The sequence below is a fragment of the Palaemon carinicauda genome, chromosome 2 (assembly GCF_036898095.1).
Source record: "Palaemon carinicauda isolate YSFRI2023 chromosome 2, ASM3689809v2, whole genome shotgun sequence".
Lineage (NCBI taxonomy): Eukaryota > Metazoa > Arthropoda > Malacostraca > Decapoda > Palaemonidae > Palaemon > Palaemon carinicauda.
This window is the reverse complement of record NC_090726.1, coordinates 201,394,846-201,539,024: the sequence shown is the minus strand read 5'-3', so window position 1 is coordinate 201,539,024 and position 144,179 is coordinate 201,394,846. Positions and strand designations below refer to the sequence as shown.

The 144,179-nt window shown below is 42.4% G+C and overlaps 3 protein-coding genes across 6 annotated transcripts in view; 1 reads left to right on the top strand and 2 right to left on the bottom strand.

The window, feature by feature from the left end:
* Asap (ArfGAP domain of ASAP) overlaps positions 1-16,658 on the bottom strand; it is a 320,942-nt gene extending 304,284 nt beyond the window's left edge. For all 4 annotated transcript variants that reach the window (XM_068361129.1, XM_068361152.1, XM_068361139.1 and 1 more), the window contains exon 1: positions 16,446-16,658. In XM_068361129.1, the coding sequence (XP_068217230.1) occupies positions 16,446-16,571 (126 nt within the window). In that variant the 5' untranslated portion in view covers positions 16,572-16,658. The remainder of the gene's footprint in view (positions 1-16,445) is intronic.
* A 21,679-nt stretch (positions 16,659-38,337) lies between these two features.
* Positions 38,338-85,155, bottom strand: MED10 (mediator complex subunit 10). Its single transcript, XM_068353562.1, has 4 exons — positions 84,943-85,155; positions 73,993-74,076; positions 67,582-67,657; positions 38,338-38,638 (listed from the first exon to the last, which is right to left on the bottom strand). The coding sequence occupies exons 1-4, from the start codon at positions 85,062-85,064 to the stop codon at positions 38,525-38,527; spliced, it is 396 nt and encodes a 131-aa protein (XP_068209663.1). The 5' UTR covers positions 85,065-85,155; the 3' UTR covers positions 38,338-38,524.
* A 1,748-nt stretch (positions 85,156-86,903) lies between these two features.
* On the top strand, positions 86,904-137,618 carry LOC137629618 (mitochondrial tRNA-specific 2-thiouridylase 1). Its single transcript, XM_068361116.1, has 8 exons — positions 86,904-87,371; positions 101,051-101,216; positions 107,876-108,060; positions 110,406-110,504; positions 131,277-131,404; positions 132,228-132,395; positions 134,687-134,938; positions 137,084-137,618. Exons 1-8 carry the CDS (start codon positions 87,281-87,283, stop codon positions 137,273-137,275), a joined length of 1,281 nt encoding a protein of 426 aa, XP_068217217.1. The 5' UTR covers positions 86,904-87,280; the 3' UTR covers positions 137,276-137,618.
* The last annotated feature ends 6,561 nt before the right edge of the window (positions 137,619-144,179 follow it).

Sequence of the window (144,179 nt, the reverse complement as noted above, 5' to 3'; positions counted from 1 at the left end):
AATCTACCAAGGTTCTCATAAACTGTTCACCATCTTTAAGTTAAATCACTATCTCTATTCCATGTTGAAAGCATTAATACAGGAGTGGATTCCAGCCTGTAACCTGTATGTATTGTACTTCCGTACTATATTAGGAGCCTACTTCCGCCGTGTGCAGCCTGTACGCCTAAAAGATTCTCCCCCCTTTACCGTTTCGCGTACTTGAGTTCCCTGGAGACACTGAAACGATGTGGTCATGGGACCAGCTTCATATATCAACGTCCCACGGTAAATAATCTCTCTCTCTCTCTCTCTCTCTCTCTCTCTCTCTCTCTCTCTCTCTCTCTCTCTCTCTCTCTCTCTCTCTCTCTCATTACTAATATACGGAAATAATTACGGTTATCGAATCACATGGATTTTTTTTTTTTTGAGGGGGGGGGTCCAGAAGCAATAACTGAACTAAAATATGAAAACAATAGGAAAAAAACGGACCCAATAAATTATAAAAAGAAAAATAAAAAACACAATTTAAAAAAATAAATACACCAATCTTTTTAAAGATTATAAAAAAAAAGAACAATTTTAAGATTATATAAAAGAGAAAAATTTCAAAAGATTATAAAAAAAAAGAACAATTTTAAAAGAAAAATTTTAAGATAATAAAAAAGAAAAAAATAACAATTTTAAAAGAAAAATTTTAAGATAATAAAAATGAAAAAAAGAACATTTTTAAAAGAAAAATTTTCAGATGATAAAAAAGAAAAAATTTTTTTTAAAGAAATATTTTAAGATAAAAAGAAAAAAAAGAACAATTTTAAAGGATAAAAAATAAAATCTTTGAAAATTATAAAAACAACAAAAATTAACAATATCTGTAAAATGAGTTTCCTTTATCTCAAATTCTCCTACCAAGGGGACGTGGTCGAAACCGGCCCCCTATAAAACCCGTCTCTTTAAAAATAAGGGGCTTCCATCCCCCCATCCTAAGACTCATCCCTCTAAGATCAATATTTGATTTGTTCTAGGAAATGAAACAGGAGACGAAGGAGGGGTGGCAGAAGGAGCCGAAGGGCTTATCAAATAACGCGTGTTTATAAGATAAAAAAAAAGGAAACTCAACAAAAGATTCCTGTAGGATACGTAGAACAATCCTCGAAGGAATTCAATGTAACAATCATAAAAGTATTATTATTGTTATTAGAATTATCATTATTATAAAAATTATCATTATCAAAATTATAATTATTATTATTATTATCATCATCATAAACATCATCATCGTCAACATTATTATTAATAACATTATTATCATTATTATTATTATTATTAATAACATTACTATTATCATTATTATTATTATTATCATCATTATTAAAAATTTTATTTTCAATACTATTATTAAAACTATTATTATTATTATTATTATCAAAATTATTATTATTAATATCAAAATTAAAACACCTGACGATAAAAAATCTATATTTATAAAAGAATAAAAAGTTGATTTATACTCGTGGCTTAAAAATGCCATGTTGCATCGCGCTAACAATTTTTAAAGTGGATGTTGTTGACGCAAAACACAGATTAAACACACACACACACGCAAGGGCACTGCACTCATGAAGGGGAGGAGAGATAAAATGATATTGCATGGTTTGGAACTAATAGAAAACCTGCAATTTTCCCTATATATTAATAAGAGAGTGCCTGGCTATATACATACATATATATATATATATATATATATATATATATATATATATATATATATATATATATATATATACACATATAATATATAAATATATATATATATATATACACATATATAAATATATATATATACATACATACATACATATATATATATATCTATATATATATATATATATATATATACATACACACATAAGAAGGTAGGGGAAGGAAGAGAAGACGATGGATTGGTGAACTAAGAAAGTTAGCGGGTGTGAACTCCCATAGAAAAACTATAAACAGACCCAAGTGGAAGGACATGTCTGAGGCCTTTGCTCTGCAGTGGACTAATAATGGGTAATATATATATATATATATATATATATATATATATATATATATATATATATATGAACACACTCTATAAACGATCAATATATATCAATATAATGAAAAATTTGACAATCACTGTGAAAAAAGACAAAATATATAGTTCTAATTTGCCAAGACACCCGTTTTAAAGCCAGAAATTTCGGACCACAACCCTTAAGAAAAATTAATATGTATGACACAAGGAACTCGACACGATAATGAAGCTCTTAAGAAACTGGAAAAAAAAATAGTCTGGAATTTAATTCAGTGAGTCAAAGGACAATGAAGCAAAAAATACTGTGGTAAGAAATATTATAAAAACTGGATTTGCAAAATGACTATAATAATCACAAAGGGACATTTACTTCCTCTATTATTATTATTACTTGTTAAGCTACAACCCTAGTTGGAAAAGAAGGATGCTATAAGCCCAGGGCCCCAACAGGAAAATAGCCCAGTGAGGAAAGGAAAAAGTAAATATAAAATATTTTAAGAACAGTAACATTATAATAAATATTTCTTACATAAATTATAAAAATTCTAACAAAACAATAGGAAGAGAAATTAGATAGAATAGTGTGCCGGAGTGTACCCTCAAGTAATAGAAATCTAAACCAAGAGACAGTGGAAGACCATGGTACAGAGGCTATGGCACTACCAAAGATTAGAGAACAACGGTTTGATTTTGGAGTGTCCTTCTCCTAAAAGAGCTACTTACGATAGCTAAAGAGTCTCTTCTACCCTTACCAAGAGGAAAGTAGCCACTGAACAATTACATTACAGTAGTTAACCCCTTGGGTGAAGAAGAATTCTTTGGTAATCTGAGTATTGTCAGGTGTATGAAGACAGAGGAGAATCTGTAAAGAACAGGCCGCACTATTCGGTGTACGTGTAGGCAAAGGGAAAGTGATCCGTAACCAGAAAGAAGGATCCAATGTAGTACTGTCTGTCCAGTCAAAGGACCCCATAACTCTCTAGTGGTAGTATCTCAACAAAGGCTCTCTTAAATCGAGTGACAAACTGCATTTGACCTCATCAAGAAACAAAGTTATTCATAAAATCTTTTCTTAAAAAAATTGCACAAAGTCTCATTGCATTTATGACTAAATTAAAATTAAATTCTTGCATAATCACCTTCAAGGTAAGCCAGTTATCACAACCAACCTCTCTGCACAGTGACGGAATCCCAGTTTCTCTTGGTTACCAATCTCCCTCGAGTTGAAATTATAACTAGAAAAGCACTTCGAATGGAGACCTCCGCCACGGCAGTTTATTTCTCGAAACTAACTTGCCTTCCCCAGTCAATGTAGATTGTACCCGTATTTGAAGCCTGTGCGACAACCATGTGCGAACTTGGGGCAAGGTTAGGGTTAATTCAGTCGACCTTGACCTTTGACCTAGGACTTTTAAAATTGAATCACTTTCACATCTCTACATAGCAATTAATCCCAGAAAGTTCCACTGGTCTATGAGTAAAATTGTGGCCATTAAGCTGTTCACAAACAAACAAACACACAAGGGCGAAAACATAACCTTCTAATTTCGTTGGCGGAGGTAAATATCAGCTACATAGCAGGGAGTTGGGACTTGAGGTCATTCACTGCCCTAAGTAGGAACTTGGGAAGAGCGAACACCATTTAAGCTACGAAGCTAAAATTAGGACGCCACAAAAAGTTGCCGAAGATGGACGAAAAAAAACATGGTCATGGGGAGAGAACTGGGGATGATAAGCATGTGAAAAGTGTATAATTTGAGGTGTCATAAGGCAGGATGAGAGAGAGAGGCATAAAAACTGCAGGATAACACAACGATACTATACTAAAAGCGAAGGGTTTGAGGACGCATAGCCCATTTGAATGGTAGTGTTAGCCTTATTTGAAATTACACGGCCCATATTATTATTAATACTTGCTAAGCTAGAGCCCTAGTTGGAAAAGCAGGATACTATAAGCCCGGGGGTTCCAATAAGGAAAATAGCCCAGTGAGGAAAGGAAACAAAAAAAATATATTTAAAGAACAACATTAGAATAAATATTTCCTATATAAATTAATAAAAATTTTAACAAAACAATAGGAAGAGAAATAAGATAGAATAGTGTGCCCGAGTGTACCCTCAAGCAAGAGAACTCTAGCCCAAGGTAGTGGAAGACCATGGTACAGAGGCTATGCCACTACCCGACACTAGAGAACAATGGTTTAATTTTGGAGTGTCCTTCTCCTATAAGAGCTGCTCGTCATAGCTAAAGAGTCTCCCTGTAAAGAAAGTTCGTAGACTATTAAGTAGCCATAAGTATGTTTGATACAGTAACTTTCGTCCTGGTTGTTTTTTTGTATCTAAAGCTACCTTCTGTTGGAGAATGGATTCAAAGGGTGTATATATATATATATATATATATATATATATATATATATATATATATATATATATATATATATCAAACCCTACAGATTTGGAAACTATGTTACAGATGGTCAAAATTGTGACGTGTTAGAGTCACTATCACCGCATCTAAGGTTGTCCCACAGAAAATAATTTTCCTAACAATATTCTTTACAAATCTGATTTTTTATATTTTTGAAATTGAAGAGCAAAGGGATATAATCTATCAAGTTGAAGGACTTGAAAACAAATGAATAAATAGTTCAGTTTCATTTAAATTATGATTTATTGTAGGTTAGACCAGAGTACCACTTACACCAGTCCAGAAACTGGCAGTATACGTTAGCCTATGAAAACCACTCATGAATGGCAGAAGCAAGGGACAGTGTCATTGCCCTAGCAAGCAGGACAATGCCCTAAAGACTAACCATAAATACATATGATCAGCGACCAAACCCCATCTCCATCCAAGCTAGGACCAGGAAGGGCCAGGCAATGGCTTAGGTGACTCAGCAGGCAGACCTCTCCTTAGCTCACAGGGATGGTGAGGTTGCAGCCATTAAAATAACTAACGAGTTTGAGCGGGACTTGAACCCCAGTCAGGAACAACCCCATAGTTGATGTGATAGCAAATCTAACTTAAAACTGTCTTCCTTGACTTTACAAATAAAAGAGATCTTGAAACTCCAACTCTACGATTGGTATTACAATTGGACACACGTATCCTGGCACACCTCGCTCCGAGGAAGTGCATCCCGTTACAGCCTTGCTGTTCATAGTAACAAAACAAATATACAAATGTAGGGAAAGATAGCATCAGTGGTCGGGATAGCTACACAAAGAAACTCTCCTCTCAGTAAGGGCGTAACAGGGTGCACTATCTCAGAGCGAGGTGTACCAGAACTCCTGTGTCCAACTGTACATAATCTCACTGCTTCAAGATTAGAAAGATAGAGGTGTACAGTCTTGTTTTTAGTGTAGAATTACCTAACAATGTTTTATCAGTAGTTTATAGGATAAAAAGACAGCAATTATAAACAACAAAAATAAAAACTTAATTTACCAAAATTAATCAAAATATTCTCACAGTTCTTCATAAGTTCCAAGCATCCATGACGACTGACTGACAACAAGAGTTCGCCTGATACTGTGCATAACAGTTCACAATATGAAGATGTTAAATACGAGAACTTCCGTGTCTTTAACGAGGGCGTTTTCGTGGTATCATTTCCACTAAGTCAACACAGTATTATAAGGAAAAAATGACACACATTATATATATATATATATATATATATAATATATATATATATATATATATATATATAAGTATATAGATATATAATTTTATGTTTATATATATATATAACATATCAAATTATATATCTATATACTTATATATTCATTCATATATATATATATATATATATATATATAGAGAGAGAGAGAGAGAGAGAGAGAGAGAGAGAGAGAGAGAGAGAGAGAGCTAGCTTACTCCTCAAGAGAATCCTGGTGATGTGCAACCAAGTAAACTACTACTACTACGCAGCGTTCACCACCATCGTCATCATCATCACCAAAAGAAACCCGCACCAAGTAGAATAGTCGACCAAATCCAACAACCAAGTTCTATACAGCGTCTGTCACATGCTAGGAAACGTATCTACCTTTCCCACGCAGTGTTGTATACAGCATTACTGAGACGCAAGGGCCGGAACACGGCAAAGATGACAGCAGGGAGGGAAGAAGAAGAAGAAGAAAAGAAGAAGGAGGAGGAGGAGGGCGTCGGTTATATGTTGCTCCTTTACCTCATTACCTCAACCCTTAGACCATGACAACCTCCGTGGAGGATAATTCGCTCCCATTTCTATTGACGGTGGCTCTATTGCTAGCGAACAACTTCTTTCGTCATCCGAATAGCTTTTTGGATCATCACACGACCGCACTGACAAACTATAACTACTTTACCCCTTTCTATAGGGGGGGGGGGGGGGCGCGTTGTCTCCTTACAGCTTTCAACACACACGGTCTCTAACTAAAACCATATCTTGGAGATAAAGGGTTGGGTTGAACTGAAACCTTCTATGAAGAATTTAGGAGTTAAAAACTTCCCTCAAACAAGGGGTCAGGTAGAAAACACACACACACACACATAGGCTATATATATATATACATATATATATATATATATATATATATATATATATATATATATATATATATATATAAAATACAGTATATGTATACACATAGCCTATACACAACTACTAACTACTACTACAATAAATGCATCCAATGCTATTCGTAGTCCACTGCAGGTCAAAAGCCTCAGACAACATGTCCTTAGTCATGTCTGGGGTTTGGTTTTTTCATCACCGATCTGACCACTGCGGATTGGTGATGGTTACTATTCGGTTAAAGCAAACCAACCTAGTATGGATGGACCGGAGTAGTACAGCTTTCATGATTAGAGCGATACTAAAACCCTTTCACCACGTTAAGGTATCTCCACTCAGAAAGGGATGTATATAGGCTATATATATATATATATATAAATATATATATATATATATATATATATATATATATATATATATATATATATAAATATGAAATATATATATATATATATATATATATATAAATATGAAATATATATATATATATATATATATATATATATATATATATATATGAAATATATATATATATATATATATATATATATATATGAAATATATATATATATATATATATATATATATATATATATGAAATATATATATATATATATATATATATATATATATATATATATAAATATATATATATATATATATATATATATTAATTTTCCCTAACAAATTAACAACATATTCCCAACGTTAATAAGACAAACCCATTTTAGCTAACATAAAACTGGTAACAATCCAAATGGCAACTAGAGGGGCACTCAGTAAAGCGCAGACCTCTACCTCGGCAGCTTATTTCTCGACCTTCACCTTAATATGTATTAATTGGCCTGGATTTTCATACACTCAAATAAGAACCAAGTTTGAAGTCTCTATGACAACGATCTCAAAACTTATAGCTGATTACAAGAATTGGACATTTTGCTTGACCGTGACCTTGACCTTCCAAAATTTAATCATTTCCAGCTTTTTACATAACAGTTAATCCCTGCAAGTTTCATTATTATTATCATTACTAGCCAAGCTACAACCCTAGTTGGAAAAGCAAGATGCTATAAGCCCAAGGGCTCCAACAGGGAAAAATAGCCCAGTGAGGAAAGGAAATAAGGAAATAAATAAATGATGAGAATAAATTAACAATATATCATTCTAAAAAAACAGTAACAGCGTCAAAACAGGTATGTCCTATAGAAACTATTAACAACGTCAAAAATAGATATGTCATATAAACTATAAAAGACTCATGTCAGCCTGGTCAACATGAAAACATTTGCTCCAACTTTGAACTTTTGAAGTTCTACTGATTCAACTACCCGATTAGGAAGATCATTCCACAACTTGGCAACAGCTGGAATAAAACTTCTAGAATACTGTGTATTGTCTAATATTAAAATTTTGGACACAAGGCTATTCACAAACAAACACACAAACAGGGGGTAAAACATAACCACCTTTAACTTCGTTGGCGGAGGTAATAATCAAGCATTAAATATCTCTTGAGACCTGTGGATATGTAGATCATACCTACTATAAATTGCAGTAGACAGAATTAAAGAATTTCTATTCGAATATAATTTGTAACCATTTAGAGTTGAGTCATAAGACGGGCTTCAGAATTCTAACAATTTGCACACCTCTTAATTTCCCTAGTTCTATTTCCAATGACAGAACAGTTGCCATTGAAAAAGTAATAATTTATTATTATGAATATGATTATTATTATAATTACTATCATTATTATTATTACCTGCTAAGTTACAACCCTAGTTGGAAAAGCAGAATGCTATGAGCCCGAGGGCTCCAACAGGGAAAATATCCCACTGAGGAAAGGAAATAAAGAAACTAAAAGAAAAATAATTAACAATATAAAATATTTTAAGAACAATAACATTAAAATAAATATTTACTTTATAAACTATAAAAACTTTAACAAAACAAGATGAAGAAAAATAAGATAGTGAGCCTGAATGCTCAAGCAAGAGAACTTTAACCCAATACAGATGCCAACTTCAGTTTACGAAACTGTTGACAATGACAGAATAATCTATCTGTTATTCAAGTGGTTACCGATGACTCAATATCCGGATGCTCAAGTAATGACGATATTATGTATTTTTACACTTTAGTCATTGAATCTAGAATGAGATGATAAGTCATAGAAGTTCTATTCCAGCTGTGAACAAGTTGTGGAATGATCTTCCTGATCGGGTAGTTGAATAGGTAGAACTTTCAAAAGTTCAAACTTGCAGCGAATGTGTTTTATGGTAAATAGGCTTACATAAGTCTTTTTTATAGTTCATATATGTAATATCCGTTTTAATGTTGTTATTGTTTTTAAAATATTTTATTCTAATGGTTCATTACTTCTTATATCATTTATTTACTTATTTCCTTTCCTCACTGGGCTATTTTTTCATTGTTGGAGCCCTTAGGCTTTTAGCATCTTGCTTTTCCAACTAGGATTGTAGCTTAGCAAGTAATAATAATAATAATAGAATCTATACAAACTGTGCTGTGACTAGATTACTGATCTACGCATTACTTTCCAAGGTCATTCAATATATTAAATTTAACTACAAAATACCGTGATCGTGCATTTAAAGGTTTAAAGGCGGCTCATGAATGACAGAGGCAAGTGACAGTGACATTGCCCTATCGAGCTGGACAATGCCATAGAGACTGACCATATATGAATATGATCAGCGCCCAAGCCCCCTCTCCACCCAAGCTAGGACCAAGGATGGCCAGGTAATGGCTGCTGATGACTCAGCAGATAGACCTATCGGCTCCCCCAAACCCCCCATCCTTAGCTCACAAGGCTGGTGAGGTTGCAGCGACCAAAGAAATAACGAGTTTGAGTGGGACATTATCACATAGGCCACATTAAGTTTCACTTAAGGTAAATATATTTTCTACAACACATTTTTTACCAATTGCTAAAGACGTTTAACTAATCGGTAAAACCACGATCCTTTCAAAGAACACTCGCATTGTACAGAGGATGCTTTTATGTTGAACCGGTTGACATAAGTTTCCTTTCTTAGTTTAAATATGACAGGTCTATTTTAACGTTGTTACTGATACTAAGATATTGCACATTTCTAATTCATAACTTCTCATATAGTTTATTCATTTACTTATTTCCCTTCCTGACTGGGCTATTTTGCCTGTTGGAGCCCTTGAGCTTGTAGCACCCTATTTTTCCAACTATTATCGTTACTACTTGCTAAGTTACAACCCTAGTTGGAAAAGCAGGATGCTATATAAGCCTAGGGGCTCCCACAGGGAAAATAGCCCAGTAAGGAAGGGAAATAAGGGAAAATAAAATATTTTAAGAACAGTAACAACATTAAAACAAATATTTCCAATATAAACTATAAAAACTTTAACAAAACAAGAGGAAGAGAAACAAGATAGAATAGTGTACCCGAGTGTACCCTCAAGCAAGAGAACTCTAACCCAACTATGTCTGTAACTTAGCTATTAGTAGTAGTAATACAATATAGTGAAAATTCTGAGCTTACGATTGGAGTAAAAAGGTTAAAAAGAACTGTCATACTAATATTAAGAAACGAAATTGCACGACATGACTAAAGCTCTTCTTACAACTCTAGACCAAATTGCCATATATTAAGATTCTCTTCAGACATTCAATTCAAGTTTGAATGGATAGCCTCAATTCGTCAACTAGCCATATTGGTTTGATGTAATGTGTATCTAACGACCCTTTTCGAAATACAGTAAATCTATCGTGTGGAATTTCAATCGATTACGTAAGTTTGGCTCACGATGTCAGCTTCGTGCAGATTGAAGAGCGCAAGCGAAAAGATAAAAGGTTGGGATATATATATGTATGTATATATATATATATATATATATATATATATATATATATATATATATATATATTCAAATAAGCCATAAATTTTGATACATTAATGTCTGGATTATCTTACCAACCTTGGGATCAGAGCCCCAGGCGAAACCACTCGGAGATAATAGCTTCTGACTGGTCGGGAATCGAACCCTGGTCCATGAAACTTGTAACAACAAGGGCTAAGTGGCACGTCACTGTTGTTAGTAGCTGATAACTACTTAAAGCATCAGAGAAAAGATCACAATGGACATTGTTACCCTACATGAAGAGATAGGACCAAGGAGGGCCAGGCAATGGCTGTTGATGACTCAGCAATTAGAGTTCTCTTGTTTGAGGGTACACTCGGGCACACTATTCTATCTTTATTTATCTTCCTCTTATTTTTTTGAAGTTTTCATAGCTTAGGCCTATATGTTGATAATTTTTTGGACGATGTTGCTGTTCTTAAAATATTTCATTTTAGCTGTTAATTACTTGTAATTTCCTTTCATCACTGGGCTATTTTCCCCGTTGGAGCCCTCCGGCTTATAGCATTCTGCTTTTCCAACTAGGGATGTAGCTTAACAAGTAATAATAATAATAATAATAATAATAAAGTAATAGTTTGTATTGTCTTTATAGTGGAATAACATATTCTGGAATTATAGTTTTCCATACATCCTTTAACAGTATCTTATAACTAAACTAGGCCGCAAAAAGAAAAAAAAAATTCAAATGGTGAATAAAGGGGTATAGTTAAAAACTACCAAGTAATGGAAAATAATAAAATTAAGTCCATTTTTAAAAGTAAAGTCACTTGGATAATTTCAGTTTCCCCGTAGAGCACAGGTTCCCCCAATCTTTTAAGATTAGTATAAAGCAATATTTAAGTATAATTAAGTTATTTTTTGAAGACTGACGAGAGTATATGTGTGTGGCAAATAAATTAATCTAATCACATTAATAATAATAATAACAATAATATTAATAATAATAATAACATAATTACTGTATGAGTAGACTGTATTTAAAACTTTTAAAAACAACTGTATATTTACAAACTAGTTGCTTCAAGTGATAATAAACTACGATAAAGCCCCAGACAGACCTAGGCTACATGTTTTTTTCAATGGTAAGGATAACTAACGTAATCTACGAGATTACATTAAGAAATAGTATATAAATTTACACTAAAAATTTCCAATTAAATTTGATCAAACCTTTTAAAAAATTCAAGATGAATAACAGCTACTATCAAAAGAAATTGATAATTTTAGGTAACTTCTTTTGTTTCCAGGTCACCTAAAACACATAACAGTAACACATGTTAGGCTCTTCAACTGCGTAGGCCCAGTTGATAAATGTGTTAGCTAGATCAACTTTAACCAATCCGATACTAAGCAAATAAACGTAATAAACGACTTCTGTAACAGATAGGCCTAAGACTTAACCCACCCTATAAAGACGATAGATTAACGAGCTAAGAAAATTTGTGAGTATAGACTGGCATAGAAAGACGATAAACAGACGAGGGTAGAAGGACATGTTTGAGGCCTTTTTCCTAAAGTGAACTAGTCAATATATATATATATATATATATATATATATATATATATATATATATATATATATATATAGAGAGAGAGAGAGAGAGAGAGAGAGAGAGAGAGAGAGAGATATTCTAATCAACTTTGTCAAAGTCACCTTAATACCCCTAAACACGGTCTAGCTAAGCTATATACGTACAGTAGACCGTGACCCTAACTAGACCTAGCCTTACAAAAAGAAAATATGTCATAATATCCATAAAACATTGGTAAAAAATATGAATAAAAGCAAATTTCAACTGTAGTTCCAAAAGATAGAAAATATGTTTTTAGGCATTAGCCTATTCCAGTTCTCAGGGAAAAAAACCATAAACATTTAAAAACAAAAACTAATCATACGGTTACAGTAAGCATTGCTTTCGGAGATAGGCTATATTAATTTGAGATTAAGAACTCCATTCATAGAATAAAACTAAGACCATTCCATGGTTAAAAACAGCAATAGGCCTAAAAAAAATCCATATTTTCTAAACATTTAGAAAACAAGTCTTCGATTTATTCTTAATAGATTTAATATATTGTCTTTCGGATGTCTAGTGGGAGCTTTATTAGTCTTGGGGCCATATATTTGAAAGCTCTAGAACCCACAGTGGACAATTGCAAGAGCCTGTGCTTAGCCCGAAAAGCCAGGCAGCCTACAACAACTACTACTACAATATACATATCTCGGCTCTGAGATAATATTTAATACAAGACGCCATGGAATTCTGCGCAGTGTTCGACTAGACTCTTTTTAACACTAAAAACATTATATTGCTAAACATAATTAACATGTAAAATGTTATGTTTCTTTACCAAGTCCCGTCTTCGACAAAAGCATCCTGTAGAACCACTTCTTAATCTCACACCCATTTCCTGTCTCGCTCTACATGTATTAAAAATGTCGAGAATCTACGATATCACCATATTTAACATCAAACCATTGTTCTCTATTCTTGGGTAGTGCCATAGTCTTACACTGCCTTGTGGGTACACTCGGGCACACTTTTCTATCTAGTTTCTCTTCCTCTTGTTTAGTTACTATGAGATTCAGGGCCTCTGTAACACGGTTTTTTCGCAATAACTTTTTTTCTATGAATTTCATAAATATAACGCTTATTCAGAATGCACATTATATCTACACATAAATTTTGACTATATTCTGCATTACGTAGGTTGAATAAATTTGGTACTTTATTAAGTAAAAGTGACGATTTTTGAAGACGGGCCAACTTACTCAGAGAAAAGGTTTCGAACGCACTCGTTACGTAACTTATGACGGCATTTCTTCTCTCTCTCTCTCGATCGATGATTGGTTATACGTAACGAAGGCTATACCTCTGCCAACAATAACACAAAAGTGTAAATAAAAGCAAAGCAGTACACCTTTATGAACTCTGAAACCTCTCCACTGAGAATTGTCCTAATGAACAAACGAATAAAATATGTTAATAAATACAAAAACACTTCGATTATTTGTCTAACTCCCAAAATAAGTTTCCTAAGAAATTAAAGTCTACTTTATAGCTCACAATCAGACTGACAAGGTGTAGGGAATAGTTGGTAATTTTCAAAAACGTAGTAGACAAACTTGATTTGATAACTGCTATATCCAATGTCAAGCAATTTTTATTTAGTCTATCTACCGATCTATTTACTGTAAAAAAAAAAAAATAGCCGGTACTGTATTTTACTTTAAACTTTCACCAATAATTATCGTCAGAATGATGACTTCATGAGGCTCCACCCACTTTAGCCTCGTTATAATTCTGGATAACACTGAAGGCTATCATGGGCATTGTTGGATCAGAAAATTAAAATTCTGGCTATAAAAACTTATTTCTCGAGTAGTTGTAAGAAGTGCTAAATGATCCCCAAGGATCCCAGCAGTTGGCCTAAACGTTTAATTCATGTATAGTACTGTTGCGGCACTGCTGCTACAGTAGTATTACTACGCTAGCACAGATACCCCACCCACATTTATGTATCGTTCCGCCATTCATAAAGTCTGTGTCATTTTTTTTTCACTGTGCAATAAGCCATGGCCTCCTCAGAATTTAAGTTTTATTTTAGATGATAGGTTATTTCATTAAGCTGACAAATTTATGGCAACTGGGTATGTTATTGCCGATGTTGAAGCTAAAGATAAAGTTTGGTATCATTCCTTCATTGCATTATCATCTTTACTACTATTTGTTTTGCTACATGTAGTAATTATTTTAAAGGATAAATGAATTATGTTCACTTTACTCCTTAAATTCCCATAAGATGTACAAATAAAACTCCTAAAACTATTCATGATTTATTTACAAAATGCAGTCATGCCCAAAACATAGCCAACACGGTAGTACGGCCTAAGATGAAGAAAAAAAAAATTATATCGGATGATCCGTTGGTCTGATGGAGAGTTTAGCACAAAATTCTCATTTTAACAAAAATAGTTATATCAAGACTGTTTACATACAATCTCTCTCTCTCTCTCTCTCTCTCTCTCTCTCTCTCTCTCTCTCTCTCTCTCTCTCTCTCTCTCTTGGTGGCATAGTGAATAGTTAATGGAAATGTTCAAAAGCCTGAGTGACATTACAAGTATTATAATCATATTACGCTAAATACAAATCAGACCATAAACATTGGATTTAAACTAGAAACTGAATAATTACCTATTCAGGCTATAGTAAATATGGCCATGGGATTTCTCTTGACTGTATAAAGTTGCAAGTCGTAAGACAAATGCAGTTTTGCAACCACAGGGGCAATTCCAAATCCTGCTAGCCATTCTTGACTGTTATGGGTTCCAGAGCCGATGGAAGAAGGTGAATGGGTGTCCGGTGGATGGGCGGGGCAAAATTTTGTCAAAAGGTGTTTACATTGCTTACGTAATGAATGTTTTCGACTCTTGGCTCGTTATCACTGGCTATGGCGTCGGCTAAATCAATTTTACTCTATAAAAATTAAAACTATCGGGTTTAGGTTATTGAAAATGCTGACAAAATTTGTGTGTGGTTGTAAAATATACATATGTCAACTTTCAGCTACATCCGATGCCTTGATAAGGAGCAAAGTCCAAAAAACCGTGTTACAGAGGCCCTGAATCTCATAGTAGTTTTTATAGTTTATAAAGGAAATGTTAATTTCAATATTGTCACTATTCTTGAAATATTTTAGTCTTCCTTATTTCCTTTCCTCACTGGGCTATTTTCCCTGTTGGGGCCCCTGGGCTTATAGCCTCCTGCTTTCCAACTATGGTTGTAGCTTAGCATTTAATAATAATAATAATATCACATCATACAAAATGCATTCTTAGGAACAATTCAAAATTTGAACAAATACCCCTAACGTGTGATGATTAACTTCCAAACATCTTCAGACATGCTAGTCTTGATTTAATTTTCGAATTACCAACGAATACTAATAGTACTCTCTCTCTCTCTCTCTCTCTCTCTCTCTCTCTCTCTCTCTCTCACACACACAATCTACGTAGGTCTATAATTACAAACCACTATTTGAACTTACACATCAATGACAGCCTCTGCATGTCGTTTCTTGAGAGAGAGAGAGAGAGAGAGAGAGAGAGAGAGAGAGAGAGAGAGGCGTTTAACGTTTTAACAACTGCAAAGTAAAATAAAAACGTTGCAATTCCCGGCCTCGAACTAGCTGTTGGGAGTGGTGTAATAAGAGCCAATATGGAACTAATAAAATGTGCGAATCATTCTCCATATACATGAAATTTTAATGCCCAGTGACTCTTTACAATTAGAGAAGTAAATATATTTAAATCATGAACTAAGTGACTATCATGAACTATATGACTGAGAAAATATACTGTTATACATTTAAAACACGGGTAGAACTCTTTGTCATGGTAAATTTGCTGATGTCGACGTTCTATAAACCTTACACGAGTATGAACTTCTTATCGAATACAGCTGTATTTAATTTTGTAAGTGTCAAAGGTGTGTTCAAAGTAAAAATATAAAACTAGAACGCGTACTTGCATCCTGGAAGTGATGACTTGATTATTCAGCTTTAATACCTGGGGCTTTGGAGAGGGGTCTTACCCCCATGTTGCATATATTAAAAGCAATTAATAAAGGATTAGGATATAGTCTTCTCACTCAAGGAAAAACATTAAATACAGTAGGATATCTACAGCTCTATACCACCTGAAGATCAGATCAACCTCGGGGGAGGGATATTTTGTCTATACGGCATCGAAACAGTGGGGGGAAATAAAGCATATTGAAGTAACAGCTTACAATACTAATAAACAATAATATAGACCAAATCTCCCACTTCAACATGGAGATGTGACCTATTAAAATCGTAGCAAATTACGATAACCATAAGCCAAACAACGTTTTTATCTTCTTAGTATCAATACGAACCTCTTCCAAATCGTTGACAGTCTGCCTACAAAGAGGCATTTTGGCGACGAAATTACTCGTCGGCGGCGATGAAATGTCATCTTTCACCTCGTTGATGTAGTCGTTCACACTTATATATTCCGGCATGGTGTCTGCCACTGGCAAACAGCCGCTTTTCACAAGATAGGAATCAATTTCCACTGAATGCACTGCCACACTTGTACCTTGAATCACGTCCGCACGAATACTGGTGTTGTGACGCAGATGGCAGCACGTGCAAGTCCGGGGCTCCCACTACCGGGGAATTTGTCCCTAGATCTGGGAATTTTTACCTTGTTTCGGGACATGTATGAAGTGTTGGTTACACCATTTTCTGATGATTTTACTATAGAATCATCAACAAACCAAGGTTTCCACTATCATCTCTTTTCTAATTTCATAAATGCTTCAAACTAAGATTTGTGTACAGCAATCTAGGGATATTTCCACTTTGGTGCTAAATTTGGGGATTATGACCTTAGGGACTACAAAGGAGAATTGTCATATAATCTCCTGATAATTATGTAATAAAATCACTATAAAAAACAATGTTTCTATCATACTCTCTTCTCTGTTTTCATAAATGCTTCAAAATAGCGTTTTTTAATGCCAATCTAGGGATATTTCCACCTTAGTCTAGGGATTTTCTGGTCTTGACATACGGGAGCCCTGGCGTGCAACCTACCAGCCTCCCCGCACAACTACCCGGGTGGTGGCAACACCCATCTGCGCATGCGCAGAGGTTTTGCGCTCTCAAACAAAATATCATTAAACATTCTTTGGCTCACCCAAAACCGATACGCAATGCATTAATTAAGGATTTTTTTTAGCGAAACATACGAAATGCAACTAACTGCCTTTGAGGACGAGAAGAGCATCTTTTATCAGTAAATGATGCTACTGGATCTGCCTCTCCTATAGACCGTCTTTGCTTGCCAGAGGCAGATATCGTGTAATACAATTCAATTGTGTGCGTATACCTAATTGACATTAATATAGTCAATCCTAATAAATATTTCAATCGTAAAAAACGTAAGACAAGAAAGCCAAATTAAATTATACAGTGATGGAAGTGAGGTGAAGTGAAGTGATGGGGGTAATGTGCACATTAATCTCGAATTTTTCATTCAAAAACAAATTTAAACATTGTTTTTATTAATGTTAGAGGTGTTTTTATACATAGCCAGTTATCAAGCCAATTGTTAAAGTTTTCCTAATGTCATATTATACGTACATCACCCAAAAGCATATATTCATTTATCACTGTACCATGGTCTTCCACTGTCTTGAACTAGGGTTCTCCTGCTTTGAGGGTACACTTAGACAAACTATTCGCTATTGTCTAATTTCCTTTCCTCACTGGGCTATTTTCCCTGTTGAAGACAGGCGTAGGAGGAGATTATATATATATATATATATATATATATATATATATATATATATATATATATATATATATATATATGTGTGTGTGTGTGTGTGTGTGTGTGTGTGTGTGTGTATTGCTACCGACTGTTACAGTTAGAACAATGTTCATCCCGCGACCAGTATACGTCTTGCAATGAATGAATGACCCATTTATAATAAAACTAAATTAGTGACAGATTGAATGACCTAAGTCATCTGATTTCAACCAATTGGATATATATATGAGAGAGAGAGAGAGAGAGAGAGAGAGAGAGAGAGAGAGAGAGAGAGAGAGAGAGAGAGAGAGAGAGAGAGAAAATTTATCTGATGATGGAATAGTTTCAGTAATAGGAAACCTTAGTGCTCTATATTTTCAAGAGATGTAAAAATAACAAATATGTTTGTTAAATGAAGTGTGTAATTGCAATGTGAATGAAACATACTAATAGTCTAGTAATTTCTTACCAACGATATAACTTATCATCGTTCTGGCTAATAACAACAGGCAAAAATGAATTTTATGATACCTAAATGGATCCAAAAATATCAGCCTATGTTGCTAAAGGAGTCTAGCATAAGAAGGGAAAAAATTGCTGCGTGTATGATAGCTAAATGGCATATTCTAATAGCCTTCAATAAAAACCTTCAGAGTTCATAATTATAAAGAGAGCACTATATAAAAAGGTTATGTACAAATATGATAGATTATCATTTGACACACACACACACACACACACATATATATATATATATATATATATATATATATATATATATATATATATATATATATATAATCAACTGAAATCATTATCCAACTAATCTACACTACCATGTACAGTACCGTAGACTATGTGCAGCAAAAGTTATGCGACCTGTTCTCTTTTGTTTTCGTTCAAGATACGAAAACAATCAAATGTGACATTACATGGTAGTTAGATTTCCATTTTATCATTCGTTCCATGTTTAAAAAACTACACTGTAATTGCTCAGTGGCCACTTTCCTCTTGGTAGGGGTAGAAGAGACTCTTCTAGGAGAAAGACACTAAAAAATAAAACCATTGTTCGCTTGTCTTGGGTAGTGTTATAGCCTCTGTACCATGGTCTTCCACTGTCTTGGATTAGAGTTCCCTTGCATGAAGGTACACTCGGGCACACTAGCTTATCCTATTTCTCTTCCTTCGTTAAATTCTTACATAGTTTATATATAAACTATTTATTTTAATGTTACTGTTCTTAATATATTCTATTTTTCCTTTCCTCACCGAGTTTTTTTCCCTGTTGGAGCCCCTTGGGAGTATTGCATAGCAAGTGCTAACAACAACAACAATAATAATAATAATAATAATAATAATAATAATAATAATAAGTTCCTCTAATCAGGTGGAATACTGGAGTAGATGGAAACGCAGCTGTACCTGTACAGCATAAGAAAACGTTATGAATGATTGAATCTCACATATAGGTAACGGTAATCTTTGCAAGTAATAGAAAATGATTTCATTTAATTGTTTATTAGTCCACTGAAATTCTTACCCCACAATCTCTGGAAGTCACATTTCCCCCAATAAATCAGGGAAATATCCCATGTACTGGCAATGCCAAGTAAATCAAAAGAGTATTGGATGCTCTAGCTTTTTGTACCTCATACGTTGCGGTTTTAAAAATAAACTTAAAGATTTTGCAGTGGATCTTAACCACTCACATTGGATTGGATTGGATAAGGGATAGGGAAGTGGGGAATATGGGGAAAGAAAGAGTACCCCTGGATACAATCCAGTTTATAGCCTGAGGGCAGGTACTCGGGGTGGGAAAGAATAAGGGAAAAAGAGAAGTACAGGAGAAGAATAAAAGAGAGGGGCAGACCCTCATGCGATGTTAGATTAAGCCCTGTCCACACTATCGTGCATGCTCGACGGGCAAGCAGTGACACCAGACCACAGTAGGTATTGAGAATGATGGTTGATGACGTCAGAAGCGGGAAAATCACAGGCAGGGGGATCTGGCAACAAACAGTGTTGCCGGATCCCTGCCTGTGGTTGTCCCGCTTCTGACATCATCAACACTCCTTCTCAATACCTATTGTGGTCTGGTATCACTGTTTGCCCGTCGAGCATGCACGATAGTGTGGACAGGGCTTTAGAAGCAGTTTGAGAAAAGAAAAGACAGGCAGGGAGAGGAAATGATTTTTGGTTCTATGTCTAGCCCTTGCTGCAGGAGTCTGCTCTTCTGACACCTATCTTGATGGTTAAAAAAGGGATGATTGTTGAAAAATTATGATGTTTTAATGAAATATCAACTTAACTGTTGAAATGATATTTAATATTTTTTTTTTAATCAGATGCTATATTATTTTTTCTTAAATAATCAATCATTAAAATATATAAAATTTTCAAAATATCAAAAAGGGCAAAACTTTAAAATTACACAATTCTTGTGATAAATATATACTTCTATTTACTGTCTTTAACCTTGTAACTCTTGAGGAAATTGCGTGATATTAAGTGCTCAGAGAAATTGCAAGTCTTTACTACTACATTACTAAACAACGAATGATATTGAATATAACATTACTAGCTAAGCTACAACTCTAATTGGAAATACACGATGCTACAAGTTATATAGGGATCCAAAAGGGAAAATAACCCAGTGAGGAAATTAAATAAACTATATATAAGAAGTAATGAATAAAAAGCTAAAATATTTTAAGATATGTAACAACATTAATTAACTTTGTCAACCTGATTAACACAAAATGATTGCAACTATTGCCCTATAACTTTTCTAAAAGCTTTCATCATTTATAAAATCACACTTCCTTGTCATACTTTACTATATTTTCACATACTGTATTTCAATGTTATACTGTTCTTTCTCCCCACATACTGATTTAACCTACTTCCCAATAGGCCTATTTCCACTCAACTTTACTCTTCCATTTTATCTACTTGTCTTGGGAATTCTTATTCTTTACCTACGTGTATTTTATACTGTAGATGCTTACTCACGAATACCATGACATCTAAGCTTCATAGTAATGTGCAGCAATAATAATGTTTACAATGTGGTTGGCAAAACGTCCCTACCTCGGAAACCTGCTGAAGCTTAATAGTTAATAGTAGTGTCTGCCACACCAACATCTTTACAAGCTAAGGTTTATGGGAGCCTACAGATCTGCTTCTTTGCCATCAGCAGCTATTGCCTGGCCTTCCCTAGTCCTAGCTTAATGGAGAGAAGGCTTGGGCACTTACCTTGTGTGCATATAGTCAGTCTCTAGGAAATTGTCCTGTCCTTTGTCTCTGCCATTCATTAAAAAAAAAATAATAATAATAACACTGATATCATCATCATCTAAGACAAACTTAAATTAGCTGTATTCAATTTAGCATAAAATAAATCATTATTTCAATCTCATATTTTCTCTCTCAGTGACACGAGTAAATAAAAATGTCGAATCTACATACATCGCAAGAGGGTCGTCTGCCCCTCTCTTATATTCATCTCCTGTACTTATCTTTCTCCCTCTTTCCTTATCCTTCCCCATCCCGAGTACCTGCCTGCAGCCTTCGGGCTATAAACTAGATTGTATCCAGGGGTATTCTTCCTTTCCCCATATTCTCCATTTCCCTATCCTTATCCATAGATGAATCTACTAAAGAAGAAATATCTAATATGCTCTAAGCATTCCACTCCATGATTACTCTGTTGGTTTTACCACAAATAGAAATTTGAAATCAAGATGCAAATACAAAAATATAAAACCTGACATCTAGCGACTGCCAAATCAAAGCTGATATACCTATGAAAAACTCAGTCGAAAATATGCCTAGGCTTGAATAAAGCGGAGCTCGAAAATATGCCTCTGCTTAAATAAATCAAGGGGTAAAAAATAGGCCTCCACTCAAATAACCCAGAAGTTGGAAATATGCCATCACTCAAATAAATCAGAGGTTGGAAAAAGTTTAAGGAAGAGGCAACTTTTCTAGGGCCATGACCCAACATTGTAGTATACTATCAAGGTCAGCCCTTCTGATGTAATAGCTGAGTTTGGACCTTAGCTGTTTCAGAGAAAGATTAGATCCTATCGTCTCCCCTTTAAAATGTTTACCGCCTTTAAAGGCCCGGGTCTTTAGCAGGTAGGCCTTAAGGCACATCACGGGGCACAGAGAAGGGTCCTCCTGGAGTGGAATAATCTTCCAGGGCTACGGGGTTTCATTGGAAGACAGTTTTTGCCAAGAATGCAGGATCTAGGTAAAGATTCCCTTCCCCGAGAATTCAATGTGGCCATCATCCCTTGAAAGGGCCACAATCTCGTTGACTCTAGCTAGCACCAGAAGCCATAGCAAGCAATAAGATAGAGTTTTGAGTAAGATCCCTCTGAGAGGTAGAGACATTATCTATTGAAGAGGCAAAGTGAAGGACTTTATCCAACAACCATGAAATAGCCTTGGGAGGAGCACTAGTTTTCAGTTTAGCACAAGCCTCCGGGATCTTATCGAACAGCTCGCTATTAAGTTCAAAGTCAAAAGCATAAGCAATTGATCTAGTTAGTGCCGACTTACGAGGCAATAGTTGTAGAGGCCAGACCTTGATCATGCAGAGATAAAGAAAGAAATACTGTACAGAAGTCCATAGAAATGGAAGAGGGCTGATGACTTTTCATGAATGCAACCCGTTTTTTCCAAGAAGAAAAATATCATTTCAGGGTGTTGGACTTCTATTAAGTCATTCTCTCCTTTGCAACTACGAACATTCTTTGAGCCCCAAGGGCGAGAAAATCATGAGCTGAAGGGTTTTTGTTATCCAAGAGGAAGCGAAGACAGTCTTCTATTGAACATCCTAGGACAGCACTGGAGATGGTAGAGGGGTCTGAAGAGGTTTGAGTTCCAGAACAAGAGGACACCAATTGCTCTTGGGCCACTTGGGAGCCACTAGAGCTGGTGTTCCCTTGAAAGTCTGCAGTTTGTTCAAGACTTTCATTAGGAGGTTGAATTGGGGGAAATAGGTAAATGTGAGAGTGCTGGTTCCAATCCAGAGATATTGAATCAGTTCCTGTCACCTCTGGATCTAAGTTTGGTGCTACATACCGGGGATGCTTCTTGTTGAAGCTCGTCGCAAAGAGATCGATTTGCAGTTCTGGGACTTACTCCAGGATGGAATAGAATGATTTTGCGTCCAGAGACTATTCTGTTTCCAGAGGCTGTGATCTTTACAGGGCGACCGTTGTCACATTACGAACCCCTTCGAGGTGAACTGCTGAGAGGTGCCAATTCCTCTGCTTTGCTAAAGTGAGGATGGCTAGAATCACATGGTTGATCTGAGGAGACCTTGAGCCCTGTGTGTTGACACAGTGGACTATCGTCTAGTTATTGATGACTAATTTGATGAGTGATTTCGTCTTTAGGTTCAGTCTCTTCAAAGTCAGAAACACTGCCATAGCTTTCAGAATATTGATGTGAAATTTCCGAAATGTGATTAATCACCGACCCTGCACTTTCTTGGAAGGGGAGTGTCCCCCCCCCCCACAAACCTTTCTCCGAGGTGTCTGTGTGAATAGTCATGGAAGGAGGAGGATACTACAAAGGGACGTGTGTCGATAAACTCTTGGCAATGGACCACGGCTTTCTCGTTACTTTCGCAGTAAGACTGGGGTTTTGTGGCAAAGATCTATCCGAGCATTTGAAGCCTTTCTTCTCCAGACTCTGATGGCATCTTTGAGTCTTGCTTTTAAGATTGGGTTCATCACGGCAGCGAACTGCAGTGAACCCAAGACTTTCCTGTTGCCGCCTGGTGAGTTCTCTCGAACAAAGTAAGCACCTGACAAAGTTTGCTATTTTATGTCTCTTGCCTCACGGTAGAGAGAGGGAGTGTGACTTTAGATTCCAGTGAAGTTCTAGCAACTGGAATTCTTGAGCCGGAGACCATCTGGATTTCCCGAGGTTGATTTGAAAGCCCATAGACTGTAGGAATTTCATAACTTCCCATGTTGTTAGAAGACATTACGACTTCGTTGCAGCCAAGGCTACCCAATCGTCCAGGTACACCATGACCTGGAGGCCTCTGTTCCATAATTGTTGGATGATAGCCTCAACTAGCTTTGTAAAAAGCCTTGGAACTAAACTGAGCCCAAAGGACATATCTATGGATACGTAAGCCTTTCTTGCCAGTCTGAAACCAAGGTAGAGGGAGAAGTGCCAACCTATCGGACGATGCCAATAGGCGTCTGTAAGATCTATGGAGATGGTGTAGGGCCCATGGAGTAGTAGGGTCCGTATTTGCAAGTTAGTCAGTATCTGGAACTTGTTGTTCACAAGGAATTTGTTTAGTGGGGACAAATCCAGAATAGTTTGAATCTTTCTTGGGCAAGAAGTACAGCCGCCCTTGAAAGTTCATGGATTTTGTGCAACGAATGACTCTCTTCCAGAGAATGGGGTTGTGGATTGGAAGAACCTCCTGAAATGGGGTGGTTTCTGTCTCCATTTCCAGCCAAGTTCTTTTAATTCTACAATCCTTGAACAAGTGAAGTCGTCCCCCTACCGAGAGCTCCTGATTATTGTTGTGAAAAACCTGTGTCTTTAACCGCCTTGCCTCTACTTCCTCAGCCTCTAGACCTACTGCCCTTTCCCTGCCACTGGTGTTCTTCTCTTGAGCTCTGACAAGGTGAAATGTAGCAGTGGCTCTCTCCTACACCGGGTTGAAGGCTGGAGACTGTAATACAAATTGCTGGGAAACTGTGTACACAGTCTGAGGGATGGTGGCAACTGAGGCCGTGGTGACAGGAAAGGATTTTCTTCCCTTAAAGTGTTCTCTGGGCCTCTTGCTCTTGGGTCGAGGTCCTAGACGTGGGGTAAATTTCCTTTTAGAGGACATGCCCCCCCTTCTCTATAAGGCTCTTATTTTCCTGAGCCACTTTGTTCATGACTTCCTTAACCAATTTCTTGGGGAAGAGGTCATTCCCCCAGATACTAGAGTACAGTAGATCAGCTTTCTAGGTTCATGCCCGATCTTATCAGCGACTAGAACGTGCTCTCTATATGCTCTTCCGGATAGGAAGAAAGCATGGAAATCTCTATGAATCGTGGCTAGGCGAGTCTTTGCCAGGACTGGGAAGAGATCAGATTTGGTTGGTTTTCAATGAGCATCTCTAGATGAGATTGGAAGGACAAAAAGGCAGATAGTCACTCTTTAGCTTTATGTTCTTCCCTTAAAAGGGATTTGGGAATTCTAGGCAGTTTCTCATTAAACTGTTTACCTCTGGTCTTTATCTAGTTTTCCGACAGTAAAAGTATGTTGGACATCTTCCCAACAGTCCGAATCATAGGGAAGGGATAGGGAGACAGGTTTGTACTCGTCTAGCACTGGCAATGGTCTCTCCACTACTGCTTTTTCTACAGCCTTTAAGCTTTTAGTGGGAAAAGGAAAGACAGTATCCTTGGGGCTATAAAGGTGGCCTACTTCCCGCCAAAAATCAGAAATTTTAAGTAATTTCTATTTTTCCTAACGATACTTACCTCAAACTACTTACATAGGAGGATTGGTATAAACCACTTCGCTCCGACCAAATTGATTTGCCTCCCACCCCCAAAATGCCTGGCTGGGACCCGGCTGCCATCTTGACCTCGCGTCCTCAGTTCTCGCTCCAACTTTCGCCCACTCTCTGAGTACCAGTTCACCAGGGGACGGATGGGAGGGCCATAACCCGGAAGTAGTTCGAGGTAAGTATCGTTAGGAAAAATAGAAATTACTTAAAATTTCTGATTTGTTCCGACAAAAGATACTTAGCTCAAACTACTTTCATAGGAGACTCAGACTTAGGAGGAGGGGGTGAACTGGGACCAGGGCCACCCTGACCTCAGGGGCAAGAAGCCCCATGGTAGATGGATGGGCATACCCAGGGGGGGTGGGAATGAGAATCATATACCACACATTAAGAGTACACCTAGCAATCAGTTGATAACTCACCAATACAAACTCACATTTGTTCCTTCCGCTCTAAGGGCACAGGGCACGCAGGGGGGGGGGGGGAATAGGTAGGTTCAGGAAGGATAGGGGGGATAGGTAGGTTCAGGAAGGATAGGGGGGATAGGGGGTACGTGCGTGCATCACTAACCCTATTGCGACGGAACCTCGTAAGACCTTCACACCTGCTGAAGGCCTGCCACCACCAGACCTAACAAGGAGGTAACTACTGTAATGTCCTCCTTGTAACGTCCTTTAGGTAATGGGCTGTGAAAGTAGACTGCCTCTTCCAGACTTCAGCCTTTAAGATCTGAGAAACTGCCATGTTCCTGGAGAAGGCCAAGGAGGTACCCAAGCCCCTGATGTTGTGAGGCTTAGCGTGCTTGGGGGGAGGCACTCCGGAAGTCTCATAAGCCCTCCTAATGATGACCTCTCTCAACCAAAATTTGACCGTATTCCTCGACACTGCCTTCTTGACCAGGCCCGTGGAGATGAAGAGGGAGGAGAGACCCGGGCGGTACCTGACTGTCCTACTCAAGTACTTACCGACTGCTCTTACCGGGCATAGGAGTACTGTAAGTCTTCTGGGTCCCCCGAGGAAGCTATCGCTGGAACAGAGAACTCCTCGAACCTTGAATCCACCAACGAGGGGTTTTGCGTCTTCGCCACGAAGAACGGAGAGAGTCTAAACGAGAGGTCTTTCCACCCTTTGGAGTGGGAGACCTCGCTGGAGAGTCCTTGTAGTTCGCTCACCCTCTTGGAGGATGCCAAGGCCAACAGGAAGACTGTCTTCAATGTGAGCTCCCTGTCCAAGATATCCTTCAGGGGCTCAAATGGGGGTCTTTTCAGGGAGTCCAGGACCCTGGCGACATGCCTAGCGGGGACTCTGGAGGCTTGCGGGGACATGACTGCTCGAAGTTGCGGATCAGCATGGATAACTGATCCGAGGCACCTAAGTCCAGGTCTTTTAGCTTGAAGACCTGCCCCAGGGCAGTCCCAACTCCTTTTGACTGCTGGTACAAAGACTTTCTTCTTCATCCTCAGGAAGATTAGGTAGTCTGTTATCAGGGAGATGGAAGCTTCCAGTGGCTTCACTTCCTTATTCCTTCACCATTTGCAAAAGGTAGCCCACTTGGCCTGATACATAGTGGCAGAGGATTTCCGTAAATAGCCTGCAATGTAGGAGGCTGCTGAACCCGAGAAACCATCTCTCTTCAGCAGGCACTAGATAGTCACCATGTGTGAAGGGAGAGAAGCTGTGGATTTTTGTGGAACCTTAGGAAGTGCGACTGACACAGGAGGTCTTCTCTTAGAGGAAGAGGCCACGGGGGTTATGACACTAGAGCCTGAAGGTCTGCGAACCACTCCCTCTCGGGCCACAACGGAGCCACGAGGGTCATCCCCACGCCCCTGGACCAGAGGAGCCTGTTCAACACCCTCCTGAGGACCCCGAAGGGTGGGAAGGTGTAGATGTCCATATTGTCCCAGGAGTGCAAAAAACTCGTCTTCTATCTCAGCCCCTGGGTCTGGTACCGGGGAGCAGTAGACCAGAAGTTTCGCGTTCATTTTCGTCGCGAACAGGTCTATCACAAGGGAACCTCACCTCTCCAGGACTTCCCTGGCCACCTGAGGGTTCAGGGACCATTCGGCGCTTAGGACCTGGCCCTTCCTGCTGAGACCGTCCGCTATGACGTTTCGTTTTCCCGGAATGAACCGAGCCGTGAGGTCTATGTGTCTCCTCTCGGCCCATTCCAGGATATTTTCTGTTATGCGGCAGAGCTCCCTGGAGCGAAGGCCTCCCTGTTTCTTGACATACACCACCACTGTTGCGTTGTCACACATCAGGGCTACCGTCCTGCCCTCTAGCTCCCCTTCGAAGATTGACAGGGCCCTCCGGATGGCCAGGATCTCCAGGATGTTGATGTGGAGAGCCCTCTCTGCCTGCGACCACTGTCCTTGTGCTGTGTGAGAGGCCCAGGGGAGCCCCAACCCTCCTTGGAGGCATCCGTGAAGAGCAACGTCTCCGGGGGGAATCAGTCAGTGGGGTGCCCCGCCTGGAGTTCTCCGGCGGGGACCACCACTGTAGGAGCACCCTCCCACCGGGGGACAGTGGGACCACCTGAGTGGGGGGACCGGTCTGGCACCAGTGATCTGTTAGGTTCCACTGAAGGGGCCTCAGTTTGATCCTGCCTTGAGGGACCAGTTTCTCTAGGGAGGCCAGGTGACTCAGTAGCCTCTGCCAGTGCTTGGCCCTCATAGGGAGACCCTGGAGGAATGGCCTGGAAATTTCCCCGAGGTTCCTGATGCACTCCTCGGAGGGAAAGGCCCTCGCCAAGGTCGTGTCCAGCTCCATCCCCAAGTATACCGTCCTTCTTACTGGTGTTAGCTGGGATTTCTCCATATTTACCACGATACCCAGCTCCCCGCAGAAGGCTAACAGAACGTCCCGTTGCTGCTCCCAGAGTCCCTCTGACACTGAAAGCAGCAACCAAACGTCTAGGTAACTCAGGAGTCGGAAGTTGCGTTTCTGTGCCCACTCCGACACCAGGGAGAACACTCTTGTGAAAACCAGAGGGGCCGTGGATAGGCCGAAGCATAGGGTGGTGAATTGGTAAGTTACCTGACCCCACTTCAGCCTTGATAGACATGTTCAGGGCCGAGAGGTTTATCACGGCCCTCCAACCCCCCCCGAGGACTTCTGGACTAGGAAGAGTCTGCCGTAGAGGCCTGGGGAGTTGTCCGACACCTATTGGAGGGAACCCTTGAGCAACATGGCGGAGATCTCCGCCTGGAGGACTTCCTTGTGGGAGTAGTCCCGGGATGCAAGGTGTCCGCTCCAGGGTCCCTTACTAGGGGAGGAGCCTCGTCCAAGAAGGGGACCCGGTAGTCTTCCTTCGGAACACGCCCTGTCCATGGGTCGGTTCCGGAATTCTCCCAACTTTGCCAATGTTTTGGAGGCATCCCTCCACCAGTGGAGGGTAGTAGAAGGGGGGCCTCTCACCCTACTTCTGCATCCCTCCACCAGTGGAGGGTAGAAGGGGGGCCTCTCACCCTACTTCCTCCCAGGGACCTGGGCTCCTCTGGCTCTCCTGGAGGAAGAGGACCTGGGCTTGAAGGGACCCGAGAATCCTTGAGGGCCCTTGAAGGAGGACTAATGAGAGGAGTCCCAAGACCTGCCTTCCTCTACGAGTCTCTCCATCTTCTGCTCCACCAGATTCTCTGGAAACAGACCTTCCCCTTCCACTGGGGAGTTCTTAAGCAAACTGGGGGACCCCTACCCATTCTTGGCAGCATGGGGCCTTGCCGCGCGGGGCCTGCCGCTGGGCGGGCGGCCGATGGACAGGCCGGAGAGCCCCAGGAGTAGACCACGGGCCCCGCTCTCCTCTCGGGGACCCCCGTTTCATGGGCAGCCCCTGCTGCAGTGGGAATGGGGGGACACATACCGGCCTCCTGTTCCTCCTGTGGCACCTTTGCCATATCGAGGAGCGAGAGCCGTCATGGGTCTGCCCGCCTCACTCGAACGGGGCTTCCCCTAGCCTAGGGAGCTCACACCTCTAGGGTCCTTCTGGTGGATCCCTGTGGGATCCCTACCCAATCATGGCTGGACAGGGCCTGCCGCTGGGTGGGCAGCCGATGGACCGGCCGGAGAGACCCGGGAGCAGAACACGGGCCCCGCTCTCCTCACGGGGACCCCCGTCTTATGGGCAGCCCCTGCTGCAGTGGGAACGGGGGAACCCCTACCGGCCTTCCTTGGTGAATGGGAACTGCCATGTCTGCGATGCCACCTGTTCCTCCTGCTGCTGCTACTGCGGCGCCTGTGCCGCCTCCAGGACGTCCTAGAATATTTTCTAGAAAACCTTGAGGAAGACCGCAAATGGCTCCTCTTGCACCCCCTGTGCCTTCTCCTCTCACGGGAGGAGGAACTCTCCGAGGATGTCCCGTCCGAAGATCGGTCTCCGTCGGAGGAAGAAGGAGACGGCTTGGCTCTCTTCTTTTCGTGAGGTTTGTTGTTCCGCAGGGTCACTGACCTTATCTTCCCCACCACGGGGGTTGCCGACCCAACCGAGGGAGATGGTTCGGGGTGGGTGCATCGCACTCCGAGGTCTCCTTTGTCCCAAGGCTGCTCGACGTCTCTTGGCGAACTACCCGGGGTCCTTGGCACGGTAGACCAGGGCGGCGGAACAGCATCGGAAGAGACCGTCACACAACGCTCACGATATGGATCGCGCATTCCCGATGACGGACCTGGAACAGTAAACAGAGAAGGCAGATCGGTTACCGGGGTTATGGTCGGAACCGCTACCAAGGGGGGTACCTCCCCACCACGAGCTTGGGCTACAAACTCTTCCATGGAGGGGTAACCACAAGGCGCAAGCGCCCGCACAAAGACAATAACAAGGGATCCGCCGCAGGGGCCTCACCCGACGAAACAACGGGCTCTACAATCAGTTGAGGCCCGGCAACAGACTCACCTACGTCCCCGCCATGGACGGGGACTGGGGATGACCTTTGGGACTTCACCTGTACCGGAGTCGTCCTGGCAGAGGAAGACTCTACCGAGGTTTCCCTCGACATAGTAAGTTTCTCCTTCTTGGCCTTCTTCTTCTTCATCCCGACTAACTTCCATTGCCAGATGGGCCAAACGACGCATTCAAGGCAAGTAGCATCCTTCACGCACCTTTGTCCCCGACACGTGGAACAAAGAGAATGCAGGTCAACCTCTTCCTTGGACAAGAAAGCGCCACACGCTTTCTCTGCAGAAGACCCAGGGCAACGATGATGAGCCTCCATCACAGGGCAATGAAACACACACAGGGAAAAGAAAGGACATGGGAAAACACAAGGAACACGATGAGGCCACGTGGGAACCACGAGGTCAGGGTCACAGCGGGAGCGAGGTTGGGACGTTGTTCACGGACCGACGACCAACGAGAACTTAGGACCTGAGGTCAAGATGGCGGCCGGGTCCCGGCCGGGCATTTTGGGGGTGGGAAGCGAATCAATTTGGTCGGAGCGGAGTGGTTTATACCAATCCTCCTATGAAAGTAGTTCGAGCTAAGTATCTCTTGTCAGAACAAACAGATAATTATTATTATTATTATTATTAATTGCTAAGCTACAGCCCAAGCTGGAAAAGCAGGATGCTATAAGCCCAGGGGCCCCAACAGGGAAAATATCCCAGTGAGGAAAGGAACAAAGGAAAAATAAAATATTTTAAGAACAGTAACAAAATTAAAATAAACATTTCCTAAATAAACTATAGATACTTCAACAAAACAAGAGGAAGAGATATTAGATAGTTGGGTGTTAGTGAATTTGGCAGTCTTTAGCTACTTAACCAAAAGGGACTGAGCCTTACTGTGGTCCAGGATGATCGTTTCTTTAGGGATCATATCATCCCTAATGGACGCTTCAGAGTTAAGCCTTACATAGCAGTAAGGATAACTATCAATTGATGGGAAGAATTCCAAGTCCGAAACTGGCTTGGAACCCAAACCCTCTTCAATGTGGCGGTACCCTTCAGTTAAGACCATATGCTCAGCATAACGCCAAGGCTTCTTAACTGTGCATTCAGGTAGGTTCGAAGCTGGGGGAGCCTTAGAAGAAGGTGCCCTCTGTGGAGATTCTATTCGCGCTATTAGCTCCGCTTGAAAACGTTCACGTTTGGTGTTTAGGTTTTCTAAGAAGGCTTTCATGGACGCCATAAATTTCATTTGCCCTGGAAACAAAGGTTTATCCAGAAAAGGAACAGGTGTAGAGGTAGAAGCTGGGGCCAGAGCAGTAGGGATGGGGGAACAAGCTAAAGAGGTATTGGAAACTGTACTCACTCGAAGTACATCCAATGACTCCTCAGAGGCTTTCGTGGTCAGCAGGGTCCTTTTCCTCTCTGATGACACAGAAGCTGTCGACATGTCAGGGTCTAGGCTCATGACTTGCAGAGCGTCCCGAACTTCATCATCCGCATGATCTGGTACCGGAGGGAGTTGAACTGTCTGTAATTCGTGAGTAAAAACAGCGGTCACCTCGGGCTTGGGAAAGAGGAGGTCCTTCAATTCCATAGAAGGAAGATAAGGGGCACCTTGTTAAGAGCTCTTCTGTAAGCCTCTAACCTAGGGACGGATCGTCTTTCGACTCCATTCCTGCATGTCCATGGAGACGTTGGAGGCGTGGAAGCCGGTGTGAAGGAGGTCCCCGCAAATCTGACACTTAGTAGGTTCCCAGACTGCGAGAGTCCCCTTGGAAACAAGACAGTCCGCATGTTTCTGGTAAGTCTTGTGGCCACAGAGCAACTTGACTCGCCTGGTACAGATGACCATTGAACATTCCATTTCATTGGCAACCTGTAAAGAAGAAAAAATTTCAATGAGTAGAAATCATTGAAAAATATTTCTTCTTGAAATTAAACATGTAAAAATTTTATACATAAAAAATAATGCTTAAGAATAATACTAGCAGAAATAATTCTACCACCTAAAAATTGCTTTAAGACAACAGGATATTGTAGACTCATGCCAAACAGCTCAGAAATCATTAGAGGTTTTTGAAAAACTAGCTATGATAATGTGGTAGGAAAATGGAGGAAAGATTCACATCAAAGGAACACCAGTACCTCCAAAGTCAGTCTGTTAGACAGCCTAAGGCGGCAAATTCACCAATCAAACTGCCTAAGCCAGCAACAACTGCCCCTGAAGTGACAGTAGCCGGGTTAAGGTGGCAACTATTACTAGCAGCCAGGATAAAACCGACCTTTCAACACAACCCTAGGCCCGTTGACACAACGTGGCAGAGACATTATCAAGTCGTCAGGAAGAGAGTGGACAATCCCATAGGGAAGGGTCCACAACTGGGGGGGAGAGATATCAGAATGAAAGGCAGTGAATAAGGGAATCTGTCAAAACCTAGTCATTATCATTAGCTTAGGAAAAGGGGATTTAGCCCATAAGATAATGAGAGCCGTACAAGACGGCCAGGACACTAAGAATTGGAAATTCAAAGGATGTCCTGACAACCATGGCAGGATCCAATCGACCAACTTCAGAGGACAGTGTTCCATAGATATGGAAGAGGATAGGAATGAGCAGATGACCAGTCTAAGGCGGCAGAGGGAATGTCCTGTAGCCAACACACACCCAGTGCTAGAAGAACTCAAGCTCACAAGACCAGAAGCAGAGACAAAGGCGACACTTCTGCCAAGATAGGCTAACCAGACAAAGGAGTCAAGACTCCACAGCAAGAGGTACATAGCACAGGATGGGAAACTGCAGTCACAGAACAGGCAACTGCCAAGGTGGCAAAGAAGAACCCCAAGGAGTACCTAGAAAGGGTTAGGCCATAGGGAGAACTGAGCAGGCAAGCCTAGCCCACCTAGAGGGTGAGGGAGAAACGCAATTGCTAGGGTAAGATGACTAGACAAGAGGAACTGTAGTTCCCAGTACAGTCAGATTATGGTATAACCAGGAAGGGGAAGGGGCAGAGAAATCCCCCAAGGGTGGTCTTTAAGGAGGCAGAGAGACTTAGTCCAGGGAAGGAAATAATCTTGACCACCTACAGCCAGGAAAGATAGCCTACAAGCTATCCTGTTCAAAGGAGGTGACGAAGAGTACTTCAGTCGATATGGGACTAGATAAGGATGGGAACAAAGTTCCACAGCAGGTAGACACACTAGCAGGCACAAGGGGAAGGGAAAAAAGAGTGGTGATGGGAGACTTAGAAATTGGTAAAGCGGCATGTTAGGAAGGCCTAACGACCACATAGAACAGGAATAGTGTTCTAAGGGGACTGTAGTGATAAGGCGCACAGGACAAGTCCTCACAACCAACCATAACCTACCAAAAACTAAAAGGGAAGCCTAGGAATGGGTAAGGTGGCATAAGTGGGTCTTCCTGTCAGCATCAGAACAGGGGGTAATGCGTTCCAATGGGTAAACAAAAAGTAGACACAGGGAACAAGTTCCAAAGACATGTGCCACCTCCCCAAACATGTGGGCTGAGTGGGAAGTGAAAACAGTCACCCTAGGACAACTGTAAAACACTATCAAACTCCCAGAGAATGGGAGGATGGGCAACCTCACAAAACCAGTAAGGTTAGGTGAAAGAAGGGGAAGGTGCATAAGTGTAAAATCACTAGGCATGGCCGACGGCCAGGTGGAGCTAGCCTAAGTCAACTCTGATAAAAATCACATAAGTAACACCATAAAAAGGGTTGGGATACCCATAATCATACCACACTGTAAAATAATAACGTAAAACATACTCCTACATTAAAATGGCTAAATAACTAAGCATTTCTGAGTGATTTGGAAACATGATGCAATGGCGCTGATTGCATGCCGGCCACAGATAATAAAAGGCTGGCAAATCGAATGAAAAATGGAGTGGAGACGTGAAATTCTCCAACACATAAGAAAAGGGTGCTCAACTTAGTCGATGAGGAAGAAGCTGAAACATCCATGATTGCAAAATCACTCAAAAAGCTAAGAAAATAGGCAGAAAAACTCCAAGCAACTGTCAAAGATGGCATCTGCAGAAAGGAATGGTTCAATAGGAAACGTATTAGCTGTAACACATTGAGAACCAGGAGTTGTAATGGCTCTCTCCGATGTATCCTATCATATCCCTTATTCTTCGAGACAAGGTAAACTCTATTCAGGGAAGGATAACCATGGCATGTTATTAACATGTCCCTGATTTATACGCGATATCTCTCGAGATATTTGCTCTGGAGGTTAGAACTTCGTGATCCCTCTAGGGTAAAATTCACTGATATATCACTCGCAGAAATATTCCAAGTAGAAATCTTCCAACGAGGAACTTCCATCAGGACTACATGGCTCAAGCCCAAAAGAGTTTTCCTGAATATTTACCCCAAAATGCACAGCAAGAGTGGGATTTTGTGTTATGAAATAGCCGCACGACATAAATCCAAGTTATTTGCAGTGTCTACAGTGAAGGTAAAACAGGGTGGCCTTCCCTGTGATTAATGTTCAGTTGTTTCATAATTAGGTCTTCTATTAGCACAAAGCTACCTGCAGGATCATCCCTTTAATTTTCATATGCTTGTAAATGACGTTCACCGAGTCACCCAACATATTCCATCAAAGAAGTCAAATCCTTATTATTTTCCTATTCAACAACAAGAACACTACTTTTTAACTTATTAAAGACAATCAACATCATTAACAAATTCTAACTTACCATAACTGCTAAAACCAATGTTACAACCTTTAATTTTCAAAATCTAATTGTTTTATCTTTAATTTACAATCTAAATCATTAAAATTTGCATCATGATCAGTACAAGGCATGTTAAATTCACCTTATGTTCAATATTCTTTCTTTTTAAAAAATTATACAATTGGTTAAATTCTAAATACATTCCCAGTAAAATTTCTACACTTTCATCCATTCTTATTATGACCTTGCCTCTAGACAGTACAAGCAAGCTAATTCAAGATATATACAGTGTATATGTGACCAATTGTAACAACCTTATCAAAATTGTTAGGAATGGTTCTTTTTAATTTAAAGATCCCAGTTTAGAATATGGGGAGTCCTACCCATGGCAGGCTTCTGAAAAACATACTTATCTTCTCTACATTATGTACTAACTGTATATAACAATCTGTAAACTAATGTATTGACCCCTTCATCCTCCTTCCATTTTAAAAACATTACGAATCATAATTTTGATGTTTACAGTTAAGGTACAACACCCGAATCTGTATTGTGAACATGGTCACTGCCCTACAACTGAGTTATGTAGAACATCACACACTAAAACGGCAGGGATGACACACTAGAAAGGTCAATATAGCTCCTCTGGGCCCTCATTTGACATGTCAGACACGTGGCAAGATATCAATATCCAATATTAGCCAGGCGAGTTGTATTAATGCACACAGACGATGGAGCTTGTCGACGTTCCATTCAAGAACCATTGCCACTAAAATCAACATCTACAGAGGAACTTCAAATTTCAAAGTCTGTAATGATGGAATGCTACTAATTTCACACCATAGCTACAAGAGCTTTTGCATTTATACCACCAAATCAGATGAATGACTGCTTCTGGTGACATCAACATTTAGAAATATAATGTATAAAGAAATTACTCGTTATTAACATATGAATGGGTGAAAGTAACTTCCAAAATCTTTTCTAATGAAACTTCTACATTAGTTAACCTTCTTTGGGTATACAGCAGTGTAGTTATGGCACCTCTGCCATCAGAGATGACAAATGTGTAAAGAACAAACAGCTGGTTGTAGGCTCCTTTCTTTAGTTAATTTTGTATAACACTCTGCTTGTGTATTGAAAGCTTTGATAATTATTTTATTATCCTTACAAATTTTTTAGCACAATGGATTAAACTACCTACACTGCTAACTAGGATTAAAAACCTTTGAGGTACTACCGTCAGAGAGTTATTGGGTCCTTTGACTGGCCAGACAGTACAGTACTACACTGGATTCTTCTCTTTGGTTACAACTCATTTTCTGTTTGCGTACACATACGCCGAATAGTCTGGCCTATTCTTCACATAATCTCCTCTGCCTTCATACACCTGACATCACTGAGATTACCAAGCAATTCTTCCTTGCTCAAAGGGTTAACTAATGCAATGTAATTGTTCAGTGGCTACTTTCCTCTTGGTAAGGGTAGAAGAGACTCTTTAGCTATGATAAGCAGCTCTTCTAGGAGGAAACTCCAAAATCAATCCATTGGTCTCTGGTGTTGGATAGTGCCATAGCCTCTGTACCATGGTCTTTCACTGTCTTGGGTAAAGTTCTCTTGCTTGAGGGTACATTCGGGCAAATTATTCTATCTTATTTCTCTTCCTCTTGTTTTTCTTTAAGTTTATATAGTTTATATATGAAATGTTTATTTTAATGTTGTTACTGTTCTTAAAATATTTTAATTAATAATCACTTTCCTTGTAGTTTCCTTTCCTCACTGGGCTATTTTCTCTGTTGGAGCCCTCAGGCTTATAACATTCTGTGTTTCCAATTAGGGTTGTAGCTTAGCAAGTACTGTAATAACAATAAAAAAAATAATATTGGTTTGTACCAAAACATGTACTATTAAGACTTCAGACCTCAATGTAAACTATTGAATGAAAATATGGTGTCTATGAATAGATCCTTAAATAAATTCAATCATGGCATGGCCTTGTATGTCACAAAGGTTTTAGAAGACTCTTGTGGGCAGAAATGTTCAGAAGTCATTTGCATCGTCAATATAAAACAAGTTTAGCGCCAGTCTGTGATAGAAAACCTTCGTCTTGCTGCCTGTTGCTCAGATCAGAACCTCCTTTTCATTTACAGCCTGTGTCTAAGTTTATTCATCCTCTGACTTAGGTTAAAAATTTCCTATTTCCTTTAACTCTTATTTAAATCATCTCTTTTCCTTTAAGCGTTTTCTATTCAGTTCCTCAAATCTCAATGTCTCGCATTGTTTCTCGAAAAGCATAGATTACATATTTAAAGATTTAAAGGTTACTCATGAATGGCAGAGGCTAGGGATAGTGATATTGCCCTATCAAGCAGGACAATGCCCTAGAGACTGACCATATATGCATATGATTATCATCCAAGCCCCCTCTCCACTCAAGGTAGGACCAAAGAGGGCCAGGTAATGACTGCTGATGACTCAGTAGATACACCTATAAGCTCCACCAAAGTCCTTATCCTTACCTCACAAGGATGGTGAGGTTGCAGCGACCAAAGGAAATAAAGTCTGAGCAGGACTTGAACCCCAGTCTGGTGTTCTCCAGTCGGGGACGTTACCACATCGGCCACCACAACCCTAAAATGATAAATTCTCATTCGTCTTGTCTGGAAAACAAAATCCTGGTGATCGTTGCAACAACACAAGAAAGTGACATATATATACTGTCCATGATTAATGGATGATTAATGGACTTGTCTGAAGAAAAAAAAAAGAAAAAAAAAACTTGTGTACTAAACACAGTTTCTAATCTGAGAATAGTGCGAGTTTTGTATAAGAGTTTAAAGGTTTAAAGGCCTCTCATAAATGGCAGGGGCAAGGGACAGTGACATTGCCATATCAAGCAGGACAAAGTCCTAGAGACTGACAATATATATACATATGATCAGCACCCACGGCCCTCTCCACCCAAGCTAGGACCAATGAAGGCCAGACTATGGCTGCTGATGACTCAGCAGATAGACCTATAGGCTCCCCCAAACTCCCCATTCTTAGCTCACAAGGATGGTGAGGTTGCAGTGACCAAAGAAACTAACGAGTTTGATCGGGACTTGAACCCTAGTCTGGCGTTGCAATTGTTACAATAAGGAAAATGAATATAGTTACTTGCTAGGTAACAATCATTCATATCTGGCCAGTCTTATGTCTCCCTGATATTATGATCAAGAAACAAACGAACATCTCCATCTGGGGATGTTTCATTATCTGTTTCCATTACTGTAGTTACATGTATTGCACATACTGGACTGGCATCAATAATCAAAGGAGGAAAAAGTACTGTATACAAAAGATTTATATTTTTCATTCTTGCTAATAATACAGAAAAATTAAATGTAAATATGCCAGAAATGAATTAAATGTCAGAGAAAAGTCCTGTAAAAAGCACTGCATACGCATACGGCATGATACAATTCTGAAATGCCTTGAGCTCTCCTTACGTATTCAACAATTTTCTATTACAAAAATCCCTCAACTTTCTTCTCTCACAGCACGATAGCGCGTCATCTCATTTGGGAAGACATGTGATAGTTCAACTAACAACATAGCTTTGAATCTCTTGTACGAATCAATACGACCATTGACCTGAAATGAAAAAAAGTGTATTAGCAGGGCCACTTAACACAAGAAAATTAATTTAAAATTGGATAGATACAGTATCTTCATAATATAATTTCTTCCAACCTCTTCATGACATCCCTCAAAAAGTAAACTATCATGAGATTTTCATCCGCACATGTTGAGAAGAACTTTCTGTTACACTTTTTCTTTGAGTATAAATACAGGGCTTATTCCTTTATATACTGTATATACATACATACATATAATATATATATATATATATACTGTATATATATATATATATATATATATATATATATATATATATATATATATATATATATACAGTATATATATATATATATATATATATATATGGAGTTTTTATGATAAAAATGATATTTTAATTATAAAATAAATTTTTGAATATACTTACCCGGTGAATATATAAAGCTGCAACTCTGTTGCTCGACAGACAAAAAACAGTAAAAACTCGCCAGCGATCGCTATACAGGTTGCGGGTGTGCCCACCAGTGCCAACTGTCGGCCAGATACCATACTCGATGTAAACAAAGACTCAATTTCTTCTCATCCCACTGCGTCTCTATTGGGGAGGAAGGGAGGGTCATTTAATTTATATATTCACCGGGTAAGTATATTCAAAAATTTATTTTATAATTAAAATATCATTTTTAAATATTTAACTTAGCCGGTGAATATATATAGCTGATTCACACCCAGGGTGGTGGGTAGAGACCAGTTAAATATGTTTACATCGTATAAGCTAAGAGTTTTTATTTCATTTTGGAAGTTATCAATATAACAAAAACAAAATAAATAGGTACCTGGTAAGGAAGTCGACTTAGACGATTACTCTGCCTTGTAAGTACGTCTTCCTTACGGAGCCTCGCGATCCTCTTAGGATGCTGACAGACCCCTAGGAGCTGAAGTATCAAGGGCTGCAACCCATACAACAGGACCTCATCAAACCCCTAATCTGGGCGCTCTCAAGAAATGACTTTGACCACCCGCCAAATCAACCAGGATGCGAAAGGCTTCTTAGCCTTCCGGACAACCCATAAAAAACAACATTAAAAACATTTCAAGAGACAGATTAAAAGGATATGGAATTAGGGAATTGTAGTGGTTGAGCCCTCACCCACTACTGCACTCGCTGCTACGAATGGTCCCAGTGTGTAGCAGTTCTCGTAAAGAGACTGGACATCTTTCAAGTAAAATGACGCGAACACTGACTTGCTTCTCCAATAGGTTGCGTCCATTATACTTTGCAGAGATCTATTTTGCTTAAAGGCCACGGAAGTTGCTACAGCTCTAACTTCGTGCGTCTTAACCTTAAGCAAAGATCGGTCTTCCTCACTCAGATGTGAATGAGCTTCTCGTATTAACAATCTGATAAAGTATGACAAAGCATTCTTTGACATAGGCAAGGATGGTTTCTTAACTGAACACCATAAAGCTTCAGATTGGCCTCGTAAAGGTTTAGTACGATCTAAATAGAACTTAAGAGCTCTAACAGGGCATAAGACTCTTTCTAGTTCATTGCCTACGATCTCCGATAAGCTGGGAATATCGAAAGATTTAGGCCAAGGCCGAGAAGGTAGCTCATTTTTGGCTAGAAAACCAAGTTGCAGCGAACAAGTAGCTTTTTCCGACGAAAATCCGATGTTCTTGCTGAAGGCATGAATCTCACTGACTCTTTTAGCTGAGGCTAAGCATACCAGGAAAAGAGTCTTAAGAGTGAGATCTTTCAGGGAGGCTGACTGTAAAGGCTCAAACCTGTCTGACATGAGGAATCTTAGTACAGTACCACGTCTAAATTCCATCCAGGAGTAGCCAAACGACGCTCCTTAGTGGTCTCAAAAGACTTAAGGAGGTCTTGCAGATCTTTATTGTTGGAAAGATCTAAGCCTCTATGCCGGAAGACCGATGCCAACATGCTTCTGTAGCCCTTGATAGTGGGAGCTGAAAGGGATCGTCCTTTTCTCAGGTATAAGAGAAAATCAGCTATTTGGGCTACAGAGGTACTGGTCGAGGATACAGAAACTGACTTGCACCAGTCTCGGAAGACTTCCCACTTCGATTGGTAGACTCTAATGGTAGACGCTCTCCTTGCTCTAGCAATCGCACTGGCTGCCTCCTTCGAAAAGCCTCTAGCTCTCGAGAGTCTTTCGATAGTCTGAAGGCAGTCAGACGAAGAGCGTGGAGGCTTTGGTGTACCTTCTTTACGTGTGGCTGACGTAGAAGGTCTACTCTTAGAGGCAGACTTCTGGGAACGTCTACTAACCATCGAAGTACCTCGGTGAACCATTCTCTCGCGGGCCAGAGGGGAGCAACTAACGTCAACCTTGTCCCTTCGTGAGAGGCGAACTTCTGCAGTACCTTGTTGACAATCTTGAATGGTGGGAATGCGTAGAGATCCAGATGTGACCAATCTAGGAGGAAGGCATCTATATGTATTGCTGCTGGGTCCGGGACTGGAGAGCAATAGATTGGAAGCCTCTTGGTCAGCGAGGTTGCAAAGAGATCTATGGTTGGTTGACCCCAAGTGGCCCAAAGTCTCTTGCACACATCCTTGTGGAGGGTCCATTCGGTTGGAATTACTTGCCCTTTCCGACTGAGACAATCTGCTATGACGTTCAAGTCGCCCTGGATGAACCTCGTTACTAGGGAGATGTCTCGACCTTTTGACCAGATGAGCAGGTCCCTTGTGATCTCGTACAACGTCAGTGAGTGGGTACCTCCTTGTTTGGAGATGTACGCCAAGGCCGTGGTGTTGTCCGAGTTTACTTCCACCACTCTGCCTCGAAGGAGATACTCGAAGCTTTTCAAGGCCAGATGAACTGCCAACAGCTCCTTGCAGTTGATATGCATGCTCCTCTGACTCGAGTTCCACAGACCTGAGCATTCCCGACCGTCCAGCGTCGCGCCCCAGCCCAAGTCCGATGCGTCCGAGAAGAGAACGTGGTTGGGTATCTGAACAGCCAGGGGAAGACCCTCTCTTAGGTTGATATTGTCCTTCCACCAAGTCAGACAAGACTTTATCTTTCCGGAAATCGGGATCGAGACCGCCTCTAGCGTCTTGTCCTTCTTCCAGTGGAAAGCCAGATGGAATTGAAGAGGACGGAGGTGTAGTCTTCCTAGTGATACAAATTGCTCCAGGGATGACAGCGTCCCTACCAGACTCATCCACAGCCTGACTGAGCAGCGTTCTTTCTTCAGCATCTTCTGGATGGATAGCAGGGCTTGATCTATTCTGGGGGCCGACGGAAAAGCCTGAAAAGCTTGACTGTGAATCTCCATCCCTAAATACAGAATAGTTTGGGATGGGACCAGCTGCGACTTTTCCAAATTGAGTAGGAGTCCCAATTCCTTGGTCAGATCTAGAGTCCACTTGAGATCCTTCAGACAGCGACGACTGGAAGAGGCTCTGAGAAGCCAGTCGTCCAAATAAAGGGAGGCTCGGATGTCCGATAAGTGGAGGAATTTGGCCACATTCCTCATCAGCCTCGTAAATACGAGAGGAGCTGTGCTTAGGCCAAAGCACAGGGCCCGAAACTGGTAAACCACATCTTCGAAGACGAATCTCAGAAAAGGTTGGGAGTCTGAGTGAATGGGGATGTGGAAGTAGGCGTCCCTTAGGTCTAGCGAGACCATCCAGTCTTCCTTTCTGACCGCTGCTAAGACTGACTTTGTGGTCTCCATGGAAAACTTCGTCTTTGTGACAAAGACATTCAGAGCACTGACGTCTAGCACCGGTCTCCACCCTCCTGTCTTCTTTGATACTAGGAAGAGACGGTTGTAAAACCCCGGTGATTGAAGGTCCGAGACTTTGACCACCGCTCCCTTCTCTAGCAAAAGAGACACTTCCAGTTTCAGGGCTTGTCTCTTTTCTTCCTCTCTGTACCTGGGAGAGAGATCGATGGGGGACGTCGCTAGAGGGGGTTTGCGTACAAAAGGGATCTTGTACCCCTCTCTGAGTAACTTCACAGATTGTTGATCTGCGCCTCTCTTCTCCCAGGCTTGCCAGAAGTTCTTGAGTCTGGCTCCTACTGCTGTCTGAAGTTGCGGGCAGTCAGACTCTGCCCTTAGAGGACTTGGATCCTTTCCTCTTCCCTCGCTTCCCTTCGGCACGAGCACCTCCTCTGCTGGAGGCTCTGCCACGAAAGGGCGGAATAAAGCGAGACGCTGGAGTGTCTAACCTCGGTCTAGCAGACAATGTAGGCAAAGGGGGAGCTTTGCGAGCCGAGGACGCAACTAGATCGTGGGTGTCCTTCTGAACTAAAGATAAGGCAATTTCCTTTACCAAGACTTCAGGAAACAGGCACTTGGAAAGGGGAGCAAAGAGTAGCTCAGATCTTTGGCATGGCGTCACTCCAGCAGACAGGAAAGAACATAGAGACTCTCGCTTCTTCAGGACTCCGGACGTGAATGAGGCGGCTAGCTCGTTGGACCCATCACGGACGGCCTTGTCCATGCAGGACATAATAAGCAAGGAAACATCCTTATCTGCAGAAGAGATTTTCCTGCTCAGGGCTCCTAGGCACCAGTCTAGGAAGTTAAAGACTTCGAAAGCCCTAAAAATACCTTTAAGAAGGTGGTCCAGGTCCGATGGTGACCAACAAACCTTCGAGCGTCTCATGGCAAGGCGGCGGGGAGAGTCTACAAGACTTGAGAAGTCGCCCTGGGCAGAGGCAGGAACTCCCAAGCCGAGAACTTCTCCCGTGGCATACCAGACGCTCGATCTAGACGAGAGTTTAGATGGGGGAAAGGCAAATGCTGTCTTTCCTAAACTCTTCTTAGTCTCTAACCAATCTCCCAACAGCCGCAAAGCTCTCTTGGATGAGCGAGAGAGAACGAGTTTAGTAAAGGCAGGTGCGGTAGCAGGCACGCCTAATACAAACTCTGACGGCGGCGAACGAGGAGCCACGGAAACAAAGTGGTCAGGGAACAACTCCTTAAAAACAGCCATGACTTTTCTAAAGTCCAATGATGGTTGAGTTGTCTTAGGTTCGTCAAGTTCTGAAGGTTGATCCTCTTGTGGTTCAGCAACGTCCTCATCTGATAGTTCCTCATCTGAAAACTGATGAGGAAACGGCAAAGGAGTGGGCAACGTTTGGCTCGCTGAGTCCGGTCGCACTGGTGCATGCGTGACGGAGCCGGACGCAACGTCATGGAACTGCTGCACAGTCTGTGAACTGTCAACAACCATGGGTGCGCGAGGACGCACAGCGTCCACCCGAGACTGTTTAGACCGTCTGGGTTGTGCAGTCAACACCATACCGGGTTGCGGAGGTTGACGCACCGCGTCAAAACAAGTCACCTCTGATGGTTGTTGAACGTCCTGAACATCAACAACCACCTCAGTCGCCTAACGTCAACGTGCGGCTGGAAACCCACACTGGGTCGCATCGGTGGGGGTACAACCTCAACTGGTAGACGCGAGAAAGTTACCTCAGCGTCAACAGGACGCACAACAGACCGCTTGGATGATTGTTGGCCAGAAGGTTCCGCAGCAACCTTCTCCGCATTGAAGTCCTCCATCAAGGACGCAAGCTTGGACTGCATGTCCTGCAGCAATATCCATTTACGGTCTACGGCAGCAGGTGCGGCAACAGACGGGGTGAGCGACTGAGGCGGTACCGCTTTGCCTCTCTTAGGCGGCGAGCAGTCATCAGATGACGGCAACGAGTCCGAACTGACCCAGTGGCTACAACCGGGACGTTGGACTTGTCCTGAAGGGACCGACTTACGCTTCAAAGGTCGTGAGACCTTGGTCCAAAGTTTCTTACGAGAAACACCTTCGGACGACGAGGTAAAAACGGGCTCTCTCGTCTTACGTTGGTAGGGGCGATCTTGGGGAGATACGCCTGATACCATAGAGGGAACGTCTGTTCGCTAATCAAGGCCTCTCGAACCCATGAGTCGTACGACATTGCTTCTCCCCTGGGCTTGGGAGCTTGCAAGAGGTCCCGGACTAGGAGGACGACAGGCACGAACAGACGAACCCTCAAGCGCAACACTGTTCACAACACTTTGAGAAACACTAGGCACTTTAACACTTCCCGTGGCACTTTGGCACTTTAGTTCCTTTACGTCCGCCATGAGTTGATTGCGGTCACTTGCAAGGGACTCAACTCTCTCCCCCAAGGCATGGATAGCACGCATCATGTCTGCCATCGATGGTTCCTGAGTGCTAGGAGGGGGGTTAGGAACAACCACTACAGGGGAAGGATTAGGTTGAGGGGCATGAGGAGAGGAAAAATCTACCGACCTAGAAGAACTTCTCCTTACCCTATCTCTCTTTAGTCTGCGTGTATACTCAAATTCGATAAAATCGAATTCCGAAAGGCCCACGCATTCCTCACACCGATCTTCCAATTGACAGGTTTTACCCCGACAACTGGAACAAACAGTGTGAGGGTCGAGAGAAGCCTTTGGAAGACGCCTATGACAGTCCCTAGCATTGCATTTTCTGAACTTGGGAACTTGTGAAAGGTCAGCCATATTGAATTGGTCAAGGGAAAATTCCAAAAAACGATCTAAGTCATCAACAATGAATCCGATACAAAAAAGAGTTCAAGGATTTATTTGAAGAAAAACACCTGTACAGTACTGCGAAAGCTCAAAACCAAATTAAAGTACTTCACCAAATATGATGGGAAAAACTCCAGGTTTCAACAGCGAGTAAAGTACGTCTTGTCGACACGTCGACAGAGAAGAAATTGAGATTGAGTCTTTGTTTACATCGAGTATGGTATCTGGCCGACAGTTGGCGCTGGTGGGCACACCCGCAACCTGTATAGCGATCGCTGGCGAGTTTTTACTGTTTTTTGTCTGTCGAGCAACAGAGTTGCAGCTATATATATTCACCGGCTAAGTTAAATATTTAAAACAAAGTTTTATGAATACTTACCTGGCAGTTATATATATATAGCTGAGTCTCTGACTGCGGCAGAATTTAATCGAAAATCGCGGCAACCGCCTTGTGGTGGTTGTGTGGTTAGATGGTTAACAACCCTTACAGGGTGGTACTTGGAATCATTCCCATTTTCTGTTCCTCAGATTATCTTTGCCCGACCTGTCTCCTGAGGGGAGGTGGGTGGGCTTTAAAATATATATATAACTGCCAGGTAAGTATTCATAAAACTTGGTTTTATCATAAAAACTCCATTTTTATGAATAGAACTTACCTGGCAGTTATATATATATATAGCTGATTCACACATTTGGAGGAGGGAAACAGACAGAAAAAACATAGTTGGGGAAACAACAAAAGAGTTGTAGGAGAACAAACACCTTGATTCCTTACCTGCTAAGGTAGCTGACTTCAAAGGTAACTGCCTCTAGAGTCGCTTTCCCTTAGGAGTGTTCAGCCAGGAATAGACCTGCTACGCTGCAAACAACTCAATCGAGTCTGTCAAAGGGGTAGGACCAACAACTTGACTAAACTTCAGAAAACTACCTTCCCATATAAAAAAAACCTGCAACCTTACTAAAGCTAACCATCTAACCTTGCAGAAATAGATATAAACTATCTATCTGGACTGAGGGAACCGTACCACAGGACGAGGACCTCAGACAACCATAAAAAAACACAAACCCATATACAAGTACATAAACTAAGGTTGAGTGGGGGTAGTAACTCCTTTGCCTAATACAGAAGCCGCAGCTACGTATGGGCCCAAGGTATAACACTTGTCATAGTCCACTCTTACCTCTCTGAGGTAATGAGAAGCGAAGACAGAATTGCTCCTCCAGAACGTTGCGTCCATGATCTGCTTAACTGACATATTTTTCCGGTATGCCAGAGAAGCAGCAATGGCCCTTACTTCGTGAGCCCGTACTTTTAACAGGGCGAAGTTTTCTTCCTCACAAAAGAGGTGGGCTTCCCTAATAGTTTCCCTCAGGAAAAAGGACAAAGCATTCTTTGACAGGGGTTTTTGAGGATCCTTCACTGAACACCATAAGGAGTTGGAAGCACCCCTCACGCTCTTAGTGTGGGCCAAATAAGCCTTGAGAGCCCTAACTGGGCAGAGGAGGCTTTCCTGTTCCTGACCTACTAGATTCGTGAGGTTAGGGACTTCAAAAGTCCTAGGCCAGGGTTTCGAAGGGTTCTCATTCTTGGCGAGAAAGTCGAACCTCAAGGAACAAACCGCTCCATTTAGGGTGAAGCCTACACGCTTCTCGATTGCCTGGACCTCGCTGATCCTCCTGGCAGTCGCTAGAGACAAAAGGAAGAGGGTTTTCTTAGTCACATCTCGCAGAGAAGCTTGCGAGATAGGCTCAAACTTCCTGGAGCACAAAAACTTAAGCACCACATCCAGGTTCCAAGAAGGGGGCCTTAAGTGCACCTGCTTCGTTGTCTCAAAAGACCTAATGAGGTCCTGCAAGTCCTTATTCTGAGATAACTCTAAGCCTCTATGCCTAAAGACGGTTGAGAGCATGCTCCTGTATCCTTTAATGGTAGATACAGCCAGCTTAGCATCCTGCCTGAGGTACAAAAGAAAGTCTGCAATCTGGCTCAGAGAGGTAGAGGACGAGGAAACCTTGCGCCTCCTGCACCAAGCTCTAAAGGTTTCCCACTTTGACTGGTAGACTCTTTGTGAAGAGATCCTCCTTGCCCTGGCAATAGCTTTCGCCGCTTGTGCCGAAAAGCCTCGAGATCTAACGAGCTTCTCGACAGTCTGAAGGCAGTCAGATTGAGAGCGAGGGGGTTTTGGTGAAATCTCTCGAAGTGGGGTTGTCTGAGAAGATCTGGACTTGCCGGGAGTCTTCTTGGAAAGTCCATCAGTAACCCTACCACTTCGGTGAACCATTCCCTCGCAGGCCAGAATGGGGCCACTAGGGTCATTCGTCCCGAATCGAGGAGAGCGAACTTCCTGACAACCAGATTGATGATCTTGAACGGGGGAAAGGCATACATGTCCAGCCCCGTCCAATCCATCAAGAAGGCGTCCACTGCAACAGCTTCCTCGTCTGGGACTAGGGAGCAGTAGTTGGGGATCCTCTTGTTTAGACCGGAGGCGAAAAGGTCTATTACTGGTCTGCCCCACAACTTCCAGAGGCTCCGACAGACATGCGGGTTGAGAGTCCACTCTGTAGGAAGGACCTGTCCCCTCCTGCTGAGCATGTCTGCCCTGATGTTTCTCTGCCCTTGAACAAACCTTGTCAACACCTGGGTCTCGTTCTCGTTCGCCCAGAGGAGAAGCTCTCTCGCAGTTGAGAACAGGGAGAGGGAGTGAGTTCCCCCTTGCTTCCTTATGTACGCGAGAGCTGTGGTGTTGTCAGAATTGATCTCCACAGTCTTTCCCGAGACCGAGGTTTTGAAGGCCTTGAGCCCTAACAAAATGGCCATCGATTCCTTCCTGTTGATATGCCAACTGACCTGACTCCCTTCCCAAATACCTGAGACCTCTTTGTTCCCTAGTGTTGCTCCCCAGCCTGACTCTGACGCGTCTGAGAATAACACTAGGTCGGGGTTCTTCTTGAACAAGGAGATCCCTTTTCCCAACAGAGCTGGGTCCAGCCACCACATTAAAAGATCCTTGATCTCTGTCGGAATGGGAAAAGAAAAGGTGTCCTCCTGGATCTTTCTGTTCCAAACCTTTGCAAGGAAGTGTTGCAGAGGCTTTAGGTGCAGTCTCCCCAAAGGGACAAACTGCTCCAGGGAGGATAGAGTTCCCAGCAGACTCATCCACTCCTTCGCTGAGCATTCCTGCTTCCTCAAAAAGTCTTTGACTTTGTCCAGGCACCTGGTCTGCCTCTCCTGGGAGGGAGAAGCCTGAAAAAGAACTGAATTCAGAACTATCCCCAAATAGAGAATAGTCTGATTCGGCTCGGTCTGAGACTTCCCCCAGTTGACGATGAGTCCCAGGTCCTGCGTGATCGTATAAGTTTTCATTAGGTCCTCCAGACATTTCTCTTTCGACTGTGACCGGATCAGCCAGTCGTCTAGATAGAAGGAGACCCTTATCCCCTCCTGGTGTAACCAGCCTGCCATATTCGCCATAAGTCTGGTGAAGACTTGGGGAGCTGTGCTGAGACCGAAGCAAAGTGCCCTGAACTGGAAGCACTTGCCCTGGAACACAAACCTCAGATATCTCCTCGAAGACGGATGAATGGGGACGTGAAAATAAGCGTCCTGCAGGTCGAGAGAAACCATCCAGTCTCCTGGACGAACTGCAGCCAGCACTGACTGAGTCGTCTCCATGGAGAACTTTGTTTTCTCCACGAAGGCGTTCAGAGAGCTGACATCTAGGACTGGTCTCCATCCACCCGAGTTCTTGGGAACCAGAAACAGGCGATTGTAAAAGCCTGGTGAGGTGAGGTCTTGAACTGGCTCTATTGCTCCCTTGACCAACATCTGGTCGACTAGCTCCAGAAGAGCCTCTCGTTTCCCCGCGTCGGTGTACTGAGCCACTAAGGCCAGGGGAGAGTCTGAGAGAGGTGGTTTCTTTAAAAAGGGGATCTTGTAACCTTCCTTGACGACTGAGAGGGACCAGGTGTCCGCCCCTCTCCTTTCCCAAGACTGCCAAAAACGAGACAGTCTTGCCCCTACTGGTGTCTGGAGGACTTCCATCTCATTTTTTGGACCGGGGCCTAAACACACCCCTGCTGGTCCTTGGCCCTGACTCTTGTCTTCTCCCCCTAAAATCCGCTCTCGAGGAGATCCTGCCCCGAAAGGGCTGTTGAAACTTCTTTTCCTCCTTCTTCAGAGGAGCAGGAGCAACAGGTAAGGTCTTTCTAGCCGACCGAGACAAAAGGTCCTGAGTAGCCTTCTGAGCCAGAGAAAGGGAGATATCTCTGACCAGAGCTTCAGGAAAAAGATGACGAGAAAAAGGGGCGTAAAGCAGCTCCGACTTCTGGGCAACAGTCACAGATCTAGAGGTGAAGGAGCAAAAAAGGGCCCTCTTCTTTAAGACCCCTGCTGAGAAAAGGGAAGCCAATTCATTAGCTCCATCCCTTACAGCTTTGTCTATGCAGGACATGATACTCGTCAGGTCCTTCGTGTCCTCCAGGAGTTCAGACTTCCTGGCCAGAGTCCCGAGAGACCAGTCCAGGAAGCTGAAAACCTCGAAAACCCTTAAAATACCCTTGAGGAGGTGATCAAGCTCCGACATGGACCACATCACCTTGGCAGAGTTTAAAGCATGCCTTCTTGCTGAGTCCACAAGAGCCGAGAAGTCACCTTGGGAGGAGGAAGGCACTCCTAACCCCAAAGGTTCCCCTGTCTCATACCACATACCGGTCTTGGAAGCAAGCCGGGACGGTGGAAAAGAAAAGGTGGTCTTGACAGCTTGTCTCCGTTCCTTCATCCAATCATCCACTTTAGTGAGAGCTTTCCTGGCCGAAATTGAAAGTTTCATTTTGATGAAGGCCGAAGACTTAGTAGCTTTCTTCCTGGTAAATTGAGACTGAGGAGAACGAGGGGCCGAAGGTTGAAATTCCTCCCCATAAAGTTCCAAAAGAGAGCGAGAAAGAACCTTGTAATCGCTAGAAGAGTCGGCAGGTTTTTCTTCCTCTTCCGAAATATCTTCGAGGTCCTGCTCAAGGATAACATCCCGAAGAGTTGGGCTGCCAGCAGTCTGGCAGCGAGAGCTGTTTGAATCCTGGCGCCGAGCGTCGCTAACATCCAGTCGGCGAGAGGCGGTATCGTCACGATGACGAGCAGCGGTATCCTCACAATGACGAGAGGCAGTATCGTCACGATGACGAGAAACGGAAGCGTCCTGAAGATGCAGGCTGCCGTCGCCTTGAAAATGCAGACTGCATTCATCCTGTTTCCTAAGAAACGAGGCAGTAACGTCCAGGCGTTTCGAAAGGGGAACGGAATCGTCACGGCGCCGAGAACGAGAGGCAGTATCGTCCTGGTGGCGGGAGGGGGGGGGGGAAGGAAATTCCTGGCAGCGTGCCGATGAAGAGGGTGAACGTTGTCGTACGGCCGACGAAGTGCGCAGAGGTTTCTTGGGAGAGATACTAAAATCTCTCTTAGAAGAAGATCTCTTAACAGGCAAAGAGACGTCCTTACGTCTGACGGACTGAGAAGGGTGGCTGAAAGCTTTAACTAACGATGAAAGTTGTTCCTGCATAACAACCATGAAAGCTTTAGCAACCTCCGCTGGCTCTCGCGGTGCCGAAGACGGCAGTTGTCGTACGGCTTGACTGGGAGCGCTGGCAGAAGAAGCAGGGAGTCTAGCAGGATTAACTGGGCTAAGGACTCTCTGTTTCGCCCTTTTAACAGGAACATCGAAATCGTCTTCCGAAGGATCAGGGTCTCTGCTACTCGAACCGGGAGAGGGAGAACGAGACTGCACGTCCCGGTTCCACCCTCTCTTCATTGGTCTTGATTCGTAACGCCAATTACGTCTGGGAGAACGATCAGGCGAAGACACAAATGTATCCGACACGCCTTTCCTACGGCGGTCAAGAGCAGCCTGGGAGATCGCAACAGGACTGTCTGAGGCGACGACTGACCAAGGATAAGCACGTCTCACCCCCTTTCGGCTTTCAATGTACCTTCTCCCTTGGTCCTGGGAGCTTGGTAGAGGTCTAGACCTAGGGGTATGACAGATTCGATCAGTCGCCACCTCCACTGCACTTTCACAAGCACTAATTTCACCAACACCCTTACCTTTAAAGGCCTCCAACTGTGCTTTAATGGCCTCCAATTCAGCAGCTAATTTAGCATACCCAGGGTCATCCGTAGGCACATGTACTGTAGAAGGGGCAGGAGTCACTACATTTGGGGAAGGAATACCTTCCAAAGGGGATACAAGCAAAGGGTCAATAGATAAATCTAAGCTAGGCTCACTAGCAGACTTTGACTTTGATTTAGCTCTTCTAACTCTATCAATCTCGAGTTTGCGCACATAGCGCTGCATAGCTAACCAATCATTATCACTTAAAACCTCGCATTCCTTGCACTTATTATCTAAAGCACATTCAAACCCCCTGCAACCCATACAGATAGTGTGAGGGTCAACCGAAAGTTTCGGCAACCTCACCTTGCAAATATCATTCGCACAAACACGATAATGAATTTTCTCACTCATGATAATAAAGGAAAAAAGACAAAAAACAAAAACAACACGATTGCCAAATCCCAACACAGTGTACTTCACCAAAAACGAAGTCCAAAAAGGCGATGAAGGGAAAGCGATCCGAAAAACTCTGAAAGGCGGACCAACGATGTTGTCGATCCGGCCGGCAGAGATAATCTGAGGAACAGAAAATGGGAATGATTCCAAGTACCACCCTGTAAGGGTTGTTAACCATCTATCCACACAACCACTACAAGGCGGTTGCCGCGATTTTCGATTAAATTCTGCCGCAGTCAGAGACTCAGCTATATATATATAACTGCCAGGTAAGTTCTATTCATAAAAATATATATTTTTGGGCTCAGCCATGTCGTCCTGATGGAAGGTTCCTTTAGGCAGCTTTCTAAGGGATATTTGGCTACAGTGATACTCCCAGAGAATTAACCACAGGTACCCAGAATTTTAACTCATGGCGCGAGTATCCTTAATATAACTTTTAAGGATATCGCATAATATCAGGGTACGTATTTCTTGATACGACACATGGGAATCTTCACCCCGAATAGATTTTACACTTTGAGGGGGAAAAGTGGCGAAAATGAAGGGGAGCCGTTATCAAGGTTACCTGGTGGATCCCCTCCCAGTACTACTACGGTGTATTATTCCTTTTAACGTAGCCATTTAAGCACGGTGCTCTCCCACGTTGCTCTCGGTGTTGTTACTGTTTTGAAGGAATATTACCATGCAATCTTCAGCATCTTCATCCTCTGGAAAGTTGAGTATTTAATCTTTCCTGTGTATAATTTTTGGCTCCCTTCTCACAGTTAAATTAACATAATTTAGGTGTGTTAAGCGGAGCACTGCCATCACCGGAGGCGGCCATTTTAGGACCGCTGTCATACGCCATAAATGCTTTATTTAGTTAGTAGTACGACGTTCCCGGTATTTAGCTATAAAGAAATTCTAGCTAGTTAGGCAAAATTATACTAGTGAAAATAAGATTTACACATGTAATATTTCCTCTCCCGAATAAACGTTTCTATCGTATACGATAGGACCTCGGTGGTACTAGCGTAGCCAAGATCCAGACTCGAGTTAGACTAGCCTAACGCGTTTTAGTATACAGTACTATAGTTACGTTATCCCCGTTTAATCTCGAGTATCATTTTATCAATTCGGTCGGAGATATAGATAGAATTACTAGCATAATTCGATACTCATCTCTTTTAGAGAAATGAGGATAAACCCTTCCTTCCCCCTGAGTGCTGCCAGCCCAGGCGACAACCCTATCTTCTGTCATTGCCATCGAGTAGTGTACTCCGGCTTGACTGGAATAGTGTTTTCTGTCGATCTTCTTTGCCGGTAAGTAGCCGGGCTTTGAAATACGACAGTAACTCAGGGTATTCTGTCTTGATGCCGACAATGCTACTGGTGGGGGAATAATCATCCCCCTGCCGGTTACACCGTTGTCGACATAGGAAGTTCGGCTTCCCTAGTCCACAACCAAAAGTGGGTAGCATAATTGCCGCCACCTTTTTCCCTTGTGGACTAGAAGATATGTCTTATATCCAACAATGTCTTAGGCTAAGGAATCGTTATTCCTCTGCCGCTCAAGACGGCACCGGTATAGGAAACTACGTTTCCTTGATTTGCAATCGAAAGTAGGAGGCATACATGCTGCCACCTTTCTCTGTAAAATATACGACCTTTCCCCTTTCCCTTCTGTCCTTTAGTGACAGCTTAGCCGTCACGATTCCTGTGGCCGGTATTCTACAATCACCCCGCTTGTCGGGCTGACTGGGTTACCGGCCGGACTCCTACAAAGGCGGTTAGGTTGCCGCTTCAACCATCTCCCTAACGGAAGCAAAGCTCCGGGAAAGGTTGAGCTGGCCCTGACGGCTGCCGGTGGGAAACCCATTACACTTTAAGTATTCTTCAGTCCTTCCTTGGACTGCCATCCACAAACCCTGTAACCGGCAGTACAGTCGGCAACAGAAATTGTGACTGGATGGAAGCTAGAATCAATGCATTCCTCCCCTTCCATTTGAATCCTCATTCTGGAAAGAAGGCAGTAGAGACAGTAGTCCCTACAACCCTAATTATTGTACTAAACTATAATAATACGGTAGTTCTTCTCTCCATTCTTTCTCTCTCTCTGTCAGCTAGTTCCGCCAGGTACTAACCTAACCCGGTAGCATACCGGCAAAACAACAGTATAAGACAATACAGTAGCCAGTATTCATGCAGTATAACAATAAAGCAGTTAGAAAACTACAGTATATAATGACACAGTTGTATAATATTTCCAACATACTCTGTGTATCCTTTCACAGTCCATTGTTTAGACCGATTAGAAAATGTTGAGGTGAAGTATTCCTTCAACATTCTGATGTATCCTAGATCATCGGAACACCAATGATTACCTTTCAGTATTAATATTCTACAAGTGGTGGAGTTAGTGTTAGTATCCACTGACTCCAACTCTAAGTACGAGAGTTATTCCACTCTGTATTTTCCCTAATAAGGAAATAAAAAATATTAATATTGTAGGAGGTTACAGCAATTGCCTGGAGGGGATACACAGATATATGTCTTTCCTATTTCCTTTCTAGCTTACTACCCTAAGCTATGATAATAATAGTAATGTATACTATTTTATGCATGTGAAAGTTTATCAGTGAGATAAATTACCCCATACTCATTCCACTCTTTCTTTCCTTACAGGAGGAGGTCAAGGTGAAGTGTCCAGTCCTGTTCTGCAACCACAAAAGTAGGGACTTATGTTATTTTTATTAATAAAATAAATTTTTGAATATACTTACCCGATAATCATGTAGCTGTCAACTCCGTTGCCCGACAGAATTCTATGGAGGGATACGCCAGCTATCACAATACTAGAAGGGGGTGTACTTACCAGCGCCACCTGTGGCCAGGTACTCAATCATTTGTTGTTGACACCTCCTCAATTATTCCTCGGTCCACTGGTTCTCTCTGGGGAGGAAAGGGAGGGTCGATTAAATCATGATTATCGGGTAAGTATATTCAAAAATTTATTTTATTAATAAAAATAAAATTTTTCAATATTAAACTTAACCGATAATCATGTAGCTGATTCACACCCAGGGAGGTGGGTGAAAACCAGTGTACAAGATTAAAGGATAGCTAAGTATCCCATATTTCATATAACAGTTATCTCAAATAACAATGAAATAATAAGTACCTGGTAAGGAAGTCGAATAGAACCGTTACTCTGCCTCTTTATTTAAAGTTCGTCTTCCTTACTGAGCGCAGCGTTCCTCTTGGAGGCTGAATCAACCCAAAGGTGCCAAAGTACACGGGGTTGCAACCCCTACTAAAGGACCTCTACCAAACCTTTAACCCAGGCGCTTCTCAAGAATGAATAGACCACCCGCCAAATCCAAGGATGCGGAAGGCTTCTTAGCCTACCGTAACAACCATAAAAAACAACAATAAAAGTATTCAAGAGAAAGGTTAAAAAAGGTTATGGGATTAAGGGAATGTAGTGGCTGAGCCCTCACCTACTACTGCACTCGCTGCTACGAATGGTCCCAGGGTGTAGCAGTTCTCGTAAAGAGACTGGACATCTTTCAGATAAAATGATGCAAACACTGACTTGCTCCTCCAATAGGTTGCATCCATTATGCTCTGCAGAGAACGGTTTTTATTAAAGGCCAACGAAGTAGCTACAGCTCTTACTTCGTGGGTCCTTACCTTCAGCAATGCAAGGTCTTCCTCCTTTAAGTGAGAATGTGCTTCTCTGATCAGAAGCCTTATATAGTACGAAAGCCCATTCTTGGACATGGGTCTCGAGGGTTTCTTGATGGCACACCATAAGGCTTCTGACTGTCCTCGAATAGGTTTAGACCTCTTCAGATAATATTTGAGAGCTCTGACAGGGCAAAGAACTCTCTCTAGTTCGTTACCTACCATGTTGGAGAGGCTAGGTATTTCGAACGATCTAGGCCAAGGACGTGAAGGAAGCTCGTTCTTTGCTAGGAATCCAAGCTGAAAAGAACATGTTGCAGATTCGGTTGTGAAACCAATGTTCTTGCTGAAGGCATGAACCTCACTGACTCTCTTAGCTGTTGCAAGGCAAACGAGAAAAGCAGTCTTGAGGGTAAGATCCTTGAAGGAAGCTGACTGGAGAGGTTCGAACCTAGATGTCATAAGGAACCTTAAGACTACGTCTAGATTCCAGCCTGGAGTGGAAAGACGACGTTCTTTAGATGTCTCAAAAGACTTGAGAATGTCTTGAAGGTCCTTGTTGGAAGACAGGTCCAAACCTCTGTGGCGGAGAACTGAGGCCAACATGCTCCTATATCCTTTAATCGTAGGTGTTGAAAGGGATCTCTCATTCCTAAGATGTAGAAGGAAGTCAGCTATTTGGATCACAGAGGTATTGGTAGAGGATATTGAATTGGCTCTACACCAGCTTCGGAAGACCTCCCACTTAGACTGGTAGACTCTACGAGTGGAAACTCTTCTAGCTCTGGCAATCGCACTGGCTGCCTCCTTCGAAAAGCCTCTAGCTCTAGCGAATCTTTCGACAGTCTGAAGGCAGTCAGCCGAAGAGCGTGGAGGTTTGGGTGCAACCTGTCTACGTGTGGTTGACGTAGAAGGTCCACTCTTAGAGGTAGAGTCCTGGGGAAGTCGACTAGCCATTGAAGTACCTCTGTGTACCATTCTCTTGCAGGCCAAAGGGGAGCAACCAGCGTCAGCCGTGTCCCTTCGTGCGAGACGAATTTCTGCAGAACTTTGTTTATTATCTTGAACGGAGGGAATGCGTACAGGTCGAGATGGGACCAGTTCAGAAGAAAAGCATCCACATGAACCGCTGTAGGGTCTGGAACAGGGGAACAATAAAGCGGAAGTCTCTTGGTTATGGAGGTGGCAAACAGATCTATGGTAGGTTGACCCCACAAGGTCCAAAGTCTGTTGCACACACTCTAGTGGAGGGTCCATTCCGTGGGAATGACCTGATTCCTTCTGCTGAGGCGATCCGCTGAAACATTCATATCGCCCTGGATGAACCTCGTGACCAGAGTGAGGTTTAGACCTCTTGACCAAATGAGGAGGTCCCTTGCGATCTCGTAAAGGCTCCTCGAATGGGTCCCTCCTTGCTTGGAGATGTAAGCCAAGGCTGTGGTGTTGTCTGAATTCACCTCCACCACTTTGCCTAGCAGGAGGGACTTGAAGTTCAACAGGGCAAGATGAACTGCTAACAGTTCCTTGCAGTTGATGTGGAGTAATCCTTGTTCCTTGTTCCATACTCCTGAGCATTCCCGTCCGTCCAAGGTCGCACCCCAGCCCGAGTCCGATGCATCTGAGAAGAGATGAAGATTGGGGGTCTGGATGGCCAATGATAGACCCTCCTTGAGAAGGAGATTGTGCTTCCACCACAGGAGAGTGGTCTTCATCTCTTGGTTGATAGGGATAGAGACTGCTTCTAGAGTCGAGCCCTTGTCCCAATGAGCAGCAAGATGGAATTGAAGAGGGCGGAGGTGGAGTCTTCCTAGCTCGACAAACAGGGCCAGTGATGAGAGGGTCCCTGTGAGACTCATCCACTGTCTCACTGAGCAATTGCTCCTCTTCAGCATGCTCATGATGCACTCTAGGGCTTGGTTTATCCTGGGGGCCGATGGAAAAGCCCGAAAATCCTGACTCTGAATCTCCATTCCCAGGTACACAATGGATTGGGAGGGAATGAGTTGAGATTTCTCTATATTGCCTAATAGACCTAGGTCTCTGATTAAGTCTAAAGTCCAATTGAGGTTCTCCAGACAACGACGACTCGTGGAGGCTCTCAACAGCCAGTCGTCTAGGTAGAGGGAGGCTCTGATGTTCGATAAGTGTAGGAATTTCGCTACATTCCTCATCAGATGAGTAAAGACCATAGGAGCTGTGCTTAGGCCAAAACACAGGGCTTGGAACTGATAGACAACCTTTCCGAAAACGAATCTCAGGAAAGGTTGGGAGTCTGGATGAATGGGAACGTGAAAGTATGCATCTTTCAAGTCCAACGAGACCATCCAGTCCTCCTGTCTGACCGCTGCTAAGACCGACTTGGTCGTCTCCATCGTGAACGTCTGCTTGGTGACATACTCGTTGAGAGAGCTGACGTCCAGCACCGGTCTCCAACCTCCTGTCTTCTTGGCCACAAGAAAGAGACGGTTGTAGAAGCCCGGGGATTGATGGTCCCGGACTATAACCACTGCCTTCTTCTGCACAAGTAGCGACACCTCCTGTTGCAATGCTAGCCTCTTGTCCTCTTCTTTGTAGTTGGGAGAGAGGTTGATGGGCGATGTGGTCAGAGGTGGTTTGAGGCAGAATGGAATCCTGTAACCGTACCTCAGCCAACTGACAGACTGTGCGTCTGCACCTCTCTTCTCCCAGGCTCGCCAGAAGATCTTGAGTCTGGCTCCTACTGTTGTCTGGAGAATCTGAGAGTCAGTTCTTTCCCTTAGATGTCCTGGATCCTTTCCTAGACTTGCTCCTGTGAGAGTCTGGACGGGAGCTTCCTCGGCTGGGGGCTCTACCACGAAAGGGCGGTATGAACCTCGTAGCCGGGGTATCAGCCACTGGGGAGCGATAAGTCTTGGGGACTGAGGTGGCAACCTTAGACTTACGAGCCGATGAGGCTACAAGATCGTGCGTGTCCTTTTGTATCAGGGCAGCAGACAAGTCCTTAACTAGCTCCTCGGGAAAGAGGAACTTTGAGAGTGGAGCAAAAAGGAGTTGTGACCGTTGGCAAGGTGTAATGCTGGCGGAAAGGAAGGTACACAGTTGTTCCCTTTTCTTCAACACCCCTGATACAAATAACGACGCTAGCTCACCCGATCCATCTCTGATGGCCTTATCCATGCAGGACATTAATAGCATGGCAGAATCTTTGTCCGCAGGAGAGGTTTTCTTGCTGAGGGCCCCCAGGCACCAGTCGAGAAAGTTGAACATTTCAAATGCTCTGAACAACCCTTTTAGTAAATGATCCAGGTCTGAGAAGGTCCAACAAACCTTCGAGCGTCTCATAGCAGTTCTCCGAGGCGAGTCCACCAGACTTGAGAAGTCAGCCTGGGCAGAGGCAGGTACTCCTAAGCCTGGTGCTTCCCCTGTGGCATACCAAACGCTAGCTTTCGAAGCGAGCTTCGTTGGAGGGAACATGAAGGAAGTCTTGCCAAGGTGTTGTTTAGACTGCAGCCACTCCCCTAAGATCCTTAAAGCCCTCTTGGAGGATCTAGCTAGGACAAGCTTAGTATAGTTGGACTTAGCTTGTTGTACGCCCAGCGAAAACTCAGATGGTGGAGAGCGGGGAATAGCAGAGACGAAGTGGTCTGGGTAAATCTCCCTGAGTAGAGCCAAGACCTTACGAAAATCAATCGACAGTGGAGAAAGCTTAGATTCGTCCACGTCTGATGAGGGATCAAGGTGTGCCTCCTCATCATCCGACACCTCATCAGCAGAGGGTAGCGAAGCGATCAGACCAGAATGCTGAACCGCAGAGTCAGAACGGGTAGGAACAATAACAGTGGTTTCCTCTTCCAGTGACTGTTGAGGGAAAACCTGAGGCTCAGACTGCAAAGGCTGAACAACAGACGAAGCAGAAGGCAGGCGCATGGGTGAAGGAGGTTGACTCCTAGCAAGAGAGGTTGAACCCAAGGATTGCACAAGCTGAGCGGAGGACGGAGGCGGAGTAGTCCGTTCCTGTTCCTGTGAGATGAGCGGAGCATGATGAGGTTGAGGCTGCGCAGAACAAGGTAAAGTTCTCGCAAGCTGAGGCTCCTGAGGCGCAAGTCCAGGGTGTAGAGGAGCTTGCCTTGAGGAGGGTTGAGCTCGCTGCAGCGATGGCTGAGCAGACAGACTCACGGAGGGGAGAGGTTGTTGTACCCCAACCGAGAGTTGCACCACTGGTGGAGCAGCAAGGGGAGGCGGAGGAAGAGTGGAATAACTCTCCTGATCCCAAAGCAAGGGTTGCCTTAAAGAAGGCTGAGGCTGAACACCACTGGGAACAGCGAACTCCGAAAGTGGCTCAACATCGTACGCCTGGCAGATGGTGCTGCGACCAGGCGGAGCAAGTGCAGGCGGGGCGAGCACAGGCGGAGCGAGAACAGGCGGAGGGAGTGTAGGCGGAGGAGGAGGTGCAACACTCTCAGCCCGACACTCACGCATCAAGTCCGAAAGCTGAGCTTGCATGGACTGAAGCAGGGTCCACTTGGGATCGGCAGAAACGATAACAGACTGAGGTAAAGTCTTAACAGTCGGGCTCTGTTTTGGCAGAACCTTACTCCTCTTGGGCGGAGTACAGTCGACAGATGACTGAGGCGAGTCAGAGCTGAGCCAATGACTGCAACCTGGCTGAGCACTCGCGGACTGGACTCTACGTTTAAGCGGTCTCGAGACCTGAGACCAACGTTTCTTCCCTGCTAGTTGATCAGCGGACGAGAATAAGACGGGCTCAATCGTCTGCAGGTGGGAGTGACGGTCTAAGGAAGACACGCCCGCAACCACCGAGGATAGTTCTGTGCGCCTAACAAGGCCTGTCGAACCCTTAAGCCCTTCGACATTGCTTCTCCCCTGGGCATGGGAGCTTGCAAGAGGTCCCGGACTGGGAGGACGACTGGCTCGCACAGAAAAATCCTCACGCACCACACTGGCACCACTAGCACTTGGCACTGCACCGACACTAGCACTCGTCACAGCACTGGCACTAATTCCACCCACTGCACTCTTGACCTTCAGTTCTTTAACTTCGGCCATCAGAGACTTATGGTCACTTACCACTGATTCTACTTTATCGCCTAAAGCCTGAATAGCACGCAAAACAACTGACATATCAGGCGGAGGGCACACAGTAGGTTCGGGGGTAGCCACTACAGGGGTAGGAAAAGGTAGGGGATCATGAGGTGAGGAAAACATAGAAGAGTGAGAAGAACTTCTCCTAACTCTACCTCTCTCTAACTTAGATGAATATTTTAAAAGACGGACAAATTCCAATTCCGAAAGTCCGGCGCATTCCTCACATCGATTTTCTAATAGACAGGGCCTGTCCCTACAGTCAGAACAAGCGGTGTGAGGATCTACCGAGGCCTTCGGAATACGCCTATTGCAAGACCTACATCGTCTATGGGAGGGGGCTTGCGAAACGTCAGACATCTTGTATTCAAAGAGTTAGCCAAAGGGTGATCCAAAAACAAGCAAAATTCGTTAACCGTTATATCAGTATTATATAAAAGCTATCTAGCTAATATAAGAAGGATTCCAGTAAAGCGACAGCCGTTAATCTGAGAGAATACTTCACCAAATATCCGTGAATAAACTCGAAGACCATAAGCGTATCCCAGAACGTCTAGCCGGAAGCACGACAGAGGAATAATTGAGGAGGTGTCAACAACAAATGATTGAGTACCTGGCCACAGGTGGCGCTGGTAAGTACACCCCCTTCTAGTATTGTGATAGCTGGCGTATCCCTCCATAGAATTCTGTCGGGCAACGGAGTTGACAGCTACATGATTATCGGGTAAGTTTAATATTGAAAATTGTGGCCACAAGATGTGCAGGTCTCATGCCCCCTGCTCCATCGCAACTGAAACCCTGAGGTATTGGGATCCGAAGGGTTGCACCGTCTGCTCGGCCTTGATGACCAAAGGATTCGGTGAAGACATCCCTGAGACGACGGAGTCAAGGGATACAGCGAGGGAAACGCTTTGAAAGTGGGTAAGAGGGTTCCAAAAGAACTCTCCAGGACCTTACCTGCCCAACGAAGCTATGAGATGCCTTCTGTTCCCTAAGGCCCAATCCGACGCGGTTGTGCCTCAGGCACAGGTCAAGCCTCCCTTCATCCAGCTGACGATAGAGGCTGACATCAATAAGGCTCTTGAAGGCATGGACATCCATCAAGAACGGATGTCGGAGGTGTCCTCAGACACCGAAAAGGATCTTCTGCAAGAAAATCCTGAAGAAGAGGTGGCCCAGCCACCCACGGAGGAAGAAGGATCCGGATCAACGATAACGGAAGACCCACAGTTTTGGGACGGCATATCAACCTGTGCCGTCAACTTCTTCGGCCCCAACTCTTCCTTTGGACCCGCTGATAACCAAGGGCGAGGCGCTCCTAGAGCAGCTTCAACAAATGATGGAATCTTTCTGCAAGGAACAACAAGAGATGAGGAGGGAAGATAGAGAAGCGAAACGCTCGGCCATTCTCAGAGGCTCTCACAAGCCTATCAAAGTCTCTGACTTACCTCAATGCTCCAAAACCAACCCCTGGAGGTATGCGGAGTATATGCCCATGATGAATGGGAAACTGTACATCTCTGAGAAGATGGGGCCAAACCCCTCGAAGATCTCCAATTCTGGTCTAACATTTCGGCTTACCCAGAATGTTAAGTGAGATTGAGGGATGAACCAGCATCTCGTGAGGAGACGGCACCGAAGGAGCTCATGATCTTTGAACATGACAAGGAGCAGGTTCTCTTGACAAGTACCCTAAAGAAAGCCGGCTAGACCGACTCGAAGGTTTCAGCTTTGAGCAAGAATTACCCTACCTTCCTTGCTCCTTCCTCCAGAGCTTTCCCCTTTTCGGCAAAAGCTCTCAACTGCGTTCCAAAAGCAGTTGACACGGGCAAACCATGCCCTAAGCTAGAGGAGTGCAGACCATTGTCTCTAGCCCTGCCTACCTTCGAGAAGGAATGGAACGAGGTTCATCTAACCTTCTCAGTCTCGAAATTGGATCCCGAGATAGCAGGATAACAGTTCAACGAGAACCTTCCAAAGTTGTCGGAACATCTTCTGAGAAGGGAACAAGAGACAAAAGAGAGACAAGCAGCCTCTTTGTCTCTCCAGAACTGTATGGAGATGTGTGCAGGCCTTTCAAATACCCCAGATATGTACATGGTCCTAGCCAAGACTCACATGGCTACCCTTGTTAAGGACATGTACGCTTTCGTAAAGGCCAGGAGGGCCTGTAGAGAGCATGTGTTTGCCAATGCAACGGTCAAACACGAGCCCAGGAAGTTGATCACTTCATGCATCTGGGGCAAGGACCTCTTCCCAAAAGAAGTGGTCCAGGAAGTCATTGCTAAAGCTGCCACGGAGAACAGGAAACTTCTCCAGAAATGGGGCATGTCTAGAGCCGCCATGGAGAACAGGAAACTTCTCCAGAAGTGGGGCATGTCTTCCAAGAGGAAATCATCCTCTGACGCTGGTCCCCAACCCAAGAACAGGAAGACAAAGAAGCCACGCATGTCTCACAGACCTCCACAACAACCAACTGTCACCATGACCAACAGCTACGCTTAAGAAGGCATTCAATTAGCGGCATACCTGGACGACTGGCTGGTGTGGGCAGCATCCAAGACAGCTTGTCTGCAGGCAGCCACAAAGGTGATTCAGTTCCTGGATCACCTGGGCTTCAAGATCAACTACAAGAAGTCTCGCCTCTCTCCAACTCAGAAGTTCCAATGGTTAGGAATCCATTGGAACTTGCAGTCATACCACCTCTCCATTCCACCGATGAAAAGGAGAGAGATTGCGGGATCTGTCAGGAGACTACTGAAACTCAACAAGATTTCAAGACAGCAACAGAAAAGAGTACTGGGCTCTCCAGTTTGCAGCAGTGACAGACCCAGTGCTAAAAGCACAACAAAAAGATGCGCCAGGAGTCTGGAGAAGATACGCATCAAACGCTCGAAGAGATCAACAGAGATTGACACCGACCCTACTGCAATCGCTTCTAAGGCCGTGGTCAAAGGTCAAGAGCCTGACAAGGTCAATTCCCTTAGAACCACCTCAACCTTCAGTGGTCATCGACACAGATGCCTCACTGGAAGGGTGGGGAGGCCATTCCCATCAAAGGAAAGTGCAAGGGAACTGGTTACGGTTCTTTCCCTTTGCCTACACATACACCGAATAGTCTGGCCTATTCTTTACATATTCTCCTCTGTCCTTATACAACTGACAACATTGATTATCAAACTATTCTTCTTCACCTAAAGGGTTAACTACTGCGCTGTAATTGTTCAGTGGCTACTCTCCTCTTGGGAAGGGTAAGCAGCTCTTCTAGGAGAAGGATACTCCAGAATCAAACCATTGTTCTCTAGTCTTGGGTAGTGTCATAGCCTCTGTACCATGGTCTTCCACTGTCTTGGGTTAGAGTTCTCTTGCTTGAGGATAAACTCTGGCACACTATTCTATCTAATTTCTCTTCCTCTTGTTTTGTTAAAGTATTTATAGTTTATTTAGGAAATATTTATTTTAATGTTGTTACTGCTTTTGAAATATTTAATTTTCCCCTGTTTCCTTTCCTCACTGGGCTATTTTCCCTGTTGGGGCCCCTGGGCTTATAGCATCCTGCTTTTCCAACTAGGGTTGTAGTTTAGCAATTAATAATAATAATAAAATAATCAGGCTGGTCTTGGATAGCGAAGTAATAGTGAAATGTCTGAACCGACAAGGCTCGAGATCACCTTACATCAATCACGAGATGTTAGCCATCTTTCGCTTGGCAAGGAAGAAAAGATGGCACTTATCAGCAGTTCACCTACAAGGGTTCCGCAATGTGACGGCGGACGCTCTATCCAGGCAAAAGCCGATAGAGACAGAATGGACGCTGGACGCAGACTCATTCTCCTTTATCTTGGAAAAAGTCCCGGAACTGCAGATCGACCTCTTCGCAACGAGCGACAACAAGAAACTACCTCGATATGTGGCCCCTTACGAGGACCCTCGGGCAGAAGCGACGGACGCCATGTCCCTCGATTGGAACAGATGGAATCATATCTATCTGTTCCCACCAAATCTGCTGAAGGTCCTCAACAAGCTGAGATCCTTCAGGGGAACAGCAGCAGTAGTGGCCCCCAAATGGCCCAGGAGCAATTGGTTCCCCCTAGTTATAGAACTGAAACTGAAGCTGTTTCCTCTACCGAATCCAGTTCTATTCCAGCTGGTTCAGAAGTCGACTGTCTACGCTTCATCATTGAGAACCCAAAACCTACATCTCATGATTTTCTCAACTTAACAGCCAAGAAAAGGTTTGGGATCTCAAAAGACAACATCGACTTTATAGAAGAATACAAGTCAAAGTCAACCAGAAGACAATACGAGTCGTCTTGGAAGAAATGGGTTTCCTTTGTGAAAACAAAGAGACCAGCAGAAATCTCAATAGACTTCTGCCTTTCCTTCTTCATCTACCTTCATGAACAAGGCCTGGCTTCCACCACAACAACTATGTGTAAGCCAGCTTTGACTAGACCTCTTCTTTACGCCCTCCAGGTGGACCTATCAAACAAAATCTTCAATAAGATTCTGAAAGCATGCGCTAGACTCAAACCAGCAACCCCTCCAAAGCCCATATCATGGTCCTTGGACAAAGTCTTGCACTATGCTTCGAATTTGAACAACGAAGATTGTACCGTACCTAAAGGATCTAACACAGAAAGTGATATTCTTGTTCGCTATAGCCTCAGGGGCTAGAGTTAGTGAAATAGTGGCCCTATCTAGAAACAAAGGCCATATTCAGTTCACAGAAGAGGGAGAACTGAATCTTTTTCCTGATCCTACCTTTCTCGCCAAAAACGAGCTGCCTACCAAAAGGTGGGGTCTTTGGAGAATCTGCCCTCTGAAGGAAGATGTCTATGTCCAGTACAGTAGACTGTCTTAAGGTCTATCTTCGAAGAACTTCTGACTTCAAGGAAGGACAGCTCTTCCTAGGCGAAACCTCAGGATCAAACTTATCTCTAAACAAACTGAGGGCAAAACTCACCTACTTTATTCGCAGAGCGGATCCTGACAGTACACCCGCAGGTCATGATCCGAAAAAAATGAAGGGGGAGAATGTAATAATTCTAGCTTCCATCCAGCCACAGTATCTGTTGCCGGCTGCTCTACCAGTTCCAGTGTTTGTGGATGGCAGTCCAAGAGAGGACTGAAGAATACTCAAAGTTATTGGGGTCTCCCACTGGCAGCCATCATGGCAGGCACAACCTTTCCCGGAGCCTTGCTTCCGTTAGGGGGAAGGTCGAAGTGGCAACCTAACCGCCTTTGTAGGAGCCCGGCCGGCATCGCAATCTGCCCGGCAAGCGGGGAAATTGTAGAATATCGGCCATAAATGTTGTGACAGCTAGGCCATCACTAAAGGACAGAAGGGGAAGGGAAAGGGTCTTATATTTTGCATCGAAAGAAGGCCTCCTACTGTCGGCAACAAACACAGAAACATAGTTTCCTATGCCGGCGCCGTCTTGGGCAGCAGAGGAATAACGATTCCACATCCTAAGACCTTGCCGGATATAAGACATGTCTTCTAAACCACATGGGAGAAGATGGCAGCAACTGTACTACCACTTTCGGTTGTGGACTAAGGAAGCCGGGCTTCCTATACCTGCAACAGTAAACCGACAGGGGAATGACTAATCACCCGTCAGTAGAGTTGCCGACAACATGACTGAATACTCTGAGTTACTGTTGTAATTCAAAGCCGTGATACCCACTGGCCATGAGGGAAGACAGAAACACTATCCCGGTCAAGCCGGAGTACACTACTCTATGGCAAGACCAAGATAGGGTTGTCACCTAATGGCGGCACTCAAAGGGAAGGAAGGGTTTATCCTTAAATCTCTAAAAGAGACGAGTATTGAATTATGTTAGTAATTCTAGGAGATATGCTATCTCCGACTGAATTGATAAAACGATACAAGAGGATAAACGGGGATAACGTTACTAAAGTATACTAAAACACATTAGGCTAGCCTAACTCGAGTCGGGATCTCGGCTGCGCTACGTCACCGAGACCCTATCGTATACGATCGAAAAGTTTCACAGAAGAGGAAATATTACATGCATAATCTAATCTTCACTAGTATAATTTGCCTAAATAGCTATAATTTATTAAAGCTAAATACCGGGGACATCGTACTACTAACTAAATAAAGCATTGATGGCGTATGACAGCATCCAAAATGGCCGCCTCCAGTGATGGCTGTGCTCCGCTAAACACATCTAAATTATATTAATTCAACAGTGAGAAGGGAGCTAAAATTATACACAGGAAAGATTAAATACTCAACTTTCCAGAGGATGAAGATGCTGGAGAACGCATGGTAATAATCCTTGAAATCGTAACAAAACCGAGAGCAAGAGGGAGATACACCGTGCTTAATTCGCTACTACAAAAGGAACGAGTTATGCCGTAGTAGTACGGGAAAGGGGATCCAGCGGGTAACCTTGATGATGGCTCCCCTTCAATTTCGCCACTCTTCCTCCTTAAAGCGAAAACTCTGTTTGGGGTGAAGATTGCCATGTGTCCTATCAAGAAATACGTCCCCTGATATTATGCGATATCCTTAAGAATTTTATTAAGGATACTCGCGCCAGGAGTTAGAATTCTGGAGACCTGTGGTTAATTCTCTGGGAGTATCACTGTAGCCAAATGTCCCTTAGAAAGCTGCCTAAAGGAACCTTCCATCAGGACGACATGGCTGAGCCCAAAAATAGATTTTTCGCTTTGCTCAACAGCAAACAAAAGAGATTTGATAAGTTCACACTGTAGCAGGTAAATGTTAGTAATGTACTAGCAAAAAGAAAATTTATCAAATACCACAATATTATTCTGTACTACCGTAGACAAAAAGGATTACAGTACCATCCTGTCAATAAGCAAACATGTCGTTAAACACCACAGACATACTGTACGGTACCGAAAAATACACGTGCAGTTATACCAGTTACCTTCTTAGCGTGGCATGACGTGTATGGCAATTAATGATCCAAACTGTACGTGCCATTGCAACTAATTGATCATAACTGATGTCATCACATATCATGTAACAAGTTTAAGAAAATGCCTGGTGAAGTAAGAAAGTCAATGTGGGTTAATATATGAATGAAACCATACAGTACCTGCTCATTCTTAGCGAGAGCTTTCTCCATGCAATCTTTTGTGTATAGCTGAGGATTGCGACCTCCATCTATGTACCTGAAACCAAAGGACTGAATTACAAATCTTGAACAAAAATTATTCTTCCCCTAAAGCAAATGTGATAATAATGCAGCAGTTTTGAATTTTCACTAAAATAACATTAACCCTTTTACCCCCAGGCTATTTGGAAATTTCCAACCCTTAACCCCCAGGGGGTTATTTTTTCCCAGCACATTTTGCAGTATATTTTTTTTTAAATTGCTCCAACAGCCTTAATTTTTGTCATAGAGAGGTCGGGTTGGTCTCATTCTCTTGGAAAATGCCTGAATTTTCTAAAAAAAATTATCAAAAATATGGAAAATTTTTATAGCATTTTTTTGCAAGGACGTGCCGGTACGTCCATGGGGGTAAAGGGATGGCTTTTGTGAAACGTACCAGTACGTCCTTTGAGGGTAAAAGGTTTAAGCTTACATAAAAATAAGATCTTATTTATTTACAGCACTGTCAATTTTACATCATCAAACTAAATTCAATGAGATCTTCAGTTGAAGAGATACTGCTTTATCCTAGTTTATAGACTTATAGGCTCCCAAAAAACCTCCATTCTTAGCTCAAAAGAATGGTGAGGTTGCAGCGACCAAAGGAACTAAAGAGTTTGAGCGGGAATTGAACCCCAGTAAATAAGAAAGTGATGGTTGACAGCAAAGGTAAATTACTGACGGTTAGGGTCAACACAGCTGAACCTTTTGTCATCACAGCCTGTAACAGCTGAAGTCGTTCCCCAGATTTCAAGACATTGTATTTCTAGCACTATTTTTTTGGTGATATGTTAGGCGATTGAAGTAATCATTTCCTTCTGAAGCTTTTTTATTTTTCATAAACTAACTAAATTAATTGAGAGCTCTTTAGTTGAAGAGAAACTGCTTTATCCTATATTCCTTCAAGAGAGAGTCACTCCTCAAACAACAATTTTTTAAAACCTCTAGAAAGAAAAGGAAACAAAATTTAAATCAAATCAAGACTTTTAAAGTAAGTTGTAAGATAGTACTAAATTGGATCCCTTTCTGGATGAGGCTCATCTTTTCTTTGTCTAATCAATTCCTACACTGAATACTGTAATCCTTACACATTCTCCTCTTTTCTCGTACACCTGACAACACTAAGATAACCAAAAACTTCTTCTCCACTCAAGGGGTTAACTACTGCACTGTAATTGTTCAATGGCTACTTTCCACTTGGTAAGGGGTAGAAGAGACTCTTCAGCTATGGTTAGCAGCTCTTCTCGGAGTAGGGTACTCCAAAATTAAACCATCGTTCTCTAGTCTTGGGTAGTGCAATAACCTTTGTAGCATAGACGTCCACTGTCTTGGGTTAGAGTTCTCTTGCTTGAGGGTACACTCAGGCACACTATACAATCTGTTTCCTTATTTCCTTTCCATATTGGGCTATTTTGTTTGTTGGAGCCCGTGGCTTATAGCATCCTGTTTTACCAACTAGGGTTGCTGCTTAGTCATTATTATTATTGTCATTATTAATGACAATAATAATAATGACAATAACAATAACAAAAAATAACAATAATAATAATAATAATTAATTCAACGTGAGCTGGAGACAGTCATTGGTCTTAGTTATCATTAGATACAAAGTAAATAAGGTTTTCACAGAAACATTTGCGTAAGTTCTTAAGCCATACACTGTAATGTGTGAAAATAATCAAAATAAACGTAATACACTGGAGGAGCTGTGAACAGTGGCGGGCTATGGGAAAGACTGGTTGCAATAATACCAGATAAATAAAATATGAAATGCATGCCACATGAGATGATATAAATGCTACATAGTATTCCCTATGCTCCAATAAACAAGAATACTTGCATACATGTATTCCTAACACAACATATATGCTAAATGTGTATTAGCAATAAAGCTATATATAACAATGATAATCATATATACATGTAAATAATTATAATGATAATCCATCAGTTGGAACTGTTAAGGAGTGGTTAAAAAGGTGGTGGATGGTACAGTCAATAAGCCCCACCCCTTCCCCAGCTGGAGTAGTTCACTTCTGACCTGTTGGCTGACAAATAGGAGGGGGCAGTTGAGATGGGAAGTTAGATTAATGAACTCAGGTTTGTATAGGCAGGAAAAATATAAACCATCGTCCTTTGAATTAGGGAGATTCACTGCTTGGTGGGTTGGAAGGCCTCTTAGAACCAAACTGGATTGCTCTTCTTCCCTGGCAGTGTTCACGCTTGATCCTGTATGGGAGCAAAGCAGTGACTCAAGCAATTCCCCAAATGTCTTCCATAAGGATGAAAAGACCGATAGGGCCTGGCCTGTACATGGACGCATATACCTGATCAAATAAAGAAACCCTTCCCCTGAAGAGGATATCAATTTAGATGATCACTTGGTTGGTATAAATTCAACCTTCTTCTCCCTTGTTTACTGAAGGTTGGGGAGATAACTTATTTTAGAAATTAGAAATAAAAAATGGAACTCCAAAGTGTAACTTACCAGCATCACGTCTGATTCGACAGCATTGTCCCCGAGAGGGTGGACAATAAAATGAAAAAGAGCCAGTTATTTCCCCCATTCACTTCAGACTTACATCTACTCGTTACCACTGATGAGATGTTTCTTGTCCCATATGGGTGTTGGGCTGGTTACACAAATATTTGAGCAGCCACCACAGCACCAAGCACAAAAATATCAAGGGACTTGTAATTAGATGGCTTTGAAGGCAGTTTGTCTCTTTCAGGCTCTGGCCTTCATCAACTGGCGCACTAAGAGTATTGGTACCTCAACCCGATCGGTTGATGTGTACACTTTACGATCTGTGTTCTTGACTCTACTTTCTTGGTCCTGTCAGTGCTAACAAAAAGTCGTTGACACTCCGGCTTGAGGTGTTCGTTCCTTTTCAGATAGCACCACAGAGCCCTCATAGGACAATAGAGCATTTCCTCCTGATCACCACCTGACACTTCACGAGGAGAGGGAATGGAGGCCTTGAACCTAGAGTCAAGCACAGCTGGGTTTTGCCTTTTGACCATGAAGTCTGGCACAAATCTGAACTCCTCCCACCCTTGTGTGGGGGACTAAATAAGACAGTTAATGCAACTCGCCTACTCTCTTCACTCATCCTAAAGCTAGCAAAAAGGCAGTTTGAGTTAGATCTCTGTCTGATGACCTCCACAAAGGGTCATACAAGGTATGTGTAAGGGCTTTGAGAACAAAGATAGCGTCCAAATCTGGGAACCTGAGGGCCTGGGATGAGCAAGACTGTTCGAAGCTCTGCATGAGTATAGACAACTCCCAAGAAGCGGAAAAGTCTATACCCCTCAGTCGATAGAGCATGCTCAAGGCTGAGTGGTAGCCTTTGACAGCCATGACTGTGTGGAGCTACTCTCAGCGAAGAAAGATGAGGAAATCTGTGATTTACGGTATTGTTTCTCCGACCAGAGATATACCCCTTCTACGACACCAATAGCAGAAAATGGCCAATTCCCCATGAAAGATAGCTGCAGAGAACCATCACAGGTATTCAATTATCTCCAGTGCAGTACCTCGCATAAAGCCTTTCACTCAGAGGAGATGCTGGATATCCTCCAACTGTGAAGATCCAACGACTTAAAGCACTGTTGGTAAATTTAAATATGCGATTGAAAAATGAGTGTGGACCACTGGGGTAGTTTTCTTGGGACTTCGACTAGAAGAGTTAGCGGATTGGGATACCATTCAGCATGGAGCCATCTGGGAGCCAGCAGGATCATCCTAAGTCATGGGGTAATCAACAGGAAGAGCTGAATGGAGTGAAGGTGTGCGTATTCAGGTAATCCCATGGGTCCTGGAAGGTGGAACAGAACATGGGGAGCTTCCTGTTTTGCCGAACAGCAATAGGTTGATCACCGGTGAATGGTACAGGGTAAGAAGCCTCTCAGCTACACAAAGATAAAAGGACCACTCCAACCCTACAACCTGTTCCTGGTTGTTGGGTGTGTCTGCTAGTACATTCCTCTTGCCTGGAATGTACCAGGCCAACAGCTCTACGGTGTGGAACGGTGCCCAGATGTGCATCAGCTGTTGGGAATACTTCTGTGATGGTGTCGTTGCTCATCAACACTACTGAGTGCGTCCCCAAATGTTCTTGGTATGCTTGCAGCACTAGAGAGGCTGCTTGCATTTCGAGAACGTTGATATGCAGATGAATCTTTTTTGAGACCAGATACCAGAGACAACCAAGTCGTCCAGATGTGCTCCCTACCACTTCTTCAACACATCTGAGAACAGTTGCATGTTCAAAGGCGGAGTCAAGTGGGACTCCTCTGGTGAGGTTCTCCTCGTCATGCCAGAAAGGGGGATCTCTGTAGGTTGACCTGTGATCTTTCATACACCACAGACTGGATCTCTAGTGAAGACGCCTGTGAGAAACGAGCTTCTCCTACAAGGAAAGGTGGCTAAGAAGACTCAGCCAGCACCGAGCTGGCATTTGTCATGGACAGGAACAGTTGTGCATTGTCCTTGAGCCTGGTGATGCGATCGTCTGATGAAAACTCTCTCACTGCTGTCCTGTCTATCAGCATGTCCAAGTATTTCAACCTCTGCTTAAGCATGCGATTCGACTTCTCCCAGTTTACCACAATCCCCAGACAGGCAAAATGTGAGTAACAGATTCTCAATCTACTAGCGACTGCCTTTCTGAGGAGGCTAAGATCAACCAATCATCGAGCTTCATCAGCGAACGTATCCCTTGTGAGTGGCTACTAAGGTGAACACCCAAGAGAACACCTGAGGAGCTGCACACAGTCCCAAAAAATGCGTTGATTCAATCTACCTAATTATAGCATGATGGTTTGTAAGTTGCGTAAGAACAACTCCAAATGATTTTTAACACAGATAAAGTAAAAAAGGCTCTCCTGACGATTGCAAATATATTAATGGTAGCAGTAACCAACTCCTAAGATTAGGATTGAATCTCTCCTATGTCACTTCCTCAGCTGATTTAAGGATAAATCTAGAATGGTAAAGACAATGTCCTCTTCAAAAGTAGGCCTTTATAGTATCCCTCCATTGACCATCAATATTTGCCTGGATTCTTCAAAGGTGATCGAGTTATACCTTTCTATGGCACGGAAAAATAGACAAATGGTTTTTAGTCAAGTGTAACTGGGATTATACTAGAAGCTCTAAAGACATATTGCCTAAGTGGGTTAGGGGAAGGTGTTCAACTAAGTCATGCCTACAGAATATTCTTTTCTTTGGTATAAGGAAGAGGAGGAAATGTGTTCCACCAGCTGCTCACAATAAAGCACAAAAGAGTAATTGCCATTAGAAAATATAACCATAGTTAAATAAAGTGTGATCTCCTGACAGTAGCTCTTTGCTTTCATTTTTGAGTCAGTACATCTTTGCCAATAGACAGAGATGGGTAAAGAGTTTCCAGCTTCTAAAGGGGTGTGGCAAACACTAGGGATATTCAATACATCACCAAAACGTGATAAACCCGATGATGCAGATCCAAGCTCCTGACTCCAGACGCATACTCAATGAGGACCAAGCAAGGACGTACTGTATGCACAGGGCCGGTGGCAGCACACACATCCACTGAGGATGCCAAACAGCAAAGGAATTCTTCGCTGTCTTCTTGGGCAATGCCAAGACAGACACAAGCGAAGTAAGCATAGCTCACTTCTTTCCATTGAGGGCGTACGCCTGCCACTGCACAGGAGGCAACGACCTGCACTTTACGCATGGGGATAATTACTGTACGAACAATCATGCCCGTACAAGATGCACAGAGGGAGTGTGGATCTACAGCCAGTTTACTCACAAACTAGCTGCAATGTTCACCCTTCCCCAGGCAAGTACTAAACTCTTGTTTAACTTCAACTTGCATTCACTTCCAGCAAATAAGAATAAGAAAATTAAAAGTTGTTTAGGAGCTGACAGTATATTTGTACAACTTAACGACTGAAACAAAAGTGGACCTTCAGATTGGTGGGGGGGGGGAGGGGACAGACTCACTCATCTGCACCCTTCACGAGCTATTTAGTAACTTGTTAAACACCTCTAATGACCGTCTCCAGCTGGTGGTGAAACAATCTCCTTATCAAAGGATGATGGTTTGAATGTCCCATAGGAACAAACAATATACTCTACAGTATAATAATAAAATTTATGTGCTCTAGAGATAAATTTAATTCAAGATTAACTTTCTCGATATACACTAAAAGTTGTAGAGCACCACATACCTTTCATGACATTAAAACATTACAAATATGAGCTACTGGGAAAAAAATCACTAAAGATCTTAGGAAACAAACAACTAAGTACAAAAATGTGACAAGATCTGTATGACTATAAAAAAACAATGCCATACTTACTCAAACACTTCAAGTGGCACGAGAACATCCTGTACTGCAGAGCGTAACTTATCAATATCTTGCATGTTCGTAATCATGTTTTGCCTGCAAAGTCATGTAATGATTATTCTACTGTAATAAAAAAAATATTGAATTTTAAATGTAACTTGTATTTTTCCTAACAATAAAATCCTCAGTCGTTAATTAGAAGACTGATTCAAGCACAGCTGGAACAGGACAAATTCGGAGCTAATTTGTATTTTTCCTAACGATGCAAACATTTAGTTATCTATTAGGGGTTTTACTTTCGGTGAAGCTAAAAAGACGAGCCATTAAAATTTAGCGAGGGTTAACTACCTATCCTGCTAGTTAGCTTGCTACCCCTCCCACACACACACCTGTGATTGGGTTCACTTTGCTTGGGGGTAGGTCTTCAAGGGGGATGGGGTTGGTGGGTAAGTTTGAATAAATAGCTAAAAGTTGGTATTGTTAGGAAAAATACAAAAATCTCTAAATTTGTCATTTGTTGCGTAACTGGAATGCAAACCTAAAGTACATTATCTCTTAGGTGTGACTCACCCATTAGGAGGGTGGACGTCCCTGCCAATCTGGCTTTTTGGCTTTATCCGGGGACTCCTTTTATTGAATAGGTTGGTACCAAATACTTTATATACTAGGACCACTGAGCGCATGAATGTCGGAAACGTGCGAGAAGAGCCTACAAGAAATATGTTGGAACACAGAGAAAACCCAAGTTTTGTGCTTGGTATTTCATACAATATCAAATAACTGAAATTTCACTTGTTTATCCCAACGTTCTACATGCTAGAAACACTCGACGGACATAGATGGGAAACTGGGACTTTGGGTGTGTTTAAACAGAACAAAACGTGATTAACACTTTTTTGCTCTGTAAATGGCCACAGAACCTAACAAATCCACCTAACCTAATCTAGTAGTTCCCAGGTCACAACCCATAGCTGGGAGCAAGGCCCAGACCCCCTTCCCCGGTCACAACCCCTAGCCAGATTTGTAAACGGCCACAGAACCTAACAAACCTACCTAACTTAACCTAGTCGTTCCCAGGTTACAAACCCTAGCAGGGAGCAAGCACCCAGACCCCCTTCCCAGGTCACAACCCCTAGCCAGATTTGTAAAAAGCCACCTAACCTAATAAACCCACCTAACCTAACCTAATAGTTCCCAGGTCATAACCCCTAGCCAGATTTGTAAAAACCCACAGAACCTAACAAACACACCTAACCTAACCTAATAGTTCCCAGGTCACAAACCCTAGCCAGATTTGTAAAAAATCACAAGCCTAAAAAACCTACCGAACCTATACGAGGGGAAGCCTTCGGCCCCCCTTCCCAGGTCACAACCCCTAGCGAGATTTGTAAGAACCACAAAACCTCACAAACCTACCTAACCTAACCTAATATGTCCCAGGTCACAACCCCTAACTGGGGGCAAGCCCCTGACCCCCTTCCCAGGTCACAAACTAAAACAAAATAAAAATTAAAGTGAATCAAGAATAAATCTCTCTTCTACACAATAAAAGCAATGAGCAGCACTCTAGATTATATCTTAACTACAATAATGATAAAAATGTTACTCAGGATTACCTATTAGTGAATTTTTTTTTACGACAATTGCGGTTCCAGCACCTCCAATTATATACGATCATCCTCAAAGCATCAAGGTGATCGATAGCAGTAATAAATTCAACTACATCTACTCAAAGAAAAATAATAGGACATGCGTGTGTCCATCACGGAGGTTAGTGTTGGAAAGGCCAATCTTGGGTTGTGGGGGAGGAGGAGTTAAAAATTTTGAAATCATGCGGCTAACAAGCACACAGAAAATAAAGTTATTTTGGGTGGGCTGATTGACACTCACTTAATCTTCAAGATAATTATTACAGCAGTATTAAATGCAACTTTACTGGACGTGTCCCAAGCAACTACAAACTTAACCAAGAGGTAAGGATGCATATGGATGGGACAGCATTAATAGTGAAAACCTGGGACAACATTGGCTCTATCTATCGGGAAATTTTTAAAGTAAGCAAGAGCTACCCATGACATGTATGCGGACCAAGCCGAACTTAGAAAATATTGCCGTGATAAAGGTAAATCCTATTATGTAAAATGATAAAATAACTTCATATTATGGTAAATCAGATTATAGTAAAGAACATTTTCCCATAAAGAAAAACAATTTGACAATAAGAAAGACATTGCCTGTCCCAACAAATTTCATTCTACCTGAAATGGAGATCAAAATCAGTGAAAGCACATTATTTGCTACAGGAAAATCGATTCATTCTGGTCAAAATGTTGTGATGTCCATAACTATAAATGTAACTATCAATGGGACATCAGTAATAGTAAAAATTAACACTTCATGACCTGGGAGGACATGGGGTCTATCTATTAGGATATTTGAAAACTCCGCAGATGCTACCTGTGAATCGTGTGCACACCAGGCTGGACTTGGAAAATATTGCTGTGGTAAAGGTAAATCATAATATTATGTAAACTGATAAAAAAAAATTAATTTTATGATAAATCAGACCATAATAAAGAACAGTTTCCCATAAAAAAAAAAATTATTTGACAATAAGAAAGATACCGCCTGTCCCAACAAATTCCTTTCAACTAAGCTCAACTTTCCCCCATAACCTAACCTACAAGCCCTGTCCTTACCTACTTACCTAACAGGGGGGGGGGGGGGGGCTTACGACCCCCCTTACACTGGCGTATTCTAAGTTAGCCGTGATCATACATGCAGGTGGCCGCTATCATACATACACCCCGAATATAGTGTATATCAAATGTACACTGGCATCACAAACTTTTGTTTGGTTGCCTATGTTGACGAGGTCAGCTCCAGGTTGTTTATTGAGGAACCAATATAATTTCTTATAACTCTTCTTCCCTTGCTCAACATATCTTGCCATTTTTTTGCTTTCCCAGCATTTAAAGTCTCTAATTACTGTATAAGAAGAGAAGGAAAAGACAAAACAGTACAAGATGATAAACTTTGGAGGCGCCGTTGCAAAAGCTATGCCTCGCCCCAGAACCTGAACCTGAAGAGGAGAGTTGCAGGACTGCATAGGTCCTAATTTATGAGTAAATGGAGAGCATGGTCTTGTAAAAAAAAGTTGCAGGACTGCATAGGGCCTAATTTATGAATAAATGGGGAGCATGGTCTTGTAAAAAAAATACCATAACTTTAAACAGAAAATGTTTTCCTGTAGTAAATACAGTAATGTGATTTGACTTCATTTTAATTACCAGTTTTATTAATGTGTAGTGGGGAACGAAGCAGTCGAACTGGTTGTTCTGTTTGTTTGCGACTGAAATGAAGGTTAAATCACATTTACTATTGGAGAAAAAATATTTTCTGTTCGAAATGTTTCCCCGTCCGTAAATATAATTGGAGACTTTGAATATCAGTGGGCAGTTCCTCACGCATTGATTAAAAATGGACATTTACTAATCTAAACTTTCCCCCCTAACCTAACCTACAAGCCGTGTCCTTACCTACTTACCTAACGGAAGGGGGGTAAGGAACCCCCGGCGACCATCCTTACACTGCATCCTAATACTGTACATACAGGTGGCCGCTATCGTACACACACCCCAATAATCTTACCGGTCATGGCTTCATGGGTTGAGCTAAGTAGCCAACTAGCGGTGCAAGGGTAAATATAAGGAAAATCCATAAGCTGTACCATATGTGCTAGTCTAAGACCATTTTTAAATTCCCTCCAATTAAGATATACCATCATAATAAATACTTTTTTAATTCCTCTGCCACTATAGGCTAGACAATTAAGGATAGGAGTAGTCAAAAGGGAGCCTTTAAATATCAGCAGCCAGTTCCTCACGCATTGATTGAAAATGGACATCAACTAACATGTTATTTTTATTAGTAAAATAAATTTTTGAATATACTTACCCGATAATCATGTAGCTGTCAACTCCGTTGCCCGACAGAATTCTATGGAGGGATACGCCAGCTATCACAATACTAGAAGGGGGTGTACTTACCAGCGCCACCTGTGGCCAGGTACTCAAGTACTTCTTGTTGACACCTCCTCAATTATTCCTCGGTCCACTGGTTCTCTCTGGGGAGGAAGGGAGGGTCGATTAAATCATGATTATCGGGTAAGTATATTCAAAAATTTATTTTACTAATAAAAATAACATTTTTCAATATTAAACTTACCCGATAATCATGTAGCTGATTCACACCCAGGGGGGTGGGTGAAAACCAGTGTACAAGATTAAAGGATAGCTAAGTATCCCATATTTCATATAACAGTTATCTCAAATAACAATGAAATAATAAGTACCTGGTAAGGAAGTCGAATTGAACCGTTACTCTGCCTCTTTTTTAAGTTCGTCTTCCTTACTGAGCGCAGCGTTCCTCTTGGAAGCTGAATCAACCCAAAGGTGCCAAAGTATATGGGGTTGCAACCCCTACTAAAGGACCTCTACAAAACCTCTAACCCAGGCGCTTCTCAAGAATGAATAGACCACCCGCCAAATCAAAAGGATGCGGAAGGCTTCTTAGCCTACCGTAACAACCATAAAAACAACAATAAAAGCATTCAAGAGAAAGGTTAAAAAAGGTTATGGGATTAAGGGAATGTAGTGGCTGAGCCCTCACCTACTACTGCACTCGCTGCTACGAATGGTCCCAGGGTGTAGCAGTTCTCGTAAAGAGACTGGACATCTTTCAGATAAAATGATGCAAACACTGACTTGCTCCTCCAATAGGTTGCATCCATTATGCTCTGCAGAGAACGGTTTTTATTAAAGGCCATCGAAGTAGCTACGGCTCTTACTTCGTGGGTCCTTACCTTCAGCAATGCAAGGTCTTCCTCCTTTAAGTGAGAGTGGGCTTCTCTAATCAGAAGCCTTATATAATATGAAACCCCATTCTTGGACATGGGCCTCGAAGGTTTCTTGATGGCACACCATAAGGCTTCTGACTGTCCTCGAAGAGGTTTAGACCTCTTAAGATAAAATTTGAGAGCTCTGACAGGGCAAAGAACTCTCTCTAGTTCGTTACCTACCATGTTGGAGAGGCTAGGTATTTCAAACGATCTAGGCCAAGGACGTGAAGGAAGTTCGTTCTTTGCTAGGAATCCAAGCTGAAAAGAACATGTTGCAGATTCGGTCGTGAAACCAATGTTCTTGCTGAAGGCATGAACCTCACTGACTCTCTTAGCTGTTGCAAGGCAGACGAGAAAGAGAGTCTTGAGGGTAAGGTCCTTGAGGGAAGCTGACTGGAGAGGTTCGAACCTAGGAGACATAAGGAACCTTAAGACTACGTCTAGGTTCCAGCCTGGAGTGGATAGACGACGCTCTTTAGACGTCTCAAAAGACTTAAGAATGTCTTGAAGGTCCTTGTTGGAAGAAAGGTCCAAACCTCTGTGGCGGAGAACTGAAGCCAACATACTCCTATATCCTTTAATCGTAGGGGCTGAAAGGGATCTCTCATTCCTAAGATGTAGAAGGAAGTCAGCTATTTGGGTCACAGAGGTATTGGTAGAGGATATTGAATTGGCTCTACACCAGCTTCGGAAGACCTCCCACTTAGACTGGTAGACTCTACGAGTGGAAACCCTTCTCGCTCTGGCAATCGCACTGGCTGCCTCCTTCGAAAAGCCTCTAGCTCTAGCGAATCTTTCGACAGTCTGAAGGCAGTCAGCCGAAGAGCGTGGAGGTTTGGGTGCAACCTGTCTACGTGAGGTTGACGTAGAAGGTCCACTCTTAGAGGTAGAGTCCTGGGGATGTCGACTAGCCATTGAAGTACCTCTGTGAACCATTCTCTTGCAGGCCAAAGGGGAGCAACCAGCGTCAGCCGTGTCCCTTCGTGCGAGAGGAATTTCTGCAGAACTTTGTTTATTATCTTGAACGGTGGGAATGCGTACAGGTCGAGATGGGACCAGTTCAGTAGAAAAGCATCCACATGAACTGCTGCAGGGTCTGGAACAGGGGAACAGTACAGCGGAAGTCTCTTGGTTATGGAGGTGGCAAACAGATCTATGGTAGGCTGACCCCACAAGGTCCAAAGTCTGTTGCACACACTCTTGTGGAGGGTCCATTCCGTGGGAATGACCTGATTCCTTCTGCTTAGGCGATCTGCTGAGACGTTCATATCGCCCTGAATGAACCTCGTGACCAGAGTGAGGTTTAGACCTCTTGACCAAATGAGGAGGTCCCTTGCGATCTCGTATAGGCTCCTCGAATGGGTCCCTCCTTGCTTGGAGATGTAAGCCAAGGCTGTGGTATTGTCTGAGTTCACCTCCACCACTTTGCCTAGCAGGAGGGACTTGAAGTTCAACAGGGCTAAATGAACTGCTAGTAGCTCCTTGCAGTTGATGTGGAGTAATCCCTGTTCTTTGTTCCACGTTCCCGAGCATTCCCGTCCGTTCAAGGTCGCACCCCAGCCCGAGTCCGATGCATCTGAGAAGAGATGAAGATTGGGGGTCTGAATAGCCAACGATAGACCCTCTCTGAGAAGGAGGTTGTGCTTCCACCACAGGAGAGTGGTCTTCATCTCTTGGGTGATTGGGATAGAGACTGCTTCGAGAGTCGAACCCTTGTCCCAATGAGCTGCAAGATGGAATTGAAGAGGGCGGAGGTGGAGTCTCCCTAGCTCGACGAACAGGGCCAGTGATGAAAGGGTCCCTGTGAGACTCATCCACTGTCTCACCGAGCAACTGCTCCTCTTCAGCATGCTCATGATGCACTCTAGGGCTTGGCTTATCCTGGGGGCCGAAGGAAAAGCCCGAAAATCCTGACTCCGAATCTCCATTCCCAGGTACACAATGGATTGGGAGGGAATGAGTTGAGACTTTTCTATGTTGACTAATAGACCCAGTTCTCTGATTAAGTCTAAAGTCCAATTGAGATTCTCCAGACAGCGACGACTCGTGGAGGCTCTCAACAGCCAGTCGTCCAAGTAGAGGGAGGCTCTGATGTCCGATAAGTGTAGGAATTTTGCTATATTCCTCATCAGATGAGTAAAGACCATAGGAGCTGTGCTTAGGCCAAAACACAGGGCTTGGAATTGGTAGACAACCTTTCCGAAAACGAATCTCAGGAAAGGTTGGGAGTCTGGATGAATAGGAACGTGAAAGTAGGCATCTTTCAAGTCCAACGAGACCATCCAGTCCTCCTGCCTGACCGCTGCTAAGACCGACTTCGTCGTCTCCATCGTGAACGTCTGCTTGGTGACATACGCGTTGAGCGCGCTGACGTCCAGCACCGGTCTCCAACCTCCTGTCTTCTTGGCCACAAGAAAGAGACGGTTGTAGAAGCCCGGGGATTGATGGTCCCGGACTATAACCACTGCCTTCTTCTGCACAAGTAGCGACACCTCCTGGTGCAATGCTAGCCTCTTGTCCTCTTCTTTGTAGTTGGGAGAGAGGTTGACGGGTGATGTGGTCAGAGGTGGTTTGAGGCAGAATGGAATCCTGTAACCGTTCCTCAGCCAACTGACAGACTGGGCGTCTGCACCTCTCTTCTCCCAGGCTCGCCAGAAGATCTTGAGCCTGGCTCCTACTGCTGTCTGGAGTTGCGGAGAGTCAGTGTTTACCTTTAGATGTCCTGGAGCCTTTCCTGGACTTGCTCCTGAAAGAGTCTGGACGGGAGCTTCCTCGGCTGGGGGCTCTACCACGAAAGGGCGGTATGAACCTCGTCGCAGGGGTATCAGCCACTGGTGAGCGATAAGTCTTGGGGACTGAGGTAGTAACCTTAGACTTACGAGCCGATGAGGCTACTAGATCGTGTGTGTCCTTTTGTATCAGGGCAGCAGACAAGTCCTTAACCAGCTCTTCAGGGAAGAGGAACTTCGAGAGCGGAGCAAAAAGGAGTTGTGACCTTTGGCAAGGTGTAATGCTGGAGGAAAGGAAGGTACACAGCTGTTCCCTTTTCTTCAAAACCCCTGATACAAACATCGACGCAAGCTCACCAGATCCATCCCTAATGGCCTTATCCATGCAGGACATTAATAGCATGGCAGAATCCTTGTCCGCAGGAGAGGTCTTCTTGCTGAGGGCCCCCAGGCACCAGTCAAGAAAGTTGAACATCTCAAATGCTCTAAACAGTCCTTTCAGTAAGTGATCAAGGTCTGAGAAGGTCCAGCAAACCTTAGAACGCCTCATAGCAGTTCTCCGAGGCGAGTCCACCAGACTTGAGAAGTCAGCCTGGGCAGAGGCAGGTACTCCCAAGCCTGGTGCTTCTCCTGTGGCATACCAAACGCTCGCTTTCGAAGTGAGCTTGGTCGGCGGGAACATGAAAGAAGTCTTGCCTAGGTGTTGCTTAGACTGCAGCCACTCCCCTAAGATCCTTAATGCTCTCTTAGAGGACCTTGCTAGGACTAGCTTAGTATAGGAGGACTTAGCTTGTTGTATGCCCAGCGAAAACTCAGATGGCGGAGAGCGGGGAATAGCAGAGACAAAGTGGTCTGGGTAAACCTCCCTAAGCAGAACCAAGACCTTACGAAAGTCAATAGACTGTGGAGAAGGCTTGGATTCATCCACGTCTGATGAGGGATCCAGGTGTGCCTCCTCATCATCAGACGCCTCATCACCAGAGTGCAGCGAAGGTATCGGACAAGAATGCTGAACAGCAGAGTCCGAACGAGTAGGAACAACAGTATTGGTTTCCTCTTCAAGTAACTGTTGAGGGAGAACCTGAGGCTCAGACTGCAAAGGCTGAATAGCAGACGAAGCAGAAGGAAGGCGCATGGGTGGAGGAGGCTGACTCCTAGCATGAGTGGTTGAACCCAAGGATTGCGCTTGCTGAGCGGTTGGTGGAAGCGGAGTAGCAAGTTCCTGTTCCTGTGGTGTGAGCGGAGCGTGATGAGGTTGAGGCTGCGCAGAACAAGGTAAATGTCTCGCAAGCTGAGGCTCCTGAGGCGCAAGGCCAAGGTGTAGTGGAGCTTGCCTTGTGGATGGTTGAGCTCGCTGCAGCGAGAGCTGAGGAGACTGACTCATGGACGGGAGAGGTTGTTGTACCTCAGCCAAGAGTTGCACCACTGGTGGAGCAGCAAAGGGAGGCGGAGGAAGAGAGGTATAATCCTCCTGATCCCATAGCAAAGGTTGCCTTAAAGAAGGCGGAGGCTGAACACCACTGGGAACAGCAAACTCAGACCGTGGCTCAACATCGTACGCCTGGCAGGTGGTACTGCGATCAGGCGGAGCAAACGCAGGCTGAGCGAGCGTAGGCGGAGCGAGCGTAGGCGGAGCGAGCGCAGGCGGAGGGAGTGTAGGCGGAGGCGGAGGAGCAACACTCTCAGCCCGACACTCACGCATCAAGTCCGAAAGCTGTGCTTGCATGGACTGTAGTAGAGTCCACTTAGGGTCGACAGTCGAGCTCTGTTGTGGCAGAACCTTACTCCTCTTGGGCGGAGTGCAGTCGACAGATGACTGCGGCGAGTCAGAGCTGAGCCAATGACTGCAACCTGGCTGAGCACTCGCGGACTGGACTCTGCGTTTAAGTGGTCTCGAGACCTGAGACCAACGTTTCCTCCCTGACAGATGATCAGCGGACGAGAAAAAGACGGGCTCAATCGTCTGCGGGTGGGAGTGACGGTCTTTGGAAGACACGCCCGCAACCACCGAGGAAACTTCTGTGCGCCTAACAAGGCCTGCCGAACCCTTATGCCCTTCGACATTGCTTCTCCCCTGGGCATGGGAGCTTGCAAGAGGTCCCGGACTGGGAGGACGACTGGCTCGCACAGAAGAATCCTCACGCACCACACTGGCACTGACACTAGCACTTGGCACTGCACTGACACTAGCACTCGTCACAGCACTGGCACTAACTCCACCCACTGCACTCTTGACCTTAAGTTCCTTAACTTCGGCCATCAGAGACTTATGGTCACTTACCACTGACTCTACTTTATCGCCTAAGGCCTGAATAGCACGCAAAACAACAGACATATCAGGCGGAGGGCAAACAGTAGGTTCGGGGGTAGCCACTACAGGGGTAGGAAAAGGTAGGGGATCATGAGGTGAGGAAAACAGTGAAGAGTGAGAAGAACTCCTCCTAACTCTACCTCTCTCTAACTTAGATGAATATTTTAAAAGACGGACAAATTCCAGTTCCGAAAGTCCGGCGCATTCCTCACATCGATTTTCTAACTGACAGGGCCTGTCCCTACAGTCAGAACAAGCGGTGTGAGGATCTACCGAGGCCTTCGGAATACGCCTATTGCAAGACCTACATCGTCTATGGGAGGGGGCTTGCGAAATGTCAGACATCTTGAATCCAAAGAGTTAGCCAAAGGGGTTTCCAAAATCAAGCAAAAGATCGTTAACCGTTAATCAGGACTATATAAAAGCTATCTAGCTAATATAAGAAGGTTTCCAGTAATGCGACAGCCGAAATCTGAGAGAATACTTCACCAATTAGCCGTGAACAAACTCGAAGATCATAAGCGTATCCCAGAACGTCTTGCCGGAAGCACGACAGAGGAATAATTGAGGAGGTGTCAACAAGAAGTACTTGAGTACCTGGCCACAGGTGGCGCTGGTAAGTACACCCCCTTCTAGTATTGTGATAGCTGGCGTATCCCTCCATAGAATTCTGTCGGGCAACGGAGTTGACAGCTACATGATTATCGGGTAAGTTTAATATTGAAAACTAATTTTTCACACCTAACCTAACCTTCAAGCTGTGTCCTTACCTACATACCTAACGGGGGGGGGGCGGTGCTGTATTCTAAGTTAGTCATAATAATATATACAGGTGGCCGCTATCACACATACAACCCTGGCTACATTAGAATACAGCATTAGCTTCCCCGTTAAACAGGTGGCCGCTATCATACATACAAACCTTTTTTTTTAAATTCCTCTGTCACTATATGCTAGACATTTGAGGCTATGAATAGTAAAAAAACATTAATGTGAAATAGGTCGACTAAAATCAAACTTACAGCTTCTGATTCAAAACTTGCTGTCCTTGTGGCTGGAAGTCGCTCACTAATATTCCAATTTGACGGACATTTTCAATAAATGTTTCGAGCTGATTTTCAAGTTGTTCAAGAGAAGAAGACATATTTGTTTCACAGGAAGTTTAATATGACGATCACCTCGACCACCAGTCAGCCTAGTCAGGAAAAGCTGTTGTAATGTTGTCAGACAGTCAGATCACATTCAGGTTGAGGCTTTGCCTTTGCAACGGCGCCTCTGTGACTTTTAGTTTTGTGTGTTCCTTATTTTCACTAGCTTTTCTCTTTTCATCCTCATTTGTTGTAGTACACCTTTATTATTTTCAATATTTTCTTCACAAAAAAGGAATTTTCCAACTGTTTGTGTAGTATCTTCTTTGTATGGTTGTTGGAGCTCAATTGATTTTATTCTTATATCACTAAACTGTGGATTATATAACATGAAGTGGTTAGCATTTTCTTCTACATCACAGAATACACAGTTTATATTTCCATCTTGGTGTCTGTTTTTTATATTCAAGCCCAATGTGTTTGTCCTTGCTCTGAATAATAAAATTAACGAAAATGTGTTGTCCTATACTTCCTCCTCCTTGATTTCACTTTTCCAGTTTTTATACAGAATTAGACTCCTTGCACTCCATTTTACTCTTCCATTTGCTTGTGTCTCATTCTCTTGTTCTCTTCTTTATGTCCTCTTTCGTACATCTCTTGATTTCTCTCATCGCTATCCCACATTCTTCAGCATACTTCTTCACGTGCATCCACCACTTCCTCTCTTTTTCTTCCATATCATTGACTATTGCTGATAGTAAGTCCTTTTCTCCCTTATAAATGCTATTAAGGTACCTCAGCTTTCCAGTCATTACCCTTGTTTTCATAGCTGATGCTCCTACATCCCCTCTCAAGGCTACAATTGCTGTATTCTTTACACACCCTAACATCCTTCTATACACTCCATTCTCTATTCTCTGCAACTTTTCTATTTCAGTTTCCGGTAAGTTAATTACATTTATTCCATATAATATAGAAGGTAGCGCTACACTTTTCCAGTATGTTTTCCCAATCAGTATTTTATTACAATTTTTTTTCTATGATTGAATATGTAAGATTAGCTAGCTTTTGCGCCTTAACTATCATTTCACTTTTCTGTGTCTTGAACATATTCCTACTATCATCTACCTTGATACCTAGGTATTTAATATTGCTTACTACTCTTATTCTCTCTATGTTATCTGTTTCTCCTTCATATTATAGATAAGTACGCTACTTTTGTCCCTATTGTGTCTAAACCACACTGCTTTCCTATATCTATCACTTTCTTTATGTTCAATTCAGCATCCTCTATATTCTCAGCAAGCACTAGGACATCATCAGCAAAAAATAATACTACTAGCTTTATAATATCATTTTTAAAACCAGTACCTTACTTTTCTACTTGTTTTATAATCTGATAAGTAATTAATTTGAACAATGTTGTAGAGCCAGTGCAGCCTTGCTTTATTCCATTACTTACGCCTAATTTTTTTTCTACTCTTTCCCCAATGTCTAACGTAGTAGTCTCCCACATATACTTCAGCTATAGTTTATTATACTAGTATGTACTTTATATTGCTTTAATGTGTCTATCAGTGCTTCCCTTTTTATGGAATCAAAAGCTTTTTTGAAATCTAAAGAGGCAACTATGAGTTTTTTCTTATTTTTGAAAGTTTCTTCGACCATGTATTGTAAGATGAATATATTATCCTCAATCCTTCCTCCTTCTGTAAATCCCGCTTGACTATCCTCTATGGCATTATTACTTTTTAGATGCCCTTTATTTCATCCTTGATAAAAGCCATGTATATTTTATATGATAAATTTGTGAGAGCTATAGGTCTCAATAAGCTTAATAACAATAATAAGAACAAGCTTAGAAGCTTTGCACCTATCTATAAAGTGATAGAGTGCCCGCAAACATATTTCGCGGAGTGAGCAATAAGAAACCAGGAATCAGGAACCGGTGCCAATAGCGGGTCTTTAGCTACATTAATATACCATTGTGTCATGTTTAAGTTACATTGGGAAGCAATAGACGAAATAGACTAAAGAAATCTAACTGCACAGTGTAAATGGTTCGATTAATGACGTGAAAAGAATTAGGTTACGATGTCAAGCTTATGCAATGATTATAATCTAGATAATAAATTACCGTCGGGCAGAAGACGTAATACAAACTTTAAGAAAGTACGTCACAATCTTGCAGGTCATAAACAAGGTGTGGACTGCGTGTCATATGCCTTTTTGAACTAATATCCATCTTTTAACATAGAAACAAATAGAAACGATGTCTCGCGTCTTAAGGTTTCGACGTGTTGTCCTTGGCATTTCTGGAGGTGTGGATAGTGCAGTGTCAGCGTTACTGCTGAAAAGGAAAGGTAGGCTGATTGTTTTCTGGTATATTTGATATAGAGACAATGCGGGGTAAATATTTACCCGAGCACATCCAGCTGGAAGTAAGTTTTTACCTGTGCACCGCCTGTAGTAAGCCAAATCTTTACTCGTGCACCGCCAGTAGTAAGCCATATCTTTACTCATGCACCGCCAGATCTTTACTCATGCACCGCTGGTAGTAAGCTAAATCTTTACTCGTTCACCGCCGGTAGTAAGCAAAATCTTTACTCATGCACCGACAGTATTAAGCCAAATCGGTAAAACTCACTATATTACAGATTCTCATCTCGAACAATAAATATATGTTTTCCTGTAGTAAATAACGTGATTTGACCGAAGTTGACCTTCATTTCAACCACAAACAAACAGAACAATCAGTTCGACTAACTTTAAGTAGCCGAAGTGGTTTCCATATACCCTTTACACTATATAAATAGGTACAAAAGTGTACAGAACCTAACAAACCCACCTAACCTAACCTAGAAGTTCCCAAGTCACAACCCCTAGCCGGGGCCAAGCCCCTGGACCTCCTTCCCAGGTCACAACCCCTATCCAAGGTTCTACTTGCAAATATATAAAATTAAAGAAATTAATGACTTACATTTATGACCGCGACGACGATACTTGTGGGTCACTGTTGTGACTGTGAGTCTGTGACGTCTTAACTTCTTTGTCTTAGTTTAGTACTGCACTTGGAACATTGCAAACGTTGGGCTATTACATTACGAGAAGGGATTGTGGCCTCTCAGAGATTGACTACGGTCTTTCTATTCTCGAGGTCGTTCGCCTTTATAACGACAGCGTACTATTGGGGAAGCTCCTTTCCCATGCGTGGGTTAGGTTGCTCTTCCGATTGTTTGTCTCGATCATTTTTAGTGAAATTATAATTGTATTTTAACTTTTGAGCTTTTCTCCGTGGGGAACACTTCCCTTCGGAGGATCAGTGGTTCTCACTAGTAGTGAATATTCTTAGCTGATTTAAATAAGTGAAATTGTGTTTTTATTACAGTTACTCCGCTCCCCCCTTCTCCGTGGATGTTGACTGGGGAAGGATGGGCACAATACTTGTTTTTATGTTGTTCCCTCGGAGTTCATCTTCAGAGTTCCTCCCTAGGGAATTTCTGTTAAGTAATTAATTTTATTTTTTCCCCAGTTAACTATGCAGGTTTTCTTCGTTCGACTAAGAGTGCCGACGAAGCAGAGCTGTTCTGTTCATGCCTGGGGAACCTGCTGTCACTGCCGTCCCTCAGAGGACGTCGTCATGGGCGTCATTCCTTCTCTAAGAAGTACTTCCGTGACAACATCACCAGCACTTCAGATCATCTTAGAACGCTAAAGGAGGTTCGCCTCCAGGGGTTGGACAACTTCCCTTCTGAGGGAAAGTTTCCTCCCCTGGTGTGAGGTTGTTTCTCCCTTCAGAGCGAGAACCCACATCTTAATAAATATATCGTCTCCGACTGCTGTTGCTGCCTTCGCCCAGACTTCTCTCCCCCCTTGCTGAGTTTCTCTTCCTTCAGGGGCGGAGCATGGTCTTGGCAAGTCTCTTCTACGAAGTGCTTACCTCTCTCATTCGCGAGAGAGGCCACTCATAGAGACTCCTCTTCGGAGGATTACTACTGTTAAAGGTCAGCTTGCTGATCCACCGGTCATCATGGGCGTCTTCAAGGCTCTTCCACTCATAGACTCCTCTTCGGAGGATCGCTACTGTTAAAGGTCAGCTTGCTGATCCACCGGCCCTCATGGGCGTCTTCAAGTCTCTTCTACGAAGTGTTCACCTCTTTCGTTCGCGAGAGAGGCCACTCATAGAGATACCTCTTCATAGGATCACGCTGCTCATCAGTTCCTGATCATCCTACCAGCAGACCTACCAGCGGACCTACCAGCTCAACCTTGCGCTGCAACATAGTCCATGGACTTTGGTCCTGGACTCTTCTATGGACCTTTCACGGTTGCCATCAGTGGATGTTCGCCCTGCCAAAGGGCACATCCCAGCTCCTGATCGTCTTACCAGCTGACCTGCCGATCTACCAACACATCCTTACGCCGCTGGTAGTCCTTTGGACTTTGGCCTGGACTCTTCCGTGGACCTTTACAGTCTCCATCATGGATGTTTGCCCTTCCAACGGGCTCATCCCAGTTGCTGGTCGTCCTGCCAGCTGACCTGCCAACCTACTAGCGCTACCTTCACGCGTGCGCGAATAGTCTCCCCTGCCCGCGCCAACGGTCTTGCGTGCGCGCACGCTCCGACAGTCTTCCGCGCGAGTGCCAATGCTCTTGCGCGCGCCAGCAGTCTTCCGCGCGGGCGCAGATGATTTTCCGCGCGCGCAAGCGTTGATGCTCTTGCGCGCGCGCCAACAGTTTTCCGCGCACACGCGTGCGCTAACAGTCTTCCGCGTGCATGCACCGACAGTCTACCACGCACGCGCTCCGACAGCCTTCCGCGTGCCTGCGCCGACAGCCTTCCGCGCATGCGTGCGCGTGCCGACGGCCTTACACCTGAGCGAACGGCATTCCGTGCGTGGGCGCCGATGGTCTCCCGCGCGAGCGCCCGATGGCCTTCCGTGCGCATGCGCGCCGACCGTCTTCTGCGCGCGGGTGCTGATGGTCTCCCGTGCCAATGGTCTTCCGGACGCGCGCGCCAACAGTCTCCACGTAGTACTCTCACGCACGCGCCAATGCACCCGCCCTTGCGCAACCAGTCACACGCTTCGGCGCATTCTAGGGAGAATGCACAAAACCACACAGTGCCTTACTGCGCGCCAGCGCTTTTCCGCACTTTCCTGCGCAGTTGCAGTCTCAGATCCAATGCGCCAGCTCTTGCCAAAGAGTCAGGGCTCGCAGATCCAATGCACCAGCTTTTGCCTAAGAGCCAGCGCTTGCCTGCTCTCTAGGCAGAAATCGAGCACGAGCATCATCCTGTGTGCCATCGCTCCAGTACTCTCTTACACACTCGCGCAATAGGCAGTAAAAAGGAATAAAACTTTTTGGACAGGTCACCATTGCCCCATTCCTCCCCGCAAACACATATTGCCACCGGGAAAAGAGGAATAAGGCTTCACAGAAAGATTCAAGATCCTGTATTATCTGGAGAAGGGCACTCAAGAATGCTAGAACATCGGTCAGCCTCTCAAGGACTGCTAGCTCCGCTAGGGCATTATGCAGAAAAGTTTCCAAACCTTTTGCAGCTCCTGATAGAGTCTCCAAGAGAACCCTCTCCACATCACAGACAACCCACTTCGACACCTACCACAAGCTATAGCTTTGCTATGATTGTACGCCTGGAGACTACCCAATACCTCTTTTTGCGAAAAGGTTGTCTAGATATCTGAGGAATTCCTCAGCATCAGTCTACCAGGCAGTATAACATCTTGTGTGGTTGGTGTCATGTGAAAGTGTGTCTCTCCACTTAATACCTCGATTCCAGCAATAGCGGAATCCTTGAGTACAGTATATACAAGAGGAAAAGACCCCCTATTCAGTTTCGATAGGTAAAGATGATCACTCAACCTTGATCCTTCACCTTCAAACTGAAAGAAAGGGACACCCTCTCATTGATAGACTTTTCTTAACTCATACGGACTTACAATTTGCCTTTCCCCAGTCGGAATTGAGACCATCCTCTCGGAACATGGTTCAAATTCTCCTATCCCTAAAGAGACCTCCTTATGTTCCACTTCACCAGGCAACAAATTTTCTCCTGATTTAAGAACACAATGTTCCTACACACTCGGACAGCAACCATACGAGTCAAGGAACTTCATGGTCTCTCTTTTGACATCGCCCATTATTGAGAAGGGCGAAAGACAGTGTTCAGTTTCGTCCCTGAGTATGTCGCCAGACACAGTCTCCAGAGGTGACGGATCCTACACAAGTCTCCACTCGGTAACGGACGATCCAGATCATCTGTTACTGTACCCAGGGTAAGGTATGAGACTTTACCCAAAGAGAACGGCAACAGCCCACCCAGTCCCTTCTCTTGTCATCAGCACTGGGAGAGACTAGAGGAGGATCACCGAAACATCATCTCGACATGACGACTCACAGTGTCAGGGGCATAACTATGCCCCTGGTCCTTCTTAGCAGATTACTCTGTGACACAGGTTTTACAAGAAAGGATGTGAATGCTCCAGGAGACTTTCACAACCTTCCTCCTGCAAGACGTGACCCACAGAAACTCGATAGGATCTCTATCGGTTCGGTGGTGGCTGCACAACAGCTGGTTGTATACCTCAAGCTCCTTATTGGACAAGTAGCAGAAGGTTGAGGGCACTGTTACCCGGTTTTAGTCTGCGTGAATGAAAAGATTTGACGGGCTCTTATTCTTTTCTTCATCCTACCCTCTCGTGAGGAAAGCAGCATCCTGGGTTCTCTGCATAAGCTGACCTCAAACCACTGCAGGTAAACCATGCTCCCTTGTGTACCTAGTATTAAGCTAATACTGTTGCGTCCCCATACCCTGGCGAGGTGGTATTGGGAAAGTCTTGGTTACATTAGGTTTTTCATACATAGACTCAGAATAACTTTACCATGACAGTCACATTTTTAAATATTTAACTTAGCCGGTGAATATATAATAGCTGCTGCTCCAGCGGCTCGACAGAAAACACACACAAAAACTCGCGAGCGATCGCTATGAAGGTTGCGGGTGTGCCCACCAGCGCCAACTATCGGCCAGATACCGCATATACATGTAAACAGACCCAATTTTTTCTCTGTCGGCCTTAACGACAAGACGTATCAATACTCGCTGTATAACCTGGAGTTTTCTCAACATATTTGGTGAAGTACTTCCTTTTGGTTTGAGCTTTCGCAGTGCAGGTGTTTTATCTTCAACTTAAATCTTGAACTCGTTTTGGATAGATTTAATTTTTGATGACTTTGGATTGTTTTTTGGACTTTCTTTGACTTTTAAATGGCCGACCCTTCCCTTAGTACGGAAGTGTGTTTTAGGCTTTTAGCAATTATCTTATCACGTTATAAATTAATTATAGATTTTCCTCTATATATTTTATATCTCAACCGCCTTTATTAGGCCTCTTCGATTAGCTTTCCATTTATAATAAACATCAAGATAAATTTTAATGATTTGTTTACTGTATATGCGACCTTTCCTGAGAGTAGGCGGTCCTAACTTGGAAACCGAAGTTAAACAACGTTGAGCCCTTTCAATCGTAAATAACTTTTACAGAGCAAATGATTTAAAACTTATTAAATGAATATTTTTTTAGTAGATATTTTATGAAAGATTTTCTTTGAATAGTCTTCGTACTGTTTCAAAGATGAACTAACGTTTAGTTTATTTATGCTACGCAGTTTGTGCTCTATCATTACAGTAGAGAGAGAGAGTATCACGGTTTCACTTTGCAGAAAGAGTAAATCGATTCTGACGTTTTGTTCATTCTTCTTTCAAAGCTTAAATGTTTTAAATACTATTTTAAAGGAACTTTTTAATTGAAAAACCTTTCAGTTTTTTCCTTTGGTCAAATAACCTGTTTATTGACGAAAGGTAAGTGGGCTCTTCTCTTCGGTGCGAAATCAAGAGAGAGAGAGAGAGAGAGAGATAGAGACGGAGAGAGAGAGAGGAGAGAGAACGTTCCGATCTTTATTCTCGTCCCAAGCGAGTAACGTTTTTCTCGAGTCAGTTTTTTACTCTCGTCCCTAGTCTCTGTACGGGGAGAAAGGATAAAACGTTTTTAGTTTTTATTCTCGTCCCAAGGCACTGTACGGTGAGAGATTGAAAACGTAGTTTTGAATGAACTAGTGTTTAGTCTCCTTCCCAGCCACTGATCTTTTTATCTTAAAATATGTTTACTGTTTTTTGCTTGTATTAATGTGCTTACATTATACGACTGATTTCGCAATTATAACCTTTTGATGAGGGTAGAATTGCGTGCTTCAGGTAGAAATCAGTTTTATTCATACCTAATGTGAATTGTTAAAAAATTCGATTTCAGTGAAATAAGTGCAAAACAGAAAATCGTAGTGATAAAGTGATAATTGCGCAAAGTGTTATCAGTGTTGCGACCGAGGGTTCGTCTGTTCGTGCCTGTCGTTCGCCTAGTCCGAGACCTCTTGCAAGCTCCCAAGCCCAGGGGAGAAGTAATGTCGTACGACTTATGGGTTCGAGAGGACTTGATCAGCGAACAAACGTTCCCTCTATGGTTTCAGGCGTGTCTCATCAACACCGCCCCTACCATAAGACGAGCGAGACGATTTTCTCCTCGTCATCCGAAGGCTTTTTGCATAAGAAACCGTGGAACAAGGTTTCGAGGCCCTTTAAGCGAAAGTCAGTCCTTTCAGGACAGGTCCAGCGTCCTGGTTTTAACTATTAGGACAGCTCTGACCCTATGCAGTCATCGGAAGACTGCTCGCCGCCTAAACAAAAGCGTAACACAGGCTCCGAGAGTCTTTTTGTAGGCAAGGTTTTGCAGTCACAGACGTTACCCTCGTCTCTTACCGCAACCATTCCCGTTGATCCTAAATGGGTTGTACGGCAAGACATGCAGAATAAGCTTGCCTCTCTTATGGAGGACTATTCTGCTGAGCAGGTTCACGATGATCCTCGCCGCTTAGCTGATCGAGATCCTGGCCGTCAGCCGCCCAAACGAACCTTTGCTCGTCCTGTTGACGTTGACGTTACAAAGTCACGTCAGTCACGTTTTGTAGAGCCTCACTCGATGCAGTCCAGTGTTGACTTTCAGCCGCTTGTGGACGTTCAGCCGCTGCCGCATGCTCTTGTTGACGTTCAGGACGTTCGCCAACCAGCGAAGTAGACTTGTTTTGACGTTGAGCGTCAAGCACCGCAGTCAAGAGTTGTTTTGACTGCTCAGTCTAGGCAGTCAAGGCAGTCTCGAGTTGACGTCGAGCGTCCTCCCGCACCTGTTGGTTGTTGCTGGTCAGTCCTTTAAGCAGTTACATGACATAGCGTCCTTGACTGCTACTGTTGCTCCTTTGCGTGTGGACTCTGTTTGTCAAGCATTGCCACCACGGCAGGTCTCTCCCTTGCTTGAGACTCGGCTATTGTCGGACAAGGTTCCTTCAGATGAGGAAGTTGCTGTTCCCCCTCCTACTGATATTCCCTTGAGGACTCTGTCAGACGGAGAGGAGCCTAAAGCTGCTCAGCCCTCTATGGACTTTAAATAAATCATGCTGATTTTTAAGGATCTTTGTCCGGATCTTTTTGTAACTGCTGCTCCTCGTTTGCCTAAACGTCAGAGTTTACACTAGGCCTAGCTACTTCGAAGCCGTTGTTTTATAAGCTAGTGCTCTCTCGCTCTTCTAAGAGAGCTTTACGTTTGTTAGGCGACTGGTTTATCACCAGGAGAAGTTTGGGGGAGACAGCCTTTGCTTTCCCTACTTTTAAGCTGGCTTATAGAGCGAGAGTCTGATATGACACGGGAGAAGTTCTTGGCTTGGGAGTTCCTGCCTCTGCCCAGATAGACTTCTCAAACCTCATAGACTCTCCCTGGCGCCTGGCCATGAGACGCTCCAAGATTTTATGGTCGACTTCAGAGCTAGACCATCTCCTGTTAGGAGTTTTTTCGAGCGTTTGAAGTTTTGCTGTACAATTATGTCATGCATAAACAAGGCTTTCAGGGATGGCTCCAATGATCTGACAGCCACGTTCTCTGCAGGAACAAGTCCCTCAGGGATGGCTCCAATGATCTGGCAGCCATGTTCACTGCAGGAGTACGTAAGAGGCAAGTGCGCTCAATGTGTTCATTGTCAAGACAAACTTCACGATGAAGTCTACCAGGCTGTCTTGACAGCATTAATGGAAGGCGACTGGATGGTCTCTCTCGACCTTCAGGAGGCATACTTCCACATTCCTATACACCCGGATTCCCAACCGTTTCTGAGGTTTGTTTACAGGAATGTGGGGTACCAGTTTCGAGCCCTGTGCTTTGGCCTCAGTCCTGCTCCTCTCGTGTTTACGAGGCTCATGAGGAATGTGGCAAAATCCCTCCATCTATCGGGGATCCGAGCCTCCCTGTACTTGGACGACTGGCTTCTCAGAGCATCGTCCAGTCTTCGCTGTCTGCAGGATCTACATTGGACGTTGAGTCTGGCCAGGGAGTTGGGACTTTTGGTCAACCTAAAAGTCCCAACTGATCCCATCCCAGATTATTCTATATTTGGGGATGGAGATTCGCAGTCCAGTTTTTTCGGGCTTTTCCGTCTGCCACCGAATAGAACAAGCCCTGCTCGAAGTCCAACTAATGCTGAAAAGAAAACGTTTGTTCAGTCAGGAGTTGGAACAGTCTCGTAGGGACTCTCTCATCCCTGGAGAAGTTTGTCTCACTAGGGAGACTACACCTTCTGCCTCTCTGGTTCCATCTAGCCTCTCACTGGAACTAGGACAAGACGTTAGAGACGGTATCATTCCCAGTCTCCGAACCAGTAAAGGCATGCCTGAAATGGTGGGACAGCAATATCAGTCTGAGAGAGGGACTATCCCTAGCAGTCAAGAACCCAAACCACGTGTTGTTCTCAGACGCGTCGGATTTGGGTTGGGGTGCGACCCTGGACGGTCGGGAATGTTCGGGTCTGTGGACCTCAAGTCAGAAGAGCATGCACATCAACGGCAAGGAGCTATTAGCAGTCCACTTGGCCTTGATGATATTCGAAAGCTTCTTCGAAACTAAGTGGTAGAGGTCAACTCAGACAACACCACAGCTTTGGCGTACATCTCCAAGCAAGGAGGCACACACTCCTTCACGCTGCTCGAGATCGCAAGGGACCTTCTCTTATGGTCAAGAAATCGAGGCATCTCCCTGTTGACGAGATTCATCCAGGGGGACTTGAACGTCTTGGCAGACTGTCTCAGTCGGAGGGGTCAGGTGATACCCACGGAATGGACCCTCCACAAGGACGTGGGCAAGAGTCTTTGGGCTACTTGGGGTCAACCCACCATAGACCTCTTTGCCTCCTCGTTGACCAAAAGGTTACCAATCTATTGCTCTCCAGTCCTAGATACAGAAGCAATCCACATAGACGCGTTTCTACTGGATTGGTCTCTTCTGGACTTATATGCATTCCCACCATTCAAGATAGTCAACAAGGTACTGCAGAAGTTCGCCTCTCACGAAGGGACAAGGTTGACGTTGGTTGCTACCCTCTGGCCCGCGAGAGAGTGGTTCACCGAGGTACTTCAATGGCTGGTAGACTTTCCAAGAAGTCTTCCTCTAAGGGTAGATCTGTTACGTCAGCCCCACGTAAAGAATGTCCATCAAAGCCTCCCCGCTCTTCGTCTGACTTCCTTCAGACTATCGAAAGACTCTCAAGAGCTCGAGGCTTTTCGAAGTAGGCAGCCAGTGCGATTGCAAGAGCGAGGAGAGCTTCTACCATTAGAGTATACCAGTCGAAGTGGGAAGTCTTTCGAGACTGGTGCAAGTCAGCATCTGTGTCCTCGTCCAGTACCTCTGTAGCCCAAATCGCAGATTTTCTTTTACATCTGAGAAAGGTTCGCTCCCTTTCAGCTCCCACGATTAAGGGCTACAGGAGCATGTTGGCTTCGGTCTTTCGACATAGAGGCTTAGATCTTTCCAACAATAAAGATCTCCAAGATCTCCTTAAGTCTTTCGAGACCTCTAAGGAACGTTGTTTGGCAACTCCTGGATGGAACTTAGACGTGGTCCTAAGGTTCCTCATGTCAGACAGGTTTGAGCCATTACATTCAGCCTCCCTGAAGGATCTCACCCTCAAGACACTTTTCCTAGTGTGCTTGGCTTCGGCTAAAAGGGTCAGTGAACTTCATGCCTTCAGTAAGAACATCGGCTTTTCTACAGAAAAAACCGCTTGTTCACTTCAACTTGGTTTCCTGGCCAAAAATGAACTGCCTTCTCGTCCTTGGCCTAAATCTTTTGATATTCCTTGCTTATCAGAGATCGTAGGCAACGAACTGGAAAGAGTATTATGTCCTGTTAGAGCTATTAAGTTCTATTTAGCTCGTACTAAGTCATTACGAGGTAAATCTGAGGCATTATGGTGCTCAGTTAAGAAACCATCATTGCCTATGTCAAAGAATGCTTTGTCATATTTTATCAGATTTTTAATACGAGAAGCTCATTCTCACTTGAATGAGAAAGACCGATGTTTGCTTAAGGTTAAGACGCACAAAGTTAGAGCTATAGCAACCTCCGTGGCCTTCAAGCAAAATAAATCTCTGCAAAGTATTATGGACGCGACTTTTTGAGAAGCAAGTCAGTTTTCGCGTCATTTTACTTAAAAGATGTCCAGACTCTTTGCGAGGACTGCTACACACTGGGTCCATTCGTTGCAGCGAGTGCAGTAGTGGGTGAGGGTTCTACCACTACATTACCCTAATTCCAATATCCTTTTTAATCTGTCTCTTGAAATGTTTTTAATATTGTTTTTTGGGTTGTACGGAAGGCTAAGAAGCCTTTCGCATCCTGGTTGATTTGGCGGGTGGTCAAAGTCATTTCTTGAGAGCGCCCAGATTAGGGGTTTGATGAGGTCCTGTTGTATGGGTTGCAGCCCTTAATACTTCAGCTCCTGGGAATCTTTCAGCATCCTAAGAGGATCGCTGGGCTTCGTGAGGAAGACAGACTAATAAGGCAGAGTAATCGTCTAAGTCAACTTCCTTACCAGGTACCTTTATATATTTGGGTTTTGTTATGATATAACTGTCAAAAACTCTAAGCATATACAGTACGCTGTAAACTTTATTAACTCTGGTCTCTACCCACCACCATGGGTGTGAATCAGCTATTATATATTCACCGGCTAAGTTAAATATTTAAAAATGATATTTTAATTATAAAATAAATTTTTGAATATACTTACCCGGTGAATATATAAATTAAAGGCCCCCCCCCTTCCTCCCCGATAGAGACCCAGCGGAATGAGAAAAATTGGGTCTGTTTACATGTATATGCGGTATCTGGCCGATAGTTGGCGCTGGTGGGCACACCCGCAACCTTCATAGCGATCGCTCGCGAGTTTTTGTGTGTGTTTTCTGTCGAGCCGCTGGAGCAGCAGCTATTATATATTCACCGGGTAAGTATATTCAAAAATTTATTTTATAATTAAAATATCATTTCTGCACGTCTTGACACACAGCTTGCATAGGCCGCGGACCTTGCGTAGCAAGGTTTTAGCGAGGGCAGGGACTCCTTATCTTTGAGTACTAACATACTCGGGTAAGGAGCCCCCGGGCAAAGCCAAAAGCCAGATTGGCAGGGACGTCCACCCTTCCTAATGGGTGAGTCACCCCTAATAGATAGCGTGGTTTGTATTCCAGTTACGGAACAAATGACAAATTCGTAGATAATTTGTATTTTTCCTAACTATACAAACCTTAGCTATTTATACAAACTTGCCCGCCATCCCTATCCCCCTTGAAATCTTACCTCCAAGCTCCAAGAAAAGTGACTAAATCACAGGTGTGTGAATGGGAGTGGTAGCAAGCTAACCCCCCTATCCCCGCTAACTAGTGGTGTGGGTAGTTAACCCTCACTAAATTTTGATGGCTCGTCATTTCAGCTCCGCCAAAAGTATAACCCCCTAATAAATAGCTAAGGTTTGTATAGTTAGGAAAAATACAAATTATTTAAGAATTTGTCATATTTAAAATACATTAACCACATTGAAACAGATAGGTCATATATAAACTATAAAAAGACTTATGTCGGCCTGTTCAACATAAAAAAATTTACTGCAGCTTTGAACTTTTGAAGTTCTACTGATTCAACTACCCAATTTGGAAGATCATTCCACAACTTGGTCACAGCTGGAATAAAACTTCTAGAGTACTGTGTAGTATTGAGCCTCATGATGGAGAAGGCCTGACTATTAGAATTAACTGCCTGCCTAGTATTACGAACAGGATGTAACTGTCCGGGAAGATCTGTATGTAAAGGATGGTCAGAATTATAAAAAATCTTATGCAACATGCATAATGAACTAATTGAAGGACAGTGCCAGAGATTAATATCCAGATCAGGAATAAGAAATTTAATAGACCGTCCAACAGATTAAGATACAGTATACTGTTTAGCGTGGCATATTCCTTAAGGTAAGATTATTGAATGGTGCAATACCTGTAAACGGTTTGTAGAAAATGATACTGGTTTGTTATGTATTTTGTGGTGTTTTGAACGTTTTTGATAAAGATTCCTGTCGGAAATCCATGGTTTTTGAGTTATGGTGGGTCGACTACCCTAACTGAAAAGCTATAGCTTTAGTTTAGGTATCATTATTAATTACGTACGCAACACCTTAAAATATAGTGTAGCCTACATATCTAATTGTGTTGATATTTAAATAAACTTTTATAAATCTTTTAAATCAGTCATCGTCATAAAAAAGTCATCTTAAAAACAAAACAGTTACCGTAATCAAAACCGAGTAACAATAAGAAAACACTGTTAAAACAGGAGCTTTTGTTTGCCAGGAATTCCGGATACATAGAAAAGGGGGGTTTCCATCCCATTTTCTACGGAGCCATTTGTTCATCACCAGAAATAAAAATGGAGGGGGGTTCAAGTGCATGAAATTCTACTTATCTACTTTTATCTACTTGAATGATTGTTCATAGCTATTGTTAATCAATAAAAACAACGATAATAATCATGAGTTAAATGTAGGAATTTGCACAGTAATTACTTACATGTTACTATAGTCCATTTCTTTTATCGAGGCAGATTTGCACCGACTCGCAGTGGTGCCCTTTTAGCTCGGAAAAGTTTTCTGATCGCTGATTGGTTAGAATTATCTCTTCCAACCAATCAGCGATCAGGAAACTTTTCCGAGCTAAAAGGGCACCGCTGCGAGTCGGTGCAAATCTGCATCGCTAAAAGAAATTGACTATAGTTAACTGGAACACTTGATAAGATGAAGTACAGTGATTGTATTCTAGCACTATCTTTCACACTTTTTTCACTTAGAGACACAAGAGAGGTTGAAAAAGCTTGGAAGTATTAGCTATCAGTTAGAATATGATAGATCTTGGTAAAAAACTGGTTGAGGAGCACTTTATACAGTATAGATGTTGCCAGTTTGACATACTCACAAAATATGAAATGATTGGTGAATTTATGCCTGCTAGTCCAGGTGGCGCTAGTGTTTTGAGTTCGCTTCTTATTTTTATATTAACCCTTTTACCCCCAGGCTATATGGAAATTTCCAACCCTTAACCCCCAGGGGTTATTTTTTTTCAAGCACATTTTGCAGTATATTTCTTTTAAATTGCTCTAACAGCCTTAATTTTCATCACAGAGAGGTCAGGTTGGTCTCATTCTCTTGGAAAATGCCTGAAGTTTCTCAAAAAATTATCAAAAATATGCAAAAAAAAATTTAAATAGCAGTTTTCTGCAAGGACGTACCGGTACGTCCATGGGGGTAAAGGGATGAGTTTTGTGAAACGTACCAGTACGTCCTTTGGGGGTAAAAGGGTTAACAAAAGACATAAGAGTCAAGTTACTATTGCAGGCTTGAATGTTATCATGATAAGATTGATGGGATTTTCCAAATAAATGTTTTTTAATTGTTGATCAAATTTATTATCGATCCTTGGAATTCCATTTGAAATTTTTCAAATTTGTATTTTTCTCAACATGAAGCATTTCCTTTACAGCATAGTCATTTAATTGATTTTTTAAGTTATTCAAGTTCACTGATTTTCAAAGTTATACTTTCACAGGTTATGAGGTCATTGGCGTTTTCATGCGCAACTGGGATATCAAAGATGAAAAAGGTCACTGCCAGAGTGATACTGATGCTGAAGATGCAGAATGGATTTGCCGTCGTCTCAATATACCATTTCAAGAAGTGAATTTTGTTAAAGAATATTGGAATGATGTATTTACGTAAGTATTTATGATTTGATTGATTAATGTGTGGCCCTACGAGAGTAGAAATGTTTTTGAGAAAGTAGATAGGTGGTGGCAAGTGGATGCATGAATTGGATGTACCCTATCCTTTGAACTGTCTGCATACTTCAACTTTTTCCGTAGTTGCCATTCTGTTACCATATCTCTGTTACTGCAGCAAAACGTGCAACCTTGTTTATTAGAGCTATTGGACATTCTGTCTTCTGTTATATGTTTTTTGTATTTTATTGTATTTGTTTGTGCTTGTTTCATTCTGTTATGGATGAAGTAGAAGAATGTAGATGTGTTGGGAGTGATGTGACGGGATGTCACCTATGTCTACTTATTGTCATGCACTTTTTTTGGGCTCAAGCCATGTCGTCCTGATGGAAGGTTCCTATAAGTAGCTTCCAAAGGGTTATTTGACTACAGTGATATTCCCAGAGAATTTACCTTTAGGTCTCCAGAATTCTAACTCCTGGCACGAATATCCTTGAAATTTCTCTTAAGGATATCGCATAATATCAGGGGACGTATATCTTGATACGACACATAGCAATCTTCACCCCGAATAGCGTTTTCGCTTCGAGGGGGAAAGTGGCAAAAATAGAAGGGGAGCCGTTATCAAGGTTACCCTTCCTCCCGTACTACTACGAGTACAGTACCTTTTGTTGCTAGGTTTGTTCATATGGAATATGCAAACCTCGAGACTTTTTCCTGAGTCTGGTATGACTCTTCCCTGTAGGGGGCAGGAAGCACTAATATAGTTCATGATTACAAGTAATGACGTATAACAGTAACGTCATATGTCTCTAAGGTCTGAGTGACCAAGGAAATATTGTCTTGAGGTTAAGGCACAATAGGAAATCCACAGATACATTAATGCTCTGGTAATCTTCCATCAGGACTACTTGGCCTGAACCCAAAAAAAGGATTTTGAGCAAAGTGAAAAATCTATTTTTGGGTGAGATAGCCATGTCGTCTTGATGGACCAGCCCTCCGTTTTATGAAAAGGCCTTGGCAAATCCCTCGCGAATCTACTATATCTGTAGCACCTTGCTCAACGCTACAAGGAATAAACATGGCGACGATGATGGCGCCATCTAGATACGCAAATAGTAACGGAGGAAGGGTACCTTATTAACGGCTCCCCTTCGTTTTTTGCCACTTTCCCCCTCGAAGCGTAAACGCTATTCGGGGTGAAGATTGCTATGTGGCATGTCAAGAATACGTCCTCTGATATTATGCGATATCCCTAAAGGGATACTTTAGGGGTATTTGCGCCAGGAGTTAGAATTCTGGAGACCTTAAGGTAAATTCTCTGGGAATATCACTGTACTGTAGTCAAATATACCCTAGGAAGCTACTTAAAGGAACCTTCCATCAGGACGACATGGCTATCTCACCCAAAAATAGATTTTTATATCAGTTATTACTAATCATGTAGTTTATTTATTTCCTTATTTCCTTTCCTCTCTGGGCTATTTATCTATGTTGCAGCCCTTGGGCTTATAGCATCCTGCTTTTCCAACTAGGGTTGTAGCCTATCTAGTTAATAATAATAATAATAATAATAATAAGGTCCCCTTTTTTTCATTTGTTTGATGTTGGCTACCCAAAATTGGGGGAAGTGCCTTGGTATATGTCTATGTATGTAATAATAACAACAGCAATTACACTTGAGGTAGACTGGATTTAATGTGTTGGGATAGGGTCAAGAGACTCTTGGCAATACAGGGAGTAATAAACTGTATGGTTCTGATCACGGCGTCGTCCGACAATTCTCCTATGTACTGTATTTGCATGGGTGCTATTATAGTATGCTATCTACCGCCGATTTTGCTATCTACCACCCCTTTCTGACTATAGTATGATACCTACCATCAGTCCCTAAGGATACGTTCTTGCTAATCTGCCTCTAACAAGGAGGATCGCTACCGACTTGATAAACTAACCTAACCTAACCTAACCTAACCTAACCCAACCCAACCCTAACCTAACCTAACCCAACCCAACCCTAACCTAACCTAACCTACCCTACCCTACTCTACCCTACAAACTGCTTATAATTATGCACCCATATTGTCCTGCCAATAAATATTATTAAACTATCATTAAAGTCCAATGAGGATAACATACTGGTGGTAAGTAATCTGTTTGATAATCCTCATCAAACAGGAGGATTAACATTGACGGTAGATAACATACTTTGTGGTAGATACCATACTATAGTAGAAATTCGACGGTAGATAGCATACTATAATAGCACCTTTGCATGTTGGTTGGGTGGAAACATAATTAGTCTGCTTTACTTCTGGAAGTTTCCACTTAATTTTGGGGGGGATTGTAGCCACTTTGGATAATGGTAGCCTACTGTATGTCTTCTTTTTCCCCTTTAGTTACCGCATTCCATGATGTCATCTTTCTGCTTAAATATAGATACTATTAGACTCTCCTCCCATTCTTTAGGCATTATTTCTTCTTCCCATATTGCTCTCAATAAATCCACCATACATTCATCCCCCTCTGTCTATAGTATCTTGACCATTTGAATTTGAAACTTTGATGGGCCTGGTGCTTTACCGTACTTCATTTTACTCAATGCCTGCTTTACTTCTATATTTTAAACATAAGACTTACCTGGTAGTTATATATATAGCTTACGTCCCTGACGTCTCGGCAAAAAATTCAAAACTCGCGCCAATCGCCGATTGGATAGCCAGGTGTACCACTTGTGCTCCCCTAGCGAGGTACCTTGAAACCATTCCATGAATCCTCATATATCTTCCCTGCCGCCGCTAGCGGCATTCGTTGGATATTCTCCTCGCTAATTACCTGATATTATTGCTGCTTCTTTGGTGATGTACAATAATTTGGTTTTGACTCTCGCTTGTTTGGATTTGCTATTGGATACTCTTGATTTATGTTTGGATTTTGATATTTTGACCCTTGCTTGTTGATCTCTCTTACAAATTTTTCAAAATGGCCACCCCCCCCTTAACTTTTAGAGTGTGTGTGTGAGTGGGTGTAAGACCCGTTTGGCTAAGGCCTCAATTGATCCACATTTGCTCTGTGTTAAATGCAGAGGTAAGGTATGTGAGTTGGATAATAGGTGTGACGAATGCATTCTATTATCTGAGCATGAGTGGCTAGAGTTTGATCGCTATACGCGTAAATTAGAAAGAGATAGGTTGAGGCGTAGTTCTTCTCACTCTTCCAGAGACTTTTCCTCTTCCCATGTCACCGAACCTATTCCTTCCTCTGTAGTGGTTGTTTCTGATCCCACTACGGTTACTGCTAATGAGCCTATGCTTAAAGATATGATGTTGGCTATTCAAGCGTTGGGCGCGAAGGTTGAATCTATCGTAGCGGACAGGACGCAATTAAGGTCCGACGTGAAACAGCTTAAAAGTGACAGTGCTAGAAGTGTAGTGAACGTGTTTAGTGCAGTGGAGGGTGCCCTTGCTCGGGCTTGTCGTTCTCCTAGTCTTAGACCTCTTCCAAGCTCCCCAACCCCTGGGATAAGGAATGTTGAACGACGAAAGGAAACGAGAGGCTTTAGCTCCCGAGCAGACGTCCCCTCGAGCGTTCCTGTTGACGTTTCCCAGGACGTTCACCCTCACCATAGGAAAGGTGAGGTTAAGGTGTTTTCTTCATCCTCGGATGAAGCGGTTCCTAAAAGAGGCTGGCGTCAAGCGTCCAGACCTCTTAAGAGGAAATTGGATAATGTCAACCAACGTCCTACCAGGACACCGCAAGTTCCTGGTTGTAGCCATTGGAGCAATCCAAAGCGTTTTCCTTCCACCGAAGAGAGCTCGCCTGCCAAATGTCCTGCTAGGACGTTGGATTCTGTAAAGAATCGTCCAGTTGTTGGGCAGTTGTCTGAACCAGGCATGACCTTAGTTCATGCTCCTCCTCCACCAGCAGATTAGTTATCACCCTCTGGACGCTCTAAGCGTTCTGTGAGCGGCGTGGAGAGCGAACCTGTGATTGACGTAGTGTCACCTGTATCCCAGGTTGACCCGAATCTTAATATGCTGCAAGAGATGCAGCAAAGACTTTCATCATTTATGCAAAGCTACCAAGCTACAGACAGTAAAAGCGTAGCGTGTCTGGATCCTGGGCGTCAGGAAGCTTCCTTTCTGGACGCCAAGCGGCGCAAGGCGGTGAGTCGTGAGACATTTGAAGACGAACGTTTGGACGTCTCCCCTGTTAAATGTCCTAAAACTGTTCCTTATAAGGAAAGTGGGAATAATCTTGAACCCGAATGCAAACGTGACGCCAGGCGTCAAGTAGCAAGTCGTGACAGTGAGTGTCAAGTGACCAGACGCGTCTAGTGTTCAACAGCGTGAAGCTCCGAGCGTCCAGGTAAACGTGACCTTTACAAGGTGTTACAAAAGTTTGTGTCAAGCGAAGGGACCAGAATGACGCTAGTAGCCCCTTTTGGCCCTCAAGAGAATGGTTCATAGAGGTACTGGAATGGATGGTGGACACTCCAAGAAGCCTTCCATTAAGAGTAGATTTACCCAAACAACCCCACTTGGAAGGGCACCATCAAAGTCTCCAAAATCTTCAGTTAACTGCCCTTCAGACTATCGAAAAACTCACAAGAGCTAGAGGCTTTTCGAAGGAGGCAGATAGAGCTATTGCAAGAGTAAGAAGAGCTTCGATCATCAGGGTCTATCAATCCAAGTGGGAGGTTTTTAGAGAATGGTGCAGAGTCAACTCTTTCCTCATCCAGTACCTCTGTAACTCAGATTGCTGACTTCCTTTTATTCCTGCGAAGGAAGCCAAATTTTTCTTCATCCACCATCAAGGGATACAGGAGTATGTTGGCAACTGTATTCAGGCACAGAGACTTGGACCTTTCGAATAATAAGGACATACACGAACTTCTTAAATCTTTTGATACATCAAAGCAACGTCACCAGGATTCACCAGCTTGGAATCTGGATATAGTCCTGGAGTTCCTTATGAGTGACAGGTTTGAGCCCTTGCACTCTACGTCTCTTAAGGACCTCACGATGAAAACCCTTTTCTTGGTTAGTCTGGCAACAGCCAAGAGAGTTAGTGAAATTCATGCGTTAGTAAAAACGTGGGTTTTCGAAATAACAAAGCTGTCTGCTCTTTGCAGTTGGGCTTTCTCGCCAAGAATGAACGCCTTTCTCAACCTTGGCCTAAGGCTTTTGAGATTCCAAATCTTTCGAGTGTGGTTGGCGAAGAGTTAAATCGAGTCCTATGCCCAGTAAGAGCCCTAAAGTTCTACCTGGACAGAACGAAGGAGCTGCGAGGCAAGTCGGAAGCCCTGTGGTGCTTGGTCAAGAAGCCTTCCTTGCAGATGTCAAAGAATGCCGTCTTTTTTCATCAGACTTTTAATAAGAGAGGCTCATGCACATTGCAGTGAGACAGACTTAAGACTTTTAAAGGTCAGGACTCACGAAGTTAGAGCTGTAGCAACCTCAGTGGCCTTCAAACAAAATAGATCGTTGCAGAGCATTATGGACACAACCTTTTGGAGGAGCAAATCTGTGTTTGCTTCACACTATTTGAAAAGTGTCCAGACTCTTCATGAGGACTATTACACTCTGGGACCGTTCGTAGCAGCGAGTGCAGTAGTGGGGAAGGATCCACCACTACATTCCCATAATCCTAATACCTTTTCTTCTCTTGGAACTTTTAATTTGGTTTTTATGGTTGTCTTGTGGAGATTGCGACAGTCTTCGGCAATCATTGATTTGGTCAGGTGGTCAGTTTTGTTCCTTGAGACCGCCCGGAACTGGGTATTAGAGGAGGCTCTGTCACATAGAAGTTTGTACACTGGTTTGACAGCTCCTAGAGATCTTCAGCCCCCTGGGTGGATCGCTGGATCTCATAAGGAAAGCGGACATAATGGCAGAGAATCATTGAAGTCAGCTTCCTTATCAGGTACGAACCCTTAAGCTTGTTTTGTATTAACTCTTAGCAGAATTCCAACTATATTGACTGTCTCTAACCCTCCACCAAAGGTGTTAATCAGCTATATATATAACTACCAGGTAAGTCTTATGTTTAAAAATGTTATTTTCATTATAAAATAAATTTTTGAACATACCTGTAGTACTTACCTGGTAGTTATATATAATTAAATTCCCACCCTCCTCCCCTCTAGAGACTAGAGGCATGGAAGATATGAGGATTCACGGAATGGTTTCAAGGTACCTCGCTAGGGGCGGACAGGTGGTACACCTGGCTATCCAATCGGCGATTGGCGCGAGTTTTGAATTTTCTGCCGTGACGTCAGGGACGTAAGCTATATGTATATAACTACCAGGTATGTTAAAAAATTTATTTTATAATGAAAATAACATTTCTGTCTGTCTTTTATGCAATTGCATTAAGGTCCTCAACTTACAAACATTTGGAGATATATGTACAAATCCAACTGAAATCATAAAGATATTGAATAAAAAGTTCATGATGAAATACGTACTGTAATAAAATTATATTATATCATTTATTGCAGCAAGCAAGATGACCTTCACAATATGAACGGGACTATTCGTTGACTTTTGTTGCTGAGAATCGAAGGCATGTTGAGAACTTTCTGTATTTATGATTAATCAGTCATTTATTTTCTCTCAAGTCATTGTTTATTAATGGTAATTTTTCCAACGCAGGTACATGCTTGAAGAGTATAAGGCAGGTTTTACACCCAATCCTGATATATTGTGCAATAAGAATATGAAATTCTCAACGTTCCTTCAGCATGCACAGGATGTCCACAACACAGAAATCATAGCAACTGGACATTATGCTCGAAATTCTTTTGGAGAAGATCTTCAATATTATGACCCAGATAAAGGTAAGAACTAGAGTGGCATTCAGGAGAGTGTAGACCTCCGCCACGTCAGCTTATTTCTCGACCTTTTGTTTGACCTTGACTGTGACCTTAACATGTATGAATTGGCTTGGATTTTCATACACTCAAATATGAACCAAGTTTAAAGTCTTTGTGACAACGATGTCCAAACATATGGCTGATTACATGAATTGGACATTTTGCTGGACCGCGACCTTGACCTTCCAAAATTTAATAATTTCCAGCTTTTTACATAACAGTTAATCCCTACAAGTTTCATTTCTCTACGATTAAAATTGTGGCCAAGAAGCTGTTCACAAACAGGGGATAAAACATAACCTCCTCCTAACTTTGTTGGTGGAGGTAATTAGTTGGTATTTAACTTCCTTTATAGGGTAACTAGAATTATCCTTAACAAATTATGTAGTGGAAAGAAATGCAAATTTTATCATATTTTATTTTACTTTGAAGGTTTCCATTCTTATGTCAGTATTTTTGTAATTTGGTGTCCATTCGACAGTCTGATACCTCTTTAGTCTGACAGGGCAATCAAATAGTTGCTCATGCAGCTGACATGCAGAACACATCCATATACCACTTGCCAATGGAGAGGATCAATGAAATAATGTTAGAATGCAAGTGAACTAAGCCATGGTGGAGTAAAAACTAGTTTAACTAAGTGATAGATGATCGAAATAATGTTAAGATACTCGCCAGTACGGCTATTGAGCCGTTGAACTAAAAATACCGCCCCTTGCAAATTAATAACTCTGTTATTACTCACTCAAGTATAGGGATAAACTCAGTCAAATTGTTGGTCAAAGGAAATACAGTATGTTAGTAGTAGATGATAGGTGAGGTTGTCATGCAAAAAAATGTATCTCCAGTTTTCTCTAATAATTAGTCACATGTCCTCTTCATTAAGATATGAAATCTTAGTGTTCTGTGTACTGTATTCACAAAGTGAACAAATTTCGTATTATGCTAATGTACTATTGCTGACAAAACAATTTAAGTAATATGAAAAAGAAAGGTCTCATTCTTCCCGTTAGGTATTTGGTCAATGAAGATTCCTTTCAGCCAATAGAATTTTTTGTGTAACCTGAAAATTTCAGCTCCAATTTAGCTCACAGATGCTTGGACTTGTTCTTAGGATTGCGGCAGGATAGATATTAATGGCTTTAGAAGGACAGTTCTTGGCAAACCAATTAGATTTTATGTCTTATTCTTCATTCCATTTCCATAGTGAGACTTTCAAATGTAGACTTGACTGGGATATTAGCCTCAAGTCTTACACAAAAGGTCAGCTTGCCATGGAGTGTTATAGTTACAAATTTCTTGTATTTCAAATACTCACCACTGTTCCTCATTCATGTTTTGGCTTCCTATTCTCCTTTGGAGTTTTAGATGCTTTCAGATTCCGTAGATATCGCAATGTATTTTACGGGAATCATCTATCACATGGACTAACCGAAACATCAGCTATCACAGAGACTCCACTAGAATATCAACTATTATTGGGCAATTGCAGCTTTACCTATCCACCTGAATTGCAATTCAGTAATGAGTTTGTGGTGAAATAAAATAACTTGTTAATTTCTTCCAACACACCTTCTACATATACAAAATTTTCTGCTTACTGTCCCCTCTTGCTCAGATAATTTCTTCCAAGAAGCCTTATACAAATTTAAAATTTCCAGCTTACTGCCCCCTCTTGCTCAGTTAATTTCTTCCAACAAGCCTTCTACAAATATAAAACTTCTTGCTTACTGTCCCCTCTGGCTCATTTATTTCTTTCCAACAAGCCTTTTATGAATATGAAATTTCCTGCTCTGCCCCCTCTTGCTCAGTTAATTTCTTCCAACAAGCCTTCTACAAATGTAAAATTTCTTGCTTACTATCCCCTTCTTGTTCATAGCTGATAGGCCAGACTACGGGAAAAGGGAGGCTTTCATTTGCTTACAAAAGGCATAGATAGGTGCCTAGGATATACAAAGACTATAAGTGTTGGGTTTTCATGAAACAATTACCTTATAACTTTTAAAAGATTAAATATTTTCTCCCTTTTCGTTATTGTCATAGACAATGTCCAGAATAAAGTAGTTTTGATGATAGAAAAGCGGTCTCCAAAGATTGGATAGGCGTTCTTGCCTTCCAACAGTTGGAATGTGATGTAAAATTGGTCTGACTGGGTAGTCAGCTGAATAAAATCCTTATTGGCTTACAATAATAATAATAATAATAATGGAGAGTGATTTGATTTTTTTAGGGTAATTGATCATCATTTTTTATTAAGCTAGAGCATAGAAAATTCTCTATTAAATTTATTTAATTTTATTTTCATGTAGGTGCAAGGTTACTTCAAGGAATAGACAGGTGGAAAGATCAGACTTTTTACCTAAGTCAGATACCGCAGAAGTCTCTTAAACATACAATGTTTCCTTTGGGTAAGTACAGGGATTTCTATACATTTTTTCAAGTTTTTCATAGTGATAAAAGATTAGTAAAGCTGTGTAATGCTTAACTTTCATGTAAGTTTGTTTTACTTGCGCTAAGAAACATATAAAACTGCTCAAAGGTATTTTTTTTAGAAAATTTGAGTGACAAAAGTTTTCTTCCCCCGAAAAGTTTTTCAACATCCTATAAAATAAATTAAGGCTTCGATAGGGGAGCTTAGTATTTGTTACAGTTTGGTGATGAAGAAGTTACTGATACTGTATAAGTGAAGAACCTTTATTTTTTTCTTTTTTTTTTTTTCCTAATGCTTGGAAGGTTCTTTTAGCCAAGTGCCTACTGTACTTCCTCTGGAATTTTCAACCAATGGTGCTCTCACACGCTGCTATTTATGTTGCTAACTCCATGAATGCACATGAAAATGGATGACAAGTGGTAAGTGTAAGACAGAAATTAGAACTAGTGCTCAAGATATATGGTTGATGAAAAATCTGATGAATAGAGCTTAGTAATCTTTTATTTCATAATCAAACTTGTTATGTAGAGTTGTAAAGAACACACTATTGCTATTTTGAATACACTGTTTTGGTAAGACAGATATTAGAAAATGGAAATTTCTCCAACCTTAGAGACACTGGAGTATGAAACAGTAAGAAAGGTAGTGGTTGCATCATGGTTGAAATAGAGTGAAATTGCAATGTTATTTCCATATACTTTCCCTGATGTTCATATTGCTTCTCTCTAAAAACTTGTTTATATCCACATAAACTGCAAAAAAGGGATTTTGACATAGGAAATATCTATTTTTTGGTTATATAGCCATGTCGTCATGTGAGTGATATACCAGAGATTTTTACCTGTAGAGGTATCACAGGGTTCTAACCCCTGGAGCAACTATCCCGAGAGATATCGTGTATGTAACAGGGACGTGTTTAAAACAACCACGACATTAAGTTAAAACATTTCTAATTTCTTTCCTCTCAATAGGCTTAGGCCTCTAGTATAGTATCAAGACAATCTAGCAACTAATGGCAATAGGGTTGTGGTGGCCGATGCGGTAATGTCCCTGCCTGGTGATTGCCAGACTGGGGCTCGGGTCCCACTCAAACTTGTTTGTCCCTTTGGTCGCTGCAATCTCACCATCCTTGTGAGGTAAGGATGGGGGGTTTGGGGGAGCCTATAGGTCTTATCTGTCGAGTCATCAGCAGCCATTGCCTGTCCCTCCCTGGTCCTAGCTTGGATGGAGATGGGGCTTGGCCACTGATCATATGCTCAGTGTTTTGGGCATTGTCCTGTTTGATAGGGCAATGTTACTGTCCCTTGCCTCTGCCATTCATGAGCGGCCTTTAAACCTTTAAAGTTAAACCACGATGTGGATAGGCTGTACCGTGTTTTATCTTCCAGTTTCTCTGTCGATTTTGCTGTAGCAAGTCGATTTTACTCCACTGAAAATTCTCCAGATTATGAGTGTTATTTTGGTTATTAGTGATTATAAGCCATGTTTTCTGGATTTGTTTGTAGTTACTGCACAGATCGTTCGAAGGAATTTTTTCTTGCGATTCATGACATACGTTATTTTTGTGTCTCATGTTAGTGTTAAAATTGTGATTTATACAACACTTGGGAAGAATGTGTAGGGATTACTTAACCTCTTATGGGAAAATATGCTGAGATAGTTGCTGGTCCCATTAAAAGTTTGAAACTTTAAGAAAACTAACTTTTAGTTTAAGGGTAATACCGAAGACGACTAGGTTTGCGTTTATAATGGGGATGATGACAATAATACCACTCCAGCCCGCGACGAGTGTAGTTTGGATATACAGTAGAGGAGCTTCAGAAGTTCTTGTCATCTTTAGCTTTTGTGTAATCTCAGAAGGTCCGTAAATCTACGAGCGAAGGCAGAAAGTGAGCCTAAATTTCCCAGTGTTGAACTCTTGTCTGACTCTTCAAGTTTTGCTTTTAGAGCACCATTCAGTAGGGTTTCTGATGGTTCACATCACATAAGAGAATCAAGATCATTTCTTAGAGCCTTGAATTCTATATTTATTTCAATTCCTTCTGTTGCCAAAACCCTTGCATTTCTTAAATCCATTTGTGGAGAGAGTAAAACTCAAGATTTTTCCATATACCCTTTACTACTCTACACATCAGGAATCTGGGTAATAGCAATGGAAATGAAAGAGATTTTGCATTGATGAGACCTTAGAATATTAATATTCATGGCTGAAGTGTGATGACAAGATTATCTTACAGACAAGAATTTTGTGAAGAGTTGTGGTGTCCAGGAAAGGGGTTAGATATGTGACAAGAAGGGATGGGGAACATTTAATCAGAAGAACAGTAAATATGGAAGTGGCCGGAAAAAGACCCAAGTGAAAATTCAGTAAATGTGAAAAATAAGGGATAGATGAAGACCTAGACCTGATGGAACTTTAGGAAGAGAGTAAACGGTATAAGAGAATGAGGAGAGCTAATTTTAGGTCTGACCACATAAAAGGAATATCTGAAGATGTTGTAAGTCCTATTAAAAATTAGTAAATTCTTGGCACGTCATTGGTCCATCAACCAACTGTATAAAATAATTTTAACTCCTGAGGTATAATGTAATGTATATAAAGAATTTTGGCTTTTTTTTTGCAGATGAGGTAGGTTACATAATCTTGGGCTGTTGGCACTCATGTTTTGTTTATGGGTTCTTTAACCTATTGTAATTTTTATATAAATTTTATTTGAAACATCTGACAGCTAAATTAGATAATTTTTCTGGGTTGACCTGTGTTCGCCGGTGAAAAGTCCTTCTTGTCACTTTTCTGATATAGATAACTTCCAAATATACCAGAGAAAGTTAAAGTATGGAATGCAGAGGTTACTCCCCTCGCGCGATCACCCCTAAGGGCGTCGTGTATAAAGAAAGGGCGTGTGAAAGCCACTATTCACAGGTCGTCTTCCATTTAGAGTATTCCTTCGTCAATATTCACGAGGGGTGAGCCGCAACAGCGGTCTCAACCGCACCAACCTGAGCCATCCCACCGACGCCCGACACCAGCGCCATCTTACATCCTTCTGATTTGGACTTGCCCGCAAATACGAGTTATTTTTTGCCCAGTGTTTTTTCGAAGTGTTTGTCAGTATTCAACATGACTGACGTTGCTACTTCACCTTTACCAATGTTAAGTACCATAGTTTGTTTTGACAGCTTATTGCAGTACCGGGCATTTGTTCTTTTTCCAGTATGGTGGTTTTAATTTTGGAAGCGATTGGTCTGGCGCGGTATCGGCAGCCATTTTGGGTGTGTTCGCTTCGGTAAATTTTCAAGTTATTATTGCCCATCTGGTACTCTGTCATCTAGGTTATCACTTACGTTTTATGACCAATTTAGTATAATTTTTTATTATTAGTTTTTACTATGGTATTTATTTGCTAGCAAGTCCAATTTGGTCCTACGAAGAATAGCGATTTAGACTTTGTTAGTGTTGTACTCGCCTCAGGATGAGCGATTTAGACTAAATCTTTGTTTATTGTTACGTTGTCGTTATTCTTCGTTCATGGTTATTACTAAGAGTAAGCAATCAATTTTTTATTTTTCTTATCATATTATTGTGTGATGTTGGTTTTTTATTATGTAACCCCGAGAGCGAGAGCATAGAGTGCTCGTTTCCTGTTCTACAGATACGAGTTACTCCTCCTCTCGTTTTCTTTATTAGCTCGAGTAAGAGGGGTGGATTTCCCGTTTTCCGTTTATTTACGATCACGAGTTATTCATGCCTTCTCTTATTATCCGAGTTGATGATATTACGTTTAATGTTATACACGTTTTATTGGTGTGGTTACTGTTAATGTAGCTAGCACTATTAATAGGTTACGTTAGTGTATGAGTCATTAATTGGAGTCGTTTTATGCCGACACCCTTAGCTCCGCCTTGAGTTATACTCCGCTATAATGGATACTCATTAGGTGAGAACTAGTCAGATATTTGGGGTGCAACGGTGAAATCCGGCACTCAGACTCCGGCTGAGGCCTTTTGCACACGAACCTTTGTCATGTTTGATCACAATTACACTATTACGGCCCCTTTTTTCATCGAATCTCCGGCTTCACTGGAGATAACACATTCAGAATTGAGGGTAATGTTATCGTACCGATGACGGTCACGATATCACGATGACGGGCTTTTGTCACCGGGTCTCCGGTACAAACAGAGATCAAGCAGACGATCAGAACTGGAGTTAACAATGTGATACCGATGAAGATTATTTTCATGTTACGTGGTTACTGATTATTAATATAATTTCTTAATATATTAAGGTGTTAGCTTTTTGATCAATCAGACGATAAGAAACCAGAGTATGAACCCCTTTTTCATGAATAATCACAATATCGTACAGGCATTCAGCATTGAGGTTAATATTAGATTTCCTCTGATGTTCACGTTTTCACTGTGACGGACCTTTCTTACTGGATCTCCGGTGGAAACAGAGATCACTCAGACCACGGGTGGCCAATCTTTGGTTTTAGCTGTAAAGGAAAGGAGTTAACATGAATACAAAGTAAACTGTACTTACTTTAATGACACTTTGAATTTGCGTTGGTAATATTCATTAGCTATTCTTAGAAGTCCTAATGAAAATATATGAACATAATTACCAATTTTAAAGAAAAGTCATTCAATTTACTATCTTGGGGTATAGTGCGTCACTTGTAATCATGAAATGCGCCACTGTTGGCGCATGCGCCATAGGTTGGCCACCCCTGACTCAGACGTTCAGAACCGGGGTTAACTTTATTTTACCGATGAGGTTATTGTTACATGTTATGTGGTCACTGGATATTAGTATTCTATTGATTCATCTGTTCACTGACCAGCGTTTCAAGGAACAGTAGATAGCCTCTCATGGCATGGTTGGTTTCGACCTAGCTTTTCATTAGAAGGGGCTAGCGTTCGGTCCCAAGTACTGAGTGGAAATTTATTGCTATTTGAACACGATTTTGCATGGATATTTATCCATATTTATACATACAGTAGGGTCCCGAATTATGCGTGTTCGAATTATACGATTCCCCTTTTATGCGACCTCTATTTTTCAAAAATAAATTTTATGTATCTGCGAAACTGTTCAAAGTCTGCGAGTCAAGCACTATAAAATGTATAAAATCTATTGTCTTTCTAAGCATATTGGTAGCCCTAAATACGGTGATTTATAATAAATTTTACAAAACAATAGTAATATTACATCTTATTAACATAATTTAATAATGAATAGCCTATTTAAAGATAAAATTCCACATCAACAATGAAATCAACTGTTAACTGTGCGAGTCCAGCTGATAAAATGTAAACAGAATTGTGGTTACGTTCTCGGCAATCATTATCTTTCTCCAACCTTACGATAATTGTAATGGTAGTATTAATGATGGTATATTAAAGCATTATTTTTGTTTAGTACAGTATATATAAAAGCCTTATTTTTCCCTCCGGGCGTTCAAGGTTTTCACGAGTAGACTGGGTTCGTTTATCGGCAGTGAATAGCCTAAACTACGGTAACGAGTCGGCAATATTTTGTCATTTTTTAAACAGTACACATTTGATTTGCAAAGATTAGTTTTGTAGAGTAGACGGTAAAATAAAAATCTCTCTCTCTCTATAGAGAGAGAGAGAGAGAAATTTGATGGCAGAAATCCCCCCCCTCTCTCTCTCTCTCTCTCTCTCTCTCTCTCTCTCTCTCTCTCTCTCTCTCTCTCTCTCTCTCTCTCTCTCTCTCTCTCTCTCTCTCGTAAGAAATAAAACCCTAGTTAACATATGGCAACTTGAGTTTAAGAATGAAATTAACATGACAATTGTTAGTTGTGGCGATCAATTCCTCGCTTCAGGAGGTACACGAAACAAAAACACGGCATTCAATTACAACAGCTGATTCTCTCTCTCTCTCTCTCTCTCTCTCTCTCTCTCTCTCGTGTTATACAATACTTACAATTAGATGAAGAAATCAAAATCACTTTTCCTAAAGTGTCAATCAAATACAAAACGAAAAAGTTATACCGTGTATACATCCATTTCAGTCGTAGCTTAAAATATGGCATCCGATTTCTTCAGCAAACCACTATTTTTTGGGAAACATCATTTTATTCTAGAAAATTGCTACTCGTTAAATAGTTAATTGCACATTAAGAAAGCGTGTACTTTAGTTTTTAAATTTCGGATGTGTTTTAAAAATCGAGTATTGTTGACTTCTATTTGTTTTACTTTTGGCTAAGATCAGATCAGCTGACGTCTATCTGCCGGTCTCAAGAATAGGCGCATACGAATACAGTAACAAAGTATTGTTTATACCATTTCTCAACTTATTCGAAACATCCATACAGTTGATATAACTAAGCACCAATGTGTTATAACCTATCATATTTTTTGTTCAGTACATTTAAAACTAACACACACACACGCGCGCACGCTCTCTCTCTCTCTCTCTCTCTCTCTCTCTCTCTCTAACAAATGAAATCTTTGTTGCTTCACAAAGTTTGTTATATTGAAAATCAATCATGATTAAATTTTCCTTACTTTCTCTAATCTCGCACCATCTCTGTCACATCGAACGTTATAGCGGCAACTTAATTGTTCGATAACTTTAAAAATCGGCCTAGTACTTACTACATCTCTTACTTTTTTATAGATGGTTTCATAATTGAAGTGGGTACAAGTTGACTTATAACTAAAGTTAGGAAAAGTATTTTGGATATGGAATGGACAATCATCTTAAGTAACAGTTTAGAATTATCGTAAATTATCATTCTGTCATTAGCGGCAGTTTGTTATTGTTGATTAAACGCAAAAAGAAAAAATAGTTTTCCTGCTTTCCCACGTATGTAAGAATTTATATTAATATGGTAAATAATAATTGTAATAACATATTTACTAAAAGCTTTTAATATCATTATTTATCTCTTTGATCATGAGTGTTTAATGCCTACGTTTGTTTATTATGATCGAAGATGGAGCGTACAGTAAACGAATGGAAGGTTTCCATTTCAGGCGGCGTCATAAAGAAAAACATAACATAATATGAATGGCATTCATTTCATTTATTTGGAAGTTTTAAGAAAAATTAAGTAGAACATTGGTAATAGCAAAATCAACATATAATCAATACTTGGTAAGATTGCTGTCGATGCAAAAACTAACCAATACACAGATGTGTAAATGCGTCTGTTTCTTCGTTATGATCAGAGATAAACGTAAACAAAACATTGGTTGTCGTTTTTATTGTGCTTTTTGGCGTGTTTAGGAAACGGATGATATAAAATCGCCTTTATTTTGATAATTCTGGATTTTCAATGATACAACTAAAGCTAGTCTATAGAGTGATGGTTTTGCTATTCACCAGTTGTCTTAAACAATAGATATGACAAACATTAAAATTTGTCTGTATTTTGGGTCGCGTTATAACGGAAAATGTATGGTGTTTACACCCATCCTGGTTTTGATTTTAACCTTTTTTCAAGTTATTATAACTTTAAAGCATATTAAATGTTTGATTTATTTACAAGAACAATTTGACATTATAAAAAAGATGCAGTATAGTACATAGAAAGTATTGGAAATGGGTAGTAAACACGTTTGAATAGGCAAGTTGCTGGTTGCCATGGCCCCAATAGAATTATTTGTTAGGTGTGTTTCAAAATATGCGATTTTCCATTTACACGAGGTCATTCATCGACCAAATTCTCGCATAATTCGGGACCCTACTGTAGTTAGAATTAAATATATGCATAAATACAGGCATAATTAATTTATTTCTGTTTTGAACACGATGTTGTATGGATATTTATCCACATTTATGCATAGTTAGAATTAAATATATGCATAAATATAGGCATAATTAATTTATTTCTATTTTGAACACGAAATACATAGATAGAATTAAATATATGCATAAATATAGGCATTTTATTAGCTATACGGCTGATCCCAGCCTGTGAATAGGATCACTAACCAAGTTTCAAGGAACATCCAGACTTATGTCCCCTTTCTTTTACAGAAGGTCCGCCTACATGGTGTGGTTCCCGGAGTCATGCACGTTCTGCTACGAGCTGTCCTCGCTACTCCGGACCCATGATGTAAGTTGGTTCTAATATGTTTCCTTTTGGTATCCTTTGGCGATGATTTAATTTGATCCGGATTAATGTATGCATTGCTTATTGAGGAGAACGGTCTTCTCCTTCATCACTAATCCCCTCACTTCTTTCAGGATGATGACGATTCTCTCCGGCCTGCAAGAGAGGCTCTCCACCCTTGGGTATCAAGGTTTGGAAGGAATGCTCCATCTAGAGGTCCCTATCTCCTCGGAGTGTCCTCTCTAAGGTTGGACGTCGACCCCATGGACGGCCAGGCAGCTGGGGATGAGTTTTGAGCCTTCAGCTTTGCAATTACCTGCGACACCGACCTAGGACCCTCAAAGGATCCTGATGTTCATGTTACCTTGCATAAAACCGTGACTGCTAAAAGCAACACATTCCAGGGAAAGCCAAGGGGCTATGACGGAGCTCAAAGATATGGTGGTGAGTCGGATCCGTTCAGGAACTCGGATGACTCCCCCTACAGCCCCAGGCGTATCGAAGTAACCTCCTTCGATAAAAACAACACATAGATATTTGCCTTACATGTTCCATATATAGATGGTACCATGACTCTGGATGACATAGACGTCCGCCCTCTGGGGGACCTAGAATTTACTCTCAGGTACTAGAATTCCCATTCAACGGATTCGTTCGATTGAAAGTGCATGCCTTGGTTAGGTTAGACAAGGTACCGAAGGTAACGGTATTATTTCCTAAAGGGCAGGCCCGATCTGTCTGGACCAGGATGTTGTCGGTCTGGGGGGTTACGTTAATTCCAAGCTTACCCCACACAATGGGGAATACGACATATCTACAGATGCTCTCATTGTTGCCTTGCATATTATGGATAAATGGACAGGTCTTACTATTCAGACTGACAAAGATGGTTCGGCCATACCGGCTCTTAAAGAGCCGGACCCCACCTCGGGGAGACCCTAGCCTCAATTTATCCCACTGAGACTTTGTTTCGGATATTCAGGAAGAACCAATCTCTGCCCTTCCAATTCGACCTACACGTTTGGTGGTCTGATCGGGTTAGTTGTGGGAAATACGTTCTGTCTGAGGCCTCTTATCAGACAGGAATCGAGCAGGCTGATAGTTCCTCCTGATGAGGTAAAACCCTCTTCCCTCAGGAGGAGGTGAACAAGGTACTACAAGATGATACGAGGGCAACCCAAAATTGCAGGAAAGACGGGGCCTCACTGCCAGAAAGAAGGTCGAAGACCAAAAGCAGGCTTTCTTCAAGAAGAAGCAGAGAGTTGCCCTCTACAAAACGAACCGGGGTCACTGCCATCAATAGTCAGTTACCCACTCGACATCACAGTCTTCCTCTGATTCGTCGACTATGCATCCGGATCCCCCTAGGCTCACTCCCTCACAACGAGGTAGTCCCAGTAGGGGAGAGACTTTACCTCTTTCAAGACCATTGTACCTTCGGTCCGTGGGCTCATAGCATAATCCCTAAAGGTTTGAAGTTGAAATGGCCACAAGGTCCTCCTCCTCCACCAGTGACCCTCTCCCAGAAATCCACTCCCGTCCTGAAAGAGTACACCACAGAGTTACTCAAGAAGAAAGCAATCAAACGGGACCGATCACCGAAGTTCCAAGGCCGCCTGTTCACAATTCCGGAGAAAGGCTTGTCGGCATTGAGAGTGGACCGGGACTTGTCAAAGCTAAACTCTTACATTCTCTGCGACAAGTTCCGGATGTTGTCCATCTCTCAGGTACGGACCTTACTTCCCCGTGGGGGCGTCACCACCTCTGTCGATCTCACCGACGACTATTATCATGTGCCTATAGCTCGAAACTTCTCTCCTTATCTGGGTTTCCGCCTAGGCAGGAAAGCCTTTGCGCTCAAGACGCCCTTCGGCCTCAACATTGATCCCAGGATATTCACGGAACTGGGAGAGACAGTGTTAGAACAACTCAGGAATCAAGAGATACAGGTCATTGCTTATCTGCATGGTTGGCTCATTTGGGCCCGGTCGGCCATAGAAGGCAACAGAGCTACGGAGGAAGTACTTCGATTTCTCGACAACCTGTGATTTCGGGTCAATCTCCAAAAGTTTCGCCTGCAACCATCAGGCCACTGAGATTGGTTAGACATTCAGTGCGACCTTTCGAAGCGCACGTTGTCTCTCCCTTCCAAAAAGGTAAGAGGAATAGCTTCCAAGATCGAGAATTTTCTCAAACACAAACAGGTACCCAGAAGAACCTTAGAAGTATCATCGGTCTTCCCCAATTCACTCCAATAACGGGTCTCCTATTAAAATCCAAACTCAAAGGCATCAGTCGAGTTTGGAGAAAGAGAGCTACAGTACCCTTAAGAGACAAGGTCTCGAAGATCCCCTCTGTCTTGAAAATGAGACTACGCCCATGGTCCGAACCGAAGAACCTCTCCAAATCGGTTCCCCTACAATTCCCACCTCCACAAGTGACATCCATGCAGCCGCGCCTCTAAGTGGATGGGGGGATTACTCCGAACATCAGATGTTTCAGGGATCTTGGTCACCCGCCATGAAACAGTCCCATACCAATGTTCTCGAAGCTATGGCAGTGTTCTTGACCCTGAAGAGACACTCTCCTTCGAGGTCGAGCCACATCAGAGTTCTGTAGTGTCAGACAGAACACACGTAGTACACGGCGACAACAGGGGAGGATCCAAGTCACCCAACCTGAATCGGATCCTGGTCACTATCTTCGCCCGGCCAACAGAACTGGTTCCTGTCAGTAACTCACCTAGCGGAAGCCCAGAATGTGAGAGCGGACTCACTAGCCAGGACGAAACCACTGGAGTCGGAATGGTCTCTAGTCTAAATTTCATTCCGGTGGATACTCAGGAACCATTAGAAGAAGGTTTACCTATTTCCCCCAGTGAATCTTCTAATGAGACTTTTACACAAACTACGCCCCTTCCGGGGGGCAGTGGCTTTAGTACCACCTCACTGGCCAAGAACAGTTGGTTTCCTCTCCTCCTCGAGTTGAAACTCCGTCCCTTCCGGATCCCGTTCCCCAAACTGACTCAAGTAATCCAAACTCACTGTGTCAGGTTACTCAAGGATAGCCAAAACTCTAACTTTGTGGACTACAGGAAGTTTGCAGATCGTAGAAACGCGAACATTGAACCGGAAAACGGTCTCTTCATCGAATCAGACAAAAGGGACTCGGCAATTCGCCAATAGGATTCGGCCGTTAACAACTAGCAGATTCCCTAAGGGTTCAGACCATGCTCGTAGGTCTCCGAATATAGCCTCTCTTTCTTTAGGTTCCTATTTGGCAAAGGCCTAACAGTTAGCACTTTAACCACCATCAAGTCAGCTTAGAAGATTTACCTATTTCCACCAGTGAATCTTCTAATGCAAGTATTGCACAAACTACGCAATAATAATAATATCCGTCCACAAAAGGTCTCATGGTTTCTAAACGATGTTTTGAAATTGGCTTCAGAAACCAATAACGAATCCTGCTCGTAAATTTCGCTACTTAGAAAGACCCTATTTCTTACAGCCATGGCCTCAGGTGCCAGAATTTCAGAATTAGCAGCTCTCTCCCGTAATCCTGAGAACCTAGATTTCCTCCCGTCAGGAGAAGTACTGCTCTCCCCGGATAGAAGTTTCCTAGCTAAAATGAAGACCCTCAAAGCAGATGGACTCCTTGGAAGATTATCCCTCTTCCACAAGATGCTTCTCTATGTCCAATAGTGACTCTTAGGGCTTCTTTAGCTAGATCTACCACACGTTCCTCCGGTCCCTTGTTCATCAGAGAACAAGGGGGTACTATCTCCATTCAAGGTATTAGACAGCAAATACTTTACTTCATCAACAGGCTAACACGGGATCCTTTCCTCATGCACTCGATATTCGGGGAGTAGCCACCTCAATTAACTACTTTCAAAACATGAATTTTAATGATCTTTAAAAGTATACAGGTTGGAAATCTCCTATGATCTTTAAACGCCACTATCTAAAGAACATACAAGCCCTAAAATTTTCTACCATTGCAGCTGGGAGTATCATCTCCCCAGATTAGTCTTCCGGTTCCTTCTAATTTCATTTTCGTCCAACTCTCTTTCTTCTCCCTTCTACCTGCCACTCTCACCACGATGCCTCTCACCTCGGTGGAACGGATTCAGCTCCCCTAGTATCATGCTTTGATATGTCAATTATGAACGATGTTCACTCTTATGTGGTATTGTTTATTAATGTATATAATCTTTACTCCTAAGATATTTATTCATTACTCCTAGATATTTATTCATTACTCCTAGATATTTAACAACTTTATTCTTAAGAAATCTTTGGTTTTTCTATGTCGAGATTGTTCTCAACCATTCCCAATATTATTTCAGTAAACCTTTTACAGGCATTAAGATGTTTTCATTTACCTGTTTAATTGATACTCATGGGCTTGGAAGGCATTCTCTTGTAAATTTTCACCGGCGAACACAGGTCGACCCAGAAAAGGGATTTTGACGAAGGAAAAATCTATTTCTGGGGAGAAACCTGTGTCGCCCGGTGAAACCCTTCCCTATTTCTCCCTTCCCTTTCCAAGCCAATTTTGAAATCCATACAGAAGGATGTCAGATGGCGCTGGTGTCGGGCGTCGGTGGGATGGCTCAGGTTGGTACGGTTGAGACCGCTGTTGCGGCTCACCCCTCGTGAATATTGACGAAGGAACCAGTGAATAGTGGCTTTCACACGCCCTTTCTTTATACACGACGCCCTTAGGGGTGATCGCGCGAGGGTAGTAACCTCTGCATTCCATACTTTAACTTTCTCTAGTATATTTGGAAGTTATCTATATCAGAAAAGTGACAAGAAGGACTTTTCACCAGGCTACACAGGTCTCTCCCCAGAAATAGATTTTTCCTTCGTCAAAATCCCTTTATTTTACTCCTGACCCTTAGTAATTATAAAGATCTCATATTCTGTCCTCTCTTACTTAGTAGGTTTCTTACCTCAGTGCCCTGGCTAAAGTTATCTTCTTCACTTTGTGGAATCTTTCCCACCTGAATAGCTTACTCAAGCACATGTACTGTAAACTGGTTTGATGGGTTAAATGTAATACAGTATTATGAAAAAGATGCCTTAATTATGGCTACTACCCAGAGGGAAACCTGCTTGGATTCCTATTAGTTAGTGGCCACAGGATTATTATTATTATTATTATTATTATTACTTGCTAAGTTACAACCCTAGTTGGAAAAGCAGGATGCTATAAGGCCAGGGGCTCCAACAGGGAAAATAGCCCAGTGAGGAAAGGAAACAAGAAAAAATAGAATATTTTAAGAACAGTAACAACATCAAAATAAATATCTCCTATATAAACTATAAAAACTTTAACAAAACAAGAGGAAGAGACATAAGATAGAATAATGTGCCATTTTTTAGGGAAATATGTTATTTTTATTAATAAAATAAATTTTTGAATATACTTACCCGGTGATCATATAAGCTGCAACTCTGTTGCTCGACAGAAAAACCTACGGTCAAAATACGCCAGCGATCGCTATGCAGGTAGGGGTGTACATCAACAGCGCCATCTGTCGAGCAGGTACTTAGTACTCCAAGTAAACAAAGAACCAATTTTCTCCTCGGTCCACTGGGTCTCTATTGGGGAGGAAGGGAGGGTCCTTTAATATATGATCACCGGGTAAGTATATTCAAAAATTTATTTTATTAATAAAAATAACATTTTTCAATATTAAACTTAGCCGGTGATCATATAAGCTGATTCACACCCAGGGGGGTGGGTAGAGACCAGCATTACATGTTTACATTATTATGAGCTAAGTATTTTGTATTTCATTTTAGCAGTTATTCAAAATAACAAACATAAAATAAATAAGTACCTGGTAAGGAAGTCGACTTGAACAATTACTCTGCCTTTTTAAGTACGTCTTCCTTACGGAGCCTCGCGATCCTCTTAGGATGCTGAGCGACCCCTAGGATCTGAAGTATCAAGGGTTGCAACCCATACAACAGGACCTCATCAAAACCTCTAATCTAGGCGCTTCTCAAGAAATGACTTTGACCACCCGCCAAATCAAGTAGGATGCGAAAGGCTTCTTAGCCTTCCGGACAACCCAAAAACAATAATAAAACATTTCAAGAGAAAGATTAAAAAGGTTATGGAATTAGGGAATTGTAGTGGTCGAGCCCTCACCCACTACTGCACTCATTGCTACGAATGGTCCCAGAGTGTAGCAGTTCTCGTAAAGAGACTGGACATTCTTAAGATAAAAAGACGCGAACACTGATTTGCTTTTCCAATAGGTTGCGTCGATTATACTTTGCAGAGATCTATTTTGTTTAAAGGCCACAGAAGTTGCGACAGCTCTAACTTTGTGTGTCCTTACCTTCAGCAAAGCTTGGTCTTCCTCATTCAGATGGGAATGAGCTTCTCGTATTAACAGTCTGATAAAATAGGATAAAGCATTCTTTGACATAGGCAAAGATGGATTCTTAACTGAACACCATAAAGCTTCAGACGGGCCTCGTAAAGGTTTTTAAATAGAACTTAAGAGCTCTTACAGGACATAAGACTCTTTCTAGTTCATTTCCAACCATACGATAAGTTTGGAATATCGAACGATCTTGGTCAAGGCCGAGAAGGCAGCTCGTGTTTGGCTAGAAAACCAAGTTGTAGAACATGTAGCCGTTTCGGATGAGAATCCGATGTTCTTGCTGAAGGCATGAATCTCACTGACTCTTTTAGCTGTGGCTAAGCATATCAGGAAAAGAGTCTTTAAGGTGAGATCTTTCAGGGAGGCTGATTGTAGCGGTTCGAACCTGTCTGACATAAGGAATCTTAGTACCACGTCTAAATTCCAACCAGGTGTAACCAAACGACGCTCCTTAGTGGTCTCAAAAGACTTAAGGAGGTCCTGTAGATCTTTATTGTTGGAAAGATCTAAGCCTCTGTGACGGAAGACTGATGCCAACATGCTTCTGTAACCCTTGATAGTGGGAGCTGAAAGAGATCGTTCTTTCCTCAGATATAAGAGAAAGTCAGCTATTTGAGTTACAGAGGTACTGGTCGAGGATACGGATACTGACTTGCACCAGTTTCGGAAGATTTCCCACTTCGATTGGTAGACTCTAAGGGTGGATGTTCTCCTTGCTCTAGCAATCGCTCTGGCTGCCTCCTTCGAAAAACCTCTAGCTCTCGAGAGTCTTTCGATAGTCTGAAGGCAGTCAGACGAAGAGCGTGGAGGCCTTGGTGTACCTTCTTTACGCGTGGCTGACGTAGAAGGTCCACCCTTAGGGGAAGTGTTCTGGGAACGTCTACTAGCCATCGAAGTACCTCGGTGAGCCATTCTCTCGCGGGCCAGAGGGAAGCAACTAGCGTCAACCTTGTCCCTTCGTGAGAGGCGAACTTCTGCAGTACCTTGTTGACAATCTTGAACGGAGGGAATGCATATAGATCTAGATGTGACCAATCTAGTAGAAAGGCATCTATATGAACTGCTGCTGGGTCCGGGATTGGTGAGCAAAATATTGGGAGCCTCTTGGTCATCGAGGTTGCGAAGAGATCTATGGTTGGCTGGCCCCAGGTGGCCCAAAGTCTCTTGCATACATCCTTGTGGAGGGTCCATTCTGTTGGAATTATTTGTCCCTTCCGAATGAGACAATCTGCCATGACATTCAAGTTGCCTTGGATGAACCTCGTTACTAGTGATATGTCTAGACCTTTTGACCAGGTGAGGAGGTCCCTTGCGATCTCGTACAATGTCAGAGAGTAGGTCCCTCCTTGCTTGGAGATGTACGCCAAAGCCGTGGTGTTGTCCGAGTTCACCTCCACCACTTTGCCTTGAAGGAGAGACCTGAAGCTTTGCCAGGTCAGACGTACTGCCAGTAGCTCCTTGCAGTTGAAATGCATTGTCCTTTGACTCGAGTTCCATAATCCCGAGCATTCCCTACCGTCTAATGTCGCACCCCAGCCTACGTCCGATGCGTCCGAGAAGAGAACGTGGTTGGCAGTCTGAACAGTCAGGGGAAGACCCTCTCTAAGGTTGATATAGTCCTTTCACCAAGTCAGACAAGACTTTATCTTTCCGGAAACCGGGATCGAGACCGCTTCTAGCGTCTTGTCCTTTTTCCAGTGAAAAGCTAGATGGTATAGAAGAGGACGGAGGTGTAGTCTTCCTAGTGACACAAATTGATCCACGGATGACAGTGTCCCTACCAGACTCATCCACAGCCTGACTGGGCAGCGTTCCTTCTTCAGCATCTTCTGGATGGATAGCAGGGCTGGGGGCTGATCGTCTTGTTCAGCAACGTCCTCATCAGAGGGTTCCTCATCCGAAACTGATGGGGAAACGGCAACGGAGTGGGCAACGTCTGACTCGCTGAATCCGGTCGCACTGGTGGATGCGTGACGGAGCCGGACGCAATATCATGGCACTGCTGCACAGTCTGTGAACTGTCAACAACCATGGGTGCGCGAGGAAGTACAGCGTCAACCCGAAACTGTCTAGACTGTCTGGGTTGTGCAGTCAACACCCTACCGGGTTGCTGAGGTTGACGCACTGCGTCACAACAAGTCATCTCTGCTGGTTGTTGAACGTCCTGAACGTCAACAACCCCCTCCGAGCGTCGCTTAACGTCAACGTGCGACTGGCAACCCACACTGGGTCGCATCGGTGGAGGAACCACCTCAACTGGCAGAAGCGAGTAGGTTACCTCAGCGTCAACAGGGCGCACAACCGACCGGTTGGAAGGTTGTTGGCCAGAAGGAGGAACCACCTCAACTGGCAGACGCGAGTAGGTTACCTCAGCGTCAACAGGGCGCACAACCAACCGGTTGGAAGGTTGTTGGCCAGAAGGTTCTTCTCCGCATTTAAGTCCTCTATCAAGGACACAAGCTTGGACTGCATGTCTTGCAGCAAAGCCCATTTAGGGTCTACGGGAGCAGGTGTGGCAACAGACGGGGTTAGCGACTGAGGCGGAACCATTTACCATCCCTGAAAGCCTTGTTATGTGTGACATAATAGTACAGCAAAACTTCAAAGGCTCGACAAAAGTTGAGAAGTTGACCTGTAAACAACTTGGAGCGTCTCCTGGCTAGGCGCCAGGGCGAGTCTACCAGAATTGAGAAGTCTATCTGGGCAGAGGCATGAACTCCCAAGCCGAGAACTTCTCTCGTGTCCTATCAGACTCTCGCTCTATAAGCCAGTTTAAAAGAAAGGAAATCAAAGGCTGTATCCCTAAAACTCCTCCTGGTGCAAAAACCAGTCGCCTAGCCAACGTAACGCTCTCTAGGAGAGCGAGAGAGCACTAGCTTAAAAACAACGGCTTCGAAGTAGCTAGGCCTAGTGTAAGTTCTGACGTTTAGGCGAACGAGGAGCAGCAGTTACAAGATCCGGACGAAGATCCTTAAAAAATCATCATGATTTAATTAAAGTCCATAGGAGGCTAAGCAGCTAAAGGCTCCTCTCCAAATGACAGAGTCCTCAAGGGAATATCAGTAGGTGGGAGAACAGCACTTTCTCATCTACAGGAACCTTGTCCGATAAAAGCTAGGTTATCTCAGTGAGTCTCTCACTGGTGCATTAGTAGCAGACCAGAAGGCAACGTCATGTAACTGCTTGACAGTCTGTGAACTGTCAACGACTGAACTGTCAACCACAACAGGTGCGTGAGGACATACAGCACTGGTGCATTAGTAGCAGACCAGAAGGCAACGTCATGTAACTGCTTGATAGTCTGTGAACTGTCAACAACTGAACTGTCAACCACAACAGGTGCGTGAGGACATACAGTGTTCACTCGAGACTGCTTTGACTGTCTATACTGAGCAGTCAAAACAACTCTAGAATGCGGAGGTTGACGCACCGCGTCAAAACAAAACAACTTAGACTGTTGTTGTACCTCGCGAACGTCAACGGAAGGTTCCGTGCGTTACTGAACGTCAACATGCGGCTGGCAGGGTACACTGGAACGCATGGGTGGCGGGACTCTCTCAGCTGGAGTGCGGCAGAAGGTCGCCTCAGCGTCCACAGGACGCACAACCGTGTTGGTTGTAGGCTAGAGGTTGGTGCAGTGTCAACCTTCTCCGCACGAAAGTCCCGCATCAATGACGTTAACTGAGACTGCATGGTCTGCAGCAAAGACCACTTAGGGTCTACAGGAGCAGGTGCGGCAACAGACGGTGTGACTGCCTGATGCGGTACCGCTTTGCCTCTCTTAGGAGGTGAGCAGTCGTCGGAAGACTGCAGCGAGTCCGAACTGACCCAGTGGCTACAACTGGGCCGTTGGACTTGCGCGGAATGGACCGACTTGCGCTTAATAAGCTGCGAGACCTTGGTCCATGGTTTCTTACGAGAAACCTCTTCCGCAGACGAGAAATAAATGGGCTCTCTCGTCTTTGTGTGGGTGGGGCGATCTTGGGTAGATACGCCCGAAACCACGGAGGGAAACGTCTGTTCGTTGAACAAGGCCTGACGAACCCATAAGTCGTTCGACATTACTTCTCCCCTAGGCTTGGGAGCTTGCAAGAGGTCCCGGACTAGGTGAACGACAGGCACGAACAGACGAACCCTCGGACGCAACACTGTAACACTTTGCGCATATCACTTTATCACTTCGATTTTCTGTTTTGCACTTATTTCACTGAAATCGAAACTTTTACTGATTTCCACCTGAAACACGCAATTCTACCCTTCATTAAAAGGTAGTAATTGCGAAAACAGTCGTATAATGCAGCTCATTAATACTAGCAAAAAACAGAAAACATATATAAAGATAAAGAATTCAGTGGCTGGGAAAGAGTCTAAACACTAGTTCAAATAAACTACGTTAACAATCTCTCACCGCACATAGCCTGGGGACAAGAATAAAACCCTAGAAACGTTTTACCTTCTTCCCCGTACAGCGACTAGGGAGGAGAGTAACACGAGAACAACGTTACCCGCTTGAACGGAACGTTTTTTTTCCTCTCTCTCCCTCCGTCTCTATCTCTCTCTCTCTTTCTCTCTTGATTTCGCACCTAAGAGAAGAGCCCAATTATATATCGTCAAAAAAACATGTTATTTGACTAAAGGAAAAAACTGAAAGGTTTTCCAAATAAAAAGTTCCTTTAATTTAGAATTTAAAACATTTAAGCTAAGAAAGAATGAACGAAACGTCAGAATCGATTTACTCTTACTGCAAAGTGAAACCGTGATACACTCTCTCTCTATCGTAACGATAGAGCGCATGTTGAACGTCCTGAACGTCAACAACTGCGTAGTCTAAAAAACTAAACGTTAGATCATCTTTGAAAACAGTACGAAGACTATCAAAGAAATTCTTTCATAAAACATTAAATTTAAAGTTTTAAATTCTTTAAAGGCTAAATACGATATAACGGGCTCAACGTTGATTAACTTCGGTTCCAAGTTAGGACCGCCTACTATCAGGAAAGGTCGCATATAAACAAAACATAAAAATTTATTTTTATATGTTTATAATAAAAGGAAAGTTAATCGAAGAGGCCTAATAAAGGCGGAGAGATATAAAATATATAGATCTATAACGTGTTAAGCAAAATTACTAAAAACCTAAAGACACTTCCATCTAAGGGAAGGATCGGCCATTTAAAAGTGAAAGAGAGTCCATACTCTCTTTGTCACCATAATTAAATCTATCCAAAACGAGTTCAAGTTTTGAGATGAAGATAAAACCCCTGCATAGCGAAAGCTCAAAACTAGAATAGTGTACTTCACCAAATAGTTGTGAAAACAAATCCAGTTAGTAACAGCGTATTAGTAGGTCTTGCCGGTAGCCCGACAGAGAGAAAATTGGTTCTTTGTTTACTTGGAGTACTAAGTACCTGCTCGACAGATGGCGCTGTTGATGTACACCCCCACCTGCATAGCGATCGCTGGCGTATTTTGACCGTAGGTTTTTCTGTCGAGCAACAGAGTTGCAGCTTATATGATCACCGGCTAAGTTTAATATTGAAAAGTAAACTTTTGGGTTGTTATGAAAGATTTTTTTTTTAATAAGTTTTTTAATAGGGTCTTAGGAGCAGTTTCTGTTTACACTGTATGCGTAGGAAAATATTTGAAATGGAGATATGAAAATATAGAAAATTATATTGCAATTTTTTCTATATTTTCATATCTCCATTTCAAATATTTTCCTACGCATACAGTGTTAGCAGATACTGCTCTTAAGACCTTATTAAAAAAGTTATTTTAAAAAAATCTTTCATAACAATCAAAAAGTATATTAATTAACCCTTTTACCCCCAATGCTATTTGGAACTTTCCAACCATTAACCCCCAGGTGTTTTTTTGTTTTCAAGCAAATTTTGCAATATATTTTTTTTTAAATTGTTCCAACAGCCTTAGTTTTTGTCATAGAGAGGTCAGGTTGGTCTCATTATTTTGGAAAATGCCTGAAGTTTCTCATAAAGTTATCAAAAATATGCAAAAAAATGTAAAAAAAGTTTTTTGCAAGGACGTACCGGTACGTCCATGGGGGTAAAGGGATGAGTTTTGTGAAACGTACCAGTACGTCCATTGGGGGTAAAAGGGTTAATGAGCGGAGGAAAAGAAAACATTGACCCCACATAGAAGTGGGAAAAGATGCAGACAAAGAAGATAATATTGCACTTACATTACTTATACATTTGCTCGAATAACTTGATTTATTTTGTCGGTGTAACAGGGGATTACACAAAAGATGTCGTTCGGAAGATTGCCGAAAGTGCAAAGCTTGACCGTGTGGCTCATAAAAAGGACTCTACCGGCATCTGCTTTATTGGTTCAAGAAATTTCCAAGAATTCATATCTGAGGTTTGTCTGTCTCTATCTTGTTTTGATTGATTGATTGTGAGTTTTCTGGCATCCTGACATCTTTCTTGTTTTGTAATGGAAGTGGTAGACGTACTGTATTTTGCATCATACAGTACATTTTGAAAGTAATATTTTTCTGTAAACAGAAAATGTAGTTTCAAATTTGAAAATAAAAGCATCATATTTAAAAATTTTATTTTGTTGCATTTATTCAAAATTTGATAGTTGTTAGTATAGCAATGCTGGCTTTTCTTAACTTTACTAATTATAAAATAAGCACACACACTTGGACATGTGTACACACACACCTGTCATATATAATTATTTCAATTATAACATAAGGAGAGAGAATACAGTATTTATAACAATAATTATTTCAATTAAATATTTGAGAGAGAGAGAGAGAGAGAGAGAGAGAGAGAGAGAGAGAGAGAGAGAGAGAGAGAGCACATTTTTTCTCGTTTATGATTTTATCAAGATTATGTATCTTATAAAATTTCTTTTTATTTGTTTATTTTATTTAACACAATAAATTAGTTTCATTAAGCATCATATATAAACTGCGGTAGGGTACTATTTCATCTTTATTGGAGTTGTGTTTGCAGAGTAGAGTAATCATAATTTTGCATAACTTTATAAGATGTAGAGACCTTTGTGTAAAACTACTAATAATATAATTTACTAATTCATAAACATTTTGGAGAAAGCATTAAAATGTTCTATTTTATGTTGTGTAAAATTTATTTTTAGAATAGTATATTTTTCATTTAATATCTTATTCGTATAGTGAAAAATATGCAATCATGTTATACTGTACTTTCAGTATATAGAAGATAAACCAGGGGAATTCATTGACCTAGATACAAATGAAGTAGTTGGCCATCATCAAGGTATTCATCAATGGACAGTAGGCCAGCGATGCCTTCTTCCGGGCATGAAGAAAGCCTATTATGTTGGAGAAAAACAAAAGGACTCCAGTTCCATTTTTGTTGTAAGTACTGTACATCAAAAGTATTCCACTTTCATTTTGTTGTGAGTAAAACAAGGGAATTCCAATTCTGTTTTTGTTGCCAGTAGAATTAACATTCACATTGGTTGGTGACATGAAAGTATAAAGAATTCTACACTTGCTAGTGTAATAGAAAACCTTTTGTCAAAGTATAGTAGTACCCCAGTTAACGAGAATTCTACACTTGCTAGTGTAATAGAAAACGGATTTTGAGCGAAACAAAAAATCTATTTTTGAGTGAGATAGTCATGTCGTCCTGATAGAAGGTTCCTTTAAATAGCTTTCTAGGGTATATTTGACTACAGTGATATTCCCAGAGAATTTAACTTAAGGTCTCCAGAATTCTAACTCCTGGCATGAATATCCTTAAAGTTTCCTTCAAGGATATCGCATAATATCAGGGGACGTATTCTTGACACACCACATAGCAATCTGCACCCCGCATAGCGTTTACGCTTCGAGGGGGAAAAGTGGCAAAAATAAAAGAGGAGCCGTTAATAAGGTTCCTCCGTTACTATTTGAGTACAGTACTTAGATGGCGCCGCCATCTTCATTACTTTTTCTGTAGCGAACTCGCTCGGTGATTTTCCCGGTGGCTCTCTCAGTATTTAGGAATTATCATGCAATCTCCAGCTTCTTCTGCCTCTGGAAAGTTGAGTATTTGATCTTTACGTTGTATAAATTTAGCTCTTGCCGTAAAGTAAAAAATTAAGTTAATTTTTGGCAGAGCTATTTCCTGAACCGGAGGCGTCTTCGGTGCTGTCGTTCGTAACGCATGAGTTATTTAGTTAGCCAAAACGACTTTCCCGGTATAATAGCATAAATGAAATTAGCTATTTAGTCTTCATTGCTAGGAATTATTTATATTATGCCGATAGTATTCGCATTAGTTTCGGCGTAGCCGATCTTGTTTACGAGGCTTTCTAGCCTAGGCGTTCTAGTTTACTTTCATGCATGATATAATAAGCATTCCTGGTGTTATTAAAATTAAATGAAGATATTAGGCAATTTATACATGTAAGATATATCGATTGCATATAAATATTTTCTCTTCTGAGATAGTATACGAGAGAGCTTCGATAATTTAGTTAGTCGATCTCACTGTCACTAGGCTAGTAGCCTAGTGGCTTTAGTATACTTTCATACATATTCCACGGTTACCCTTGTGTATAGGGTAATCCCTCCTTCCCTCTAAGCGTAGACTAGGCTAGGGTTTTTCTACCCCTTCCCTTAGCTGTAGATGGTAAGCTTTGGGTTTGGGTCAGAACCTCAGAGTACATAGTCATGTGCTGGCAGCTGATCAGTAGGGAGAATGAGATTCCCGTGTTGGTTTGTGTTGTCGGCATAGGAGGCTAAGCCTCCCTAGATTGCACTTGAAGGGGCCATATGATTTCCCCCTCAAAGCGTAAACGCTATGTGGGGTGATGATTGCCATGTGGCGTGTCAAGAATACGTCCCCTGATATTATGCGATATCTTTAAAGGAAACTTTAGGGATATTCGCGCCAGGAGTTAGAATTCTGGAGACCTAAGTTAAATTCTCTGGGAATATCACTATAGTCAATTATACCCTTGGAAGCTACTTAAAGGAACCTTCCATCAGGACGACATGGCCTGAGCCCTAAAATTTATTTTTGGGTGAGATAGCCATGTCGTCCTGATGGACATGCCCTCCTTTTCCATAGAAAAGGCCTTGGCAGGATCCCTCCCGAAACTATATATCTGTAGCACCTTGCTCAACGCTACAAGGAATAAACATGGCGGCGACGTACAGCACCATCTGGATACTCAAAGTAGTAAAGGAGGAAGGGTACCTTGATAACGGCTCCCCTTCTATTTTTGCCACTCTCCCCCTCGAAGCGAAAACGCTATTTGGGGTGAAGATTGCTATGTGTCGTATCAAGATATACGTCCCCTGATTTATGCGATATCCTTAAGAGAAATTTTAAGGATATTCGCGCCAGGAGTTAGAATTCTGGAGACCTAAAAGTAAATTCTCTGGGAATATCACTGTAGTTAAATATACCCTCGGAAGCTACTTATAGGAACCTTCCATCAGGACGACATGGCTTGAGCCCAAAAATAGATTTTTCGCTTTGCTCAAAATCCATTTTCTCATCTATTTCACTGAATTGGTTTCAATTTATCGCAGTTCAGATATAAAAAATATTCTTTTATCCAAAAGGACTTTATGAATATTTCACAATGCAATAATACTGTAATACTTGTAATTCAAAGATCTTATAGAAGTTTTTAATTTTCTACGTGTTTCAGGTTGCTGGGGTTGATCATCCGGCTCTTTATTCTTCTACACTTTTTACTGAACCATTTTATTGGATTTGTGGTCCACCAGATCAACTCTTTACAGAGGGCCAGTTTGAATGCATGTTTAGATTTCAGCATACGCATCCCCTCGTCCCTTGTGTAATCACAACGCACACAAACAACCCGTGGCATCGTTCGCCAACCTCAAATGATATGGTGATAAGTTTAGCCGAGCCATTACGTGCTATCACTCCTGGACAGGTATGTTCAGTTCTGTTATATTTTGGCAATGTGGAATATATAGAGAGAGATTTAGCCTACCTTTGAATCAAGTTTCATTTCTTGTATTTGAAATGTATATAACCTGTCTGTAACGAGGTTTTGTTTCAAACAATTAATCTTGAATTGAAACGTATTAAAGTCTAGTATCTGTATTTATCTTGTATATTAGTTTTGATTTATGCATTACTTTTTGTCTTGCTGTTGCAAATGTACGTTAATTATTTTTTCCCTTACATGTATTTGTATACACTTCTGTAGTAATTGCTGTTAAGAGTAAGTACTTCTCTAGGAAAAAAAAAAAAGGAATCATCCTTCCCATTTTATAAGAAACAGTCTTTTCTCAGGATGTAGTAATATTATTTTAAATGATATAGACCATAAGATACAATAGTACATTAACACGTCCCCCTTTTTCCATGTTAAAAAGGAAACGATGCAAGTCGCATATACACCAGAAAAGATATTCTATGTAACTTGCTTGAATCATGCCAGACTGCCATATACTCAGCTGATGGCTTTTAGATTGAAGACATAAGGAGAATAAGTCACCCACCATATATCAAGCCTTTATGCCACTTATTAACCTTGGGCAAGATGTTCTTTAGTCAAGTGAAGATTGGGTCACTAATGGTGATCTTCAGCATGAAGCACTTGCCTTCAGGATCTGTGTCTCTGAAAATTCCTTGATTGACAGGGACAGGGCAATGCATCATGTCTTTGTGGGCTTCCTCGCCCGACGAAATGTACTCATGCTTGATAATCTCATTAAATGAGAACGAGAGGGCTTTTTTGGACACATTGTGTATGCATACTTACAGTCGTTATAACTCGGGCGTAAGATGTCGTGTCCTTGGCAGATAGTATTGCAAAACTCACGATGTACAAGGGCATTTTCACTAGATTTTCAGCGAAAAAAAAAATAATAAGAGATGGGATGAGAACTCATGTCCAACGTTGCCCTCAAGAAAAACTGGACAAAAGTGACACACCATCCCAAAGGCTCGAGTTTATGGAGGTGAACAAGACTACTCGTATTCCACAAACATACACAACTTATCCGAGACATCTAAAACAGGTACACTTTAATAAATCCGAAAGAAAGAGCTTTATTACAGAAAAAGAGGGGAGCTTATCTCGGCATAGAATAACTAAAAAGTGATCTACTAGAGAGATACCCATCTCACAACAGATGACATTGTTTGGTAGTGTGTTGTGGGGTTATAGACTACCTTTCATTCCAAGAAGTGTTTTGTAGGTTGAATAGTTGCCAGGTGACCAGAGTACCCATTTTGCAAAGTGGAAATCAAATTAATGCAGGAGGAAGAGCCTGCTACTGCCAATGCCTTTGCCTTGGGTTTTCTTGTCTACGAAAGATTCCTCTCCTTCCGTAGTAATGACAGCTATAAACTAATCACTTGTGATTCCTTTCACAATAACGGTGATGGCTAACAGTTGGGTGTGTGGATACTATCCCCACCTCACCAACCTGCAATCACTGAACAGATTGGAATTGACTGGCATGAAAGGTTTTAAAAGATGTCCAATTGTACTATGAATGACCCAGTGTTGTGAGTTTGCTGCTTTAAGTTTTTAACTTATATAATGAATGTAACAGATCATGTCATAAGAGTTCCTTTGCATTACACAATCGACATGGAATGAGAGATTCTAGATGCCTGAAATGTATGACAATGGGAAAGATAGAAGAGTTGAGAACCATGTGATAAATGGTTACATATTAGATGGGGAAAAAAAGGAGAGATCAACGAGAAAGAGTAACTGCATCCTAGGTGAAATAGAGATTACTAGATTACTAGTAAATAAAAATTTCCCATTGGTGGAGAGTAAAGACTTCATGATTGGAACATGTGATTAGGAAAAATGCTTGGTCAGAGAAGCATTAGACATTAGATACAGAAGTGGCAGGTTGAAGACAAGTTGGACAGAATATTTTGGAAAAGGATATCATCACTGTAATAACCTAGATCCAGTAGATTACTTTATTTTAACAGCCGAGATCCAATTAATTACTTTCTTGAAAAATTTTATGTGATAAATCACATGTATTTAATATTTAATTCAATTTTCAGACTTTTAAGTTATTGTATTTCTCTTTTTTTACAGTTTGCGGTTCTATATAACGGTGATGAATGCTTGGGATCAGCTCGCATCAAAAGGGCGGGCCCTTCTCTTTACACCCTTAACACCAACGACTGTAGAACGCATATATTAAAAGAAAGGGAACAGACAAAGTCTTTGGTTTGCTCTCAAAAATCAAAAGTGAAAACTAAATTATCTGAAGGCACAGATGACTGATGATGGATTTTTTATAAAAACAATTATTACTTTACTGTACAACTTTGAACCGTTATTTCAAGGATTGAATACTTGTACTACAAAGCAAATTAATCGAGGTAAATTAATACACATGCTAATTTGTGGATAAATAGTTTGAATAGGAAAGTTTTTTGTGAGAGGATCCTCAACCATTAATTTAAATAGAGTAATTCAGTTTTTTTCAGCTCATAGGGTTCTTTAATCTTGAATTAATGACTTTGTACAGTATAGTAATTAGTTTAAAAATGTCACATTATATATTGGTTATTTCTTAAAAAAAAGATTATCATTGTACAAAATAAAGTGTTTATTTACTTTGGAAGTACATCTCTAGATTTTCCCTTTGTGTTTACAGCACTTAATAAGAAAAAAAGTAATGAGTACATTAGTTACTTTGTCTTATTAAAGAATACTATATCATTTTAAAAGAACATTACATTACAATCAGGTACAGCGTTTTTTCATGTAAACCCATCAATCATATATAATTCATGCCCACATTTGTGGTCTCTCATGTTCATAGGCATGTAATCTTGTATAACAGACAGAAGACTCGAGTAACATTGCTGAGGGACTCTAGTTCAGATTGTTCATAGCTACTCCTGAACCCAAATTGATTCTCCGAAGCTCCCTCCACAAAATATGAGAACCACAATCCACCTTAGAGTGGCTCATACCAGAAAAGTATCCCTTCTACAATGCCACAAGTAGATGGGTTGTTCTACCATTACATTCAATAGAACCATCTGCATACCCGGTGTGTAGTACTTTGTAACTATCAGGGTCCATCGTCCAGTAACTTGAGTAGTTGGTAAAACAGGTAAACGGGTGTAAAGGGTTATGTATCCATTATTACCCTGTGTATTGGGTGTTCTGAACACTGTCAATGTTCCTGGAACTGGAGAGCAGCCTACTGTTAGACATTCTATAACTGGAGAGCAGCATACTGGAACTTCTAGATCACTGGGAGGCAAACGGGTTCTTTGATGGCGATTCCCTAAGTGAAAGAAGCCTTTCCGAGACGCATGAAGGTGGTAACCTTGGTGGATAAGCATATCTGCTAGAACATTCCTCTTGTTTGGAATGGATCTTGCATTCAGCTCTTATGATGTTGTCAGCTGTCCAGGTGCATACCTACTTGCCCAATCGCAAAGGGTCTGTGAAACAGTTCACCTTTGCTTGAAGACGAAAGTTGGGTAGGTGGCAATTTTCTTCAGTGCTATAAGGTGACTTATCAAACCCTGTTGAGAAGTCGCCAATGTCAATAGCGATGCTTGGACTTGCAGCAGGTTGAAAAGCAGTTATTTACTTCTGAAAACTACATCCCCAAAATGTTCAGTTACTCCAGATGTTCACCATCCACCTTAAACATCTTTGACAAGATTTTTGATGTGGAAGCCCAGGTAAAACAAGTTCTCCAATGACGAGAGAGAAGGAAGCGTCTAGGATCGTTTTTCCTAGTACGTACATTCTTGGTATATACAGTCCCTCCCAAGAGTATGTCGGGAGAGATTGATCAGGGTAGGTTATCACTTGGTAGAGCGAGAGGAACAATCCAAGAACTCTTCTTCAATTTTGGCACCTTCCCAAGTTCTGGTACAGTGCTGCTTCTCCCACAAAACCACGCAGAGTAATTGGTCAACGTCTAGCGAATCTTGGACTGATCGCTCGTTAACTGCTTTGGTGCCTTTTTCTCTCTCTCTCCTCTTCTGACCGAAGGCCAAGCAACAGGCTTGGTAAAAGATACTGGAACAAGCAAAGCAGGAAGTCAAGACCCCATAAGTCTCTAGCGGTAGTATCTCAACAGGTGGATGGTGCCCTTGTTCACCAATCTTGAAGATGCAAATGGTAGAAATACAACCAACCTTATTATGAGACCCCAAAACAAAATTTCTTCTAGTGGCTAGAACAGACACTTCAAGACTCAAGAACCAGGGAGATCCAAATAGAGAGGTTCAAATAAACCGCAAAAGGAATCTTCATTTCTACTGAAGCATCTACAGATGGTCCCATATCAGTGAAAAATAACATTCTAAAAGCAATTTGTATTTTTTCCTAGCTAACAAACCCGAGTCCTTTAAAATAAGGAATGTCTTCAGTGAAGCTAGAAAGAGTGTTGAAATCGTTTAGAGGTGATGAGCACAGGTAAGTAGTCCAGTCCATCAACCTGAAAAATTTAATTTTTTACTTACAGGACATGAGTGAGGGGGGTGGTTGAGGTGGGAGGTTTATACAGCTAGGAAAAATACATAATACATTTTGAAATTGTTATTCGTTCCTACACATACAAACCTCTCTTCCTTTAAAACAGACACATTTTGGTGGGAGGGAAATCCCTCTAGAACTGAACTTGTTGGCACATTTTCTTCTCTGGGAATATCAGTCCCCTAGGCCCAGTAAATGAGTGAAGATGACTCCAACAACCCCCCTATCAGCCTATCATAGGGATGAGTGGCCTGATATTCCCTGGCTTGCAGTTGGCAGTTACATGATATGCATGAAAAGAAAGAATCTTCGCCCGAAGGGCAACAGATGAAGATCAATGGGTTGGTATACATTTCACCATGTTCCCCCTTCATAGATGACGAATGGGAGAGAGCTACTGACTGGTGAACGCCAGACTGGAGTTCGAGTCCTGCTCAGACTTGTTAGTTTCTTTGGTCGCTGCAACCTCACCATCCTAGTGAGCTAAGGATAGGGGGTTTGAGGGAGCCTATAGGTCTATGTGACGAGTCATCAGCAGCCATTGCCTGGCCCTCCTTGGTCCTAGCTTGAGTGCTGATCATATGTATAAATGGTCAGTCTCTAGGGCATTATCCTGCTTGATATGGCCATGTTACTGTCCCTTGCCTCTGCCATTCATGATCAGCTTTAGACAAGAATAGGGCTAAGTAAACAACCAGTATCCTATTGTAGATCAAACTTCTTCCTGCTCTGGCCAAACTAGGGCATATGCCCAGTGGCTCCAGCAGAGTCAATGAGGAGCTAACCAATCTCTCCAGCATGTCAAAAGTGTTGCAAAGAATAACACAGTAAAAGACTTTTGACTTCAAGCTCCTCAAAGAATACGACTGCCTAATAGGATGCCACGATTCGCACTTGGTAAAAGGAAATAATTAAGAGATATGTCCCTAATTGCAGAGTGAGTGGATCTATCACCAGATCAGTCATAAACCAATGCTTAGTCTGCCTACTCCTGCTTTATTTCATTATTAATACAAAGCCAATATCAACCATTCAAACTAAAAGAATAAGAAACGATAGAACAGTCTTTGATAGGACGCAAAAGTACATCCATAACCGTTACGACCTTCGACAAATTGAAGTCACTGACAGACAGATGGGCAAAGCTACTCGCATGCATTCATCACCTATCATTTTTAACCCTTTTACCCCCAAAGGACGTACTGGTACGTTTCACAAAACCCATCCCTTTACCCCCATGGATGTACCGGTACGTCCTTGCAAAAAAATGCAATAAAAATTTTTTTTTTCATATTTTTGATAATTTTTTGAAAAAAATTCAGGCATTTTCCAAGAGAATGAGACTAACCTGACCTCTCTATGACAAAAATTAAGGCTGTTAGAGCAATTTAAAAAATATATACTGTACTGCAAAATGTGCTGGGAAAAAAATAACCCCCTGGGGGTTAATGGTTGGAAATTTCCAAAGAGCCTGGGGGTAAAAGGGTTAACAGGTGTTCAAGCGTTGCTGAACAGTCCCTATTTTAAGACAAAAGGTTTATCAACAAGTAGGCACATAGATGGAGTTATGACAGCTTCCTACAGTAATATTACGAGAATAGAGTAGGAAATTCAAACCATAAACAAGCAATATAATGAACCAATTGGTTAAGATAGGGTTGACGTCCGAATGTTTATGATACAGAACGCTTTATTTGCAATGTTTACTGACTAAAGGTTGCTATATAAAAGTAGTTTTAAGGTCATATTCAAGTAAAATGTTTCTTGTACAGTAGTGTACACATACACAGTATGTTCTTATAAATTTGAATACAATACCCAAGACAAAAAAAATAACATGCTATTCACAAAATGTTAATTGTAAAATATTAATTGTACAGTTATGTACACACAGTATGTACTTGTAAATTAGAATACAATACCCAAGACAAAAAAACATATGACAAATGCATTAAAAAGTCCTAACCATATTAAAATAAATTTATTTATCAAAGAAAAATATTTATATAGTAAAATGAAAATAGTATCTTAAATGTGTACTGGTACTTACCATGACGAAAGTGATGTAGTTGGTAAGAAGAGGTGGGATCCTGACACCATAGCAATCCACGCTGAATTTAATATGTACGGTCCTTACCTGGTATTCTACTTACTGTACAGTACAGCATAATACTTACCTCGATATACAATAAACTTTAATAAAAATACTCTTTTTTTTTGGGCTCAAGCCATGTCGTCCTGATGGAAGGTTCCTAATAGTAGCTTCCAAGGGATATATGAATTACAGTGATATTCCCAGAGAATTTACCTTTAGGTTTCCAGAATTCTAACTCCTGGCGCGAATATCCTTAACATTCTCTTAAGGATATTGCATAAATCAGGGGAGGTATATCTTGATACGACAGTGATCCTCACCGCGAATAGCGTTTTCGCTTCGAGGGGGAAGTGGCAATTTTGGAAGGGGAGTCGTTATCAAGGTTACCCTATTTCTCATACTACAGTACTTTTGAGTATCAAGACGGCGCCATATCCAAGATGGCAGACATTCCTAATTTTGTAGCGAATTCGCACGGTGGTGTTCCCCGTTATCTAACTTTTTCGATCGATTCTGCGAGGATTATTTTGCAATCTCCAGCTTCTTTCGCCTCTGGAAAGTTGAGTATTGATTCTTTACAATGTGTATATTTTAGCTCCTGTTTCACAGTGAAATTAGAGTAATTTATTGTGCTTAGGAGCTAGACCTGTTACCGGAGACGCCATGGGCACTGTCGTTCATTAGGCATGTGTTATTTAGTTAGTAGAACGACATTCCCGGTGGAAATAGCATTAATTAATTAATTATGAAAGCTATTAGAGCAATTTATACTTGTAAAGATATTTATGGTATGCATAATTTTCCTTTTCTATGTCGATCGTATACGTTAAGAGTTTCGGTGATCTAGGACTCTAGGTAACCGAGATCTCGTCTTGCCTAGGTAACCTAACCTAGGCGATGTAGTATACTTTCAGACATTTCCCCGTTTACCCTCGTGTATCGTTTTATCAATTCAGGCGGAGGTAGATATCTCCTGGAATTATTATATAACTGATACTCGTCTCCAGTGGAGATTTAAGGGTAATCCCTCCTTCCCTCTGAGTGTAGCCTTAGGCTACAACCCTAGTGGGTCGTGCCTCGAGTTTTCATTCAGGCATGACTAGCCTAGGGTTTTCTGTCCCTTCCCTTAGCCGCAGATAGCAGGTTTTGGGGTCAGAACCTCAGAGTATATAGTCTTGTGTGGCAGCTGCCCGGCAGGGTGAATAGTCATTCCCCTGCCGGCATAGGAGACTAGCCCTCCCTAAGCCGCACTTGAAGTGGTTGTATGATGCTGCCACCTTCTCCCTGCGGTCTAGAAGACTAGTCCTGTGCTCGCAGACCCTAGGCTGGAGAATAGATATTCTCCTGCTGCCTAGGATGGCGCTGATATGTAACAGAGTTTCTTAGGGGTGTGGTAGGACCGGCAACCTTGCCGGCTCCTTTCACACCTCATACAGGACCCTTTTCCCAACCCCCTTTGTCCTTTAGTGATAGCCTTGCCATCGCAACTCTTTGGGCCGTCGTCCTGCAATCTCACCGATTGCCGGTGGGTTGCGGGGCCGGCCGGACTCCATAACAGCTGTTGTCTGTCTGCCGGCTGCCGGCCAACACGACGACTGCTGGCTGCTGGCAACCATGATGACCGCCGGCTGCCGATGACCATGAAGACTTCCGGCGGCCATGGCGGCTGCCGGCGGAAATGACAACTGCCTTCACGGCGGTTATGAAGGCTGCCGGCTGGCATGTCAACTGCCAGCGGCTGCGGACAGCCATGATGGCTGTTGGAAGGAAGTCTCTTCTGTCACCAAGGTTCTTCAGTCCTCCCTTGGACTGCCGGCCACAAGTACTGTTGCCGGGGTACTAAACGGCGCCGGCAGGTGCTGACTCAGCCGACGGCATGCCGACTGTACCAGTGTTGCCGGGTGCTAGCCTGCCGGACTTACCAGCGATGGTACTGGTGGTTGGATGGAAGCCTGAATGATGCATTCTCCCCTTCCATTTGAACCTCCTTTCTGGGGAAAGGCAGTAAATTATATATTTACATCCTTATTTAGTGTATGCATACACAGTAATAAGGCAGTCCTTCACCCCATTTTTCTCTCCCTCTTTCAGCTAGCATGCTAGCCAGGCTGTGCCGGCAGGGACTAGCTATACCGGCTGGATTACAGTATATGTTTTTACAGTAGTCCGTATATTTGCAGTTTAGTATATACTGCAGATAGAAAACTATTGTAAATATTATACTAGTAGTTATTTTCCAACATATCTTGGGTATCCTTGCTCAGGTGTTTGCTGAGACCAATCTTATATTGAAAGAATAGAACTTCTTCAATATTCTGATTAGAAATCAGTTTACGTTTTACCTTACAATATTAAATATATTAAAGGGCCGGTGGTAGTACACTGTCTATCCTTAAAGGTTAGAACCCTTATCTTTGAGCTTCCCTGATCAGGAAACTCTATGATTTTAATATTGGAAGGGAAGGCCACAGCAAATGGGCTGGGTAGGATACACAAATATGTCTTTTATATTTCCTAGTCCAGTCGGCGTCATGCCAGCTGGATCGTGCCGCCAGATGCTAGACATACCGGCCGCCCACTGGC

What these genes read in the sequence shown, in the direction of transcription:
- MED10 (XM_068353562.1), bottom strand. Translation starts at nt 85,064, where the DNA reads ATGTCTTCTTCTCTTGAACAACTTGAAAATCAGCTCGAAACATTTATT. An exon ending in CAAGTTTTGAATCAGAAGCT is followed by an intron (nt 74,077 to 84,942) that starts GTAAGTTTGATT and finishes ATGACTTTGCAG; the next exon opens with GCAAAACATGATTACGAACA. An exon ending in CTCTCGCTAAGAATGAGCAG is followed by an intron (nt 38,639 to 67,581) that starts GTACTGTATGGT and finishes TTTTCATTTCAG; the next exon opens with GTCAATGGTCGTATTGATTC.
- LOC137629618 (XM_068361116.1), top strand. Translation starts at nt 87,281, where the DNA reads ATGTCTCGCGTCTTAAGGTTTCGACGTGTTGTCCTTGGCATTTCTGGA. An exon ending in TATTGGAATGATGTATTTAC is followed by an intron (nt 101,217 to 107,875) that starts GTAAGTATTTAT and finishes TTTCCAACGCAG; the next exon opens with GTACATGCTTGAAGAGTATA. An exon ending in ATATTATGACCCAGATAAAG is followed by an intron (nt 108,061 to 110,405) that starts GTAAGAACTAGA and finishes ATTTTCATGTAG; the next exon opens with GTGCAAGGTTACTTCAAGGA.